General features: G+C 46.2%; 3 protein-coding genes across 3 annotated transcripts in view; 2 read left to right on the forward strand and 1 right to left on the reverse strand.

The window, feature by feature from the left end:
* The first annotated feature begins 25,061 nt into the window (after positions 1 to 25,061).
* ZNF292 (zinc finger protein 292) lies at positions 25,062 to 107,814 on the forward strand. The gene is made up of 8 exons (XM_068149128.1): positions 25,062 to 25,241; positions 66,153 to 66,307; positions 67,657 to 67,735; positions 69,679 to 69,814; positions 89,514 to 89,716; positions 96,222 to 96,358; positions 97,573 to 97,714; positions 100,232 to 107,814. The coding sequence occupies exons 1-8, from the start codon at positions 25,080 to 25,082 to the stop codon at positions 107,408 to 107,410; spliced, it is 8,193 nt and encodes a 2,730-aa protein (XP_068005229.1). The 5' UTR covers positions 25,062 to 25,079; the 3' UTR covers positions 107,411 to 107,814.
* An 8,530-nt stretch (positions 107,815 to 116,344) lies between these two features.
* On the reverse strand, positions 116,345 to 128,815 carry GJB7 (gap junction protein beta 7). Its single transcript, XM_068149153.1, has 2 exons — positions 128,739 to 128,815; positions 116,345 to 117,585 (listed from the first exon to the last, which is right to left on the reverse strand). The coding sequence occupies exon 2, from the start codon at positions 117,556 to 117,558 to the stop codon at positions 116,782 to 116,784; it is 777 nt and encodes a 258-aa protein (XP_068005254.1). The 5' UTR covers positions 117,559 to 117,585; positions 128,739 to 128,815; the 3' UTR covers positions 116,345 to 116,781.
* Positions 128,816 to 141,984: 13,169 nt separating this feature from the next.
* SMIM8 (small integral membrane protein 8) overlaps positions 141,985 to 143,438 on the forward strand; it is a 4,756-nt gene continuing 3,302 nt past the window's right edge. Inside the window, exon 1 of the mRNA XM_068149225.1 lies at positions 141,985 to 142,016. The gene's annotated coding sequence lies outside the window, so the exon portion shown is untranslated. The remainder of the gene's footprint in view (positions 142,017 to 143,438) is intronic.

The raw sequence follows: 143,438 nt of genomic DNA on the forward strand, positions 1-143,438 counted from the left end.
GAGTAAAAGCTCTGCCATCATTTGACATGACACTGGAACAGGACTTTTAAGATCAGCCATTAGTGTTCTCCTGCTCCAGCCAAACATCGATTATTCTGAGATAATAAGGCTTTCAGTATCATTGCACATAAATAATTGACTGTAAAGCCTCTCCTCTTCTAAAACCATAGTGTAAAGAGGGCTCACTAATACATATCCCTTTTTTCCTCCCTTCTGAAGCATGTGTAATAATCATTATTTCACCAAAGATAGGTAAAAGTTGTGTCTCTGAAGAAAACCAGCAAGAATGCTCATCCCTTCCTCCCCCCCACACCCTTCCAACACCCCTCCTTTTTTTTACTGCAACTTGTCAAGGTCACAATGTCTAATCATGGCATGTGATTTAAGCAACTTATGGTAATAACAGGATGATGGCTTCTGTTCAGCTCTGTTTTCATGCTTCTTTCTGGAATAGGTTTATTCGAAATCCAATTCCTTTGGGCAAAATTAAAATAGATTACATTACAACTGTCACAGCAGTGTGGGGTAGCAAACTGAATGTCATTAATGTGTAGGTTTAACCTGAAAGCTTTAGAGATTGTATTTCAATATTCCTTTTCTCTGCTTTTAATTAATAAATGTAACTGCAACTTATATAAGGACTAAACACAGTTCACAAGGTTGGGAACTGTTACATACAACATTGCTTAGTTAAGTAACCAGGTTTACTACACTGCACTGGTTAGGCAAAACCTTGAGTACTGTGTCCAGTTCTGGGCCCCCCAGTTTAGGAAGGATGTTTACTTGCTGGAATGTGTCCAGAGAGGGGCAACAAAGTTGGTGAGGGGTTTGGAACGCAAGTCCTATGAGGAGAGACTGAGGGAGCTGGGGTTGCTTAGCCTGGAGAAGAGGAGGCTCAGGGGTGACATTATTGCTCTCTACAACTACCTGAAGGGAGGTTGTAGACAGGTGGGGGCTGGTGTCTTCTCCCAGGCAACCAGCACCAGAACAAGAGGACACAGTCTCAGGCTGTGCCAGGGGAGGTTTAGGCTGGATGTTAGGAAGAAGTTCTATACAGAGAGAGTGATTGCCCATTGGAATGGGCTGCCTGGGGAGGTGGTGGAGTCACCATCACTGGAGGTGTTTAGGAGGAGACTTGATAGGGTGCTTGGTTGCATGGTTTAGTTGATTAGGTCATGTTGGATGATAGGTTGGACATGATGATCGTGAAGGTCTCTTCCAAGCTGGTTTATTCTATTCTGTTAGATTCCTGAAACATTAAGTGCATATTATCAGACAGAAGTAAAACACTACACTAGGCAGACTACCAATCAAGCTGATTATGATGTCCCTGCACCATAAAGGTATAACAGACTCCAACTAGGGTGTCTGCCCTGCTGGTCTTCCCTCTAATTCTTCTTGAGACAGCCCTAAGCTGCCTATAGAATGCTTCATCAACATCTTCCTCCTGGTTGGGTGGTCTATAACAGACTCCAACCAGGGTGTCTGCCCTGTTGGAGGTGTTCAGGAGGAGACTTGATAGGGTACTTGGTGCCATGGGTTAGCTGTTTGGGTGGGTTGGATTGGTTGATGGGTTGGACACGATGATCTTGAAGGTCTCTTCCAACCTGGTTTGGTTTATTCTAAATAAAGGTTTATTCTAAATAAAGGTAGACCACAAGAGACAGATAACACACCCTTCCTTTAAACATATTTCACTATTTAGCTTTTTTAATGAAAAAAAACCCAGAAATTACTTACTGTAAGCATGGATCATTGCATGTCAGGTTTAGATTAGAAGAATAGCCATGTAAAAGTGAAATGCATACTTCCACAGTGTAGCTAAAACAAAGAAGCCTGATTAATAATGCAGGATGTCTTACTTATGCAACTAGCAATTTCAGTAACTCTCATTATCTAATACAGAAATGATTGTTTGGACAATTAGCTATTATCTGTCTCTAGCCCCAAATCTCCACACTTTCATAAGCTCTCTGTATCACCACTTCTGTTGAGTAGAGATTTCCTCTGTGAATTGCTTTCCTGTTTCATAGAACTCTATTTCTTGCTTTTTACAAAGGAAAGCAGAAAAAAGAATGCTTCAGTTAATCAAACTCCAATTAAATGGTTGCAAGAAAGAAGTCATCTATAATGCTTACATAGAAGCATAGCTGGAGAAGGGATTCTGAAGAAAAGAGATTATTTTGCAGGTGTTCAAGAGGGGATTGGATGTGGCACTTGGTGCCATGGTTTAGTTGATTAGATGGTGTGGGATGATAGGTTGGACTTGATCTCAAAGGTCTTTTCCAACCTGGTTAATCCTATCCTATCCTATCCTATCCTATCCTATCCTATCCTATCCTATCCTATCCTATCCTATCCTATCCTATCCTATCCTATCCTATCCTATCCTATCCTATCCTATCCTATCCTATCCCTATCCTATCCTATTCTATTTCATTACCAGGTTGCTGTTACCCTCAGTTACATAGAAACATAGCTAGCAGATCATTCAGCTGAACAAAAAATTCACCCTACTTGTAATCTGTATTGCAGCAGCACCTAAGAAACCCACACCAAGACCAAGCAGAGATGGTTCCCTGACTCAGAGAACTCACTGTCTCCTACTAGGTTTAGAGGAGTAAAGCCATTTCTCCAAATTCCTTCTGTTCCATCCACTTTGGCATTTTTCTGAAGACATCAGATCTCAAACTGATGTTCTGGGCTTCACCAGAATTTCCAGATGAGGTTCTAGACCTCCACAGGGCAGCAGGTCTGTTTCCATACTCACAATGATCTCTCCTGAGCATACATTTAAGCAACCCTTTCAGCCAGCCACCTGCCCCTTTGGAAGAACTGCGCAGAGCAGATGTTTCACATTTGCCAGAGACTTTCAGAGAGAGGGAATGGAGTAAATTGTATGTGGTGTTTGGTTATCAGTGTGACTCAGCACATGGAAAAGGGGCCAGTGCACTATAATTGGTACCACATTTGAAAGTAAAGCAGGCCAGAGCTGCCCACCTCCATACAGTTGCCTTTCATAAACAATAATTTACACCATAACACTTCAACGTAGATCTTAAGAGTGCTTTGAAAGCTAGGCATTAAAAGTTGATTTCCCACGTTGTTGAAATGTAGCCACTCTCAAGAGGCAGAACAGTAGCCAGTCACTGCCAGCAACATAGTTTCATAGTTTCCTCCCCCTCTACTCAGCCCTGGTGAGACCCCACCTGGAGTACTGCCTCCAGTTCTGGAGCCCCTATTACAAGAAGGATGTGGAGGTGCTGGAAGGTGTCCAGAGAAGGGCGACAAGGATGATCAGAGGGCTGGAGCACCTCTGCTATGAGGACAGACTGAAGGAGTTGGGGCTGTTCAGTCTGGAGAAGAGAAGGCTCCGAGGTGACCTAATTGTCGCCTTCCAGTATCTGAAGGGGGCCTACAGGAAGGCTGGGGAAGGACTTCTCAGGATCTCAGGCAGTGATAGGACTAGGGGGAATGGAATGAAGCTGGAGGTGGGGAGATTCAGGCTGGATGTGAGGAGGAGGTTCTTCACCATGAGAGTGGTGAGACCCTGGAATGGGTTGTCCAGGGAGGTGGTCGAGGCCCCGTCCCTGGGGGTGTTTAAGAGCAGGCTGGATGAGGCTCTGTCCAGCCTGATCTAGTGTGGGGTGTCCCTGCCCATGGCAGGGGGGTTGGAACTAGCTGATCCTTGTGGTCCCTTCCAACCCTGAATGAAACTATGAAACTATGAAACATCATACAGCTGCCCTCAGGGGGCCAGCAATGAAGCATAGTGACGTCTCATATCTAAGTGAAACGTCTAAGTAGCCTGCAAAGGCCTAAGCTGTAAATTTGAAGGGAGGGAGAGGACAGGGAAGATGGTCTGAGAATGAGTAAGATATTAAAAGATGTTTTTTTTTTTATTATCTTGTGGTCTAGGCTATTTCTTAAAGTAAACTTAGGTTGTAAAATGAAAGACATGAAAGAACTAAGTAAAATCTCCTAGTTCAAGTGGTCTATGTGGAGCATGTAGATCTTTCCAGGCATGAGAAACAGTGGGAAATGCTTCAGGCAATCACTGTGGGCTTCAGCACTCAGGAAGTATTTTGTTCATGCAAGCTTCCATGTGCACTTGGTGCCATGGTTTAGTCATGAGGTCTGTGGTGACAGGTTGGTCTTGATGATCTTTGAGGTCTCTTCCAACCTTGGTGATTCGGTGATTCTGTTATTGATATTTCACCCTTGTGACAGTGCACAGAAGGAGAAAAGATATCACCATGGGATTCAGCTCCCCCCAGCTTCAGAATCTGTGGGACACACAGCCAGTTTCCAAGCTGGTTGCACTGGTTACCTCCATAGTCAATGGGAAGACATGGATGCCATTCATCTTATTTGTCTTAGCACTCTCTGTATAACAAAATGGGTGATGACCTGCAATGGCTTGTTCCACTCCAATGGTTATAGACATGTCAATAAAACTAACTTAGATAGTCATGTCCATTCCTTTTAAGATATCTGCACTTGACAAGATGAATCCAACCCTAAGCATCATAACAGTGTGGCCAGCAGGAGCAGGGAGGTCATTCTGCCCCTGTACACTGCACTGGTTAGGCCACACCTCGAGTCCTGTGTCCAGATCTGGGCCCCTCAGTTTAGGAAGGAGGTTGACTTGCTGGAACGAGTCCAGAGAAGGGCAATGAAGTTGGTGAGGGGTTTGGAACACAAGCCCTATGAGGAGAGGCTGAGGGAGCTGGGGTTGCTTAGCCTGGAGAGGAGGAGGCTCAGGGGAGACCTTATTGCTCTCTACAACTACCTGAAGGGAGGTTGTAGACAGGAAGGGGTTGGTCTCTTCTCCCAGGCAGCCAGCACCAGAACAAGAGGACACAGTCTCAGGCTGTGCCAGGGGAGGTTTAGGCTGGATGTTAGGAAGAAATTCTATACAGAGGGAGTGATTGCCCATTGGAATGGGCTGCCTGGGGAGGTGGTGGAGTCACCATCATTGGAGGTGTTCAGGAGGAGCCTTGATGGGGTGCTTGGTGCCATGGGTTAGTTGGTTGGGTGGTGTTGGGTGATAGGTTGGACACAATGATCTTGAAGGTCTCTTCCAACCTGGTCTGGTCTATTCTATTCTATTCTATTCCATTCCATTCCATTCCATTCCATTCCATTCCATTCCATTCCATTCCATTCCATTCCATCTCTCATTTTATGGCTAACATGCCAGGAATAGATACAATCATATTTTTTTCAATATAGACAACCTGAGGTCCATACTGTTTACCAGGTTCTCTGTAATTTCCTGTAGCCCATCCAGGGATTTAGGAAGAGGAGGAAGGTGAGAATTGATCTTATCAGTTAATTGCCACCTAGATTCTTTCCCTTTGTCTGCACTCATTTGCCATCTCTTGTCCTATTTGGTATTTAGCTTGAAAGTACTCTGAAGCAAAGGCTATTTTTTCATTCAAGCTATTTTTATCTGTGACTAGGGTTCCTAGACAGTATAACTTATAGCTCAACACTGCTTGGTGGATACTAAGAAAAGAATGCACTACATCCTTTGAAAGGATGGTGCTTCAAGCATGGCTGCCATGGTCACAGGCAGGCTTTCACCTTCCCTGAGCTATTTCCAGGTAGGGACAAATCTCCAGAAATCTGGAGCGTGATAAGCATAGAGAAGGCACAGACTAACATGAAATGCATCTAACAGTACTGGCTTTGATTTGCCAGAAATATGGATTGAAGTCTTTCAGCTTATAGGGTTTTGGATACAGGCAAATACTTGCAGACTGGTGAAAAACTATACTGGTAGGTACACAACATCCTGCCAGCAAACCCCCAGCTCCAGCTCTGGGATGTGTCTTTTTCAAGAGTGTACTCTACACTAGTCGGAGAAGGCAGCCAGAACTTTTGGCCAGCAAGCTAACAAAAACATTTAAATGCCACCATTCATTGACAGATTGTATTTGTTTCTGGGCATACCTCTCATAAAGTTGTTTTGGTTTGGGGTTTTCTTAAATTTAAAATGGCATATCTAAATGTTACAACTTCTTCCTAACATCCAGCCTGAGCCTCCCCTGGTGCAGCTTGAGATTGTGTCCTCTTGTTCTGGTGCTGGTTGCCTGGGAGAAGAGACCAACCACCTAAACATGAGCCAGCAGTGTGCCCAGGTGGCCAAGAAGGCCAATGGCATCCTGGCCTGCATTAGGAATAGTGTGGCCAGCAGGAGCAGGGAAGTCATTGTGCCCCTGTACTCTGCATTGGTTAGGCCACACCTTGAGTACTGTGTCCAGTTCTGGGCCCCTCAGTTTAGGAAGGACATGGAAACACTTGAACGTGTCCAGAGAAGGGCAACAAGGCTGGGGAGAGGCCTTGAGCACAAGCCCTATGAGGAGAGGCTGAGGGAGCTGGGGTTGTTTAGCCTGGAGAAGAGGAGGCTCAGGGGTGACTTCATTGCTCTCTACAACTACCTGAAAGGTGGTTGTAGCCAGGAAGGAGTTGATCTTATCTCTCTAGCAACCAGCACCAGAACAAGAGGACACAGTCTCAAGCTGCACCAGGGGAAGTTTAGGCTGGAGGTGAGGAGAAAGTTCTTCACCGAGAGAGTCATTTGTCATTGGAATGTGCTGCCCAGGGAGGTGGTGGAGTCACCATCCCTGGAGGTGTTCAAGAGGAGATAGGATGTGGCACTTGGTGCCATGGTTTAGGCCTGAGGTCTGTGGTGACAGGTTGGACTTGATGATCTTTTAGGTCTATTCCAACCTTAGTGATATTGTGATACTGTGATACCAACCCCCACCTGGCTACAACCTCCCTTCAGGTAGTTGTAGAGAGAATAAGGTCTCCCCTGAACCTCCTCTTCTCCAGGCTAAGCAACCCCAGCTCCCTCAGCCTCTCATAGAGTGTGTGTTCCAAACCCCCTCACCAGCTTTGTTGCCCTCAAAATGTTCAGTGTGCAGCGAAACAGAGAAAGCAATGGTCTTGGGATCCTTTTCAGCCCTTGTACCAATAGTGTGCTTTTAAAAAGCTATACTAAGTAAATCATGAAGTAAGTCTCATAGACAATATGAGAAGTAGTCCTCAGAGCACAACTTGCAGCTCTGCTCTGAGCAAATTGGCAAGACAGAGAACAGTTAGCAATGAGTTCAGTTTCCTGGAGTGCACAATAGAGTCCTCTGTGCTTACTCTTCACTTTACATTAAGACTTACTCATCCTGCTGAGTGTGAACTAGCACTAGGTCACAAGTTGCCTGGGTGGTGGTCTAGCAAATGTTGGCAAGATGTTTAAACCCTACAAACGTGCTTCCCCTCCCACTCAACCCAATCCTACATACAAAGTTGCAGTCAGCTACAAATGAGGCCTGGGCCAGCACTAGCTATGGAGAAAGTGATTCATCAGTCTAGCAAAGAAGAAGACTAACAAAATAAATGTAGGTGGAAGAGTGGAGAAGATAAACGGGGAGGAGGGGAAGGTGTAGATATGCACTGAAAGGTTTATTAGTTTGTTACTTACACTACCTGGTATGTACCTTTGAGGGTATGGCTACACATGTTCTGCAAAATTTCCTTGAGGAAGCCTCAGATTTCACTGAATGCAGGAAACAGCAATGCCACAGACACCTGTGACTCAGAATCAAGAGAAAACAAAAAGGCATTTTTAGACTTATTTACAACAACTATCTTAGGACAAGATAATCTGACCACTCTCTTTGGTTACAAGGAGAACCCAGACAACTAGCTCATCTGTAGGCATCTCCAACTGTGCTGCACAGTCTGAGCCAGCAGTGTGCCCAGGTGGCCAAGAGGGCCAATGGCATCCTGGCCTGCATTAAGAATAGTGTGGCCAGCAGGAGCAGGGAAGTCATTGTGCCCCTGTACTCTGCGCTGGTTAGGCCACACCTTGAGTCCTGTGTCCAGTTCTGGGCCCCTCAGTTTAAGAAGGACATTGAGACACTTGAACATGTCCAGAGAAGGGCAACAAGGCTGGGGAGAGGCCTTGAGCACAGCCCTATGAGGAGAGGCTGAGGGAGCTGGGGTTGTTTAGCCTGGAGAAGAGGAGGCTCAGGGGTGACCTTATTGCTCTCTACAACTACCTGAAGGGTGGTTGTAGCCAGGAAGGGGTTGGTCTCTTCTCCCTACAACCAGCACCAGAACAAGAGGACACAGTCTCAAGCTGTGCCAGGGGAAGTTTAGGCTGGAGGTGATGAGAAAGTTCTTCACAGAGAGAGTTGTTCATCATTGGAATGTGCTGCCCTGGGAGGTGGTGGGGTCACCATTCCTGGAGGTGCTCAAGAGGGGACTGGACATGGCACTTGGTGCCATGGTCTAGTCATGAGGTCTGTGGTGACAGGTTGGACTCAATGATCTTTGAGGTCTTTTCCAACCTTGGTGATACTGTGATACTGTGATTTGCCCAGACAAATTACACAGCAAACGACAAAACACCAAATTCTGACTGTACAGCATCCTGCCTAAATTTAGTGCAGCTATTCTACACTTCAAACACTACAGCTTTTCTCACAGCATCACTACAGATACTGAGGGTTTGAAAGCAGATTAAATAATGCTGACGAGGGAACCGGTGCAGGGTCCAGAGGCATTGCACAGGCACCAAATGTTCCTAGGACATCACTCAGGGTGGTATGGCCCCATAAGAGCACACCAGCTTGGGCTCAAAAGAAGCAGAGACACAGCAGTGTGCTGCCACATCTAAATTACGAAGTTCACCTGAGGAGCAAGGCTTGTCAGCAGTCACTGAGACAACCCAGTACAACTGTATTTTGCTCCTGTACCCAAGATCAAGCGCAGCCTAGGCACCTCTGGACATTCTTTCCTACTCAGCATTCAGCTCACTCCATCAATCTGCTTGTGGTCAAAGAAAAGACTCAGTGCTCGAGGGTAGGCTGGCACAGATCCTAGTTTAGCACTTCAGAACACAACCGGCTCATGCCCAGCAGTGATTATGCTCACCTCTGCTCTCCTTCTCCACCAACACACTCTCCTTCCCTCCTGCTATGCAGAGAGAGATAATTTCCAACAGCAAGTAAACATTCAAACACAATTTGGGGCAGGGGATCACACCAGGTCCCCAACTGAGCTGTCGGTGGTGGATTGCAGAGCAGCCCCTGCTAGAAAGGACCACTAACATTGCTAATGTAGCAAGTCCCAGCGATTTCAGCAGCATTAAATCATGCACTCACATGTTGGCTCACCAGGGGTGTACATAAGCATACATGTTTTGCTGATTACAACAATTTTTTGACACTAAGAACACACACTGCTGAATGGTATTGACAGTGTCAAGTACAAGCTTAGAGAGCCCAGCCCTTGACCTGTGATGCTTAGGGAAAAACAAAACAAACAAAGCAAAAACAAAGGAAAAGGGGTTTAAGTTAGTGTGCTGCGACAGAATTCACCATGAATGTCCACAGAACTAGTTGAAGCTGTGTTAGGATAGGATAGGATAGGATAGGATAGGATAGGATAGGATAGGATAGGATAGGATAGGATAGGATAGGATAGGATGAATAGAATAGAATAGAATAGAATAGAATAGAATAGAATAGAATAGAATAGAATAGAATAGAATAGAATAGAATAGAATAAGCCAAGTTGGAAGAGACCTTCAAGATCATCGTGTCCAACCTATCAACCAACACCACCTAATCAACTAAACCATGCAACCAAGCACCCTATCAAGTCTCCTCCTGAACACCTCTAATGATGGTGACTCCACCACCTCCTCAGGCAGCCCATTCCAATGGGCAATCACTCTCTCTGTGTAAAACTTCCTCCTAACATCCAGCCAAAACCTCCCCTGGTGCAGCCTGAGACTGTGTCCTCTTGTTCTGGTACTGGTTGCCTGGGAGAAGAGACCAACATCCACTTGTCTACAACCTCCCTTCAGGTAGTTGTAGAGAGCAATAAGGTCACCCCTGAGTCTCCTCTTCTCCAGGCTAAGCAGCCCCAGCTCCCTCAGCCTCTCCTCATAGGGCTTGAGTTCCAAACCCCTCACCAACTTTGTTGCCCTTCTCTTGAGTCACTGGTGAGGAGGAAACAACAAGCAAGAAAGGTTCGAATCCTACAAAAGTATAAATTCAATACTTCTTTTTAAAAGAGGGGGTAGAGGACTCAGAGCATTTTCTACCTGCCAACCTATCTTTTATCCCTTCAAAGAGATGAAATTATTAAATGAAGACTTTGTAAATACCTGGAGGATGATGCTAACTATTTAAAAACAGCCGACACGGGTTTGTCATGAACAAAAAATCATATCAATTGATGCTAATCTCCTTCTCTGACAGGATAATTGCTCCAGCAAATGAGTGCAAATAGCAGATATGATGCATCTTGACAACGATCAGCTTTTGACACTGTCCCACACAGCATTTTCCTAAGTAATCCACAGCAGTGTTCCGGAGGTATTTCGCACCCCAGTAGGTGCAAAGCACTTGCAAAATTGCTCTCAACGCGCAGTAATTGATGTTTTGCTGTCAATCTGGCAAAGTTTCTTTGGAGGAGAGCCACAGGACTTTGTCCTGATGCCAGTTTTATTCCTCACTTCCATTAACAGCCTGGGCAACAGTTTGAAGATGACATCAGGTTGGGGAAAGTGGTGAAGCGTTTGGAAGAATGGTAACAGCGCTGAAAAAGGGACTCAGAAGTTCAGGAGGCAGCCTAAAATCAGGCAGGAAAATAAACCCAGATAAGGCTGTGGAAAGGGAAATCTAATGGAAGAAGAAAGTTAAATATAGAAGAGGAAATGACTGTGTAGGCAGAAAACAATGTGGGAGATGACAAATTAAAGAGTCAACAACATAACAGATGACACAAGGAGCAATTATTCCACTTAACTCAGCTTTGGCAAAGTGTCAGCAAGCACAGTACTGAATTCAGCAAAGGTCACCACACTTCGAGCAAGATAATGGCAATCAATACCTCGTGGGAGAAGTGTGACAGCAAGGAGAGCTTAGGAAAAAAGTTTACAGGAGCACACTGCGATGGGTTAGGAACTGGCTGGAGGGCCGAGCCCAGAGAGTGGTGGTGAATGGTGCCACATCCAGCTGGCAGCCAGTCACTAGTGGTGTGCCCCAGGGATCAGTGCTGGGCCCTGTGCTCTTTAACATCTTTATTGATGATCTGGATGAGGGCATTGAGTCCATCATCAGTAAATTTGCTGATGACACCAAGCTGGGGGCAGGAGTTGATCTGCTGGAGGGTAGAGAGGCTCTGCAGAGGGAACTCAACAGGCTGGACAGATGGGCAGAGTCCAAGGGCATGAGATTGAACACATCCAAGTGCCGGGTTCTGCACATTGGCCACAACAACCCCATGCAGAGCTACAGGCTGGGGTCAGAGTGGCTGGAGAGCAGCCAGGTAGAGAGTGACCTGGGGGTACTGGTTGATGGTAGGCTGAACATGAGCCTGCAGTGTGCTCAGGCAGCCAGGAGGGCCAATGGCATCCTGGCCTGCATCATAACAGTGTGGCCAGCAGGAGCAGGGAGGTCATTCTGCCCCTGCACACTGCACTGGTTAGGCCACACCTTGAGTCCTGTGTCCAGTTCTGGGCCCCTCAGTTTAGGAAGGAGGTTGACTTACTGGAACGAGTCCAGAGAAGGGCAAGAAAGTTGGTGAGGGGTTTGGAACACAAGCCCTATGAGGAGAGGCTGAGGGAGCTGGGGTTGCTTAGCCTGGAGAGGAGGAGACTCAGGGGTGACCTTATTGCTCTCTACAACTACCTGAAGGGAGGTTGTAGCCAGGTGGGAGTTGGTCTCTTCTCCCAGGCAGCCAGTACCAGAACAAGAGGACACAGTCTCAGGCTGTGCCAGGGGAGGTTCAGGTTGGATGTTAGGAAGAAGTTCTACACAGAGAGAGTGATTGCCCATTGGAATGGGCTGCCCGGGGAGGTGGTGGAATCACCGTCATTGGAGGTGTTCAGGAGGTGACTTGATGGGGTGCTTGGTGCCATGGTTTAGTTGTTTAGCTGGGTTGGATTGGTTGATAGGTTGGACGTGATGATCTTGAAGGTCTCTTCCAACCTGGTCTGGTCTGGTCTGGTCTGGTCTGGTCTATTCTATTCTATTCTATTCTATTCTATTCTATTCTATTCTATTCTATTTTTCTATTCTAAATACCAACTGTAAGGAAAGCTGAAGGAATGGAGGTTACATGGGTTAGAAACAGAGCAGTAAGTTGAGAAATGAAGAGATCAAAGTGGAACATTTTAGCAGCACTCCCAAATGTAGAAGCCTGCCATAAAAGATTCGCTGGCCATTGTTCTGCCATGACAGGACAACTAGAGCAAGGACAAAGATCAGATGAATTTGCATCAGAGATTTAAGTTGGGTATTCTGAATCCATTCAAAAAATTGGGACTGTGGAGCATTGAAACAGGCTAATTCAGAGGCTGTGAAATCTCCCCTCTGGAAGTCCTGATCCAGGTCCTTTTGAAAGGGCACATAGTAAACTGTTATTAGAAATGCATAGCTGTATTCTCAAGTGATGATTCATAAGATATAAATCAGAATAATTTACGTTATCTTACACTTAAGCAACTCATTTGTTAGGGAATATGAGTAAAAAAAACCCAATAAATGGTAAGCTTTTAGAAAAGAATTGAATAAATAGTTTACACTTGTGTAGTCTTACTCTAAATTAAATTGAAAGGAAAATTGCTCTTCCAGACCTGGAATACTGTGTCAGTTTTGGGCTCCCCAATGCAAGAAAGGCAGAGATCTACTGGAGAGGGTTCAGCTATGAGGATGACCAAAGGACTTCAACATCTCTGCTATGTAGAAAAGCTAAGAGATCTGGGACTATTTAGTCTGGAGAAGAAAAGCCTGAGAGGGCATCTGATCAGTGTCTATGAATATCTGTGTGGTGGGTGTCAAGAGGAAGGGGCCAGGCTCTTTTCAGTGGCTCCTGGTAATAGGACAAGGAATAATGGATATAAGCTGGAACACAAGAAGATCCACTTCAGCATGAGGAGAAACTTCTTTACTGTGAGGCTGCTGGAGCCCTGGAACAGGCTGCCTAGAGAGGTTCTGGAGGCTCCTTCTCTGGAGACTTCAAAAGCCAACCAAGATGTGTTCCCTAAGTGATCCTGCTTTGGCAGGGGGGGTTGGACACAATGATCTCTGGAGGTCCCTTCCAACCCCTGACTTTCTGTGATCCTGTGATCCTGAGAAATTTGTGTGAATAGTAAAAATACAGGATAGGATAGGATAGGATGGGATGGGATGGGATGGGATGGGATGGGATGGGATGGGATGGGATGGGATGGGATGGGATGGGATGGGATGGGATGGGATGGAATTAACCAGGTTGGAAAAGACCCTCAAGATCATCAAGTCCAACCTATCACCCACCACCATCTAATCAACTAAACCATGGGACCAAGCACCCCAACCAGTCTCTTCTCAAACACCTCCAGGGATGGTGACTCCACCACTTCCCTAGGCAACACATTCCAATGGCCAATCACTCTCTCTGTGAAGAATTTCTTCCTAACATCCAGCCATCCAGCCTAAACCTCCCCGGTAAAGCTTGAGACTGTGTCCTCTTGTTCTGGTGCTGCTTGCCTGGGAGAAGAGACCAGCCCCCACCTAGCTACAACCTCCCTTCAGATAGTTGTAGAGTGCAATAAGGTATCCCCTGAGCCTCCATTTCTCCAGGCTAAGTAACCCCAGCTCCCTCAGTCTCTCCTCATAGGGCTTGTGCTCCCAACCCCTCCCCAGCTTTGTTGCCCTTCTCTGGACACCTTACTACTGCAGGTGTACATGGTTGTCAGTGAATTTGAAAGGTTAGTTTGGCCTCTGTAAGCCAAAAGTTACACAATTCCTAACATTTCTACATCATTGCAACTCCACATCACCACCCTTCAATGCTTCTCTAGGAAAGGACTGGAAAGGCAAGAGGATCAGACCTACATTTTTCCTTAGACAATAGCACCCAAGAAACAGAATGCACCTCTCAGATCTTTTCATGTAAAATAACTCCATGCAGTTTTTGTGTTTGAGCAGTGTACACAAATCACCACAAAAAGCACTGCTATCTCACTGTAAGCAGAGAGCTGCTAAACTGTGTGTCCTAGACAAAGGAAATATTTTTCAAGTGGCTTGCCTCAGGGGGGATTTAAGGGAGGAAGTTAATGCATTCCAGCCAGAATCTCCATCACTGTAATACCAGTGGATTAATTGCAAGTAAAGTTAAAGCTTGGGAGTGAGGAAAATTTGCAGCATACAAACTGTTGATAAAAAGTGGGAAGATAATAAAATGCTGAAGATAAATACTTAATTTTAAATGCATTTCATTTTTAAGGGCTTTTTTTGTTTGTTGCTCTTCACATGATTAACTCTCAGCTACGAGGTATTTTGGGGGGTGGGGGGGTTGAGTTCTATTGCAAGAAATCATTTCTGAATCAAGAATTCATTACACTTCCATCTTTTTGTTTTCACTGCAGTGGTTTCTTTCTCTGTGCAATGATTTTATCATCTGATTGCAATCAATACTCCTGTAGCAGGCAGCACATGTAGTTCATCATCAGTCAGAGAATGGGAAGGGATTACAGAGCATCTATGCTACCCATGCTTAAAATCCATCTTTCTACCTCCTGCCCTTTGCAGGCTGCACCTTTTTTTTTCCCTTCTATTGACAATGGGAGCTGCATTACAGCAAGGGGTTTTCAGCATTAATTTGCTGGAAAATGCACAGAAATAGCCTTTTAAAAAATAAATGGGCTGCTGTAAAACATACTTACAAGAAGCATTTTTGTGCTGCATCACAGCGAAGGGCTGTGTGCCACTGCCAGGTAACAAACTGACTATAAAATCACTGAAAAAGTAAAGAGTCAGGAATATGGAATGGAATGGAATGGAATGGAATGGAATGGAATGGAATGGAATAGAATAGAATAGAATAGAATAGAATAGAATAGAATAGAATAGAATAGAATAGAATAGAATAGAATAGAATAGAATAGAACAAGAATAAGAATAGAATAGAATAGAATAGAATAGAATAGAATAGAATAGAATAGACCAGACCAGGTTGGAAGAGACCTTCAAGATCATCGCATCCAACCCATCAACCAATCCAGCACCACCTAAACAACTAACCCATGGCACCAAGCACCCCATCAAGTCTCCTCCTGAACACCTCCAATGATGGTGACTCCACCACCTCCCTGGGCAGCCCATTCCAATGGGCAATCACTCTCTCTGTATAGAACTTCTTCCTAACACCCAGCCTAAACCTCCCCTGGCGATCAGCACAAAACCCCCAAATCTTCTTCTCACTGACCTCACACCTACCAGTAAATTGTTCCTTTAACTTTTACCAGGATACACAATCTCAAGCTGCGCCAGGGGAATTTTAGGCTCGAGGTAAGGAGAAATTCCTTCACTGAGAGAGTTGTTAGCCATTGGAATGTGCTGCCCAGGGAGGTGGTGGAGTCACCATCCCTGGAGGTGTTCAAAAGGGGACTGGATGTGGCACTTGGTGCCATGGTCTAGTCATGAGGTGTAGGGTGACAGGTTGGACTTGATGATCTTTGAGGTCTCTTCCAACCTTGGTGATTCAGCTATTCTGTGTGATTCTGTGACGTTCAGAGTTATTAACTTAAGTAACATCTCTCAGTATCACAGTATCACTAAGGTTGGAAGAGACCTCACGGATCATCAAGTCCCACCTGTCACTACAGACCTCATGACTAGACCATGGCACCAAGTGCCACGTCCAATCCCCTCTTCAACACCTCCAGGGATGGTGACTCCACCACCTCCCTGGGCAGCACATTCCAATGACGAACGACTCTCTCAGTGAACAACTTTCTCCTCACCTCCAGCCTAAACTTCCCCTGGCACAGCTTGAGACTGTGTCCCCTTGATCTGGTGCTGGTTGCTTGGGAGAAGAGACCAACCTTTTCCTGGCTACAGCCACCTTTCAGGTAGTTGTAGACAGCAATAAGGTCTCCCCTGAGCCTCCTCTTCTCCAGACTAAACAATCCCAGCTCCCTCAGCCTCTCCTCATAGGGCTGTGCTCAAGGCCTCTCCCCAGCCTTCTTGCCCTTCTCTGGACACGTTCAAGTATTTCAATGTCCTTCTTAAACTGAGGGGCCCAGAACTGGACACAGGACTCAAGGTGTGGCCTAACCAAAACAGTGTACAGGGGCACAATGTCTTCCCTGCTCCTGCTGGCCACACTATTCCTAATGCTGGCCACAATGCCATTGGCCTTCTTGGCCACCTGGGCACACTGCTGGCTCATATTCAGGTGGCTGTCAATCAGCACCCCCAGGTCCCTCTCTGTTTGGGAGCTCTCCATCCACTCTGACCCCAGCCTGTAGCTCTGCATGGGGTTGCCGTGGCCAAAGTGCAGCACCTGGCACTTGAGTAAACTCCTTTTGGAGTTCATGTTTCATTTGCAATTAATTTTCCTGATCTCTACAGGAGTCTTGCACAAATCTATGATTTTACTCTTTTCATAAAGTTTATTTTGTCATGTTGTGGAGGGACACTTAGGTGCCCCAGAACTAACACTATTATTGCCTAACATGACAGCCAAGTCTTTTTTGGACATATTCAGCAATCAGTTAAAACCATTTCTTCTTCACACATTGCCACCCTGTAACTTGGAAAGCTTTTGTCACAACTGATGCTCACTTTTAGTGCTTCCAGACTGAAATCTCCCCTCTTTTCACCTTTTGTTTCACACAGCTAAATGAACCTCTTATATTCTCCATTTTACTGATCGTCTTTTGAGTCCTTCTCCTTACCTCCCGGAGTGCAATCTAATCCTTCCTGAATAACAGTGACCAGAATTGCACAAACTATTTCAGATGAGACCAATGGTTTTATCTGCACTATCTAATGGAAACAGCTGACCTGTCAGGTTGGTGTGATTTTAGTAACTGGAGGGGGTTTTTTTTGTGCAGCTGGGTCATATCTATGACTTGGTCATCTTCAACTGATCCAATCAGCACTTTCTACCTACTCTTACTTCCAACTAATGAGATTCCTCCTGCTAGTAGAAAGCACTGCTATCAGTCTCCTTGCACCTTGTGTTATGGAAATGAATCCATTCTATTATTTAGGTTCTCCAGGTCATTCAGTCTTGATCCCTCTCATATTGGAAGTGTCCCACTATTTTTTATTCCATCAGCACATTTCATTATCACAGCTCCTAGTTTTTGTACCTGTTTCATTAATGGAATTTTCTGGCTGAATAAAGATCTTCTGAAGTTTCAGATGGGTATGTGATAGGGTTTATTTTTTCTTTCATCTCAAATGTGGAAACATTTGCTTTTGTATCTTCTTTCTCATTAGCCCCTGCTTTAATTTCCTTTGTCAGAAAACTCAGCTGGGCTTCTGACAATTCTCACTTTACTCTAACTCAATATTTTTTAAGCAACCATTTTGTTCCATTCCCTTCAAGCTTTTGATTGCTCCCACAAATCCTTTTGAAGTGGCTATTTATTCAGCTGGGACTCACTGTCCCTCTTGTTTGAGATATGAATTCCAGATACTTTTTTTTGCAGAAAGACTTGACAGATGCCCAGCTTTCTCCAGGTCCAGGTCCTCCAACACCTAGACACAGTTACTGCTAACTCATTCCCTTCATTTCTTGAAGTATGGCTTTTGAAATTAAGAACTTTAGCTATCAACCTACTTTAGCTCCAAGCAGTATTTTTCCTAAAACTATCTCTAAACTTGAAACCAAACATCAGCTGCACATCTTCATGCTCACTGGAGGTGTTCATGAGGAGACTTGATAGGGTGCTTGGTTGCATGGTTTAGTTGATTAGGTGGTCTTCTCTTCTCTTCTCTTCTCTTCTCTTCTCTTCTCTTCTCTTCTCTTCTCTTCTCTTCTCTTCTCTTCTCTTCTCTTCTCTTCTCTTCTCTTCTCTTCTCTTCTCTTCTCTTCTCTTCTCTTCTCTTCTCTTCTCTTCTCTTCTCTTCTCTTCTCTTCTCTTCTCTTCCCTTCCCTTCCCTTCCCTTCCCTTCCCTTCCCTTCCCTTCCCTTCCCTTCCCTTCCCTTCCCTTCCCTTCCCTTCCCTTCCCTTCCCTTCCCTTCCCTTCCCTTCCCTTCCCTTCCCTTCCCTTCCCTTCCCTTCCCTTCCCTTCCCTTCCCTTCCCTTCCCTTCCCTTCCCTTCCCTTCCCTTCCCTTCCCTTCCCTTCCCTTCCCTTCCCTTCCCTTCCCTTCCCTTCCCTTCCCTTCCCTTCCCTTCCCTTCCCTTCCCTTCCCTTCCCTTCCCTTCCCTTCCCTTCCCTTCCCTTCCCTTCCCTTCCCTTCCCTTCCCTTCTCTTCTCTTCTCTTCTCTTCTCTTCTCTTCTCTCCTCTCCTCTCTTCTCTTTTTTCTCTCCTCTCCTCTCCTCTCCTCTCCTCTCCTCTCCTCTCCTCTCCTCTCCTCTCCTCTCCTCTCCTCTCTGAACCTCTCCTCTCTGAACCTCTCCTCTCCTCTCCTCTCTGAACCTCTCCTCTCTGAACCTCTCCTCTCCTCTCTGAACCTCTCCTCTCCTCTCTGAACCTCTCCTCTCTGAACCTCTCCTCTCCTCTCCTCTCCTCTCTGAACCTCTCCTCTCCTCTCCTCTCCTCTCCTCTCCTCTCCTCTCCTCTCCTCTCCTCTCCTCTCCTCTCCTCTCCTCTCCTCTCCTCTCCTCTCCTCTCCTCTCCTCTCCTCTCCTCTCCTCTCCTCTCCTCTCCTCTCCTCTCCTCTCCTCTCCTCTCCTCTCCTCTCCTCTCCTCTCCTCTCCTCTCCTCTCCTCTCCTCTCCTCTCCTCTCCTCTCCTCTCCTCTCCTCTCCTCTCCTCTCCTCTCCTCTCCTCTCCTCTCCCTCTCCTCTCCCTCTCCTCTCCCTCTCCTCTTCGTTCTTTGCCACATTTCCCCGATACTGACTCAATTCAGTTCTACTTTTTCTTCTCCATCATTTCCTAACGTGACATTTTCCCTCAAAGAACTAATAGTCCTCCTTCCAACGACTGTCTAGACTAAGAACCACTCTTAGCCATTATTACAACCCCTTCTCCCCTTCAGGAGTTGATCTGCTGGAGGGTAGAGAGGCTCTGCAGAGGGACCTCGACAGGCTGGACAGATGGGCACAGTCCAAGGGCATGAGATTGAACACATCCAAGTGCCGGGTTCTGCACATTGGCCACAACAACCCCAAGCAGTGCTACAGGCTGGGGTCAGAGTGACTGCAGAGCAGCCAGGTAGAGAGGGACCTGGGGGTGCTGGTCGATGGTAGGCTGAACATGAGCCTGCAGTGTGCCCAGGCAGCCAAGAGGGCCAATGGCATCCTGGCCTGCATCAAGAACAGTGTGGCCAGCAGGAGCAGGGAGGTCATTCTGCCCCTGTACACTGCACTGGTTAGGCTGTACCTCGAGTACTGTGTCCAGTTCTGGGCCCCTCAGTTTAGGAAGGAGGTTGACTTGCTGGAACGAGTCCAGAGAAGGGCAACAAAGTTGGTGAGGGGTTTGGAACACAATCCCTATGAGGAGAGGCTGAGGGAGCTGGGGTTGCTTAGCCTGGAGAAGAGGAGACTCAGGAGTGACCTTATCACTCTCTACAACTACCTGAAGGGAGGTTGTAGACAGGCAGATGTTGGTCTCTTCTCCCAGGCAGCCAGCACCACAACAAGAGGACACAGTCTCAAGCTGCACCAGGGGAGGTTTCGGTTGGATGTTAGGAAGGAGTTCTATACAGAGAGAGTGATTGCCCATTGGAATGGGCTGCCTGGGGAGGTGGTAGAGTCACCGTCATTGGAGGTGTTCAGGAGGAGACTTGATGGGGTGCTTGGTGCCATGGGTTAGCTGTTTGGTTGGTTGGGTTGGATTGGTTGGTGGGTTGGACGTGATGATCTTGAAGGTCTCTTCTAACCTGGTTTGGTTTATTCTAAATAAAGGTTTATTCTCCTTGCTGTCCATTGCTCTAACCTCCTGTACCCCTCTTGCTATTCACTTTGATTCTCTCCTTCCAGCATCTTAAAACCAACAGTGGGACATGACATAACCTGTTTCTTTTTTAAAACTACTTTAAATGACTGATAGGTAAATAACCTACACACAGGTGAGCCTGGACCCTGAAGAGCCCTGAAGAAGCCCAGTAATTCAAAGGATGCAACTAGAATATCTGGAGGGCCAGATGATATTCTTCCTCTTAATGACAGGTTTGAGACATGAGAATCAAAGTGTGGAAATTAGTAAAAGAGCACACTGTGGAAATGCTAAGACTGTCAAGGAAGTGGCATAAGCAAGAGAGTGAGAAAGAGTGTATCTGAATGCCAAAGGAACCTTTGATGATGAGGAATCTTTACTGCCACATCTTTGTTTTTGACACACCTTAGTAATAGCCTGTCAATTCCTTTTAACAAGAAATTCCATCCTTATACTGGTGTAAAACACAGGTCCTTCCCCTTCTAGTCTTATATGTTCTTCTTGTTGTTGCTCTTTCTCACAGTCTTCACCCTCTTTTTACTTTTTGGGCTGTTTCTGTTGGGGTTTTTCAGTTTGTTTGTTTGTTTGCTTGCTTGTTGTTATGATTCATTGTCCTTCCCTACAGACACATTTTCCTGGTCTACTTCTTTCTTCTCTGCATTTTCCCAAACAGCAAATGCCTGTAGAGCGACCATGCAGAGAGGGACCTGGGGGTGCTAGTCGATACTAGTCTGAACATGAGCCTGCAGTGTGCCCAGGTGGCCAAAAAGGCCAATGGCATCCTGGCCTGTATCAGGAATAGTGTGGCCAGCAGGAGCAGGGGCGTCATTGTGCCCCTGTACTCAGCACTGGTTAGGCTACACCTCGAGTCCCATGTCTGGCTCTGGGCCCCTCAGCTTAGGAAAGATGTTGAGGTGCTGGAAAGTGTCCAGAGAAGGGCAACAAAGCTGGGGAGGGGTTTGGAGCACAAGCCCTATTACGAGGGGCTGAGGGAGCTGGGGTTGCTTAGCCTGGAGAAGAGGAGGCTCAGGGGAGACCTTATTGCTTTCTACAACTACCTAAAGGGAGGTTGTAGCCAGGTGAGGGTTGGTCTCTTCTCCCAGGCAACCAGCACCAGAACAAGAGGACACAGTCTCAAGCTGTGCCAGGGGAGGTTTAGACTGGATGCTAGGGTTCTTAATAGAAAGAGTGATTGGCCATTGGAACGTGCTGCCCAGGGAGGTAGTGGAGTCACCATCACTGGAGGTGTTTAGGAAGAGACTGCATGGGGTGCTTGGTGCCATGGTTTAGTTGATTAGATGGTGTTGGTTGATGGGTTGGACTCAATGATCTTAAAGGTGTTTTCCAACCTGGTTTGTTCTGTTCTATTCTATTCTATTCTATTCTATTCTATTCTATTCTATTCTATTCTATTCTATTCTATTCTATTCTATTCTATTCTATTCTTTGCTTGCCCTGCAATGGTAAATCTCCTCTCTCCTACATTCACATCCTTTCACTGTTGCGTAGTCTGCCCCACAAACCCATGGAGAAACAAGGCATCTTATAAGGCTGTCTTCTCCTCACAATCTGTTTCTCTCTTCTTACTGTCAGACACCAGTTCTTCTCTTCCATTAGCTCTGTCTACCACGGTGCAGTTTCTGTCAAGATTCACAGACAGAACAAATACCCCAGCTTTTAATTTGGTCATGCCCAGCATAGTGTTCCTCTTCCTCAGGTCACCATCATGCTTGCCTCAGTAGCTGTCATCATATTCTCACTGCTGTCAAACCAGAGAAAAAGAACACCTCCCTTATTCACTGTTGTTTGTGGTCATTCCTTTCTACTTACTAATTCTTTCTTTGGTCTCTTGGTGTAATCTTAGCAATTACCTGCCTGTGAATCCTGTCTTTTGCAAGGTCCCCTGGAGACCTAAGTGCAAGTCCTCTTCAGAGTGGGACAGCTGAAGGGCAGGCTCCTTTCTGCTTGACTCTGATGAGAGCATACCAACCAACCCTCACTCTACCATCTCCAAGTGCTAACCTGCATGAGCAAGTAACTTCACATTTCTCCTTCCTACCTGGCCTGGACTCAAAGCAGAAAAACCCTCTGGGCAAGGAAGAAACAAGGCAGCAAGCTAAAACAAGGACAGACTGTGAATTTGACTATTGTGGTTTACCCTTAAGTGTAAATAATTACCAATAGCACAATACAGGACTGAAAGAGTTATCCAGAGGAGAAGCTATTTTAGCTCCCACAGGTAAGTGACTGAGAAAGAACAAATAGGTGTTTGTGCAATTGTTTCTAGTATTTGCATCACTCATTAGCAGTATTGTTACAGGCAGCGTGGTGGTGAGGAATGTGCATTTTCTGGTCAGGTTTTTCTGGTGCTACATTAAAGCTTTCAATGGGAAAGCTCAAAGTTCTCTGCTTAGAACAGAATGGCTTCTACCTGCTGTAAAAATCAGAAACTTAAAAATGACTCAAGCTTACCATGGGAAATAGTTACTTACTTACTTGTATGGTAAACTAGAAACATGCCACTTTACTGCTATGACCCTAAATGCTGACAGTTTGGGACCAGACCCACAGGCCTGTCTCCAAAGTGTTGGATTTCAATCCAATGGCATGAGATTGAACACATCCAAGTGCCAGGTTCTGCACATTGGCCACAACAACCCCATGCAGTGATAAAGGCTAGGGTCAGAGTGGCTGGAGAGCAGCCAGGCAGAGAGGGACGTGGGGGTGCTGGTTGATGGTAGGCTGAACATGAGCCTGCAGTGTGCTCAGGCGGCCAGGAGGGCCAATGGCATCCTGGCCTGCATCAAGAACAGTGTGGCCAGCAGGAGCAGGGAGGTCATTGTGCCCCTGTACTCTGCACTGGTTAGGCCACACCTCGAGTCCTGTGTCCAGTTCTGGGCCCCTCAGTTTAGGAAGGAGGTTGACTTGCTGGAGAGTGTCCAGAGAAGGGCAACAAAGTTGGTGAGGGGTTTGGAACACAAGCCCTATGAGGAGAGGCTGAGGGAGCTGGGGCTGCTTAGCCTGGAGAAGAGGAGACTCAGGGCAGACCTTATTGCTCTCTGCAACTACCTGAAGGGGGATTGTAGACAGGCAGAGGTTGGTCTCTTCTCCCAGGCAACCAGCACCAGAACAAGAGGACACAGTCTCAGGCTGCACCAGGGGAGGTTCAGGCTGGAGGTCAGGAGGAAGTTTTACACAGAGAGAGTGATTGCCCATTGGAATGGGCTGCCCGGGGAGGTGGTGGAGTCGCCATCACTGGAGGTGTTCAGGAGGAGACTTGACAGGGTGCTTGGTTGCATGGGTTAGTTGATTAGGTGGTGTTGGATGATAGGTTGGACGTGATGATCTTGAAGGTCTCTTCCAACCTGGTCTGGTCTATTCTATTCTATTCTATTCTATTCTATTCTATTCTATTCTATTCTATTCTATTCTATTCTATTCCATTCTATTCTATTCCATTCTATTCTATTCCATTCCATTCCATTCCATTCCATTCCATTCCATTCCATTCCATTCCATTCCATTCCATTCCATCACTGAAAATGTCTACACTTGCAAACTAACATTTGTGGAATCCCAGAGGAACCTCTTTTCTTTACAGCTCTGCTTTAGTATTAATTCCATCATACACTTCAGCTTTCAACTGTGTGCAAGAAGTGAGTAGAGCCACTTTTCCTTGTGACCAAAAAAATGAAAAACATATTCATTGGTCATACAAGGTAAGTTAGCAGGTGTAAGATCTTGTATTATACCTCAGTGTAAGCAAGACTGACTGCCACACTGAGCAGTTTGTAGATACAGTCTCTTCCAGTCAAAAAAAAAAGTCTTACATCTGCTTAGTTAGTGCACAGTACTAACCCTTCTTTTCCAGATGATGTGACATGTGCATCTTAACACAGTACTCCTACTCTTACTGCTAGCTGGCTAAGAGAAGTGACTCAGTCCCAGCAGTGCTCACTGCTGTAACACTTCTTCACTTCCTTGATGAACACTGTCAACATGAAGAGTGTGAAGCCATCAACCTGGGTCAACCCATACAACTTAGACGACTGAAAAACATGTATCCACACCAGTTGGAATGAAGCTGGAGGCGGAGAGATTCAGGCTGGAGGTGAGGAGGAAGTTCATCACCATGAGAGTGGTGAAGCCCTGGAATGGGTTGTCCAGGGAGGTGGTTGGGGTCCCATCCCTGGAGGTGTTTAAGCCCAGGCTGGACGAGGCTCTCCTTGTGGTCCCTTCCAACCCTGACTGATTCTATGATTCAGTGCCCATCAGGTCCACGTTTTCCTCCTCATCAGATTCATTGCCTCAGACCAAACTCCAGTATTTCAGTTATTTGTGACATGTGCATATGTCTCCTCAGCTTCACAAACAAATGCAGGGGAGGTCAATGCCCACCACTGGAGCTTTCCACTGTCCTGATGACGTCACCGGTGTGCAAGAGGCAGCTCAGACCAGCACCAGGGGGGCACTAAAGCCCTCCAGATCTTAATTGCTTCATTTGAAGGGCAGAGCTGTACTTATAACTTGCAATAAAAGCAGGGTGATCCAAGCATGAGGCTAACACACCCCGCTACATCCTGCAGAGGAAGAAACAAAACTCCCACGGTGCTGACCATGGCTGATGCAGCAGTGGTTGGTGCCACGTGGCAACTGTGTGTCAGGAACAAGAAGGAAATAATCCGTTCAGTTCAGGACCCAGCGATGGCCAGTGAAGGGTACAGACCTCCGGTCCCACCAGGCCGTGCACAACCTTTCACCGCTTTCAGATCTCGAGGGACAGTGGTGAAGCCCGCCCGAGCCGAGCCGAGCCGAGCCGAGCGCTACTTGCTGTCGTTTGCCGCCAAAACCCGTCGGCGGGAGGGCGCGGAGGGCTGTCACGTGGCTCCTCAGCCGACGGGCGCGTGTCGTCGCGTCACGTGACCCCGGGAGCCTCGCCCCCTTCTCGCTCTGGCCCCGCCCCGTCCCAGTCCTGCGCCGCGGGGGACGGAGAGCGCGCGCGCGCGCGCTTCCCCCCCTCCCACCCCCGTTCTCTATGGCACGTGACCCCTCCCCGGAACGTGGCATTGTGTAATCACGTGACCTGGAAACGGAGCGGGAGGGGGGGGCCGGGAGGCCGAGGCAGGGAGGGAGGGGGGGGGCTGCGTACGCGACGGAGCGGGGGTGCGAAGATGGCGGACGAGGAGGCCGAGCAGGAGAGCGGTAGCCTAGGTGGCGACCTCCTGGAGCTGCGGCTCTTGCGAGAGCGGCTGGTGGAGCTAGAGACGGGGCTGCGGGAGAGCCCCGAGCCGGCGGTGCAAGCGGCTACCGAGTACTGCAAGCAGCTCTGCCAGGTCAGGCCGCCTCTTCCATTCCCTTCCTTCCCTGCCCCCGCCCGCGCTCTCCCCTCCCCTCTGGGCTGTGTGTGTGTCTGTGCCCGGGCGAGAGGGAGTGCGGGGGGCCGGGCGGCTGCAGCGCCGCCCCCACCGGGACGCTGTGGGGGAGCCGCAGTCAGCGGCCCGGTGCGACTGTTGGCCCGGGCGGTTGAAGGTGGGGAGGCCGGGGGGGGCGCTGGGAGTTAGTGCTCTAAGCCGGGCATCGCGGGGCGATTGACGCTTCCGCCGCTCATTGTGGGCTGAGAGGAGGCGGCCCGCCCCCCCAGCCCCGGGAGCCGCTCCGGCCGGGCCTGTAATCCCCTTCCCCTGCCTCTCCTCCCCCCGCTCCCCGGCGGCCGCTCCGGTTCTCGCGGTCTCTAGGCCCCTTTGTTGTGCTCTGCGGCTCGGCTTATCGAAGGGCCCTTTGTTCCTTGCGGTGGCGGACCGAGCCCCCCGCCCCCCCCTGCCCCTGTCCCCTTTCCTCCGGCACCCCTCCTCCCCTGGAGACGAAGCGCGGGGCAAAGGGAGCCCGGAGATAGGGGCTCCGCTTCTTTGCCGAGGGGTGTGAGAGGAGCGGAAAGTCCGTCCCAGGTCCCGTCGGCGCGGGGCTCTTGCTCTGTGTTTGAGTATCCTCCTCCGCCCCCCGCCCCTTCTCTTCTTCCTTCCCTATCTCGTACCCTCGGGGGATAGCGGAGTTTTCGCCATCCGGAGAAAGCGAAGCGATGAAGTGGCGGTGGGGCGAAACTAAGTCCCCAGCGACGGTGGCAGGTTCCGCGATGCTGCTCGCTGTTTCTCGCCCTGTCGAGGGAGAGTAATCTCGCCCTCCGGAGAGGACTTCCGAGGTGGCCTTGTTTGAAGCATCATTGTGTGTCACTCTGGCTATGCCTGCCGCCTGTAAACGGCCTGCTGCCCGAGGGCTTGGACTGGGCCTGAAGCAGGGGTGTTTGCAGGTGTATCCTCTGAACCGGTGACCCCGCCGAGTATCCCTTTCTGAACAGACTTACCGCTGCGAGCTCTACGCTTCAAACACACCGTTCCATTCTGGTCATGTATGTGTTTATACCTTGCCCTGGTTTTTTCCTTGGATGTCCGTTCTCAGCTAGTGTTAGGTGTTAGAACAACTTCTTAAAAGTATTTTAGAGCACGGAAATTTGGCTGCTACTTCTGCAGCTTGACTGAGGGTGTAATAGCGTGATGAAAGTGACGATGTTTGTTTACACGTTCCTGTCACCCATTCATGGAACACAGACAAATGGTTAAAAGGCAGAGGAGATAAGAGCAAATTCACGTGGCTGTTTTGAATTGTGTTATGTTTGTGATTTCTTTGACCTGTTTTCTTGTGTTTTATTTCACGGAGGAGTCGTATTTCAGCTCCTTGTCCTCGGGTCAAACTGTATCGTTGTGTTTGGGTAGAACGTCAGCATAGATGCATGGAAACAAGACTGGTTTATGTTGGTTCAGCTCGCTGTTCTCAGACTACTTAATCTTTGTGCCTACTTTCTTAAATCCATCCACTGGGAGGTGGAAATCTGGCTTTCCTGGCTCCAGCTCGACTTCTAACTTGTGAATGAGCCGCTCACTGAATTGTAGTAGTTGGGTAGGTGGCAATGAAGACACCATGCTTGACGCGTACGGAGTAGATTGCTGGTGTGTGGAGCGCTGTGACTGAAATGATGGTTGCTTCTGCTTAATAAGGGGCTTCAGTACTCAGTTGATTTAGTGTTTAACAAAAGAAAACACCATTTTTTTTTCTTATTTTAATGGTTGCTGCAAAAGTCTGTTGCAAATCCCAGGCTTGCTCACTTTCTTATACATCTTTCACAAACAAGTGTCACTGAAGAAAGCAGTTGTGTAGAAACTTGGATGAAAATTCATGTTGCTGTCCATTGTATACCCAGATTTACAGGAGGGCTGTATCTGTTTTGGCAGGCTGAATGTGTAACACTGGTTTGTAACACAGAGCTGAGTTGTGTCATGTAGTACTGAAAGAGAAAAATGAAGCCAAAGTTTAAAGAGATGCTTGCTGTATTAACTAGTGTTATTTTGGGGCAGATATTTTTGTACTGGTTCAACAGAGATTTATATTAAATAAAGTCTGTTCACCTGTGCTGCCAAAGTATTTGTTCAGCCTCTTCTACAGTTTTAATCCTTTATCAGGGCTAACACAAAGTAGTAGGCATGATTCAAACAGTAAGCTTAGCTACTTAGCTTGCAGTGCATGACAGATGTTATAGAAAATTTATGTAATAGTAAAAGCCATCTCACACAGCAATTTCATGTCACAATAAAAGCTATCTCAGAAGTCTCTTTTAAATAACAGTTTAAGGGCATTGCCCATGATCTCTAAAATAAAAGCTTTGGATATATGTGCATGAAAGAGTCATTTGACCATATATATATATATATACACAAAACCTAGACACTTACGTTTTAAGCCTGCAAGTGCAGCGCTGAAGAAGGATTGTAGCATTTTTTCTCACTGTCATTTCACTTGCCCTTTTTTAACATAATTTTTTTTTAATATGCATAATTTTTAGGCATTATATAACCACACAGAACTTTTGACAGGGCTGTGTCCTTACTTTATTTTGCCAGTTAGTGATTTTGGAGCTCAGCACCCACAGAGCTTGTTGTCAGAAATCAACTTTTAGTTTGTTGTGGTTTGGTTTTGGTTCATTTTTTTGTAATGGTTAGCATAGTGTTTGAGAAATAAGCAGGTTTTTATACTGAGGGAAGGTAAAAATGTGCAGTAGAGCATTGAAAGATCCCTAGATTCAAAGGCAAATACGGGATGTCAGTACTCTGATTTCATTGAATGCAATGGGAACTGTACAGCCAAATCTCTCACCTGCTTTTGAAAGGCCTCAGTTTGAACTGTTTCAATGTTTATAACCCAACAGTGCATAGTGCCTGCTACAAGCAGAGAAAATGGACCCCTTGTGCTTTGATAGAAAATAATGTTATAGAACTGTTCTTTTCTCTTGTAAGAACAAAGTTCATTTTGATGTGTTTTATATGCAGTATTTCATTAGCTATAAATACTTCAGTGCTTTGCTGTCCGTTGTGCTTCAAAATGCTGCAGTTCTTAAGTTTTCAGGGGTTGTAGCCTGGACTATAATACAGTACCAGGGCGCTGAGGGAGTGTAGTTGTGTTCTCCATTGTCAGCATGCAATGGAGAGCGTTGTTTTTACCTGTTACCAAAAGAAATTTGCATCCATATGGGTATATGTCAAAAGATTCTTTTTAACTGTGAGTGTTCTCTTCTGGTGCAGTTTGGTAATTAGCAGATCTGTGTCAAACGGTCATGTTGTCACAGAACAATATGGGTGAAGGCTGGGGCAGACAAAAACAAGTGTGTTCATCTGTACTGATGAAGAATTGAACTTGTATATTTTGCAAGAATGCAGAATGGTCCAAAGAGAGATTGTTGCTCTTGTTACCACGTGGCAGCTGATTAGGTAGTTGTAATACTTTGCTCCTAAAGGTGATCTGATGGTTGCATTCACCTTGAGAAGAAATACACTATTTGTGAGCTTCTTTGTTGTTGTTTTGTTTGTTGGTTTGGTTTTATTTTGTGTGTGTGTTTGTTTTCTGAGGGCTAGGTGAATGTACTGCTGATGGGTGCATCAGAGCTGTGTATGTCACAGTATCGCTAAGGTTGGAAGAGACCTCGAGGATCATCGAGTCCAACCTGTCACCACAGACCTCATGACTAGGCCATGGCACCAAGTGCCACGTCCAATCTCCTCTTGGACACCTCCAGGGATGGTGTCTCCACCACCTCCCTGGGCAGCCCATTCCTATGACTAATGACTCTCTCAGTGAAGAACTTTCTCCTCACCTCGAGCCTAAACTTCCTCTGTCACATCTTGGCTGTGTTTCCTGGCAGTTGGTCATTGTCCAATGTAACCTTTCTTTTTTAAATACCAAATTGGAAGCTGGTAGCAAACTTGATTTTGTTTCTAGTTAGCCTGGAGAAGAGGAGACTCAGGGGTGACCTTATTGCTGTCTACAACTACCTGAAGGGAGGTTGTAGACAGGCAGAGGTTGGTCTCTTCTCCCAGGCAGCCAGCACCAGAACAAGAGGACACAGTCTCAGGCTGCACCAGGGGAGGTTCAGGCTGGAGGTCAGGAGGAAGTTTTACACAGAGAGAGTGATTGCCCATTGGGATGGGCTGCCCGGGGAGGTGGTGGAGTCACCATCACTGGAGGTGTTCAGGAGGAGACTTGACAGGGTGCTTGGTGCCATGGGTTAGTTGATTAGGTGGTGTTGGATGATAGGTTGGACACGATGATCTTGAAGGTCTCTTCCAACCTGGTTTATTCTATTCTATTTATGAAGTCTTTGTGATACCTCTGCTTGCCAACTACAGCAAAGAGTCAGGATATGTTTCATCTGAGCTTATTAGCCTTTCCTCCGTTGTTTGTGTTGTTTTGATGTGGTTTAGTTTGTTTGTGGTCTCTTTGTTTTGTGTTTTGTGTGTGTTTTTGTTTTGCTTTTTGACTTTTAATCTTTTCTAAATCTGCTTCTGAGGTTTGGGTCTCCCCTCCCTGCCCTCCCCCACCCCACCCCTTGCTGTACCTTCTGGTACAAACTCCCCAGAACTGTAAGCTGGTCTGGTTTGTTATGCTAAGATTGATCTTTGAGGTCTCTTCCAACCTTAGTGATACTGAATACACATTGTCAACTTACAGTGACCTGTATCAAAAACATAAGAAAATAGTTGTACTGTTGTGCAGTCCTTCCTCTCAGTACTTCTAGCTATGCTTTTTGTCTCTTCTGTTGGTGTCTTTGTCTGCTGTTGTGATAAAAAGCCTGTTAAAATGTTAACAAGTGTGCTTAGCCATTAGTAGACACCTTAATATCCTTCTTGTGTGAGACAGTTTACTCAGGAGTAACCTAGACTTAATAGTAGCAGCAAAAGTGTGTGCTAACATGCTAGAGTATCATAGTATCTGTCAGGGTTGGAAGGGACCACAAGGATCAGCTAGTTCCAACCCTGCTGCCATGGGCAGGGATGCCCCACACTACATCAGGCTGGCCAGAGCCTCATCCAGCCTGGGCTTAAACACCTCCAGGGATGGGGCCCCGACCACCTCCCTGAACAACCCATTCCAGGGCTTCACCACTCTCATGGTGAAGAACCTCCTCCTCACACCCAGCCTGAAGGGTCTGAGTAGGTCTCAGTAAGGTTGGAGAATACGTACTGTCTTAATCTGAATATAAGGTGTCCTTCCTAAAAGCAACCATGCATAGCTCTATGCAAAAAGCTGCTTACCTTTTTCTTCTGTTTTGTTTTTGGTTTATTCTAAATAAAGGTTTATTCTATTTTAAATAAATGTAGACCTATAATCAATATATAGAAAACTTCTGAAGTTTTCCCTAATTATTTGTTTCTATTAGAAGTTAAGTCCTGTTTTGTTCTTTCATACCTTAATAAAGCTATCTCTCACAGACCTCACAACTTTCTGGTGCTGTCAGCCTCTTCACTTTACTCCAGTTGAGTCACTATTCTCAGTTTCATCTTCAGACTCAAAACTACAGAAATAACCTTCAGTTCTGTCCATAGAATTTGAAATAAAGCCTTTCTTAAACCTTTTAGCTACAACTTCTGGACTTATCCAAGGCCAGTCTGCCTTAATCCAAGGACAAAGAACTGCTTCTGTAGGCTTTATTTTTTCCTGTAGGAGTTAGAGTATGGTCCCTTGCCAAAAGTCATTAAGACCTCAACAGTCTTTGAAGGGCTTATTTGCTATTTCATCAAGCACCTGCAGTCGTGGTGGCCTTCCTCCTGATGTGACTGTAAGACTGGTATTCAGTAACAGTGACAAATACCATCCGCAAAATGTCAGCTACCCTTTTAACACAAGTAGAGATTTCCTCCTTAATATCACACCTGGTCTCCTACTCTAAACAACATTCATCAAACTCTTCCTTTAGTATATAAGCAGACATCCACCCCTGATTTTGTTTAGCCCAACAGCTATTAGCTAATTCACATAATTTAGTCACAAAGTGCTGGAATGTGGCTATTGGTGAGGTCGTTATTTTCCGAGGTTTCAGTTTAGTGATTTCCTGTGTAACCAGGTCTGTCTTCTTTTGAGTATACACAAATTCTAAAACTCACACCTCTTTGAGTAAGAGGTGTTTTCTTTTGAGTCCCATGAGTGATTTCTTCACTGAGCTAATCTTTAAAAGCTTCTGGTTTGATGGTCCTGTCTTTGCACATTAGCCTCTACCACACAGCTTCTTCCTGGTCTCAGTTGCTGATTTTTTTTCTACATACATAGAATTACATAGAATAAACCAGGTTGGAAGAGACCTTCAAGATCATCACGTCCAACCCATCAACCAATCCAACCCACCTAAACAACTAAACCATGGCCCCAAGCACCCCATCAAGTCTCCTCCTGAACACCTCCAATGATGGTGACTCCACCACCTCCCCAGGCAGCCCATTCCAATGGGCAATCATTCCCTCTGTATAGAACTTCTTCCTAACATCCAACCTAAACCTCCCCTGGCACAGCCTGAGACTGTGTCCTCTTGTTCTGGTACTGGCTGCCTGGGAGAAGAGACCAACTTCTGCCTGGCTACAACCTCCCTTCAGGTAGTTGTAGACAGCAATAAGATCACCCCTGAGTCTCCTCTTCTCCAGGCTAAGCAACCCCAGCTCCCTCAGTCTCTCCTCATAGGGCTTGTGTTCCAAGCCCCTCACCAACTTTGTTGCCCTTCTCTGGACTCGTTCCAGCAAGTCAACCTCCTTCCTAAACTGAGGGGCCCAGAACTGGACACAGGACTCGAGGTGTGGCCTGACCAGTGCAGTGTACAGGGGCAGAATCACCTCCCTGCTCCTGCTGGCCACACTGTTCTTGATGCAGGCCAGGATGCCATTGGTCCTCCTGGCTGCCTGGGCACACTGCAGGCTCATGTTCAGCCTACCATCGACCAGTATCTTCAGGTCCCTCTCTGCCTGGCTGCTCTCCAGCCACTCTGACCCCAGCCTGTAGCACTGCATGGGGTTGTTGTGGCCAATGTGCAGAACCTGGCACTTGGATACATTACCGTGAACATAAAATTTCCATCATAACTGAAGTGTTTCTATTTTGGTTTTGTACCTGTGACCTCCAGGTGATCTGCTATTCAGAGATGTACAGCTGCTAGAAATCACAAGGAATCAGACTCCAGTACCCCATTCATTCCCCAGTGCCTGAAAAAAACCAACTGTCCTCACTGTGTCATGCCATGCAAACTTTGAACTGCCTCAGGCTTTTTGTGCTCCTTCATCGCTTTGACTTACAGACCTGGGGATGTGGTACAGAAACACCAGCTCTGATTCTTTTTGGTTTTAAGTTATACTGTGAAAAGCCAGGGAGATTGTCTTGCTTTCAAATAAAATGTTTGTGTGTATATTGGGGATGTGTGTGTGTTTAGTAAAAACACCCTCTCTGTGTAGGATAAGTCAAACCAATGAACATACTTGGGTTAGTCTCTGTCCTCAGCAGTGGCACCAGGCTTCAGCACCATGCCAGTTTGGAGCTGGTCTTCATTGTAACACCTGAACTCTGTACTCTTAAGTTTACCTTAATACAAATTTTTCTGTATCAAAAGTCAGTTAGAATTACAGTTCCAAAGCAGGATTAATTATTGATTAGCCATAGCTACAAATGCTTTGTGTGACTTGTTCTCAAAAATTTTCAGTAAGAATCATTCCAGAAATCTCAGTGGATAATACATTTTAATTCAGTTATCTTTGCCTTTAAAGTGTTTTTTCCACCTTGCAGTCTAACTTGATATCTATTCTCTTGTTGCAATTTAAGGCTACTGTGATTTGTCCTGTCCCATGTAGATATGGAAAGTAGCACACTCCTTTTGTTGCAAGCACCCCCACATTTTCAAGGCTGCTTTCAGTTTTTCTCCAGCTTTCACTTCTGAGAACACAGCTGAAAGTTAAGACTTACAGGGTGAAATGTGCTTGCAGTTAGTTTTTCTCTATAACATCCTTAATTCTTATTGCCAATTCAGAAACTGAGAGGCATTCTGCTTTACTCAGTCCTTCAGCCATTGAAAAAAATAAGAAAAAGAGGGCTGGAGCACCTCTCCTATGAGGACAGACTGAAGGAGTTGGGGCTGTTCAGTCTGGAGAAGAGAAGGCTCCAAGGTGACCTAATTGTGGCCTTCCAGGATCTGAAGGGGGCCTACAGGAAGGCTGGGGAGGGACTTCTCAGGATCTCAGGGAGTGATAGGACTAGGGGGAATGGAATGAAGCTGGAGGTGGGGAGATTCAGGCTGGAGGTGAGGAGGAGGTTCTTCCCCATGAGAGTGGCGAAGCCCTGGAATGGATTGTCCAGGGAGGTGGTTGAGGCCCTGTCCCTGGAGGTGTTTAAGCCCAGGCTGGCTGAGGCTCTGGCCAGGCTGATGTAGTGTGGGGTGTCCCTGCCCATGGCAGGGGGGTTGCAACTGGATGATCCTTGTGGTCCCTTCCAACCCTGACTGCTACTATGATACTAAAAATCCAAAGACCTAATGTAGATTTTAATTTCCAAGTAGCAGTTGACTGGAAACAATGGCTGGCATCTGTGCTAGAATAATTAAAAGGTATTGGGTACTTTCTGTACCAGCACATGCTTTCCTGCTTTCACATGCTTCCCACAAATCCAAATTTTCTTCCTCACTTTTGAATAATGTATATTGTTAATGTCTTAAGCTGCTTTCTAAAACTAAGATTACTGAAAATTCACTGTTTAAAAAACCCCACAAAATACTGGCTATGGATTACATTTCTTTATTGTGCAGGACTGTACGAGGAACATATTAATGTACAGTAAGGCATCTCATTTAATCAAAAGATCCACATTGCAGATCTCAGTTTCTTGATAAGGAAGTTACATATCCATTTGCATGTTCAGTCTGTTATCTGGGTCTCCATTATTTTGTTAGTGAGTGAATAACTCATAAGCCACAGACTTTGAGGGAAGGCAGAAAAAAAGAAGTGCTCTTCTGGGGAGAGTTTGTTTCCATTGTGACTAAGAATGAGGGAATTTCATCTGGCCTTTTCCATTTACTCTGTCATTTAAATGTTTTGTGTTTTTAATCTAAGCTTTATGCAAATGTACAATACACTGTAGGTGGTTTCTATGTAAGACTTCCCTGTATCAGGGATCAAACCTGCAATGTTAGGAGACATCAGCGTGTTGTTTCTTCAGTGTGACGTGTTCCCTAAACCGATACACGAGCCAAGGAAGCTATTTCATGTTTATGTATCCGTGGAGCCCATCTTCAAGAGTAGTGCTCTGGGCATTGATTTGTATCTCTCAACATTTTTTTCTGTTAGCTTTGTTGTTAAAGGCCTCTATATAAATCCTTGAGCAGTTACAGTCGAGCATATACCATTCTTTAGTTGTCATGAGGGAAATTAGTGTGGCGTTATTAAGCTATCAGCTTCTCTACAACAGTGGTGTACAACAGTGTTCAAATTTAAGGTTAAGTAACAGGTAAACAATATGACTTGAAACTCATCTTTTGAAACAATATTCCCCATTTTATGCTTTTGCATATGTTAAGAACTTAACATCTCCTGTTACAGATTTTTGGAGGTTAAAGACAACTCCTTGGTATTAGTTCTGGTATCTTTCATCTGTAAGGATGAACTGCACTGCTTTCATTTGAGGAGAGTTAATCTAGTAACACCAGGTACTTGACAGAACAAAGGCATTCAGAAATAATGTGTATCTGGCATCAAAAAGGCAGTGGAGCTTTAGAAAATGATGCTCTGAAAATAGGAAATCAAACTAAACTTGGCAATAATATGTGCCTGTAGTATTTTGGTAAGGATCGCTTGATCAGATTTCTTCTCCTCCTTCTGTAACTGTGGTAGAGTCTTCTGGTATGCAATATTTCTGGCTTCACAAAGCTGAAATAAATATTTCATCATAAAATTAGGGAAACTGTGCTAATTAATGTTATTAATTAATGAATTAATAGTTCTCAACTATTTTAGTTACTCTGAGCTACTCAACTTTGTGTCCATACAGGGACTCGTGTAACGTGGACAGCTTCCGCCAAGGCTTCATCTGGTTTAAGATGTTCTCTCCTAACAGCTGGACAGATGCATTTGTTGCTTTGAGAAACTTAGCAGCTGGAAATCAAATTCTTTAGGATTTCTGTAGGATAAAGAGCAATTGTTACTTGGTAACTCTTTGGTGGTGGTTTTGGGGTTGAATATAGCCATTTTCATTGGAGCTGATGGCAGCTACGGTGTTGCTTTCTCACGCCTGTGTACTGTGAAGAACAGAATTTGGTAGGGCTCCTTTTATTGTCAGTTATTCAAAGTAAGGGAAACACTTCATTATGGTGAATAGATTGATTTTTGTATATCTAATGCACTGAATACCATTTTGATCAATCAGTGAAGTACATTCAGAGACCAGTCTCAGGAGTTTGTCATGATACACTGTTTTGTAACAGAATGAGCACAAGGATGAGGACAAGAGGAGATTAAATACTAAGAATCACAGAAGTCATAATCTGAACTCCACTTTCACTTTAATCATTGGAAGGTAGTTCTTATGAAGAGAGTAACTGGGATAAAAAGTAACTTCAGATTACAGATCTGTAATAGTGAACATGGTAAAATTTAGATATCCTAATTTTACAGGCCTGGAACTTGCTTAATTTATAGTTGAAACTGGCACGGCAACTGAACCTTGCTTTTGAATACCCAGACAGACTTCCTGAACTGCATCAGTGTGATGGCAGGAGCTTCAGGTTCTGCTCAGGGTTAGAATAGAATAAACCAGGTTGGAAGAGACCTTCAAGATCATCGTGTCCAACCTATCATCCAACACCACCTAATCAACTAACCCATGCAACCAAGCACCCTATCAAGTCTCCCCCTGAACACCTCCAGTGATGGCGACTCCACCACCTCCCCGGGCAGCCCATTCCAATGGGCAATCACTCTCTCTGTGTAAAACTTCTTCCTAACCTCCAGCCTAAACCTCCCCTGGCACAGCCCGAGACTGTGTCCTCTTGTTCTGGTACTGGTTGCCTGGGAGAAGAGACCAACCTCTGCCTGTCTACAACTCCCCTTAAGGTAGTTGTAGAGAGCAATAAGGTCTCCCCTGAGTCTCCTCTTCTCCAGGCTAAGCAACCCCAGCTCCCTCAGCCTCTCCTCATAGGGCTTGTGTTCCAAGCCCCTCACCAACTTTGTTGCCCTTCTCTGGACACTCTCCAGCAAGTTGACATCAGGAGAAAGTTTAATCTTGGCTCCTTTTGCCTTGCACATTGATAGGTACAGTGTGTGTACCTTGACAGTGGTTTAAGGACATGGTTATTGAACTCTGAATCAGGTAGACTTTCCCTTATTCTTTCACAGGGAATGTGCATCAGATGGAATCATCCTTTGGGATGTCAACTTGTCTATGCTGAATAGACAAAATGGCAATTAAGCAGCCTTTCTACTGAGGAAGATGATTATCAATTCAGTGCTCATCAGAATAAAAAAGGTTTGAAGTAGCAGTGGGGAAATTTCAGCTGATAAAGACAATCTAATACAAAAGTCTAACACAGGTGAACTGCAGAATATTTGTGATGTCTCATTTCACTTGACCAAGAGAGCAAGCTCCAGTCACCTATATTGCAGGTAATGCAGGTATTTTCAAATTAGACACAGTTACTTCTGGCTAGCTTCCTATTTTTAATCTCCCCATATGCCAGTCTGATAATTAAAAGAATAAGGTAAATTAGAATTGCTGGCAGTGGATAAAAGTTTGCTGTAATGAGCGTCCCACCACATTCCTGAAATGGCTGTTTAATAGCCAGTTGCTGAATGTGTATTTCAACTCAACAAAATAAAATAGGGAGGCTGGGATGACAGCATTGAGACCTGAATGAAAACCTCAGTAGAGAGAGAAATGTACCTAGGACAGGGAGAAGTTCACTTCTCATGTAAGAATGCAAGAAGGAATTGAGATACTACTGACAAAATCAGGAAGAGCAAATCGAATGTGAAGTGTTGAACAGTTACAGGCAAACTTAAGGAGAATTTTGAATACTGTATGTGACAAAGGATAGGCTTAAGTTGTTTTACAGTATCTTAAATCACTTTTTTAAACCAATTTATGCCTGTGAGCAGAGACTGTTCATTCATTTTGAAAGTTTTTCTACTTCTTTGTCTAAAACTAGCTGGGTTTTGAATTTTAAGGAGAATAGTAACTGAAGAAAAACAGGAGGAATAGCACCAAGATAATTTCTCTTTTGATTTGCTTCATTCATTCAGCTTAATAGCAATCTGAGTTTATGCAGCATGCCCAGGTGAAAAACATACACATTGCCCGCTCCCTTTGGCTTAACATTTGGGAAGAAAACATAGAATCATAGAATTGACAAGGTTGGAAAAGACCTCAAAGATCACCAAGTCCAACCTGTCACCACAGACCTCATGACTACTAAACCATGGCACCAAGTGCCACGTCCAATCCCCTCTTGAACACCTCCAGGGACGGTGACTCCACCACCTTCCTGGGCAGCACATTCCAATTGCTAATGACACTCTCTGTGAAGAACTTTCTCCTCACCTCCACCCTAAGCTTCCCCTGGTGCAGCCTGAGGCTGTGTACTCTTGTTCTGGTGCTGGTTGCCTGGGAGAAGAGACCAACCCCCTCCTGGCCACAACCTCCCATCAGGTAGTTGTAGACAGCAATAAGGTCTCCCCTGAGCTTCCTCCTCTCCAGGCTAAACAATCTCAGCTCCCTCAGCCTCTCCTCATAGGGCTTATGCTCAAGGCCTCTCCCCAGCCTTGTTGCCCTTCTCTGGACACATTAAAGTGTCTCAATGCCCTTAAATTGGGGGCCCAGAACTGGACACAGTACTCAAGGTGTGGCCTAACCAGTGCTGAGCACAGGGGCACAATGACTTCCCTGCTCCTGCTGGCCACACTATTCCTGATCCAGGCTAGGATGTCATTGGCCTTCTTGGCCACCTGGGCACACTGCTGGCTCATGTTCAGCCAGCTGTCGATCAACACCCCCAGGTCCCTCTCTGTTTGGGAGCTCTCCATCCACTCTGACCCCAGCCTGCAGCTCTGCATGGGATTGCCGTAGCCAAAGTGCAGCACTCGGCCCTTGGACTTGTTCAATGTCATCCTGTTGGACTCTGCCCATCTGCTCCCAAACAGAGAGGGACCTGGGGGTGCTGATTGACAGCCACCTAAACATGAGCCAACAGTGTGCCCAGGTGGCCAAGAAGGCCAATGGCATCCTGGCCTGCATTAGGAATAGTGTGGCCAGCAGGAGCAGGGAGGTCATTGTGCCCCTGTACTCTGCTTTGGTTAGGCCACACCTTGAGTCCTGTGTCCAGTTCTGGGCCCCTCAGTTTAAGAAGGACATTGAGACACTTGAATGTGTCCAGAGAAGGGCAACAAGGCTGGGGAGAGGCCTTGAGCACAAGCCCTATGAGGAGAGGCTGAGGGAGCTGGGATTGTTTAGGCTGGAGAAGAGGAGGCTCAGGGCTGACCTCATTGCCCTCTACAACTACCTCAAAGGAGAAAGTTCTTCACCGAGTGAGTTGTTCATCATTGGAATGTACTCCCCAGGGAGGTGGTGGAGTCACCATCCCTGGAGGTGTTCAAGAGGAGATTGGATGTGGCACTTGGTGCCATGGTCTAGTCATGGGGTCTGTGTTGACAGGTTGGACTTGATGATCCTCGAGGTCTCTTCCAACCTTAGTGATACTGTAACTTTGAGTAGAAGACAGACCTTTTTGTTGGGCATACTTTACATAGTGAAGTAGAAGTAGTTCAGTAAGTGGCATGGCTAACATTTCATGCTTGTGTGCTGAAGACTTGGGTCGCTGCTATCCTTTCAGATTGAATTGTAACACTAGTTTAAAAGTCTTCAAAAAGTTAATCTTAGAAGTTAATTTCTTTCTTGTTGATCTTTTGTGATAAAGTTCTTCCTGCAATTAATATTTAATGCTCTTTACTGGTGATGTGCAGCCATTAGTGTGTTACAGTCAAGCAGTTGTAAAGAACCATCAAGGTCATTAACACCTTAGGTGGTGTAAATAAATGTAGGCAGAGGGGGTGAGTTGAAATAAATCACTCTTTGATTTTCAGAAGCTGTGGAATCTATTTTAGTTATTACATATTCATATGCCTAGACCTGCAGTGAGATTTATTCCATGAAGGCGACAGAGATAGAAGTCATTGTTTGGAGAGAATATTTTAGACAGGAGTCAGAAAGTAGCTAATGATAATTCTTACTAACTTTCTGTTTTCTCCTCAGCTTTCATGTTTTGTGGTTTCTGTGGAATGATGTTCAAGAAACTCATTTTGCATATTGCACACTATCTAAACTACTATATTCACAGATCCATTGAATAAACATTCATTGTAACATAGTTGATCACCTTTACTGCATTTCAAATATATTCTGATTCTTTCTATGAAAATGAGTGAGAAATCAGTATTGTTGTCACTCAAGCAGGGATGGTATTAGGGTTGGAAGCTGACAATCCCTGAGGTCCCTTCCAACCCCCCTGCCATGGCCAGGGACACCTCACACTGCAGCAGGTCGCTCAGAGCCACATCCAGCCTGGCCTTAAAAACCTTCAGGGATGAGGCTTCTACCACCTCCCTGGGCAACCGGTTCCAGTCTCTCACTGCCCTCATGGGGAAGAATTTCTTCCTAACTTTTAATGTGAATCTACCCATTTCTAGTTTTGTTCCATTCCCCCTAGTCCTATCATTACCTGACACCCTAAAAAGTCACAGTATCACTAAGGTTGGAAGAGACCTCAAGGATCATCAAGTCCAACCTATCACCACGGACCTCATGACTAGTCCCTCCTCAGCTTTCAGGAGGAGACTTGATGGGGTGCTTGGTGCCATGGTTTAGTTGTTTAGGTGGATTGGATTGGTTGATGGGTTGGACATGATGATCTTGAAGGTCTCTTCCAACCTGGTTTGGTTTATTCTAAATAAAGGTTTCTTGTAGACCCCCTTCAGATACTGGAAGGCCACAATTGGGTCTCCTCAGAGCCTTCTCTTTTCCAGACTGAACAGCCAATAAACACCTAGAGCCAAGGTGTTCTGATTTTGTTACATGTTTGCAAATATGGGCATGCAAGATGATTCACCTAAGCAAGCACTGAATGACACATCTCAGGATAGTAAATCCTTCCCATTTGATACATCTTCATTTCTATTCCTGTATTGCTTAGTCCATTCCTTGATCTGATTTAAAGATGCAGTATTCAAAAAACTGATAATAAAGGGATGTGCTCAAGAGGAGGGGGCTGCTTTTTGAGGAGGTGTGTCCATTAGATGTGAATCACATTATAATGACCATAGTTCATGCAGAGTTCATCTATATCATTGGAGGTGTTCAGGAGGAGACTTGATGGGGTGCTTGGTGCCATGGGTTAGTTGTTTAGGTGGGTTGGATTGGTTGATGAGTTGGACACAGTGATCTTGAAGGTCTCTTCCAACCTGGTTTATTCTATTCTATAGTTAGTCTATAACCACTGAACTGATTTATTTTGATAAATCTGTGTGGTCTGTTTAGCAAGATGGGTATTCAGGGCTTTCCTTATCTCCTTGTTTCTCTGGAGCTGTGGTCTAGCACAAGTCATACCTTTGTTGTTTCTTATGACCTATGGTCTTTCATTCACTCATTCCTTTCCTTGACAGTGTTAGTTCTTTAACAGTTAGCTCTTCTGTTTGTGTATTTCTCTTAGGTTACATGCTGTTGTCTCTGAAAGTCTCCAGCTTTCCTTCAGTATGAATATATGCATGAGCCACTATAAGATATAACTGTATAAGACTTGATTTCTTGCTGTTTCTGTGCATCTGCTTTTCCCTTTCTGGCGAGGCTTGATTATAAAACTTTGATCTGTGTCTTTATGTTGTTGCAGTTTTGCCACAAGAAAGTTGGGCAGGCAGTTATTATTCAGTTTATTACTCTCGTTCTGGCTTGATAACCATTTCAGATTTCTGTGGTTGTTCTGACAGCTCAGACTGAATGGGAAAGAAAAAATGAAGAGGATGGGGAGGGGAGAATGTTTATTCTACAAATTAAGCTTGTGGATGGATATAATTTTGCAGCAGTATTTCCCAGCTTGGCTTTCAGACTGTTTAGGCAACGAGAAAGTGTTTGAGCTGGCAGTTTGGTGTTTGTTTTTCCTTGTTTAGATAACACCTAATCGTGTTAGTTAATAATAGGCACAGTTATCTATAGCGGAGAGTACATACCTTTGTCTGGCTACTGAAGATGCCAATAATAATATCAGTGCCATTGTGTGGATGGTAGTTCACTCTGAGTATGGAGTGTGGGAGGAGAAACTGTAGTGGAGACAAGATTATTAAAACATGCCTAGATAAGCACTGCAGCAAAACTAGTGCTGTTGTGTGAGTCTCTCTCTTCCATAGATAAACGAGAAGATGAATAAAAGAATAGTTTTCAGCTATTGTAACCTATCCACAGAAGATGTCTGTGAACAAAAATAATGGGTGCTCTGGTCACTTTGAAAGTCATCCTCTGATCACCTGTAATTACCATCCTTCATTTTGCTTTGTGGAGTATTTGTGCCTTGTGGAAAATGAGCGTACTTTGGGTGAAACTAAAACACAAGCTGTGCTTCAGAAGCAATTGCAGACATATGTCTTCAGCCACTAAAAGGTTTCTGGTTAATGGAAGCACCTGAAAGCTAGCCCACAATAAGATCTCTGGTGGTGGGTATGCTGGGGACTTGGGTTCTTAGCACCAGGCACAACTACAGGCTGGGCAGTGACTGGCTGGAAAGCAGCCCTGAGGAGAGAGACTTGGGGGTGCTGGTGGACAAGAAGCTCAACAGGAGCTCTCAGTGTGCACTTGCAGCCTGCAAAGCCAATCAGATCCTGGGCTGCATCAGGAGAAGTGTGGCCAGCAGGTCAAGGGAGGCGATTCTCCCCCTCTACTCAGCTCTGCTGAGACCCCACCTGGAGTACTGTGTCCAGACAAGAGGGATCTGGAGGTGCTGAAAGGTGTCCAGAGAAGGGCCAGGAGGATGATCAGAGGGCTGGAGCACCTCTCCTATGAGGACAGACTGAAGGAGTTGGGGCTGTTCAGTCTGGAGAAGAGAAAGCTCCGAGGTGACCTAATTGTCGCCTTCCAGTATCTGAAGGGGGCCTACAGGAAGGCTGGGGAGGGACTTGTCAGGATCTCAGGTAGTGATAGGACTAGGGGGAAATGGAATGACGCTGGAGGTGGGGAGATTCAGACTGGATGTGAGGAGGAAGTTCTTCCCCATGAGAGTGGTGAAGCCCTGGAATGGGTTGTCCAGGGAGGTGGTTGGGGCGCTGTCCCTGGAGGTGTTTAAGACCAGGCTGGATGAGGCTCTATCCAGCCTGATGTAGTGTGGGGTGTCCCTGCCCATGGCAGTGGGGTTGGAACTAGATGATCCTTGTGGTCCCATCCAACCCTGAATGATACTATGATCTGCTCCTTAATGCGATGGACTGCACTCAAGTGCTGTAGTCATTGCGAGCTTTTTCTGGACAAGCACCTAATTGCAAACTCCAGTTGTGGCTTTGAACTTCATCTCTGAATGACTGTTAGTATTTCTTGGACTTACTAATTCAGTACTCATCTTGACTTTACTTTGTTTTCAACTGCAGGATGGAGAAGTGGTGTTAGGGTAGGAGTGTGAGCTGTAACAGCAGCTGGAGTTTTCTGTTTGAAGGAAAAGGAAGAAAACAACGAAGAGTGGAACTGAAGCCTGTCAGTGGAGAAATAATAGTAGGGGGGGGGGGAAAATCATAGCTCTGTCCCATGCTTGTAGAAATTGAGAATGGAAACAATTGCTTAAAATGTAATTTTGTAGTAAGTGATGAAATTCAAAGTCTGGCTTCAGTCCTTTCTTTTGGGCACAAGTCACTTTCTCCATTAGAATCAAAGCAGCACCAGCTGACTTTTTGGCCAAAGGCATCTTGGCTTTCTCGAGAGATACTTTGCTTGACAACTTCATTATGAAACAATTCAGAAAGCACATTCAAAGTACAAAAAAAAAAAAAAGCAAAATAGCACATCAACTTAATCTTGAAAGGTTTTGAAAACCGAGGTGGGTGGAGTGAAAATGTGGATTGCTGCTCGGTGATCATAACCGTAATTTAAACAGTACTTGTACACTAGAAAAGGTAATCACATTTGATTGTCATCCTTAATTATTTCAATGCAATCTCACATTCTCTCTGTCTCTTGAAGTTTGGCTGTTAAGTCCTGGATTGTATTGTAAGAGCAAAAATGTAAGAGCTAATAGTCCTGCAGTTCTTGTACAGCTACAAACTCAAGGCAACGGTGCTAAGCCTTGGTAAACAAATACCGAATCACTTAACTAGTGACACTTTTCATGTGCTTAATCAAACTGCTTTAGAAATGAATGAGAACTGAGGTGACCTCATTGTGTCCTTCCAGTATCTGAAGGGGGCCTACAGGAAGGCTGGGGAGGGACTTGTCAGGATCTCAGGGAGTGATAGGACTAGGGGGAATGGAATGAAGCTGGAGATGGGGAGATTCAGGCTGGATGTGAGGAGGAGGTTATTCCCCATGAGAGTGGTGAAGCCCTGGAATGGGTTGTCCAGGGAGGTGGTTGAGGCCCCATCCCTGGGGGTGTTTAAGAGCAGGCTGGATGAGGCTCTGGCCAGGCTGATGTAGTGTGGGGTGTCCCTGCCCATGGCAAGGGGGTTGGAACTAGATGATCCTTGTGGTCCCTTCCAACCCTGAATGAAACTATGAAACTTGAGTGCTGTGGTGGCTTGGAAAATGACCTCTCTGTGTACAGATCTAAATAAATGGAGACATTGTGTTGATTTACATTGGTATGTCCTGGTTCTTTATTTTTGGCAGCAGTATTTCAGAGGGTGCTGTTTGGTGCTTGTAGTGGGCAGGTTTGAAATTATCCGTCCTTTTCTGTGTGAGTTTTGGCTAAAAATCTTTGCTTCTAGAGCTTCCCAAGGTAAACAAGCCAAAAGCCACACAAAAGGCCAACACCACCGACAAAAAAAACACAAACAAACAAAAACCCCCACCAAAACCAACCAACCAAAACCCCCCACAGATGGAAACAGATCATTTATGTTTGAGCTTCTTTGCTGGAGGCAAAGATGAAAGGGAAAGAAGAATTACAATTATGGTGGTAGAGAGAAATGCCTTGGTCAGAAGGTTATCGTACCACAGAGAAAGGAATAGTTCTGCATCTTTTTTAGTGTTCTCCGTTGTGCTTTTCAAAATGAACAGGAGTTTGTGATGAGGTTCATGCTATGTAAACATTTACTTTACTCTTTAAAATGCTTTAAAAATCACCTGTCATAATAGTTGTTTTGAATGCTTTAAACAGTCAGTTCAAATGGGCAATATGAGGTACACTTGGTTTAAGTTATAGAGGGGGTTTTAAGATCCAGAACTAGTTCAAGAGCTATTCAAGTTTTTATTTGAATAGCCTGCTCGACATCTCAGCTGGGTAGTCTCTGCTCACACAATGTGGATATAAATGCTGGGTGCATCCCAGCTACACCTTAGCTGGCTCTAGCTTCCTCCAATTAAAGTGCCTTCCAGGGGAACCTTAAAAGTTGTTTTTTTCAAGGAGTTGCAGCAGTTATCATAAGACTGCTGCTTTTCATGTGATGAAAGGCTTGTTCTCCATCATCTGGTCAAACACTGAACAACAAGGAGAGACAGCAGATCACTGGGGAAAAAAAAAACAAAAAGAAAAGAAATTATTCTAGTGTCCCTTTAGAATATATATTTGCTGTAGGACTTGACAGCCCTGTGAGGAGAGACTGAGAGAGCTGGGGTTACTTAGCCTGGAGAAGAGGAGACTCAGGGGTGACCTTATTGCTCTCTACAACTACCTGAAGGGAGGTTGTAGGCAGGCGGATGATGGTCTCTTCTCCCAGGCAGCCAGCACCAGAACAAGAGGACACAGTCTCAGGCTGTGCCAGGGGAAGTTTAGGTTGGATGTGAGGAAGAAGCTCTACACGGAGAGTGATTGGCCATTGGAATGGGCTGCCTGAGGAGGTGGTGGAGTCACCATCACTGGAGGTGTTCAGGAGGAGACTTGATGGGGTGCTTGGTGCCATGGGTTAGTTGTTTAGGTGGGTTGGATTGGTTGATGGGTTGGACGCGATGATCTTGAAGGTCTCTTCCAACCTGGTTTATTCTATGTATCTGGTACTGAAGCCTCTTGGCTCCAGAGATGTGTAAACTGGGATATCCAATAGGTGTTCAGTATCTCAGTTACTTCATTAAAAAAGAAAACATGTTACAAAGTTACTCTCAGCCAGTTAGTTCACTTTCCTCAGGGTGTGGAAGAGTGGCATCACATGCAATATTGCTGTGTTTGCCTAAGTTTTGATGGCCAGGAAGGGGTTAGTCTCTTCTCCCAGGCAACCAGCACCAGAACAAGAGGACACAGTCTCAAGCTGTGCCAGGGGGAGTTTAGGCTGGAGGTGAGGAGAAAGTTCTTCACTGAGAGAGTTGTTCGCCATTGGAATGTGCTGCCCAGGGAGGTGGTGAAGTCACCATCCCTGGAGGTGTTCAAGAGGGGATTGAATATGGCACTTGGTGAGGTCTGTGGTGACAAGTTTGCCTTGATGATCTTTGAGGTCTCTTCCAACCTTGGTGATTCTTAGGAATAGACCCAGCTCCTTTTTAGATGCTATTGGCCTTTGAAGACATGACTGCCAAGTGCATCTTGTTTTGCTTGTCAGTTGTGCCTGCTATCATCTTAGTCATCTTCTAATTTACAGTGGGTTCTTGGGGCAGGGATGATTTCAGCATTGCAAACCAGGCCTAATACTCCACTGTGAAAGGACAGATCTGTTCACTTAGAGGTTTGTCTTTATTTTACCCATTCAGTTCCAGGACTAAGTTTTCATTTGGTTCTGATACTGGCATGGGGCTCAAGTTTCACTTAACAGACAAGGCCAAAAGTTCAGCTTAGTTTGTAAACTATCATAAATTACACCTTAAAAGCAGGCTGTTATCAGCTTTCCAGGAATTTGAACAGCACTATGTTAGTTGCATGCTTAGCTCTTTAATGGTTGCAGCAGCCAGCGAGGTTATGCTTGAGGCTCATAGAGTTTTACTCTGAAAACACAGCCCTCAAACACTAACTTCATTTAAGAGATGAATGTTTAACCTCCAGCCCAGCGTATTAGCAGTGTTTTCCAGAGGGGGAAAAAAGCAACAAAGAAACCCACAAAATAATAATAAGAAAGAAAGAAAACAACAACAAAACTCACAAACTGTTTTTATATTCCTAACCTTTTTTATTCCCTGATGTCAGAAGACATGAACATCACAGCTGTGTACCACATATATGCAATGGCTGTTTGACCAACAATACAGATCAGGTCCTCATGTGCCTTATGTATGCTTCATCTGTTCAGATTCAAGGATTTTTGTAGAATGGTTTGGGTTGGAAAGAACCTCCAAGGGTCATCTACTCCACCCCTCCCTGCAGTCAGCAGGGATGTCCTCAACTTGATCAGGTTGCCCGGAGTGCTGTTGAGCCTTGCATTGAGTATCTCCAGGGATGGGGTCTCAGCCACCTCCCTGGGCACTCTGTTCCGCTGTTCCACCACCCTCATGGCCAGCAGGAGCAGGGAGGTCATTCTGCCCCTGTACACTGCCCTGCTTAGGCCACACCTCGAGTACTGTGTCCAGTTCTGGGCTCCTCGGCTTAGGAGGGATGTTGACTTGCTGGAGCGTGTCCAGAGAAGGGCAACAAAGTTGGTGAGGGGTTTGGAGCACAAGCCCTATGAGGAGAGGCTGAGGGAGCTGGGGTTGCTTAGCCTGGAGAAGAGGAGACTCAGGGGTGACCTTTTTGCTCTCTACAACTGCCTTAAGGGGGGTTGTAGACAGGCAGAGGTTGGTCTCTTCTCCCAGGCAACCAGCACCAGAACAAGAGGACACAGTCTCAGGCTGTGCCAGGGGAGGTTTAGGCTGGAGGTCTGGAGGAAGTTTTACACAGAGAGAGTGATTGCCCATTGGAATGGGCTGCCTGAGGAGGTGGTGGAGTCACCATCACTGGAGGTGTTCAGGGAGACCTGACAGGGTGCTTGGTGCCATGGGTTAGTTGATTAGGTGGTGTTGGATGATGGGTTGGACGCGATGATCTTGAAGGTCTCTTCCAACCTGGTTTATTCTATTCTAACATCCAATCTAAATCTACTTTTCTCTAGTTTGAAACCATTGTCCCTCATCTAGTCACTGCAGGCCTTTGTAAAGAGTCTCTCTCCATCCTCCTTGCAGGCCCCTTCAGGTAATGGAAGGTTGCTGTTAGGTCTCCCTGGAGCCTTCTCTTCTCCAGGCTGAACAACCCCAGCTGCCTCAGCTCGGACTTTGCCATGAATTAAGCTATCTTGCAGTTTGCAGGACTTCACCACTCTCCAGTGCCCAATGCTCTGTTGATGTTCAGCAGCTTGTCACATCTCCAAGTTGAGAAATTCCTTCTTGCCCACTCTAAGAGCACCTCATCCTGTTGTTATTCTTCGCAGAAAGCAGTGCTTTATCCAATGAACATGCAGTAGGGTTTGACTCCTTCAGTAAAGGCATTTTGTTTCTCATCATATTGTTCTGTCCCTGATCTGAGGAATTGGTTTATGCATAATGGCTTTATTTTCATATCTCAGTTTGAAACAGTCTAAGCCACTGATCTGTGAAATACTTTATGTATCTCCTGTAGGTATTGCACTAGTGAATCCATCATCAGTAAATTTGCTGACGACACCAAGCTGGGGGCAAGAGTTGATCTGCTGGAGGGTAGAGAGGCTCTGCAGAGGGACCTCAACAGGCTGGACAGATGGGCAGAGTCCAAGGGCAGGAGATTTAACACATCCAAGTGCCAGGTTCTGCACATTGGCCACAACAACCCCATGCAGTGCTACAGGCTGGGGTCAGAGTGGCTGGAGAGCAGCCAGGCAGAGAGGGACCTGGGGGTGCTGGTTGATGGTAGGCTGAACATGAGCCTGCAGTGTGCCCAGGCAGCCAAGAGGGCCAATGGCATCCTGGCCTGCATCAAGGACAGTGTGGCCAGCAGGAGCAGGGAGGTCATTCTGCCCCTGTGTACTGCACTGGTTAGGCCACACCTCGAGTCCTGTGTCCAGTTCTGGGCCCCTCGGTTTAGGAAGGAGGTTGACTTGCTGGAACGAGTCCAGAGAAGAGCAACAAAGTTGGTGAGGGGTTTGGAGCACAAGCCCTATGAGGAGAGACTGAGGGAGCTGGGGTTGCTCAGCCTGGAGAAGAGGAGACTCAGGGGTGACCTTATTGCTCTCTACAACTACCTGAAGGGAGGTTGTAGACAGGCAGATGTTGGTCTCTTCTCCCAGGCAGCCAGTACCAGAACAAGAGGACACAGTCTCAGGCTGCACCAGGGGAGGTTCAGGTTGGATGTTAGGAAGAAGTTCTATACAGAGAGAGTGATTGCCCATTGGAATGGGCTGCCCGGGGAGGTGGTGGGGTCACTGTCATTGAAGGTGTTCAGAAGGAGACTTGATGGGGTGCTTGGTGCCATGGGTTAGCTGTTTAGGTGGGTTGGATTGGTTGATGGGTTGGACGCGATGATCTTGAAGGTCTCTTCCAACCTGGTTTGGTTTATTCTAATCAGTGTTAAAAAGCACCAATGCATTAACTTTTTTAAGATGTGTTCACCTCATGCCTGAAAGCAACCATGTAAACCTGTATGTTCATAAAACAGCTTTTGAAGCTTCTGTATCTGGTGAGCTGACTGCCAAAATTACACTGAGATCTCAAAACACTTTGTTGTCACTAGTACCACGATGTGTGCCTCCTTAGTGTGAATGCAGCTAGAACAACTGCATTGCTGAGCAGCTGCCTTGGTTGCTTCTGTTCAGGAGTGCTGCACATCTGAGATGCCTCAGTGTTTCTCCTTTTACTTACTGCTCCTGAATGCAAGAGATTTCAATGAGCTTTTTTACTGTGTAGGAGTAACTGGTGGAGGCTTTTCAAGTTTGAGCAGTGTTGTGCCTGTGTGCACGTTCCAGTACTGATGAATAATGCCTCTTGCAGAGCCATGGATACTGCAGGAACTTTACTGGTTTAACAGATATTTCATGCTGTTCTAACTCCCCTGGGGGAGGAATGTTAACAGCAATTGCAAATGTTTCTCTGTTTTCTTTTGAGTAACAGTTAAACAAAGCATTAGTTCCAGCTCATGAGTGCCATACCTGAAAGGTCAACACTGTGAAGCATGTGCATAGAAAGGACTTTTTCAGGATAAAGCAGATATGTTTTCATTCTTGAAGTGAAAACTGACTTATAATCAACTGACCCTTGGAGCTAGTGTTGGGCAGGGTCTTTAATCTTATAGTTGGGCTATTTTTGTAACTGAATACAGAATCACAGAATGCATTGGGTTGGAAGGGACCCTCAAAGGTCATCTTCTCCAAATCCCTGCAGTGAGCAGGGACATCTCCAACTAGATCAGGTTGCTCGAGGCCCCATTAAGTTTGACCTGGAGTGTCTCCAGGGATGGGGCCTTAACCACATCTCTGGGCAACTTGTTACAGCATTTCACCATTCTCACTGTAAAGAAATTCCTCCCTGTCTCTAACAGTAGACAGTTTCTTTGCTGGAGAAGGAGTGCAGCAGAGAGAAATGATGTAAGCCTAGTAGTCAGACTTGTAAATCCTTATGTTCAGTTAGTGATTATCTGCAAGGTAGGCAGATACACTAAAAAGGCCACAACATTTAATACAGACTCACAAGGGTACAGTAAATCTCACTTGTCTGAAGTTCAGTAAAATTACTTTTGAAGTGTCAGAAGCAGAAAGAAGACAGTTCAAGAACGAGGAAATGAGCAAGGCACTGGATATCAGGATACAGGGGCTGATATTTCCATTTTAATTTCAGATGGAGTGTTATTAAGAGTCCTACAGCTTACTTGCAGGACTACATTTCAATTTTGTAATACAAAAGAAAGGATTGTGCTAGCAATACAACATTGGGAGGCATCATCTGTTTTCTTCACAGGTTGGAGTGGCTGCATTGTCAGTGTTCTTCACATTCAGCAGCAATCAGTTAACAGGGGAAGACTTTCAATAGGCACAATAAACGTCTTTTTTTTTAGCCTTACAGCTGCACTGTCTGGCTTTGCCTAGTTCACCTGGCTCATTGTTGCATGCTTTAGTAACAGACATGGACAGGCAGGAGGTATCTTAGATTATCACTGTGCTCTGAGATTATCATTGTGCTCTGTGTGTTTGGAATAAGGTCAGAGCATCGCAGTTACCACTCTGCCCTGTTCATTAGCTGACCACAGGCAATGTAATTCATGACCCGAAGGAAATAAATACATACAGCCTTGTATTTCCCCAGTTCACATGGAAAAAGAACATCACAGAGGATGAGTAGCACTTGAGCAGTACTTCTGTGGAAAAAGCAGTGTGTGGTACTACAAACTCTGCTCCCTTTCACTTTTGTTGTTGTTTTAAAAGATGATGTTTGGCAATGAATCTGAGTTTATAACAAGATCTAACAGAAAGGACAGATGTTTCCAAAGAACATCTATTTAAATCATATTAGTTTGCCTACCTCTATCTCCTTGCCTTGTAGTCAGACAATAATTTTATGTAGAATTAGAATTAACCAGGTTGGAAAAGACCTGAGGTCATAGAGTCCAACCTATCACCCAACACCATCTAATCAACTCAACCATGGCACCAAGCGCCCCATCCAGTCTCTTCCTAAACACCTCCAGTGATGGTAACTCCACCACCTCCCCAAGCAGCCCATTCCAATGGCCAATCACTCTTTCTATTAAGAACTTCCTCCTAATATCCAGCCTAAACCTCCCCAGGTACAGCTTGAGACTGTGTCCTCTTGTTCTGGTGCTGGTTGCTTGGGAGAAGAGACCAACTCCCACCTGGCTACAACCTCCCTTCAGGTAGTTGTAGACAGCAAGAAAGTCTCCCCTGAGCTTCCCCTTCTCCAGGCTAAGCAACCCCAGCTCCCTCAGCCTCTCCTCATAGGGCTTGTGTTCCAAACCCCTCACCAACTTTGTTGCCCTTCTCTGGACTCGTTCCAGCAAGTCAACCTCCTTCCTAAACTGAAGGGCCCAGAACTGGACACAGGACTCAAGGTGTGGCCTAACCAGTGCTGAGGATAGGGTCACAGTGACCTCCCTGCTCCTGCTGGCTCCTCATAGGGCTCACAGTGTTGCCACAGGAAGGTGATTTTTTTCCTTAAACAAAAAAAAGCCCACACAGCTGTCTGTCAGGATGCTGATTGACCATTTACTTAGTAATGTATGATGTGTGTTTCTCTGGCATTCCTAGCTAAATGAAGACATTTGCCTGCTTTTCTCAGCATCTGAAAACTAGCATAGCCCTTCAACAAGAAACCTCATTTCATCTGCTTTTTAGAAAAGGAAAAACAAAGATTTTTGGCAGTTGATGGTTTTGAACTAACTCATTGGCAAGAATAATTATCTGAGATTTTCCCCACAGCAGTCTAAACTGCAAGCTTTAGGCATTCAAACACAGAAAGAAATTGTGGCTGTACCTTTCCCCATGCTTTTTTATTTCCCTAGTTTACAGTCTTCTAGGCAGGGGAAAAACTCCACAGATCAGTTTTTATTTGTCTTACTAAATCTAGAGTGAGGATTTATCAGAACTGTTTGAATGTAGCACTGTCTGTGCAACACTGCTTTGAAAAGTGAGAAATAAGCAGGTACAGACTGTACAGAGCCAGGGAAGGGGCCTGGCTAGTGCAAGGAGAGTTAACTCTTTGGGGCTTGTATCAGTCTTGTTGCTTCACAAATGATGCCAGAGCAAGTTGCTCCAGGTGATAGGGTACAGTTTCTGCAAGAGAAGAAGCAGCTGACACTTGTCCTTAGCTGAGCTGCTTAGTAGTGTACTGAGGTTGCTGAAGAACAATGGATTAGAAAATTAACTCAGAAAACTCTTAAAGAAACCAAAGTGGAGAATTCTGAGCTTTATGACTGATTAAATTCATTGTAGTTTAATTACCAGCCAGATTCAAGTTATAAACCATTAATTGAACATATGGAGAATAGAATAAACCAGGTCGGAAGAGACCATCAAAATCATCACATCCAACACCACCTAATCAACTAAACCATGCAACCAAGCACCCCATCCAGTCTCCTCCTAAACACCTCCAATGATGGTGACTCCACCACCATCCCAGGCAGCCCATTCCAATGGACAATCACTCTCTCTGTGTAGAATTTCTTCCTAACATCCACTGTAAACCTCCTCTGGTGCAGCTTCAGACTGTGTCCTCTTGTTCTGGTGCTGGTTGCCTGGGAGAAGAGACCAACCTCTGCCTGTCTACAACCTCCCTTCAGGTAGTTGTGGACAGCAATGAGGTCTCCCCTGAGCCTTGTGTTCTCCAGGCTAAGCAACCCCAGCTCCCTCAGCCTCTCCTCATAGGGCTTGTGTTCCAAACCCCTCACTAACTTTGTTGCCCTTCTCTGGACATGCTCCAGAGTGGCTGGTTCTTGATTTCCATGCTGTCTCAGAGGCGCTTCTGGTTGCTCATTGCAACAAATGCATTAAACAACGTGGATCTGAGCTGCAAGGTTTTGTCTAAGGGAACAGCCAGCCAGGGCAAACAGGCAAGTGTGGGTGCTTTGAGCAGGTGAATGTGCTGAAGTATGCTGGGGCAGGATTGGGTGGCCAGGTCATTGTGGTCAGTGCTGAGTTTTCTGTCATTTGCTTTATGTAGTATTTCATTACTATTGCTGGTATTCCAGACTGATTTTCTTTCTTTGTGCTGTTCTGTGGTGGAGTCACCATCACTGGAGGTGTTCAGGAGAAGACCTGACAGGGTGCTTTGTGCCATGGTTTAGGTGGGTTGGATTGGTTGATGGGTTGGACGCCATGATCTTGAAGGTCTCTTTCAACCTGGTTTATTATTCTATTCTGTTAAACTCGCCTTAGCCCACAGGGTTTGGCCCTTTTATCTCAATTTTGTTTCCCATCCCACTGTGGGGTGGGGGTTGCAGTTATGCAGGGAGCTGCATAGGGCTCAGCTACTGGCTGGGCCTGAGCCACAACAAGCATATAAGTGATAAAATTAGGGAATGTTGAAGCAGTGCACGTGTCCTGCCAGGCAGTTAGCCTGGAAGTCACTGCTTGTGTTAGCGTTGTTCAAAGACGAAATCAGATAAATCTGCTCACATTGTTCCATTGATTTCATGCAGGAGTTAGAGTCTTAAGACAATGTTTTCTTGAAAAGAAATAGTTCTGCTTTCTTTGCTTTCTGCTGCTTCAAGAATTTGAGTCTCCATAGTGGACCTAAGTGAGGAGCTGATAGGAGTTAAAACTTGTTTCTTACTGATTGAGGATTAGCTCTAGTCATGGATTATTTCCTTAAGGTTCTAATAGCCTTTACTCTTTAAATGTTAGTTAAAAGATGATAAAGATCAAACATCAGGGAAATGCCTGTGCAGAATACAAGTGAAGCTACTAGTAAGTACAGGATCACAACTTTAAACTTGCCAGTAAAAGGAAAGAAAACCCCACACCCTATGGGAGTGTGATTTAGACTTCTTTTACAAGTGCAAGTGTAATTCAGTATTTGGATCATTGCACCCCACAGGAGTGGTGTAAGTCACTTTCCTTATTGGAAGCCCTGGATAAAATCCTTGTAACTTTCAGTCCTTGTTCTTTAAAGCACATTGGAAACTTGCACTGCAGAAAGAAATGGAGAAAGCTCTTCCTTCTCAGTTCCTGTAAATCTAGGCAAAGCTGCTCTACCCACCACGGAGTTGCATGTGGAACAGTAAATGAATGAAGATGTTGCCATACCCTTAAATTAAAGGAGATAAGGACAGGGGAATGAGTTGGGGATCATATCTACCCTGTATATCACAGTATCACTAAGGTTGGAAGAGACCTTGAGGATCATCAAGTCCAACCTATCAATACAGACCTCATGACTAGACCATGGCACCAAGTGCCACGTCCAATCCCCTCTTGAACACCTCCAGGGATGGGGACTCCACCACCTCCCAGGGCAGCACATTCCAATGACGAATTACTCAGTCTTGGTTGTTGTGTGAGCTGGCAATGATCTTGGCTTTATTTTGTGGGTAAAAAGAGTGTTTGAAACTGAATACAATGAAGACTTCAATGTTTGCCTATGAAAGAAACTACAACTACTAATTTAAATGATCTATCTACTCTCTGGCTTCTTCAAGGTACTTGTCAGGTTTTCTGTTTTGAAGTCATGATGACACCTCATAACCACACAAGGGCAGTGGAGTCTTTGAATTCACAGTACTGCCTCAAGGATCTTGATCATAAGGTGCTGTTGGTGGGTTGTATGCCATTTGAAGAGTTGAATATCTGTAGTTATAAGCAGCTAACATAACAGGGGAGAATCCAAGGGCTATAAATGGTTTTCTTTCACATGAAATACAAGACATCCATGGGCTGTGGATCAGGCTCTAAGGTCAAATCTCTCCCCCAGATCAGTGTATCGGGAGCTGGTTTTGCATACTTTGGCAATAAAGTTGGTGAGGGGTTTGGAACACAAGAGCTGTGAAGAGAGGCTGAGGGAGCTGGGGTTGCTTAGCCTGGAGAAGAGGAGGCTCAGGGGAGACCTTATTGCTCTCTACAACTACCTGAAGGGAGGTTGTAGACAGGCAGAGGTTGATCTCTTCTCCCAGGCAGCCAGCACCAGAACAAGAGGACACAGTCTCAGGCTGCACCAGGGGAGGTTTAGGCTGGATGTTAGGAAGAAGTTCTATACAGAGAGAGTGATTGCCCATTGGAATGGGCTGCCTGGGGAGGTGGTGGAGTCACCATCACTGGAGGTGTTCAGGAGGAGACTTGATGGGGTGCTTGGTTGCATGGTTTAGTTGATTAGGTGGTTTATGTACTCATGAGCCTCCATTTCAAGTCTAGACTTTTCAAGAAAACATGAGCAGTGACAAAATAAACATTTTCACAAGCTGCTAATTTGGAAATCATGTTTTCACAGGCTGCTAATTTTTAAGTCAAAGCTTCTCTTGTAAAATGTAAATGCTGTGATAATAGATTTCAATGAAGTTGAAAATTTATCAGGATGCCAAACATCTGGGTCACTTTTGATTTAGACAATCAAGCAAATACTGTTTGTTTGGTTGTTTTTTTTTCAAGTATGATGTGTTAAGACATCACAGATTAAATAACTGAATAGTCACATTTAGAATTTGGAATAAACCAGGTTGGAAGAGACCTTCGAGATCGAGTCCAACCTATCATCCAACACCACCCAACCAACTAAACCATGGCACCAAGCGCCCCATCAAGGCTCCTCCTAAACACCTCCAGTGATGGTGACTCCACCACCTCCCCAGGCAGCCCATTCCAATGGGCAATCACTCTCTGTGTAGAATTTCTTCCTAACATCCAGCCTAAACCTCCTCTGGTGCAGCTTGAGACTGTGTCCTTTTGTTCTGGTGCTGGTTGCCTGGGAGAAGAGACCAACCCCCTCCTGCCTACAACCTCCCTTCAGGTATTTGTAGAGAGCAATAAGGTCTCCCCTGAGTCTCCTCTTCTCCAGGCTAAGCAACCCCAGCTCCCTCAGCCTCTCCTCATAGGGATTGTGCTCCAAACCCCTCCCCAACTTTGTTGCCCTCCTCTGGACACATTCCAGCAAGTCAACATCTTCCCTAAACTGAGGGCCTCCGAACTGGACACAAACTAATGACTTCTGTTACATTCTTGCAGTTGTCAGTTGTGTGATGTAAATGTTCTAATCTCTCTTTAACTTTTGTGGAGCCAGTGCTTATTAAACCTAGTAGATCAGTTCCTGTGTTGAACTACCTGGTGGTCACATTGACAGGTGGAAAAATGTCAGGGTTTTTTTTTAGTTTAGAAATTGCAGTGTCACAGTATCACAGTATCACTAAGGTTGGAAGATCATTGAGGATCATTGAGTCCAACCTATCAACACAGACCCCATGAATAAAACAGGGCACCAAGTGCCACGTCCAGTCTCCTCTTGAGCACCTCCAGGGACGGTGACTCCACCACCTCCCTGGGCAGCACATTCCAATGACGAATGACTCGCTCAGTGAAGAACTTTCTCCTCACCTCGAGTCTAAACCTCCCCTGGCACAGCTTGAGACTGTGTCCTCTTGTTCTGGTGCTGGTTGCCTGGGAGAGGAGGCCAATCCCTTCCTGGCTACAATCACCTTTCAGGTAGTTGTAGAGAGCAATGAGGTCACCCCTGAGCCTCCTCTTCTCCAGGCTAAACAACCCCAGCTCCCTCAGCCTCTCCTCACAGGGCTGTGTTCAAGGCCTCTCCCCAGCCTTGTTGCCCCTCTCTGGACACGTTCAAGTGTCTCAATGTCCTTCTTAAACTGAGGGGCCCAGAACTGGACACAGTACTCAAGGTGTGGCCTAACCAGTGCTGAGGATAGGGTCACAGTGACCTCCCTGCTCCTGCTGGCCACACTATTCCTAATGCAGGCCAGGATGCCATTGGCCCTCTTGGCCACCTGGGCACACTGCTAGCTCATGTTCAGGTGGCTGTCCATCAGCACCCCCAGGTCCCTCTCTGTTTGGGAGCTCTCCAGCCACTCTGTCCCCAGCCTGTAGCTCTGCATGGGGTTGCCGTAGCTAAAGTGCAGCACTCGGCACTTGGACTTGTTGGATTCTACACATCTGTCCAGTCGGTCGAGGTCCCTCTGCAGATTACAGATGAGTTTTGTGTTTAAGTGTGTAGATGGTAGCTGTCATTCTGTGGTTAGTCTCTGTGAGTTTATACACACAATAAATATGAAGACACTTTCTTTCCTCTGTATTATTTTTTCCTTTGTGTGTGTGTGCATTTAAATTACTTTCTGCTACATCTATGCTTTTACAGATTGGTGTAGCTACTCTCATGATGTCTTGTTTGCATTCATGTAACAGGCTGGTAATGAGCCCTGTGCATGCTCAGTTTCATGGCTCCAGAACACACCCATGTGTGTTCAATGGATGTTAGGAAGAGATTCTTCACAGGGAGAGTGATTGCCCATTGGAATGGGCTGCCCGGGGAGGTGGTGGAGTCACCGTCATTGGAGGTGTTCAGGAGGAGACTTGATGGGGTGCTTGGTTGCATGGGTTAGCTGTTTGGGTGGGTTGGATTGGTTGATGGGTTGGACATAATGATCTTGAAAGTCTCTTCCAACCTGGTTTGGTTTATTCTAAAGTTTATTCTAAATAGGAGTTTGGAAAGTAGAAAAGCATCCTCTGGTGGGTGCATTGCTGTAGCAGTGTTTGTGCCAAGGTTCTCATAAAGGTTGAAAAATAGGAAATGTATTGTCTGAATATTACCCCTGGCTAAATATTTTCCACAGTTTAAATCACAGATGGAATGCTTATTGATTTCTGTTGTACCAGTTGAGATTATTCAGGGTTTTTCAGCATTTGCTATTATGTGAGCTGCTTCTGAAATAAAATGTCTGTTGCAGACTCACAGAGGAGCAAAACTTCTTTTTCTGTGCTCTGAATAAAGTGCTTGGCTTGATTAACAAGCTTGTCCTGACTAGGGAGATACATAACTTAATGAGGCCCAAGGCTAGGGGTAAAATTCTTTCTTTTTATGGTTTTAAGCAGAGCACAACAGTGATTCATTAAGCAAAGCAGAATGGATTGTATTTGCTTTGTACAGTGGCAGTGCTGTACTACAGTTTAGGGACATCCAGACAAGGAAATCTGTCATACTGATGAATACTTTTGAAGGGTGTGGTGGGTGCAAGTACTTAATACAGTTTGTGTGATGGCTTGGAAGTGGCTGATCTATATATATCAGATAAAATATCATAGTATCATTCAGGATTGGAAGGGACCACAAGGATCATCTAGTTCCAACCCCCCTGCCATGGGCAGGGACACCCCATACTACATCAGCCTGGCCAGAGCCTCATCCAGCCTGGGCTTAAACACCTCCAGGGATGGGGCCTCAACCACCTCCCTGGACAACCCATTCCAGGGCTTCACCACTCTCATGTTGAAGAACCTCCTCCTCACATCCAGCTTCATTCCATTCCCCCTAGTCCTGTCACTACCTGAGATCCTGACAAGTCCCTCCCCAGCCTTCCTGTAGGCCCCCTTCAGATACTGGAAGGCCACAATGAGGTCACCTCGGAGCCTTCTCTTCTCCAGACTGAACAGCCCCAACTCCTTCAGTCTGTCCTCATAGGAGAGGTGCTCCAGCCCTCTGATCATCCTTGTGCCACTGTGTTATAGTGCAGATTTCTTTGCTTGACTTATACAGTGTGTTTGTATCTGTACATGCTGGTTTTAAAAGATAGTATTGGTGCTAACAGTTCACCAGCACGATGGATGCTGGATGCTGAGAATTTGTCAAGCGGTGTACTTGGAGTAGTGTTGGTTGGCCAAGTTCTGGTTCTCAAAGCAGACTAAGTTCTCCAAGTGCTTTTGTAGTTCTTCTCCAATCCTATTTTCTGTGATTAATGACTACATGGTGCTTTCTGTAAAGTTCCTAATTATTTGGGAGAATCCCAGCTGGGTTTTGTCATAACGAGCCTGTGGCCTTGAGCGTCTCTCCCTTGTGTAGTTCAAATGGTGATACTGCCTAGCTGGAAATTTATTCTAATCTGGTTATTACAATTCTCCATGGTCACACTTCTCATGGTTTGTTTTATTAATCAGCATCTCTCTGCTGAGGCTGTTGGTTTCTTCTTTAGATTCCAGGCATTGCTGGTTTGTCAACAGCTGATGAGAATCCTCTTTAATTCTTCACTCACTTCTCAGATGACCAAGTTCCTTGGTACTTCTCCCCACTTCCTTCTCCTTTCTCACCCTTTTCTTCACTTTTCTACACAACACTTTTGAGACTTTGTGGATACCATAGTATCAGTCAGGGTTGGAAGGGACCACAAGGATCATCTAGTTCCAGTCCCCCTGCCATGGGCAGGGACACCCCACACTAGATCAGGCTGGCCAGAGCCCCGTCCAGCCTGGTCTTAAACACCTCCAGGGATGGGGCCTCAACCAAGATATGTTGTCTTTGCTTGGTAGCTGACTTCAAAATGTCCCTCACTTGCCAAAGGTTGCATTTATTTTGTTGCTTGCTGCAACCTTCCCAAGAGTACACCAGTAAACTGCTAGATGGATCACATTCAGAGTTTGATTTATGTAGTCTTTAACAAGTAAACCTGGTGTTTCCGGTATTAAACAGGATTCATGACTCAGGTAGCAGCTTCCTAAATATAAACTTACCTTACTGGCAGAAGCTATTTGACAGATTTATCTTGGCCAGTCCACCTCTAGCAGGTTTGGGCAATCAGCTGAATAAAGCAAAATGGTAGTTTAGGCAATGTGTTACTTCCTTGGTCTGTTAAGCTAGCTGCCACTTGGGTTTTTTTTACTTGTTTGGGACTTTTTGTGTCGTGGTTTGGTTTGGTTTTGGTTTCATATTTAGTCTAAAAGGGAAAATGTGTTTGTTTCAAATCAATCAATTCATTAATGATGACAAAGTTAGCTTTACCTATTCCTCTCTGGTTATAAATCTCATTCCCTGTTTGAGCTAGCTAGCCTTCTAAGCTAATGTCAGGAATTTTCCCAGCATATTTAGGAGACCATATGAACAGTAATGATGCTGAATGTTTTCTTACCATCTTTGTCCCTCTTGTGTGCAGTGTCACCAGCAGCTTGTTTTCACATTTGGCCTTTGTGGGGTGAACTGGTTGTGTAAAGCACGTGTAAAATAGGTTATGCTCCAATACTCCTTTCACAAAAGCAGTTGTGCATTGTTTTCTCCCATGCAAAAATGCAAGTCATACCCAAGCACTTAAAAGAAGGAAAAGGTTATTCCATAAGGAAAACAAAAACCCCAACCAACAAAGAGTGAAGGATGTAAATTCTACTTGTGTAAGCCATCGTTGATTCAGCTTTGCTGTTTTACCACTAGCATCCTTAACCTAATGACAAATCAATAGCTGAAATCATAGTACATATGGTTCTGTGAGTATTTAACAGAGGGAGACTTTTTACTGGCATTTCTTTCAAGATTCTTTGAAGCTGACTTGTTTGTTCTGATTATTCTAATGCATTGATCAAAATTGCCCAAGGCACCAAAATAGATGCTAGCTTGTTTATCCAGTCCTCTTTTGTTGCTGCTTTCGTGCTTCTGCTCTGTTCTGCTCTTGCTGGATTTCTTTGCCATCATCTGTGGTGCTTTTTTTGCTGTTGGGTGTTAACAGTAAGAGACAATTTTCCAGCTGACTTGAAGGTTCCAGTAGGGAGCACAAGATGCCACAGAGGCAGCATCTGCTGCAGCAGAGAGGTAGAGTATGTAACTTCTTTTAGGTTGAATGTGTATTAAGACCTCATTAAAAGCAAAATAGGCTCTAATGCAACAGATTTTTGCCCAAACCTCCATGTCTCTCGCCTGTTACAACATTGACTAGAACAGCTTTGTCTGTGTTTTGGTTGTGCTATAACCTGGTGACAGTGACTGCTGATAACCACATTAAACAGTTTTCTAGCTCAGTTTAAAACAGTTGACATTTCTTATTGAGGTGCTTTATTTTGGACACTGCCAAAGATGAGGTTTTTTACAGTATCACAGTATCACTTAGGTTGGAAAGGACCTCGAGGATCATTGAGTCCAACCTGTCACCGCAGGCCTCATGACTAGACCATGACACCAAGTGCCACATCCAGTCCCCTCTTGAACGCCTCCAGGGACAGCGACTCCACCACCTCCCTGGGCAGCACATCCCAATGACGAACGACTCGCTCAGTGAAGAACTTTCTCCTCACCTCCAGCCTAAACTTCCCCTGGCACAGCTTGAGACTGTGTCCCCTTGTGCTGGTGCTGGTTGCCTGGGAGAAGAGACCAACCCCTTCCTGGCTACAACCACCCTTCAGGTAGTTGTAGAGGGCAATGAGGTCACCCCTGAGCCTCCTCTTCTCCAGGCTAAACAATCCCAGCTCCCTCAGCCTCTCCTCACAGGGCTGTGCTCAAGGCTTCTCCCCAGCCTTGTTGCCCTTCTCTGGACACATTCAAGTGTTTCGATGTCCTTCCTAAACTGAGGGGCCCAGAACTGGACACAGGACTCCAGGTGTGGCCTAACCAATGCAGAGTACAGGGGCACAATGACTTCCCTGCTTCTGCTGGCCACACTATTCCTAATGCAGGCCAGGATGCCATTGGCCCTCTTGGCCACCTGGGCACACTGCTGGCTCATGTTCAGGCAGCTGTCAATCAGCACCCCCAGGTTCCTCTCTGTTTGGGAGCTCTCCAGCCACTCCGACCCCAGCCTGTAGCTCTGCATGGGGTTGCCGTGGCCAAAGCGCAGCACTCGGCACTTGGACTTGTTGAATGCCATCCCACTGGACTCTGCCCATCTGTCCAGTCTGTCGAGGTCCCTCTGCAGAGCCTTTCTACCCTCTAACTGACTAACATCTGCTCCCAGCTTGGTGTCATCTGCAAACTTGCTGATGACTGACTCAATCCCCTCATCCAGATCATCAATGAAGATGTTAAAGAGGATGGGGCTCAGCACTGATCCCTGGGGGACGCCACTGGTGACTGGTCACCAGCTGGATGTGGCACCATTCACCACCACTCTCTGGGCTTGGCCCTTCAGCCAATTCCTACCCCAGCACAGAGTGTAGTGGTCCAAGCCACGAGCTGACAGCTTAGCCAGCAGTTTTTAACTGTGTTCTTCATAGTACCACTAGCTAACTCAGTACAGATACATAACATGGACAGGGCAATGCTGAACTGAACTTACACTAAAATTTGTAGAGTTCAAGACAGCAATAAACTTAACTTTGCTTTCTCTTGTATTTCAAGGTGACTGACTTGCCTTTCCTGAAGAATTAATGTTCTAAAAGTCAGAGAACTTACTCAAGGTCTGATTTTTATCATGTGAATTGCATTATATCCCAGACATAGCAAGTTCATTAAGATGATTATATTTGCATGTTAAAGAAACCCCAAAGAGGTTTAGTATTTATCTATTAAATGTTGAAGGGTTGGACACAATGATCTTGAAGGTCTCTTCCAACCTGGTTTATTCTATATCTATTGATTCAAGTGAGGACCTGGTGATAAAGGTGCATTTTGTGTGCACTGAAGCTTGTTGAATCACTGCTGCTCATGAAAGAGAACACTGAGCTGCAAAAGAGCAGCTAATATGAGCCTACAGGTAGTAGGAGACTTCCCTGCAGAAATCATGTGTTGAACATATGCTCACATGATCTCCAAACGCACACAAACTCAGTCCATCAGGTAAGTTAAAATCCTAAGGTAGATGTAGTGCTCTTACTGTGCTCTCCCTGACACAAGAGGACAAGTATAGCTGCAACTGGAAGGCAGAAAAAGATCACCAAGGCAGAGGAGCATAAAGTGGGGTCAGGCACGGGCAAAGTCCTCTCTCTGCACAGTAACCACCTCCTAATTTACCAGCTGTGCTTCAGGCATGTCAGGGAAGTTTATGTTCCACATACTGCGCTCACTTCATCCACCACCTTGATACTGCAGGGATCTAATACCTTAGGTGCCATGGTTTAGTAGTCATGAGGTCTGTGGTGACAGGTTGGACTTGATGATCTTTGAGGTCTCTTCCAACCTTATTGATTCTATGATTCTACTTTTGTTCAGGTATGTGGGGGATTCTGTAGAAGAAGAGCTTTGGTTTCCAGAGGGCTCTGATACTCTGTGCCAGAGCAAACCTTGTCAGAATGGAACCAGTATTGTCAAAACTGTTTTACAAATGTTGATAAAAAGGGGAAATGTGACTTTTGCTAAATGACCTTGACAGTATGAACTGTGTGAAAAGCTTTCACAGTGACAAACCTGATTTCCTTCTGTGGTAAAACAGCTGGTTCTGCAGATGAGGGGATAGTGGCAGATGTGTTTTCTGACAGGCGTCAGCAAGGCCTTGGACTTTGTCTCTCATAATATCCTTATAATATCCTTATCCAGGTAATAAAACAGCATGGCTGAACTCTGGATCTGAGGGACTTGTGCTTGGTAGTACAAAGTTCAGATGGCAGCTGGCAACTTGTGGCATTCTGTCAAGGCTAGGGATTGGAGCACATACTCTTTATTAATGAACTGGGTGAGGGGCTGGAGTACATCCTCAGCATGTTTGCAATTGAGTAGTGAGTTGTGGGAGCAATTGGTACATGGGTAGTCAAGGACACTATTGAGAGGGACCTCCAGCTTAGGAGAATGGGCTGACATGTAGTTTAGCTTAGGTGAGCACAAAGCCCTGCATGTGGGAGAGTGCAGCCCCATCCACCAGTAGAGACTGGAGGCCAATCCACAGGCACCAACCCAGCTGTCCTCAGCAGCCAGCAGTGTGCTCTTGTGGCAGAGCTCCAGCTACATCCTCAGCTGTGCTAGCAAGAATGGGGCCAGCAGTTTGAGGGAGATTAATCCTTTTATTGAGAGCCTGTGGACAAACAATGGCAATCGGATTCAGAGATGGACAGCCCACAGAGGTTGTGGAATCTGTGTCTTTCAGGATACTCATGGCTCCATCAGACATTACTTCAAACAACTTAATCTAATGGCCCCACTTTGAGCAAGATGTCAGACAAACAAAATTGCTATCTCTGAGCTTTTTGCCTCTTAGGCCCCAAGAAGCAAACAGCAAAATTGATCATCTTAATGTGACAGGCTACAACCTGCCATAGCATATGAATTAGTTTGCAATCCACCAGGCCTGAGAGCAGAGATCCAAGGGGCACACGGTGTGGATGTTGGCACAAGAACCTTAGTGGCTACTCCAAGTAGTCATATGAGGAAAGGCTGAGGGAGCTGGGGTTGTTCAGCTTGGAGAAGAGGAGGCTTAGAGGGGACCTTATCACTCCTTGCAACTACCTAAAAGGAAGTTGTAGTCCGGTGGGGGCCAAGCTCTTCTCCCAGGCTACTAGTGGCAGGACAAGAGGGCATGGTATGAGGCTGCACCAGGGGAGGTTTAGGTTGGATATTAGGAAGCACTTCCTTACAGAAAGGCTGATGAGGCACTGGGAGGGACTGCCCAGGGAGGTGGTGGAGTTGCCATAACTGGAGGTCTTTAAGAAAAGATTGGATGTGGCACTTGGTGGCATGGTTTAGCTGATGTGGTGGTGTTAGGTCATAAGTTAAGCTTGATGATCTCAGAGGTCTTTTCCAGCCTCAATAATTCTGTGTTTCTGTGATTCCACTGTAAGTATTACTTGTCTGAGTTCCCTGGCCCTGACTGAAATCATCAGAAGCCTTTTGTACTTTGAGAGGCAGTGGTGGGGGTGATTCTATCATTCTCATGAGTTTTATTTCAGAATCATGTGGCAAGTAGGGAAACAACTTTTTGATTAAGTTTTTGGTGTACAAATGATGTCTTTAAAATGCATAGTTGATATTCCTTTCAGGACCTTATAAAAAGCAGTAGCCTGAAGATGCCTGTATCATCAGGGTGGCAAGAGAGGAAATGTAAAACTGTTCCTCAAAGTAGAGAAGTTAAAATAAGGACTAATACGTTCAAATCTACTTGCTTTAGAAGCTGAATTGTAAAGGTGAATGTCTCTGGTGCTGTTTAGGAGGAGACTTGGTAGGGTGCTTGGTGCCATGTGTTAGTTGATTAGGTGGTGATGGGTTGGATGCAATGATCTCGAAGGCCTCTTCCAGCCTGGTCTATTCTATTCTATTCTATGCTATTCACAGAATCACAGAATAACCAAGGTTGGAAGAGACCTCAAAGATCAAGTCCAACCTGTCACCACAGGCCTCATGACTAAACCATGGCACCAAGTGCCACATCCAATCCCCTCTTGAACACCTCCAGGGATGGTGACTCCACCACCTCCCTGGATAGCACATTCCAATGGCTAACAACTCTCCCAGTGAAGAACTTTCCCTTCACCTCCAGCCTAAACTTGCCCTGGCACAGCTTAAGACTGTGTCCTCTCATTCTGGTGCTGGTTGCTAGAGAGAAGAGACCAACCCCCTTCTGGCTACAACCACCCTTCAGGTAGTTGTAGAGAGCAATGAGGTCTCCTCTGAGCCTCTTCTGCAGGCTAAACAACCCCAGCTCCCTCAGCCTCTCCTCGTAAGGCTTGTGCTCAAGGCCTCTCCCCAGCCTTGTTGCCCTTCTCTGAACACATTCAAGTGTCTCAATGTCCTTCTTAAACTGAGGGGCTCAGAACTGGACACAGGACTCAAGGTGTGGCCTAACCAATGCAGAGTACAGGGGCACAATGACTTCCCTGCTCCTGCTGGCCACACTATTCCTAATGCAGGCCAGGATGCCATTGGCCTTCTTGGTGACCTGGACACACTGTTGGCTCATGTTCAGGCAGCTGTTGATCAGCACTGCCAGGTCCCTTTCTGTTTGGGTGCTCTCCAGCCACTCTGACCCCAGCCTGTAGTTCTGCATGGATTCTATTCTATTCTATATTCTATTCTGTTCTATATTCTGTTCTATATTCTGTTCTATATTCTGTTCTATATTCTGTTCTATATTCTGTTCTATTCTTTTTAAAAAACCCTGAGTTATCAGTTCCTCAATTAGGAATTTCTGGGGGGGGAAAGAAAAGTTATGTATTTTCTCAGATACTCTCTTCAGACTTCTAGATTTGGAATGTATTAATGTAAAATGAATTGTGGTGATGCTGTAAGGGGGATATGTCAAGTCAACAATTTTACATGATCTGAGTGTGGAGTTTTAAGTTCCAGTTGATAATGAAGCCATCTATTTTTAAGGAGAAAAGGCATGCTTTGACAACTTGCAATTGGTATTAAGGAGACAGAAATAGTCGTTAAGAAGGACAATCAACTAGTGAGGGGCGCACAACTAAGAACTTGCATTTGTTCCTGAATTTTGGGGTGTTCTTTTGTTTTTTTGTTTTGCTTTTCCTAAACAGACCCTGCTGGAATATGCAGAAAAGTGGAAAACATCAGAAGACCCCCTGCCCCTGTTAGAGGTGTATACAGTGGCGATCCGAAGTTACGTTAAAGCGCGCCCGCATCTTACCTCCGAGTGTGAAAACGTAGCCTTCGTGCTTGAACGTTTAGCACTGTGAGTATCACCTTCCAGTTACTAAAGCCAGCCTCTGTGCTATTAACTTTTCACTGCCGAGCTGCTTTCCCAATCCACTTCACAACCAGCAGAAATTCTGTCTAGGTTGGGATGGGTTCACAGTATCACTGAGGTTGGAAGAGACCTCGAGGATCATCGAGTCCAACCTATCAACACAGACCCCATGACTAGACCATGGCACCAAGTGCCACATCCAATCTCCTCTTGAACACCTCCAGGGATGGTGACTCCACCACCTCCCTGGGCAGCACATTCCAATGACGAATGACTCGCTTGGTGAAGAACTTTCTCCTCACCTCGAGCCTAAACCTCCCCTGGTGCAGCTTGAGACTGTGTCCTCTTGTTCTGGTGCTGGTTGCCTGGGAGAAGAGACCAACCCCTTCCCGGCTACAACCACCCTTCAGGCAGTTGTAGAGGGCAATGAGGTCACCCCTGAGCCTCCTCTTCTCCAGGCTAAACAATCCCAGCTCCCTCAGCCTCTCCTCATAGGGTTTGTGCTCAAGGCCTCTCCCCAGCCTTGTTGCCCTTCTCTGGACACCTTCAAGTGTCTCAATGTCCTTCTTAAACTGAGGGGCCCAGAACTGGACGCAGGACTCAAGGTGTGGCCTAACCAATGCAGAGTACAGGGGCACAATGACTTCCCTGCTCCTGCTGGCCACGCTATTCCTAATGCAGGCCAGGATGCCAGTTGCCCTCTTGGCCACCTGGACACACTGCTGGCTCATGTTCAGGCAGCTGTTGATCAGCACCCCCAGGTCCCTCTCTGTTTGGCAGCTCTCCAGCCACTCTGACCCCAGCCTGTAGCTCTGCATGGGATTGCCGTGGCCAAAGTGCAGCAGTCAGCACTTGGACTTGTTGAATGCCATCCCATTGGACTCAGCCCATCTGTCCAGTCAGTCAAGGTCCCTCTGCGGAGCCTTTCTACCCTCTGACTACCATCTGCTCCTTCCTTCCTTGTTTGACCATATCTTTGGTGGTTGGAAACGAGGCAGGCCTCCTAACCTAGGGCAAGACAGCATCCCTGGCTTAAACACATTGCTGCTATTGATCTGCCTGCAGCCTGATAGTGCACCAGTTTACACAGGCTGCTACAGGGTTGTACTGCAGTGAGAAATCCATATTTAAAAATGAATATATCTTGTCTTTCAGAGAGTTTGCTTTTATAGTTCCTGCAAGTATTCCTGACCTTTTCTATGTATGTTGAAAGAAAGCATGATGGGGTTTTTCTTCTGACATGTCAAACAGCTGTTTGGATTCTAGAGTAGAGCTGTTAGCTAGACATCTTAAAGGCAAAAATTGCCTCAATAATATTCCCATTTGTCTTCTAGAAGCTGTATTGAACTTCTGCTGTGTCTGCCTCTTGATTTACCTGAAAATAAATGGGAAGAATTTCAGGCTTTTGTGCAGGTGAGTTAGATTTATGACATGAAGGCTTAATGGTTTGGAAACCTAGGAATATTAAGTATGTAGCATGCTTGAACACGTGTTTCCTGGTGGCTGATAAAGATCAAGGCCTGTAGCTGGAAATCCTGCCTGCTCTGTAATAATTGCTATCACTCATATCATTTGTCTGTCATAGTTCATGTAGCAGCTGTGGAGAGAAAGGTGTTTTCAGGTACTTAAAGTTCATGTTTTCAAAGGCATTTGTCTGTTAACACTGTTAGAAATGAAACAAGTCATTCTTTACTACTTGTGGTTGTACACTGGAGATTTATGACGAATGAAAGATCTGTTGATACTGCAGGGTTGCTAGATCTCCCACAGGGCACTGGCTGGTTAAGGGTTAGAGCTCTGCTTGAAAGGAAGGTGTTGAAAGAAGTTCTGCTCTGCAGTACTTACCAGAAATATGTAGTGGGAGGTCCTGCCTAGGGTTAAAACCAAAGCCAACCAAAAACTGGGGGTTAAAGAGAAGAAAGGTATAATTGACAAAAAGACCAAATACAACTACCTCAAAAATCTCAGCCTAAATAACATAGGCTGACTTTCCAAGTGAATTTTTACTTGCAGCTGCCCAATGTAAATCAATTCTGAACAACTGTTTTGTGCTGGGAGGTTCCACAGCCTTCTGAGCAGGTGGAAAAGTACATGAGAAGTGAACAGACAGCTCAGTCCTTTCTTTAAGGACCAGTGTTCATTGTACATTGCTGCTTAAGCCATCCATTTTTGCAGGTATGTAGTTTGCTCCCAAACCACACATCTGCTTCCAGATTTTATTCTAGTATTTAAAAGGAGTAGAAACTATTTTAATTGATTTTTTAAGAATGCAGCCTGCTCTCCTTGTATTTGCATAGAACCACACAGTGATATCTTACATCTGAAATCTTTCATCTTGACAAAAACTATTTTTTTCACTCCTCCCAAGGTGTAAAAATTGAACTGCTGAAGGGTCTGAAAAGACTTAAGAGTTTAGGCAGCTGGTGGCAGACCAGGATAGGATAGGATAGGATAGACCAGATCAGACCAGACCAGGTTGGAAGAGACCTTCAAGATCATCACGTCCAACCCATCAACCAATCCAACCCACCTAAACAACTAACCCATGGCACCAAGCACCCCATCAAGTCTCCTCCTGAACACCTCCAATGATGGTGACTCCACCACCTCCCCAGGCAGCCCATTCCAATGGGCAATCACTCTCTCTGTATAGAACTTCTTCCTAACCTCCAGCCTAAACTTCTCCTGGTGCAGCCTGAGACTGTGTCCTCTTGTTCTGGTGCTGGTTGCCTGGGAGAAGAGACCAACCTCTGCCTGTCTACTACCCCCCTTCAGGTAGTTGTAGAGAGCAATAAGGTCACCCCTGAGTCTCCTCTTCTCCAGGCTAAGCAGCCCCAGCTCCCTCAGCCTCTCCTCATAGGGCTTGTGTTCCAAACCCCTCACCAACTTTGTTGCCCTTCTCTGGACACGCTCCAGCAAGTCAACCTCCTTCCTAAACTGAGGGGCCCAGAACTGGACACAGTACTCGAGGTGCAGCCTAACCAGTGCGGTATACAGTGGCAGAATGACCTCCCTGCTCCTGCTGGCCATGCATATGTGGGCAAGAGAATTTGCTCATCTGTTTTCAAAAGGGAGGCTGATTTCAGAATCTAGTTTCAGACATTTAGGAAGCAACCCTGTAAACGGGAGCGAGTTTGGGGCATTCAGTCATTTTGGTCTCTCAATTTCAGTCTTAGGTGACAGAGGCAGAATTAAAACCTATATAGGCTGAATATTAAGATTGTTATATATTTAAATCTTTACCTGGTGAAGGTTTTGGTCTTTTTTGTTTCCTGTAAGGCACAAAGAAGTTTAAGCAAGCACACAAATGTGAAATTTTTTTAACACTACTTTGTTTTGTAAAATGTGTTCTTCAGGTGGCTCATAAAAACTTGATGGAAAATGGCAGCTGTGAACTGCATGTTTTAACTACACTTACCCAAGAGAAGGGAGTGTGGAAGAACCCAGTGCTGTGCAGTATTCTTTCCCAGGAACAGTTAGATCCAGAAAAAGGTAAAAATGAAAACTGTGAATGAGATAAGTGATAGATTGAAGTATTGCTCTAATAATTAAGTCCCCTGGTGAATACAGTTTGTGTGACCATTTATAAGCTATGTGAATAAATATACTCATAGCATTGTCTGCATTATTAAGACAGTGTATTCCTAGGAATATCCCAAAAAGTTAATGTTGATATTTGGCATAAGACATAATCATACCTGGAGACCTCCTGAGCCATTTTCTTTGTAAACTGTGTGAAAGGGAGATTGCACATGGGCTGCATTACACTGGGGTAAGTTCAGTACTGGTATAAAAATGGCATTTACTCAGTTATGAATTGCATTACAGAAGCTCATTTAGACCAGAGTTATGAGAATGGCTACCAGCAGTTGCATAGAGAAGAGTAAATGATCAGCAGAGACTTATAATGTTTTTTTTTCCTAATAGGTGATTTCCATTGTTAATGATCTGCAATTCAGGAGTGGTATGCTTGTGTTAATAAGTCTTAGCTGGGTTTTTGATTGCCTAATTGGCTTTACAATCTGTGTGAGCCCTCACAGCTAAGCATCTGTGGCAGAGCTACACAGTTCTCACATCAAGTAAAGTAGTTCCTTTTACTGTCTGCCTCCTTTTAGCCAGCTGCCTCCATATTTCCTGTGGTGTTCTCTATTAAAAAGTGAACTATGCTTGTGTCTTTTAATGAATGCATCCTGAGTCGTCATTCATTGGACTGCTGTCACATCCTGTCTTCTGTCCTCTAGTGTCTGTTCCATACTGTCATCTGGCTTTACTGTCCCATCCCTCATACAGGGGTGCAAAGGTTTACTTAGCAGTCAGCATGCAGTTGTACTGATTTTGTTTCATTCTGCATTCCTTTGGTAATCTTTATTAACATTGATCTTGCTTCCTGACTGAGCACTGAGCCAATGTTTCCTCGAAGCGGGCTGGTTTAGTCCTGGTTTCTTCCTTGAGGAGTAGTACCTACGTGACTGTTAGGATTTCCTCCTAACACACAGCCTGTTTTTCTGTTTGTACAGTGTGGTTGCATCTTTTTTTTCCCCTGTGAATATCACTTTGGAGGTTTTAATCAACTTTATAACTTTGTCTGTTATGCCGTGGTACAGAGTGCAGTCCTCTTCAGCCTCAAGGGAGAGGAGAGGGGAGGAGAGGAGAATAGAGGAGAGGAGCATAGAAGAGAGGAGCGGAGCATAGCACAGAAGAGAGGAGAGGAGCGGAGCATAGCACAGAAGAGAGGAGAGGAGCGGAGCATAGCACAGAAGAGAGGAGAGGAGCGGAGCATAGAAGAGAGGAGAGGAGAGGAGCGGAGCATAGAAGAGAGGAGAGGAGAGGAGCGGAGCATAGAAGAGAGGAGAGGAGAGGAGCGGAGCATAGAAGAGAGGAGAGGAGAGGAGCGGAGCATAGAAGAGAGGAGAGGAGAGGAGCGGAGCATAGAAGAGAGGAGAGGAGAGGAGCGGAGCATAGAAGAGAGGAGAGGAGAGGAGCGGAGCATAGAAGAGAGGAGAGGAGAGGAGCGGAGCATAGAAGAGAGGAGAGGAGAGGAGCGGAGCATAGAAGAGAGGAGAGGAGAGGAGCGGAGCATAGAAGAGAGGAGAGGAGAGGAGCGGAGCATAGAAGAGAGGAGAGGAGAGGAGCGGAGCATAGAAGAGAGGAGAGGAGAGGAGCGGAGCATAGAAGAGAGGAGAGGAGAGGAGCGGAGCATAGAAGAGAGGAGAGGAGAGGAGCGGAGCATAGAAGAGAGGAGCGGAGCGGAGCATAGAAGAGAGGAGAGGAGCGGAGCGGAGCGTAGAAGAGAGGAGAGGAGCGGAGCGGAGCGTAGAAGAGAGGAGAGGAGAGGAGCGGAGCGTAGAAGAGAGGAGAGGAGAGGAGCGGAGCGTAGAAGAGAGGAGAGGAGAGGAGCGGAGCGTAGAAGAGAGAAGAGGAGCGGAGCATAGAAGAGAGAAGAGGAGCGGAGCATAGAAGAGAGGAGAGGAGAGGAGCGGAGCATAGAAGAGAGGAGAGGAGAGGAGCGGAGCATAGAAGAGAGGAGAGGAGAGGAGCGGAGCATAGAAGAGAGGAGAGGAGAGGAGCGGAGCATAGAAGAGAGGAGAGGAGAGGAGCGGAGCATAGAAGAGAGGAGAGGAGAGGAGCGGAGCATAGAAGAGAGGAGAGGAGAGGAGCGGAGCATAGAAGAGAGGAGAGGAGAGGAGCGGAGCATAGAAGAGAGGAGAGGAGAGGAGCGGAGCATAGAAGAGAGGAGAGGAGAGGAGCGGAGCATAGAAGAGAGGAGAGGAGAGGAGCGGAGCATAGAAGAGAGGAGAGGAGCGGAGCATAGAAGAGAGGAGAGGAGCGGAGCATAGAAGAGAGGAGAGGAGCAGAGCATAGAAGAGAGGAGAGGAGAGGAGCGGAGCATAGAAGAGAGGAGAGGAGAGGAGCGGAGCATAGAAGAGAGGAGAGGAGAGGAGCGGAGCATAGAAGAGAGGAGAGGAGAGGAGCGGAGCATAGAAGAGAGGAGAGGAGAGGAGCGGAGCATAGAAGAGAGGAGAGGAGAGGAGCGGAGCATAGAAGAGAGGAGAGGAGCGGAGCATAGAAGAGAGGAGAGGAGAGGAGCGGAGCATAGAAGAGAGGAGAGGAGCGGAGCATAGAAGAGAGGAGAGGAGAGGAGCGGAGCATAGAAGAGAGGAGAGGAGAGGAGCGGAGCATAGAAGAGAGGAGAGGAGAGGAGCGGAGCATAGAAGAGAGGAGAGGAGAGGAGCATAGAAGAGAGGAGAGGAGCGGAGCATAGAAGAGAGGAGAGGAGCAGAGCATAGAAGAGAGGAGAGGAGCAGAGCATAGAAGAGAGGAGAGGAGCAGAGCATAGAAGAGAGGAGAGGAGCAGAGCATAGAAGAGAGGAGAGGGGAAGAATAGAATAGAGGAGAATTAACCAGGTTGGAAGAGACCTTTATTGTTGGTATGGGTTTGCTACCCTGCTTTTTTTGGGATGTTTTGTCACCTTGTATTCTACCCCTCTTAGGAAAAATACTGAAAGCTTGATAGTAGAGGTCCTGCTACAGGAACCTCAAGGAATACACTGAGGGGTAGTTTATCTGGTAGTTTATCTGCATAAGGATCTTCTTTTTGCCATCAAGATAGGTTGGCATCTGTAGCTGTTTTGAGGCCCTTTTAAAAATGCCTGTAGAAAATTAATTTCATCTCCTTTGTTCATGGGATCACAGCTCCCTCAGAGAAGTCTGGTAAATGCATAATGTAATTTATTTTCTTCTTACGAAAGTTGTGCATATTCTTCCCCAAGATTTGGATTCTGCTGCTCCTGTTGTTTATCGTGCTGCTGATACAGATCTTTGTACTAGTGTGCAGTTCTCAAGCGTGCCCCAGAGTACTCGTTTGTCAGCTTTGTGTCAAGCACCTCCCACTCCTCTTTAACAATAGGACATTTCTGAGAGGTCTAATTAATATTTTCCTTCCCCTGTGTTTGAGGGATTTTGTAAGGACTCCCTCATGAATCTGTTTTTCATGACTGTTTTATCAATGTTTTCATACCAGGTTTTTTACAGATGTTTCAGGGTTCCTTTTGCTCCTGAACATTACTCAAGGATGCTTCTGCTTTGGACTTGGACTGACTTGTATTAAAGTTATTACATGTTGCATCAGTGGCACGATTGTCATGCTACATACCCCTATTTTTGTTACTCAGTTGACAAGCTGGTATATAGCTGTTGTCATCCTCTCTAACAGTGCATTGTTTTGTGCCATCTTCTTGCTAATTTGGAGGATATTTTAGTAATCCCAAACTCCACTGCCCAGAGAGCTGGCTTTCTTGTCTCTAATCCAGCACTCCCACTGGCAACCGCTTAGTCTCTTATGGTCCACAGCTATCTCTCAGCCTTAACTCCAGAATAACAATCTTAGGCATATTTGTAAACTTGTCTTAGAGGATTTGGGGTTTGTTCTTACTGTTAGAGTATCACAGTATCACAGTATAACTAAGGTTGGAAGAGACCCCGAGGATCATCGAGTCCAACCTGTCGCCACAGACCTCATGACTAGACCATGGCACCAAGTGCCACGTCCAATCCCCTCTTGAACACCTCCAGGGATGGTGACTCCACCACCTCCCTGGGCAGCACATTCCAATGACAAATGACTCTCTTGGTGAAGAACTTTCTCCTCACCTCAAGTCTAAACCTCCCCTGGTGCAGCTTGAGACTGTGTCCTCTCATTCTGGTGCTGGTTGCCTGGGAGAAGAGACCAACCCCTTCCTGGCTTCAACCACCCTTCAGGTAGTTGTAGAGGGCAATGAGGTCACCCCTGAGCCTCCTCTTCTCCAGGCTAAACAATCCCAGCTCCCTCAGCCTCTCCTCATAGGGCTGTGCTCAAGGCCTCTCCCCAGCCTTGTTGCCCTTCTCTGCACACGTTCAAGTGTCTCGATGTCCTTCTTAAACTGAGGGGCCCAGAACTGGACACAGGACTCAAGGTGTGGCCTAACCAATGCAGAGTCCAGGGGCACAATGACTTCCCTGCTCCTGCTGGCCACACTATTCTTAATGCAGGCCAGGATGCCATTGGCCCTCTTGGCCCCCTGGGCACACTGCTGGCTCATGTTTAGGTGGCTGTCAATCAGCACCCCCAGGTCCCTTTCTGTTTGGGAGCTCTCCAGCCACTCTGACCCCAGCCTGTAGCTCTGCATGGGGTTGCTGTGACCAAAGTGCAGCACTCAGCACTTGGACTTGTTGAATGCCATCCCATTGGACTCAGCCCATCTGTCCAGTCGGTCAAGGTCCCTCTGCAGAGCCCTTCTGCCCTCTGACTGACTAACATCTGCCCCTAACTTGGTGTCATCTGCAAACTTGCTGATGACTGACTCGACCCCCTCATCCAGATCATCAATAAAGATGTTAAAGAGGATGGGGCCCAGCACTGATCCTTGGGGCACCCCACTGGTGGTGCCTGGCCTCCAGCTGGATGTAGCACCATTCACTACCACTCTCTGGGCTCGGCCCTCCAGCCAGCTCCTAACCCAGCACAGAGTGTTGCAGTCCAAGCCACAAGCCGACAGCTGTTGTCTTTTTGCTGTTTCAGACGTTCCCATACATTGAAGTAGGCAGCTTGTTACACACATAGAGATGATACCATTTGGCAGATTTGATCAACCCAGCCTTTGAGTAATTAACTATTGTAAACATTTACCTGTTGGAGATGAAACAGCTAGTTGTGTGGAGGTCTTTTTAGTAATCATCATCCTCTTAAGCTTTTATTGCCTGTATTTGTTGCAGTTGTTTCTCCATGGTTCATTTTGGTCTTGGTAATCTCAGATGTGACCTGTTCAGAACAATTACAACCTGTTCAGAATCTTTGACATAACTGGATAGCTGCTGGGGTTTGGGTCAGTGATTACTTCTTCTTGTATGCTTCTGTTGTTGACTCCTGAAGGCCAGCTTGACTCTTTCCATCTCCTGTAGGAAGCAAAATTAGGTAGTGCCTGTTTTGTCTCACAGATTGTTATGAATTGCTCTATTTCCAAATTATACACACTCAGGGCACTGTGAGAGACAAGTTCATGTTCTCTGACTGCACAGCATAGCTGATTGGTTCTGATTACAGTCAAATGCAGACTTGTCTTGAACTGGGGTATCCTCTCCTAATTTTGGGAATGGACTGTTGCATAGGTTCCACCTTAGAATACAAGCAAGTAGTATTTATTTCCTAAGGTGTTAGAGGCTGTTCCCCAAGTGCTGTGTTGTAAAGTGTTACTCCTGACTGCCTTGGGCAGAGGTGTTTTCTGATGAGTGCATGTCTGTAAAGGTTAAAGCAATAAGGAGAGCAAAAAGAATAGAGGAAGGACACCAAGTTGTTTGAAGCAATGGGAAGAGCATGCCTGTCACTGATTGCTGATGGGTATTAGTGCACTACTACAAGATGTTCACATTCTATGTACTGTGATAAGTAAGAGAGGGCTGTTCAGTCTCGAGAAAAGAAGGCTCCAAGGTGACCTAATTGTGGCCTTCCAGTATCTGAAGGGGACCTACAGGAAGGCTGGGGAGGGACTTCTCAGGATCTCAGGGAGTGATAGGACTAGGGGGAATGGAATGAAGCTGGAGGTGGGGAGATTCAGGCTGGAGGTGAGGAGGAAGTTCTTCCCCATGAGAGTGGTGAAGCCCTGGAATGGGTTGTCCAGGGAGGTGGTTGAGGCCCCATCCCTGGAGGTGTTTAAGCCCAGGCTGGACGAGGCTCTGGCCAGGCTCATGTAGTGTGGGGTGTCCCTGCCCATGGCAGGGGGGTTGGAACTCGATGATCCTTGTGGTCCCTTCCAACCCTGACTGATACTATGATACCACTATGGAAATCTATTTTGAACTGCACTGCAGGAGCTATATGCATGTGTGTGTTCACATGCACAGAAGAAATTGTTTTACACTGGAAATACTCTCTGGCCACCTAATTTGTCACCAGCTTGGGTGACATGGGCATTGCCCTGGATTTTTGTCCCCTCTCTGACCACAAATACTGGGAAGCCTGGCCTAAGTTGCCAGTTTCTGTGCCATAGATGTCACCAAATAAACCACAGTTCCCTCTTGGAAACTATTGTGATGGATGTTGATACCCCACCTCTTTTCTGAAGAAGAGAGATCTCTCTCCCCCTGCAAGTGGAACATTAGCATTGCCATTTGGGGCTGTGTTTGTTCTCACTATGGTGGTCTGTTGTGTGGAGGACTGGAATTTGGATTCCTAATGAAGTGAGGAATATATAGAATTAGATATATTTTTTTTTCTTAGGGTTCCAGGGAGAATTTATTTGCAGAAACTGAATTGGCAGGAGAGTCTTTCAAAGGCCTTTGTGGGGGCTGCCTAAGTGCCTGGAGCTGCTAGCACTATTTGTGTCTGCCATGTGAGAGATTTCCTGAGAATAACTCTTGAGTTTCCTGTACCTGTTTGATACTGTGTCATAAATCAACCTACATTCACCTGAAAAATGGGCAATCTTCCCCTCCCTCAGAGCAGGCAGTGCTGAGAAGAGAGATCCTTCCCCCAGTTCTGCCTGTCTTGGTCCATTCTCCTGTTCTTTGCCTGTATCTTTACCCAATAGGACCAACAGTTATGTGTCAAGGCCTGCAACTTCTTGATTTCAAATTCTCATCAGTGTTATCTCTTAAAAGTGTGCTCAGAAGCTGTGAACTCATTTTTAGAATAAACTTTATTTAGAATAAACCAAACCAGGTTGGAAGAGACCTTCAAGGTCATCGTGTCCAACCCACCCAAACAGCTAACCCATGGCACCAAGCACCCCATCAAGTCTCCTCCTGAACACCTCCAGTGATGGTGACTCCACCACCTCCCCAGGCAGCCCATTCCAATGGGCAATCACTCTCTCTGTATAGAACTTCTTCCTAATATCCAACCTGAACCTCCCCTGGCACAGCCTGAGACTGTGTCCTCTTGTTCTGGTGCTGGCTGCCTGGGAGAAGAGACCAACATCTGCCTGTCTACAACCTCCCTTCAGGTAGTTGTAGAGAGTGATAAGGTCACCCCTGAGTCTCCTCTTCTCCAGGCTAAGCAACCCCAGCTCCCTCAGCCTCTCCTCACAGGGCTTGTGTTCCAAACCCCTCACCAACTTTGTTGCTCTTCTCTGGACTCGTTCCAGCAAGTCAACCTCCTTCCTAAACTGAAGGGCCCAGAACTGGACACAGTACTCGAGGTGTGGCCTAACCAGTGCAGTGTACAGGGGCAGAATGACCTCCCTGCTCCTGCTGGCCACACTGTTCCTGATGCAGGCCAGGATGCCATTGGCCCTCTTGGCTGCCTGGGCACACTGCAGGCTCATGTTCAGCCTGCCATCGACCAGTACCCCCAGGTCCCTCTCCACCTGGCTGCTCTCCAGCCACTCTGACCCCAGCCTGTAGCACTGCATGGGGTTGTTGTGGCCAATGTGCAGAACCCGGCACTTGGATGTGTTCAATCTCATGCCGTTGTTTGTGTGAATTTTGTTTTTCCATCTAAACCTGTCTGCTGTGCATTTAAAGAATGTCTATCAGATTTTGAGTTTTGTCTGTGTAGCATTGTGGACATTTTAGACTTGAGTGATCACCCAATATTACATGATCCCATTGGGTCATGAGCATAGCAAAGTACCTGTCTTCTCAGAGTACTTTGGAGATCCCTTGGGAGCACACTGGTAACGTTCTTTGCAGTTAACATCACCCTCAGATAGTGAGAACATCTCAGTTCAAGAAGGACAGGGAACTGCTTGGAAGAGGCCAGCACAGAGCCACAAAAATGATGACGGGAGTGGAAGATCTTCCTTATGAGGAGAGACTGAGGGAGCTGGGGCTCTTTAGCTTGGAGAAGAGGAGACCTCATTAATGTTTTTAGCTTGGAGAAGAGGAGACCTCATTAATGTTTTTAGCTTGGAGAAGAGGAGACCTCGTTAATGTTTTTAGCTTGGAGAAGAGGAGACCTCGTTAATGTTTCTAAGTATGTAAAGGGTGAGTGCCATGAGGCTGGAGTCAAGCTCCTCTCAGTGATGCCCAACGACAGCACAAGGGGCAATGGGTGGGAGTCAAGGCATAGGAAGTTCCATGGAAACATGAGGAAAACATTTTCCCTGTGAGGGTGACAGAACACTGGAAAAGCATGCCCAGGGGGGCTGTGGAGTCTCCCTCTCTGGAGATTTTCAAGACCCACCTGGATGCATTCTTGTGTGATCTGGTCTAGGTGATCCTGCTCTGGCAGGGGGGTTTGGACTAGATGATCTTGCAAGGTCCCTTCCAGCCCCTAACATTCTGTGACTCTGTGATCTAGTCTCAGTACCAAACCAGAAAGAAATCTGGGAAAATATCCTAGACATGTGGAAATAAAATATCTTATCCACATAGTTCAGTTCCTGATGGCAGTATTAACTATGATCACTGAGTAGTCTGAAAGTACCTGGGGCGTCTGCTTTAGGACCTCTCAGTGTTTTCACATTGCTACCAGACATTGCATTACATTTGCATATTGATTGTATCTGCTGCTTACTACTTGAAGGTTTAGCTGCATGAATTTCCATGGAATTGCTGGTGATTAACAAGAAGCACTTGTATTTGGAGAGAGGAATATTCCATGTGTGATTAATTGGTTATGGAAGGAAACCTTACTAAGATAATGTCTTTTGTTTTACTGGCTGCCTTCTGAACTACCAGACAGCTTCATCTGAGATCAGGACTGATGTTAGGCTTGAATTGAAGCTGATCTGAACTCATCATAACCGGAACTGGTGTGTGTTGAAGTTGCTAATCTGTTTGGCCTTATTGCATAGTGTACCAAAGGCTGGAAGTTGAAGTGTGCCTAAGTGTTTTGGGTTATGTGATAGCCTATACAATGTTAAAACACTGTACTACTGCACTTCCATCTTCAGTTTCTCTCAGCTTGGCTTGTGTTCTTCAGCATGAACCTGTTTTTCCATCCTTGAGGTTGTCATTTTCTTGTGCTGATGGTGAAATCCTTCAAAGCTGTCACTGATAACTCCTCAGCTGATACTGAGAGTGAATGGAGGAACTGTCTAGAGAGAGAAAGATCTGAAGTAACCCTACCAAAAGCCAGGCTGCTGCTGCTGCTTTTTAAACCTGGATGCCAGGAATTAAATGCCTTAATTTTTCATAAGTTCAAATGTAGTAGGCAGACTTCTGAAGCATGTCCCACTGAAAAGATACAGCCATCACTGTATCAAGGTGAATAACAGGCAGGTTAGAATTTAAACAGCCAACAGGGAACTGTTGGCAGTAATCTGAGCATCTGCTGCCAGAAGCCAAATGATACCAGCAGGTCACTTAACAGTGTTTGCATCCTGGGTGTATTCAAAGCAGCCACCTGGAACTTCTCTTACCCTTTCACCAGACAGTATGCCATCGTAGAAGCATCCAGGATTGATGCTGCATTCAGCAGAATTGTGCTGAGATGTTGTTTGCATGAAGGATTCTGAGACCCAGCTCCAGGTAAATATGAAAACATCAAGTACAGTTCAGAGCCACCCACGGTGTGAACGCACATGTGGACTAACACTTGAAGATGACTGAAGAGGTTACTGAGTAGTAACTGAAGTTCTTTGAGCTGGATAGTCCACATGTACATTCACCTCTTGCTGCCTTCCTCCTTGGCCAGAGTGAGGTTGGGAAGACATCAGGGTCTGGGGTAGGTTAATCTATACCTACCCAAGAATTGGCAAAGGGTAAAGTGGAAGGATTTTGAGTGCTTTAAGGCCAAAATTCTTTGTTCTGTACGAGTCCTCCAGTCAGCCAAAACACGACATACATGTGGACTGTCCACCAGAGAGAACTTACTACTGCAGAACTGTGCTTGCAGCTCATTTGTGCTCCTGTGTGCTACTAAACTCTGGATTAGCTTTCCTCTTTTTTTTTTTGGATTCATGTATGGTATAAGCATTATCTGTAATCAAAGCTAATAAGAGTTGTTGTGGGCTTCATATGGAATCAATTGGTAGCATGACCTGAGACTCCAGCTCTGGGATTCAAGGCAGTAACAGAGAAACTCTGTCTAAAAGGTTAGATTGCAGTATCTGCAAGTTCCTTTGCTGGTGTTAGTGCTGTCGGTTGGATGTCATCTGCCTTTTCTCTTTTTATATCATAGTATCATAGTATCATTCAGGGTTGGAAGGGACCACAAGGATCATCTAGTTCCACCCCCCCTGCCATGGGCAGGGACACCCCACACTACATCAGGCTGGCCAGAGCCTGGGCTTAAACACCTCCAGGGATGGGGCCTCAACCACCTCCCTGGACAACCCATTCCAGGGCTTCACCACTCTCATGGGGAAGAACCTCCTCCTCACATCCAGCCTGAATCTCCCCACCTCCAGCTTCATCCCATTCCCCCTAGTCCTATCACTACCTGAGATCCTGAGAAGTCCCTCCCCAGCCTTCCTGTAGGCCCCCTTCAGATACTGGAAGGCCACAATTAGGTCACCTCGGAGCCTTCTCTTCTGCAGACTGAACAGCCCCAACTCCTTCAGTCTGTTCTCATAGTAGAGGTGCTCCAGCCTTCTGATCATCCTTGTGGCCTCTTTTGCTTTTTCTTTCCTGTTAGATCTGGAGTTTTACATTAATTCTGCATATGCCTTGCACAAAACATGAGCTCATGAATTGTAGTGGTTGGTGGAGCATTGCACAAACCAGCATTTAATAACTTCTCCAAGAATCATGCTGTCAACAGACCTGGATCATTCTCATTCAACACATCAGGGTTTGTGCTCAGAGAGTTTAACTGCATTGGGCTGAAAAAGTCCATTTTTATGATGTTAGATTTGTTATGGGAAGCTATTTGCCTGCAGTAACATTTGAAACACACGTTGCACTATGTCAAAATAAACACCACCCCAAATCTTCAGACATTTCTCCACCATGGAACCTCAGCACCCTTTTTTTTTGTCTTAAAATTCATAGAATCATGGAATGCACCAAGTTGGAAAAGACCTCAGAGATCATCAAGTCCAATCTATTACCTAATACCTAACACCTCCTGACAACTAAACCGTGGCTCCAAGTGCCACGTCCCATCCTTTTCTGAACACCTCCAGGGATGGGGACTCCACCACCTCCCTGGGCAGCACATTGCAATGGCCGATAACTCTTTCTGTGAAGAACTTTCTCCTCACCTCCAGCATAAACTTCCCCTGGTGCAGCTTGTGACTATGTCCTCTTGTTCTGTCACTGGTTGCTTTTAAGAAACTAGGGTAAAAGTGCTGGAAAATTTTGAAAGCTGCCTGTTCTATTCTTAAACTACTCTTAAAAAGTGTCTATAAACTGCCACAAACAGCAAAATCAAGTGGGCACAGCAGTTCATAGGATATGTGAGGCTATGAAAAGGGAGGGCTATGTAGAAGGCTAATCTACTAGACTTTCTTGAAGGTGTCCAGCATTTGAATAAAGAAGATCTGATTGATTTAGTACAATTGTATTTCAGACAGGCTTTCAACAAGGTCTTTCATTGAACTTGGAATGCACTGACATGATCTTAGAAACTGATTTAAGAACAGGAAATGGAGGATACTTCCTAAAGCTTCTCAGTGTAAAGAGTTGGAATTGTTTCACAGAGTCAAAGATAATCATAAAAGTAAACTGTGAAAGCCCTTATCACTCTCTACAACTACCTGAAGGGAGGTTGTAGACAGGCAGATGATGGTCTCTTCTCCCAGGCAGCCAGCACCAGAACAAGAGGACACAGTCTCAGGCTGCGCCAGGGGAGGTTCAGGTTGGATATTGGGAAGAAGTTCTATACAGAAAGAGTGATTGCCCATTGGAATGGGCTGCCCGGGGAGGTGGTGGAGTCGCTGTCATTGGAGGTGTTCAGGAGGAGACTTGATGGGGTGCTTGGTGCCATGGGTTAGCTGTTTGGGTGAGTTGGATTGGTTGATGGGTTGGACGTGATGATCTTGAAGGTCTCTTCCAACCTGGTTTGGTTTATTCTAAATAAATCAAGGTTTATTCAATCAGGTGAAGTTGTAGGTTAGACTGAAATAAATGAAAAGTAATGAGCAGAGTCAAAACCAAACCGAAATGCACCTGTATCATGAGCTCAGAATAAATTATTACTCAGGGAGGATATTTAGAGTTACTGTTTCTATCTAACATTTGCTATGCAGTCATCACATCCAATATAAATAAATATGGCATTGGGATTTATTTTGCAATAATACAAAAAGAATTAGGAAGTATAATTATGCTGCTTGGAAAATTCAGAGCAATCCCACATTTCAGCTTCTTAGTAAAACAGTCTGGTCCCATAGAAAAACTGAACAAAGCACACAAAAATCAAGAACAAAGTGCTAACATACACAACAGCACCTGTTTCAGGAGATTGTAGTGTTTAACACTCTTTGATCTGGAAAAGAAATCACTGATAAGATAATATTTTAAAGCATTATAAAAGTAAATTACAAAATTAGAACTGTCGTGCACAAAATAAACAGCAAATTGCTATTAGTCTTTTTCACACTAGATGAAGTAGAAGCTCAGTATCACAGTATAACTTAGGTTGGAAAGGACCTCGAGGATCATTGAGTCCAACCTATCAACACAGACCCCATGACTAGACCATGGCACCAAGTGCCACGTCCAATCTCCTCTTGAACACCTCCAGGGACAATGACTCAACCACCTCCCCAGGCAGCACATTCCAATGACGAACGACTCGCTCGGTGAAGAACTTCTTCCTCACCTCGAGTCTACACCTCCCCTGGCACAGCTTGAGACTGTGTCCTCTTGTTCTGGTGCTGGTTGCCTGGGAGAAGAGGCCAACTCCTTCGTGGCTAAAACCACCCTTCAGGTAGTTGTAGAGGGCAATGAGGTCACCCCTGAGCCTCCTCTTCTCCAGGCTAAACAATCCCAGCTCCCTCAGCCTCTCCTCATAGGGCTTGTGTTCATGGCCTCTCCCCAGCTTTGTTGCCCTTCTCTGGACACATTCAAGTGTTTCGATGTCCTTCTTAAACTGAGGGGCCCAGAACTGGACATAGGACTCAAGGTGTGGCCTAACCAATGCAGAGTACAGGGGCACAATGACTTCCCTGCTCCTGCTGGCCACACTCTTCCTAATGCAGGCCAGGATGCCATTGGCCTTCATTGGCCACCTGGGCACACTGCTGGCTCATATTCAGGTGGCTGTCAATCAGCACCCCCACGTCCCTCTCTATTTGGCAGCTCTCCAGCCACTCCGACCCCAGCCTGTAGCTCTGCATGGGATTGCCATAGCCAAAGTGCAGCACTCGGCACTTGGACTTGTTGAATGCCATCCCATTGGACTCTGCCCATCTGTCCAGTCGGTCGAGGTCCCTCTGCAGAGCCTTTCTACCCTCTAACTGACTAACATCTGCCCCTAACTTGGTGTCATCTGCAAACTTGCTGATGACTGACTCGACCCCCTCATCCAGATCATCAATGAAGATGTTGAAGAGGACAGGGCCCAGCACTGATCCCTGGGGGACACCACTGGTGACTGGCCTCCAGCTGGATGTGGCACCGTTCACCACCACTCTCTGGGCTCAGCCCTCCAGCCAGCTCCTAACCCAGCACAGAGTGTCGTGGTCCAAGCCACGAGCTGACAGCTTAGCCAGGAGTTTGCTGTGGGGGACAGTGTCAAAGGCCTTGCTGAAGTCCAGGTAGACCACATCCACAGGCCTCCCCACGTCCCCCAGACGGGTCACCTGATCATAGGAGGAGATCAGCTAAAAAATGAATTTTTATTTAACAGGTCACACACAGTTCAGTTATGAAATAAATGTAACCAAAACTTGTGTTTTGAATGAACTTTCGAGCATTAACTGTAATGATTGTAATTACCTGGGTTAGAATAAATCCTGGGGAGCTAATGTGTAGCTTTCATGGCAAGGTCTTCCTGTATCTTGTTGAAAAGATAACAGAAAACGTTCTGATGCTTATGCAAGGTGGGCTGTCTAAAGCAGTAAACACTTAAAGGCAAGGGATTACTGAGGACTAGCAGATAGAGCACAGGCCTTAAAATACTGAATGCAGTAATTATAATAATCAGGGTGCAACATCTTGGCTTACCAGAACAGCTTAAAGTCTAAGGTCTTCCTGTATCTTGTTACAGAAAATAAGGCAAAATGTTCCAATGTTATTCCAGGCAGATTAGCTTGGAAGTAAACACCATGGGTGAAGGGATTACTGGTACCTGGTAGGAGGAAGAGCAAGGCTAGAACTGCAATTAGTCACTGGTTCATTGGTGGGTTGGCAAGAGCAGGCATGTGTTTTATAAGGTATCAGTAATGACATTAAAGGAACATTTATTTTGTTGTTTAGATAGCAGATGTCCTCTAACAAACACAAAAATGGTTGCCTCCTACCAGTTGTCTGTTAGCCTGCTCGAGTGTTCCATTGCTCCTTCATATATCATAGAATCATTAGGTTTGGAAAGGACCTCAAGGATCATCTAGTTCAAACGCCCCTGCCGTGGGCAGGGACACCTCACACTAGGTCAGGCTGGCCAGAGCCTCATCCAGCCTGGTCTTAAACACCTCCAGGGATGGGGCCTCGACCACCTTCCTTTGCAACCTGTTCCGGTGTCTCACCACCCTCATGGTGAAGAACCTTTTCATAATATCTACTCTGAATCTTCACAGTTCTAGTTTTACTCCATTCCCCCTAGTCCTATCACTACCTGATATCCTAAAACGTCCCTCCACAGCTTTCTTGTAGGCCCCCTTCAAATATTGGAAGGCCAAAATAAGGTCTCCTTGGAGCCTTCTCCTCTCCAGACTAAATAGGAGAGGAGAGCTCCAGCCCTCTGATCATCCTTGTGGCCCTTCTCTGGGCAGGTTCCATCACATCCATATCTTTCTTGTCATAGGGGCTCCAGAACTGGATGCAGTACTCCTGGTGGGGTCCCTCCAGAGTGGAGTAGAGGTTGCCATATCTTAGAATCATAGAATCAATAAGGTTGGAAAATACCTCAGAGATCACCAAGTCCAACCTGTCACCCAACACCTCATGACTACTGAGCCATGGCTTCATCTTTATTGACATGGAAAAAGGAAGAAAGAATTCACAGAACTGTAGAATCAGTCAGGGTTGGAAGGGACCACAAGGATCATCTAGTTCCAACCCCCCTGCCATGGGCAGGGACACCCCACACTACATCAGCCTGGCCAGAGCCTCATCCAGCCTGGGCTTAAACACCTCCAGGGATGGGGCCTCCACCACCTCCCTGGACAACCCATTCCAGGGCTTCACCACTCTCATGGGGAAGAACCTCCTCCTCACATCCAGCCTGAATCTCCCCACATCCAGTTTCATTCCATTCCCCCTAGTCCTATCCCTACCTGAGATCCTCAGAAGTCCCTCCCCAGTCTTCTTGTAGGCCCCCTTCAGATACTGGAAGGCCACAATGAAGTCACCTTGGAGCCTTCTCTTCTCCAGATTGAACAGCCCCAACTCTTCCAGTCTGTCCTCACAGGAGAGGTGCTCCAGCCCTCTGATCATCCTCGTGGCCCATTCATGTTTGAATGTTCTCACACATTAGCAAGCCATGGCTGATCAGTTGTAACAGTGCACAAGGATCCTGAACAAACAGCTAAGGAGTTGGTTGGAATGGTAATTCAAGCATACATCCAAAAATGCATGAAAAACAATGATGGGGTCTAACTGGCCTGATTTCTGCAAAAGGCAGGCAGTATATTCTGCCCTAAAACTGTGTGCTGGAATGACAAAAATGAAAATGGTTGACCTAACTTGAGATGGGCTTTTAGTAATATCCTGCATTAGTACTTCACAGTATCAAGTATCACAGTATCACCGAGGTTGGAAGAGACCTCAAAGATCATCAAGTCCAACCTGTCACCACAGACCTCATGACTAGACCATGGCACCAAGTGCCACGTCCAATCCCCTCTTGAACACCTCCAGGGATGGTGACTCCACCACCTCTCCGGGCAGCACATTCCAATGACGAATGACTCTCTCAGTGAAGAACTTTCTCCTCACCTCAAGCATAAAGTTCCCCTGACGCATCTTGAGACTGTGTCCTCTTGTTCTGGTGCTGGTTGCCTGGGAGAAGAGACCAACCCCCTCCTGGCTACAACCACCTTTCAGGTAGTTGTAGTGAGCAATGAGGTCTCCCCTGAGCCTCCTCTTCTCCAGGCTAAACAATCCCAGCTCCCTCAGCCTCTCCGCATAGGGCTTGTGCTCAAGGCCTCTCCCCAGCCTTGTTGCCCTTCTCTGGACATGTTCAAGTGTCTTGATGTCCTTGCTAAACTGAGGGGCCCAGAACTGGACACAGGACTCAAGGTGTGGCCTAACCAATGCAGAGTCCAGGGGCACAATGACTTCCCTGCTCCTGCTGGCCACACTATTCCTAATGCAGGCCAGAAGGAGAGGAGAAGGAGAAGTTGTGAGATAAAATGAAAGATGGTCATGAATCAGATACTGCCTAGGATGGGAGCAAGTGGAGAATAAAAGGAGGTGATTCTATTTTTCTTTTACTACACTTTGTGTTTTGTATGCTAATACCTCAAATATTAGAGGGGTCATTAATTTTACAGGCACAAAATTTAGTTTTCACCTAGAAAAAGCAGGGGTTTGAAAGTCAAGAAAAATAAGAATTATGTGAATGGGCCACATGAGTCAAGTGAAATTCAAAGCAAGTAAATTGAGAGGAATATAGTGAATGTTTCTCCCAGGAGGTGTCGGGAAGTGACTGCAAAGCCCCAAAAGGCTTTAGGAGGAGGCAATTAAAATACTCAAAGGCTGGGGGGAGGGGGAAAGTCTCATTTAGGGAAGATCAAGATTTTTACCCTAACACTAAAAGAATATAAAGAATCTGTTGTTTTTCACAGGGTCATAGAATTGTCAGGGTTGGAAGGGACCTCAAAGATCTTCTAGTTCCAACCCCCCTGCCATGGGCTGGGACACCTCACACTATATCAAGTTGCTCAGAGCCACATCCAGCTTGGCCTTAACAACTTCCAGGGAGGGGGCTTCTACCACCTCCCTGGGCAACCTGTTCCAATGTCTCACCTCCCTCATGGGGAAGAACTTCTTCCTAAGATCCAATCTGAATCTACCCAGTCTGGATCTATGCTGCTAGTTTTGCTCCATTCTTTCAGAGAAAGAGAATTCCATTGTTTTTGAAAGATGTGAGAATGTGTCATGAAATCCAGATGTAAATAATTGAGAAGCAAACAGATTTTTCATATAGTGTATATCTGGCTTGTGGGAGGAGATCTCACAGGGAGGGATTGATGTCAAAAGGAGTGAACAAAGTCGGTTCTCTCTGTTTCTATCTAGTTTAATAACCAACTGTTTGTGTTGTGGGAGGTAGAATAGAATAGAATAGAATAGAATAGAATAGAATAGAATAGAATAGAATAGAATAGAATAGACCAGAAGAGACCTTCAAGATCATCATGTCCAACCTATCATCCAACACCACCCAACCAACTAAACCATGCAACCAATCACCCTATCAAGTCTCCTTCTGAACACCTCCAGTGATGGTGACTCCACCACCTCCTCAGGCAGCCCATTCCAATGGGCAATCACTCTCTCTGTGTAAAACTTCCTCCTAACCTCCAGCCTAAACCTCCCCTGGCACAGCCTGAGACTGTGTCCTCTTGTTCTGGTACTGGCTGCCTGGGAGAACAACCTGTCTACAACCCCCCTTCAGGTAGTACTAAACCATAAGCTTCAAAGCTGAAGCAATTTTGATCTTGTAAATCTAGGTGAGACCTGAGATGTGTATGTAAGAGTAGCAACATGAAACTGCTATTAGTTTTTGCTGGACTTTTCTGCCTTCCACTGACGCACGTTGAGTTGGGTTCTTAGTTTAGACAAGTAGTTTTGACTCTGGGAGCAGCCTATCCACCAAGTCCACTGGACTAAAATGCAGCCATTCTTCTCCCTTTGGGGTTTAAACTATACACCCTCAAATGTATTCAAGAAAAGCTTCTTTTGGTGGGAAACTTAGCTGACTGAAAAACTTTGAAGGGAGTGTGGCTGGATTCTGTGAATGAATGATAGGAGATATTTAACAGCAGTAGAGAGGCATTCAGAGATGCCTCTATGATTGTCACATTTATCCTTTCATAGTAAGGTCACAGTATCGCAGTATAACAGGTTGGAAATGACCTCGAGGATCATCGAGTCCAACCTATCAACACAGACCCCATGACTAGACCATGGCACCAAGTGCCACGTCCAATCTCCTCTTGAACGCCTCCAGGGATGGTGACTCCACCACCTCCCTGGGCAGCACATTCCAATGACGAACGACTTGCTCAGTGAAGAACTTTCTCCTCACCTCGAGTCTAAACCTCCCCTGGTGCAGCTTGAGACTGTGTCCTCTTGTTCTGGTGCTGGTTGCCTGGGAGAAGAGACCAACCCCTTCCCAGCTACAACCACCTTTCAGGTCTTTCAAAGGCACATATTTGTAAGGAAGGATGAGAGAGCAGTGGCTTTGTGTTAGTTGTCTGTCTGCAGAAATGGAATGAAATTTTTATCTCAGTATTTCACTATTTGTATGAGCTCTAAATCTGTTTTGTGTGCAGCTGTTTTGCCAGGAAGTTAGAATGAGTCAAAAGCTGCAAGGGGGTAAAGGCTTTGTTGCAGGGATGCCTTGTCACAAAGATGCTTCCTAAACACCTCCAGTGATGGTATCACAGTATCACAGTATAACTAAGGTTGGAAGAGACCTCAAGGATCATTGAGTCCAACCTATCAACACAGGCCCCATGACTAGACCATGGCACCAAGTGCCACATCCAATCTCCTCTTGAACGCCTCCAGGAATGGTGACTCCACCACCTCCCTGGGCAGCCCATTCCAATGATGAACGACTCACTCGGTGAAGAACTTTCTCCTCACCTCGAGTCTAAACCTCCCCTGGCACAGCTTGAGACTGTGTCCCCTGTGACTCCACCACCTCCCTGGGCAGCACATTCCAATGGGCAATCACTCTCTCTGTATAGAACTTCTTCCTAACATCCAGCCTAAACCTCCCCTAGCACAGCTTGAGACTGTGTCCTCTTGTTCTGGTGCTGGTTGCCTGGAAGTTCTCAAAGATGCTTCTTTGGGTCGCGTTTCATAGCTGTTGCACCTTTCTTTTTTGCTGTGTATAAATTGTAGGGGTTAACCATGAATGAGTAAATGCCATCTGTTACCGCTGTAACCTGCTGTGAGACGTGTGTGTAATCTTTTGGCTTGTTTCTCTTTGAAGTGAATGAATTTTTAGTGTTTGAAGGCCCTGTCCTGCTGGATATGCGTATTAAGCACCTCATGAAAACAAAGCAATTAACGCAAGCTACTGCCCTGGCAAAACTCTGCTCTGATCATCCAGAAATCAGTGCAAAAGGCAATTTCAAGCAAACCTACCTGGTCTGTCTTTGCTCAGGATCACCAAACGAAAAGCTAATGGAAGAAGTAAGTAAAAAACAAAGTAAATGAAGAACTCCTTTATTTTCTTCAGGTTTATTTCTTTAATGCCAATAACGTCACTAATCACAGGTTGTGTTGCCACAGAAGAGGTTTTGCTTTCAAAGTAATCAACTAAAATATTTTTGGTTTGTCTTTTTTTTTCCATCTAAGTCATTTTTTTAAGTACAATGGCTCAAAACACTTAAGGAAACATAATATTAGGTCAGCAGTAGACATTTTCTGGTTCTGCCACAACTTTGTTTGAATTTGGTATCATAGTATCATAGTATCAGTCAGGGTTGGAAGGGACCACAAGGATCAGCTAGTTCCAACCCCCCTGCCATAGGCAGGGACACCCCACACTACATCAGGCTGGCCAGAGCCTCATCCAGCCTGGGCTTAAACACCTCCAGGGACGGGGCCTTGACCACCTCCCTGGACAACCCATTCCAGGGCTTCACCACTCTCATGGGGAAGAACTTCCTCCTCACATCCAGCCTGAATCTCCCCACCTCCAGTTCCATTCCATTCCCCCTATTCCTATCACTACCTGAGATCCTGAGAAGTCCCTCCCCAGCCTTCCTGTAGGCCCCCTTCAGATACTGGAAGGCCACAATTAGGTCACCTGGGAGCCTTCTCTTCTGCAGACTGAACAGCCCCAACTCCTTCAGTCTGTCCTCACAGGAGAGGTGCTCCAGCCCTCTGATCATCCTCGTGGCCCTTCTCTGGACACCTTCCAGCACGTCCACATCCCTCTTGTAATAGGGGCTCCAGAACTGGAGGCAGTATTCCAGGTGGGGTCTCACCAGAGCTGAGTAGTGGGGGAGAATCACCTCCCTCGACCTGCTGGCCACACTTCTCCTGATGCAGCCCAGGATCTGATTGGCTTTGCGGGCTGCAAGTGCACTCTGAGAGCTCCTGTTGAGCTTCTTGTCCACCAGCACCCCCAAGTCTCTCTCCTCAGGGCTGCTTTCCAGCCAGTCACTGCCCAGCTTGAAGTGCTTGAAGTGTTCTTAAGTTCTGCCTCAGATCTGCTTAGTAAAGTGAAAGGAATGGTTTTCTCATTCTTACTGTTTTAACTCTAGCACTTTGTGTAGTACCTAGTACACAGTGAGGCCCTTTAGGTGCTACTTTCAGAGAATAAATGTAACCTATTTTGACCCAACTGCTTGGGTGAAATTAAAGGTCAAATCAGATATTTGATTTGATTCAAAATATAAAGTCCTCCTTATTTCAATGCAAAAGTCCAAGAAGAGATGACAGCTTTGCTCTTCTGCATTCTTTCAGGTAACCCTATTTCTCACCCCACCCCAGAGTTTTTTCTCTGCTGTTTTCCTTCTTAAAGAAAAACTGACTGGAATTGCCAGGCTTCTTGACTGTCTGTATCTAGAATAGAAATAGAGTAGAGCAGAACAGAGTAGAATTAACCAGGTTGAAAGAGACCTTTGAGATCATCGAGTCCAACCTATCATCCAACACTATCACCATCTAATCAACTAAACCATGGCACCAAGCAACCCAGCCAGTCTCTTCCTAAACACCTCCAGTGATGGTGACTCCACCACTGCCCTGGGCAGCACATTCCAATGGGCAATCACTCTCTCTATGAAGAATTTCTTCCTAACATCCAGCCTAAACCTCCCCTAACACAGCCTGGGACTGTGTCCTCTTGTTCTGGTGCTGATTGTATGGAAGAAGAGACCAACCCCCACGTGGCTACAACCTCCCTTCAGGTAGTTGTAGAGAGCGATAAGGTCTTCTCTGAGCCTCCGCTTCTCCAGGTTAAGCAACCTCAGCTCCTTCAGCCTCTCTGCTCTTTTTTTGTCTCTTGTCATCTTTTTATGTTATTAAGTGTGTTGAAATTGATCTTTAAAGGACAAAAACTATGCAGTGATTAGAGTTGGAAAAAATTCCCACCTCAGATATAGACTAAATTCTAAGTGACAGCTTCTCACTGTGCATACTCTTCTGATGCTCAGTAGGATCGGATCAGATCTCCCTCCTCTGGCTGCTGTAGGCCTTGCCAAAACAGGCTCAGGGGGAGCTGTGACAGGGCTGTGTAATCTCCTGTTTATTTTCTGAAGACTCTCAATGAAACTTGGGATTTGTGACATTGCAAACACACTTCATTACCTTGCCCCACTGTACTCCCAAAGCAGAATGGGCTTGGTTAGTGAATGAACTGTGAATCCTGGGGACAAAAGAAATGGGACAGCCTTGTGTTTTACAATGCCCTAACGCAGATACTTTTAGACAGGGTCACAGTATCACAGTATAACTAAGGTTGGAAGAGACCTCAAGGATCATCGAGTCCCACCTATCAACACAGACCCCATGACTAGACCATGGCACCAAGTGCCACGTCCAATCTCCTCTTGAATGCCTCCAGGGACGGTGACTCCACCACCTCCCTGGGCAGCACATTCCAATGACGAATGACTCGCTCGGTGAAGAACTTTCTCCTCACCTCGAGTCTAAACCTCCCCTGGCACAGCTTGAGACTGTGTCCCCTTGTTCTGGTGCTGGTTGCCTGGGAGAAGAGACCAACCCCTTCCCGGCCACAACCACCTTTCAGGTAGTTGTAGAGGACAATGAGGTCTCCCCTGAGCCTCCTCATCTCCAGGCTAAACAATCCCAGCTCCCTCAGCCTCTCCTCATAGGGCTTGTGTTCAAGGCCTCTCCTCAGCTTTGTTGCCCTTCTCTGGACACGTTCAAGTGTCTCAATGTCCTTCTTCAACACAGTTAAACACAGAGAACCTAATTCAGATACTTCCAAAGCTCAGTTTGCTTGGGTGGCTTAGCTTTGTAGCTTCAGCTGCAGCACAGTTTGTAGTATTACTAACCATTCTGGAAAGCTCCTGTGTTGTCAAAAGAAGGAAGATCTGCTATTAACATGTCTAGGGCCACGTCCAAGCTGAGCAGGAAAGTTGTTTCATAGTGCGAGAGCAGTAAGAAAATGGGAGCAAAAAAGGTGAACTAAGTACGTACAGCTCACCCTTCAGGGATGTGAGAATTTTCATATCCATTCAGAATAGGCAGCAGAGTAGCATTTGAGCATGTTTTCTGCTTGGATTAGTCTTAATAGTTTGCTTCAATAATGTGAAGAATTCAAAGCTGCAGTATGTGAAATGCTAGACTGATGGACTTGATGGCTGGACTCGTACAGACCTGTACTGGCAGCTGGGTCCTGCAGGAACTCTGAGAGGCTGGAAAAACATTTCAGAAAGAAACCCCTTCCATTTATTGTAAGTTCAGTTTTCCTTATCCTTCCCTGATGGTCCCTGTGTGAGATGGGGTGCTGAGCGAAGCAGATGTAGGTTAATCCATCCTCTCTGAGGTATTGAGCAGTGCAGTTTTCTTTAGATGATGACTTTGAGGTTATTAAACCTCAAATGATATTCAATAAAAGGTTGTTGATATATTTATAAAGTGTCCATTCAGAGGAAAAAATTAGATGCTGTTGTCTGTACAATTGTAGTTTGATTACTGGACCAATAGCTGGGTAGAATAGAATAGAATAAACCAGGTTGGAAGAGACCTTCAAGATCCTCATGTCCAACCCATCATCCAACACCACCCAACCAACTAACCCATGCAACCAAGCAGCCTGTCAAGTCTCCTCCTGAACACCTCCAGTGATGGTGACTCCACCACCTCCCCAGGCAGCCCATTCCAATGGACAATCACTCTCTCTGTAAAACTTCCTCCTAACCTCCAGACTAAACCTCCCCTGGCACAGCCTGAGACTGTGTCCTCTTGTTCTGGTACTGGCTGCCTGGGAGAAGAGACCAACCTCTGCCTGTCTGCAACGCCCCTTCAGGTAGTTGTAGACAGCAATAACAATTCTAGCCCTTTATTAGAAACCAAACCAGGTTGGAAGAGACCTTCAAGATCATCGTGTCCAACCCATCAACCAATCCAACCCACCCAAACAGCTAAACCATGCAACCAAGCACCCCATCAAGTCTCCTCCTGAACACCTCCAGTGATGGTGACTCCACCACCTCCCCAGGCAGCCCATTCCAATGGGCAATCACTCTCTCTGTATAGAACTTCTTCCTAACATCCAACCTGAACCTCCCCTGGCACAGCCTGAGACTGTGTCCTCTTGTTCTGCTACTGGGTGCCTGGGAGAAGAGGCCATCATCTGCCTGTCTACAACCTCCCTTCAGGTAGTTGTAGAGAGTGATAAGGTCACCCCTGAGTCTCCTCTTCTGCAGGCTAAACACCATGGTGCCCAGGCAAGCTGTGCTGCCACCTTACCCAAAGCAGTGAACTAGCTGGGTGTTTGGGTGAGTGCTTCTGGTTCTTGCTTTGCATGGTCTTGTGATTTATTTTTTTTTAAGAGAGACTTCCAACAATGTTGATCACAGAACCAACCAGGTTGGAAGAGACCTTGAAGATCATCAAGTCCGACTGGTCACATAACCTTAACTAATCAACTAGACCATGGCACTAAGTGCCTCACCCAGTCTTTTCTTAAATACCTACAGGGACACTGACCCCACCACCTCCCTGGGCAGCCCATTCCAATGGGCAGTCTCTCTTTCTGTGAAGAACTTCTTTCTCAGATCAAGCCTAAACTTCCCCCTGCACAGACTGAGACTGTGTCCTCTTGTTCTGTTGCTCGTTGCTTGGGATAAGAGACTGATCCCCCCCCGGCTACAACCTCCCTTCAGGTAGTTAGAGAGCAGTAAGGTGTCCCCTGAGCTTCCTCTTCTTGAGGCTAAACAACCCCAGCCCCCTCAGCCTCTCCTCATAGGGCTTGTGCTCCAGACCCCTCACCAGCTTTGTTGCCCTTCTCTGGACCTGTTTGAGCAACTCAATATCTTTCTTGAATGGAGGGGCCCAGAGCTGGACACAGGACTCAATGATGCAATGGTCAAGTTATTCTTCAGCTGCCCATATCAAAGAACGATTACTCTAGTGTGACCTGCCAGATGTGTTAATTGGTGCAGTCAAACCAGTCTGCTGATAATCAAATTAGACAGGAGTTGTTCTAACAAGTGCCCTGATTCAGTCCTGCTACAGCAGGCTGGTAATCCTGGGTGACTGTTTTCTCTTTTGTTTTGCTACAAATCTAAGGCTTCCATCATTGCTTGACCAAATGAGTTAGGTTGCAGAGACATAATGTTCTTCTAGAATAGCTTTCAGTTGACCTGCTTCTTACTGTACAGCTTCCCTAATCTTTTAGCTTTAGTTTTTAAAAAATACTGGAACATTCATGTTAAACTTCAGATTCATTGATTGCCCACCTCTTGTATTAAAGCAATATTAACATCAGTAACAAATAAACTGGGTTAGATTTCAGGTCATACTCTTTATTTTCTATTAGGCTGCAATTTAAAGCTATAAATCTGCTCATTACAATTAAACTAAACTAAATCATGGCACCAAGCACCCCATCCAGTCTCCTTCTAAATACCTCCAGGGATGGTGACTCCACCACCTCCCTGGGCAGCCCATTCCAATGGCCAGTCACTCTCTCTATGAAGAATTTCTTCCTAACATCCAGCCTAAACTTCCCCTGGCACAGCTTGAGACTGTGTCCTCTTGTTCTGGTGCTGGTTGCTTGGGAGAAGAGACCAACCCCTGCCTCTCTACAACTTCCCTTCAAGTAGTTGTAGAGAGCAATAAGGTCTGCCCTGAGCCTCCTCTTCTCCAGGCTAAGCAACCCCAGCTCCCTCAGCCTCTCCTCATAGGGCTTTGTGCTCCAAACCCCTCGCTACATGTATGGAATATGGATATAGAACGGAATGGAACGGAACAGAATAGAATAGAAATAGAATAGAATAGAATAGAATAGAATAGAATAGAATAGAATAGAATAGAATAGAATAGAATAGAATAGAATAGAATAGAATAGAATAGAATAGAATAGAATAGAATAAGAAATAGAATAGACCAGACCAAGTTGGAAGAGACCTTCAAGATCATCAGGTCCAACCCATCAACCAATCCAACCCACCTAAACAACTAACCCATGGCACCAAGCACCCCATCAAGTCTCCTCCTGAACACCTCCAATGACGGCGACTCCACCACCTCCCCGGGCAGCCCATTCCAATGGGCAATCACTCTCTCTGTATAGAACTTCTTCCTAACATCCAACCTAAACCTCTCCTGGCACAGCCTGAGACTGTGTCCTCTTGTTCTGGTACTGGCTGCCTGGGAGAAGAGACCAGCTTCCGCCTGGCTACAACCTCCCTTCAGGAAGTTGTAGAGAGCAGTAAGGTCACTAGGACAGCATATACAAGTAAGTCTTTTATCTGAAAACCAAGTTACAGTCACTGCAACAAAACAATTCTCCCCCTGGCATTATAAGTTTTGATGCAATCTGGAAATGCACTGATTTGCTTGTAAGCATATCCCTGTGTGACAGAACCTACCTTCCACATCACTGCTTTTATGCCCTTTTTCGGTCTGGTTTTACTAAAGATCATAGAATTGCATGTCTGAAAATGAAAGCACTCCCTTAGCCTTGGCCTTCTTTTCTTTTCCTCCCTTCTAGATAGCAGAAGTAGATTGCAAAGATGCTCTAGAAATGATCTGTAACCTGGAATCTGACGGCGATGAAAAAACTGCTCTAATTCTATGCGCAGCGTTTTTATCTCGCCAGCTGCAGCAAGGAGAGATGTACTGTGCCTGGTGAGTCTGAATGCCGTTTTCTGTCTAACGGTACAAAAGCAAAGTGTGGGGAGGACATTACTGATACATAAGATGTAAGCTGACTTTATTTAGCTGATAAAATCTGTAAGCTAAACAGGAAGGAGGTAAGGCTGTTGAAAAGCTAGGAAAGGGGGGCGGGGGGAAGATGCTTGACAAGGTTAGCTTCCATTAGCAGTATTTGAAGGCTCTGTGTATGATGAGGCATTCACAAATACCAGTAGCTGGTTCATAATATTTCTTGCCAACAATCTGATGCTGTAGAAAGAAGGAATTTATTAACTGGAGGCAGCTAGTCAGCATTACATAAACATTTAATGTGTAAATACTCTTCCTTTCTGTCCTGATTTGATCACTCAGTATTTCTGTCTCTACCAAGCTTCTAGTAAAAGAGGAGCTCTTCACTACTGTAGCAAGTTTAATAAGCTAGATGAAGGTACTTGTTGTTTATGACTTGCTTTTGTGTCTGTGGGAACAAAGAAGTTGTATTTGAGCTGTTAGGGTCTGAATTTACAATTGCTAAGGGTTTGATTGTACTTTCAAACCTGCACAGTTCCTGAAGGACTTGCTTTGTACATCTCCCTTTCACGTGCAGCAGCAGCAGCAGGAGAATATCTGCTAATGCAGGATTTTGCTTTGACAGATTCTGCTAAAGCTTTGGGGTTTGCACCATGTCACCAGGTACTAAATACTCTTGGCTATTTGCACCTAAGGGAGGAATGAACTAGTGAGTTACTGTGAAGTAATACTGTTGGGCTTTGGGGTCTAATTTCTCACTAAATCACAGATTCACCTCTTAAAAGAGAGCAGCTCGAGAAAAATGTGTCTACCACGGAGAAGAGGCATCTTCCTGTAGCTGTTTGCAATTACTAGGAATTCAGAAGTACAGATTTCCAGTCTGTGAAGAGTAAACTACTTTGCAAGACCTTTTCCAAAGTCCCACCAAGAGTCTTTAAATTATGTGGCATAAATTGTAGTAATTACTGGTTTTGTTCTGAGCTGTCCTCCTGGAATTGAGTCATTGTAATAATGTTGAGCATCACATAGTGTGGGCATATTAATAAAGGCTTTTCTCTGTAAGATAACTCTGAATAAATACACATTTATTTGTTATTTTCATTCCTCAGAGACAAAATAGAAACTGTTCAGATCAGTGTTTGCATTGCTGACCCTGAAATCTTGTTCTCTTGTTCCAGGGAACTGACTCTTTTCTGGAGTAAACTGCAGCAAAGGGTAGAGCCTTCTATTCAAGTGTATCTAGAGAGATGTCGGCAACTTTCTGTGCTAACTAAGACTGTTTATCACATTTTCTTCCTGATTAAAGTAATTAATTCAGAGGTAAGGATACTCCTGAAGGAGTATTTTTGACACTTTTAATGGAACTGTAACCAGGAAAATTCATGACAGCTACTTAGACATCCTGTCTCTTGGTGTAGCATCAGCTTTGGGCTAGTCCGAATTTGCTTTAGGAAAGGCTGCAGCAGATTCCTGCTGCAAGTAAACTGTAAGTTGATTCATTTTGAATCATTAACAACTTTCCTGTTCTTGGGGGGGGGAAAAAGGGTGGCAGTGGAGAAGGCTAAACAGAATACCTGGATGCTATTACTACAGGAAGGCTGGGGAAGGACTTCTCAGGATCTCAGGTAGTGATAGGACTAGGGGGAATGGAATGAAGCTAGAGGTGGGGAGATTCAGGCTAGATGTGAGGAGGAGGTTCTTCACCATGAGTGGTGAAACCCTGGAATGGGTTGTCCAGGGAGGTGGTCGAGGCCCCGTCCCTGGGGGTGTTTAAGAGCAGGCTGATGAGGCTCTGGCCAGCCTGATCTAGTGTAGGGTGTCCCTGCCCATGGCAGGGGGGTTGGAACTAGATGATCCATGTGGTCCCTTCCGACCCAGAATGAAACTATGAAACTATAAGATGAAGAAAAAAACCCAAGAGGTGAAGTTACAGCCACTACCTCTATGAGGTCTATTCTGTTGGGTGGTCCTAGCAGCCCTTCTCAACATTTTCTTTATTACAAACATCACTGAAAATGGAGAGGAAGAGCTTATGAGGAAAGGAAATGAAGGCTGCATATTGATACATAATAAAATGACAAAGCTTTAAAGAAAAAAAAGAAGTCTTTTGTTTTCTGAAATTAAATACCTGCCTCTTGTGGTCTGAGATCCAATGTTGTATGCATCTATCTCATTTAACTTTGTCATCTAATTGTCCTAGTTCCCTCTCATTAATAGCTGCACTGTTCATAACTAAATTGGCATCTTCTGAAAGCTTTCAGTTGGGAGACTTCTGTAATTTGGTATATTCTGACAATGTTTCCTTTTTTGCTTTTAAAGTGTTTTGGCTTGGGTTTCTAATCTTAAAGACTATTAAAATCTGGGGGGGGGGAAGGGAGGTGGAATAGCTTTCACAGAGTGTTCTAATACTAAGAGCTCTGTCTGCTCCAGGCCATATTGATGTTTTTTTTTCTAGTGAGCTGATTTCATTGATGCCACAAATTGGGAGACCATGTGGGCAGTAGAGCTGTGCATTCATCAATTCACTGGACTTCATTCTCACGTCCACCACAGCCTTTCTGTGCATCCTTGGCAAGCATAAAGGGACTGTGAAGTGGCCATAAACATAATTTACGCTGCCTGAGGGCATGAATGAGAAAATACCACATGACCTTTGGAACATTTGAATGCTGGAACATTTAGCTATTACTTACTCCTTGCGGTGGGAATGGAGCTATATATGCAGTCAAGGGCAGTTGACCTAATTGGCATAACCATTAAAAATCAAAATAAACCTTTATACTTTAAGGGATTTCCAAATGATCTTTTTGAAGATCACACGCTTCTCTCCAGCTGGAGCACTTTTTTAAGCATTTGGATTCTACCCACTGTTAATGCTCCACAGAAGCTCATCTCAAATAACTGTTACACAACTGGCGGGCTTTATTTCATGGAAAAGGCTCAGTATTGCTCTAGCATAAGCTGAGCACCTCTAACATTCAGTCCTAAGGTCCTCCAACTAGATGGAGTTAATGTGTGGTTTATTTAAAGGTAAACTCTCACCTGTTTTCATGCTACTTAAAAAAAAAAACAACAAAGTTATGCAACTTGCTGAATAGCGTGTAAGGGACAAACCACTATGTTTCTTAAAGCAAAACGTATTAGTATAAATTCCAGGTGCATTTTTTGGACACTTAGAGTTGTATAATGATGTATTCTATTTGCAAATACAGAAAGGGTTAGGATGAGCTAAGAAGTGTGGCCAGCAGGTCGAGGGAGGTGATCCTCCCCCTCTACTCAGCTCAGGTGAGACCCCATCTGGAGTACTGCATCCAGTTCTGGAGCCCCTATTACAAGAGGGATATGGACATGCTGGAAGGTGTCCAGAGAAGGGCCACGAGGATGATCAGAGGGCTGGAGCACCTCTCCTATGAGGACAGACTGAAGGAGTTGGGGCTGTTCAGTCTGGAGAAGAGAAGGCTCCGAGGTGACCTAATTGTGGCCTTCCAGTATCTGAAGGGGGCCTCCAAGAAGGCTGGGGAGGGACTTCTCAGGATCTCAGGTAGTGATAGGACTAGGGGGAATGGAATGAAGCTGGAGGTGGGGAGATCCAGGCTGGACATGAGGAGGAAGTTCTTTACCATGAGAGTGGAATGGAATGGGTTGTCCAGGGAGGTGGTCGAGACCTCGTCCCTGGAGGTGTTTAAGCCTAGGCTGGATGAGGCTCTGGCCAGGCTGATGTAGTGTGGGGTGTCCCTGCCCATGGCAGGGGGGTTGGAACTAGATGATCCTTATGGTCCCTTCCAACCCTGACTGATACTATGATACTATGATACTAAAATCAGTCTTGCTTTGCAGATTGATGGTGCTGGACTTGCAACCTGCATTGAACTGTGTGTGAAAGCGTTGCGCTTGGAATCCGGTGAAAACACGGATGTCAAGATATCGATTTGCAAGACTATTTCCTGCTTACTTCCAGATGATTTGGAGGTTAAACGTGCTTGTCAGCTGAGTGAATTTCTTCTCGAACCCACTGTGGATGCATATTATGCTGTTGAAATGCTGTATAATCAGCCTGACCAGAAGTACGATGAAGAGAATCTTCCAATACCAAATTCTTTGCGCTGTGAACTCTTACTTGTACTGAAAACTCAGTGGCCTTTTGATCCAGAATTCTGGGACTGGAAAACTCTCAAGCGTCAGTGTCTGGCACTTATGGGAGAGGAGGCATCCATTGTGTCATCCATAGACGAACTGAACGATAGCGAAGTGTACGAGAAGGTTGACGATTGCGAAGATGAGAGTAAAGAAACTTCTATGAATGGGCTTGCTGGCACTTTTGATGAAGCTACAAGCCTTCTTAGGGGTATCAATGATGAGAAACAGAAAAAGAGGGAAATTAAAAAGCTCAGAGAGAGGGGGTTCATATCAGCTAGGTTCAGGAACTGGCAAGCTTATATGCAGTATTGCGTGTTATGCGACAAAGAGTTCTTAGGTCATAGAATAGTGAGGCATGCACAAAAACATTACAAAGATGGAATTTACAGTTGCCCTATTTGTGCCCAGAATTTTGATTCTAAAGAAAGCTTTGTTCCCCATGTAACTTTGCATGTTAAAAAATCCAGCAAAGAGAGATTGGCTGCTATGAAACCACTGAGAAGATTGGGAAGACCTCCCAAAATAGTAACTGCCAACGAGAGTCAGAGAACTGATTCCATATCCAAACTGGAGCAGCGGCCCATTAAGAAGAACAGTCTCTATTCAACAGACTTCATTGTGTTTAACGATAACGACGGCTCGGATGATGAAAACGATGACAAAGACAAACCTTACATACCAGAGCTATTGCCAGTCCAAAAGCCACTCCCTGTCAATGAATTCACCTGCCCTGTAACATTTTGTAAAAAAGGCTTTAAGTATTTTAAGAACCTAATAGCACATGCCAAGGGGCACAAGGACAATGAAGAAGCTAAACGCTTTCTTGAAATGCAGAGCAAAAAAGTGATATGCCAGTACTGTAGACGACATTTTGTAAGTGTTACTCACCTGAATGATCATTTACAAATGCACTGTGGCAGCAAGCCTTACATCTGCATACAGATGAAGTGTAAGGCTGGGTTTAACAGTTACGCCGAGCTGCTGACGCATCGGAAAGAGCATCAGGTCTTCAGAGCAAAGTGTATGTTCCCTAAATGTGGCAGAGTGTTTTCTGAAGCCTATTTGCTCTATGATCACGAAGCACAACACTATAATACCTATACCTGCAAAGTCACAGGCTGTGGAAAGGTGTACCGGTCTCAGAATGAACTGGAAAAGCACATCGAGGACCACAACAAGCAGCCTGAAGAAGTACAACAGCCTGAGAGCCAGCCTGATCAGCCTGATCTTAGTCAACCTTCTGAAGATGCTGAAAATACTGATGGAGTTTCTGTTAAAGAGGAATTGACATCTCCTCTGGCTGACGACCAAAGCAGTTTTACTGAAGGAGAAAATACTGTCTGGAATGAAATCAAAGCAGAGCCAGTAGGGAATGAAAGTGTAAACGCATCAGCGAGTCTACTGGAGCAAAGCGATTCCTTGCCTAGTGCTGGTTCGGAGCAGTCTCCTTCAGATTCAGTGAAGACAGAAGTGGCAATTCCAGCAAGCAGCATTAAGGTGACTGCAGTTAACCAGAAGATCCTAGATAACATTGCAAAAAGAGGTAAACTGGCTGCTACTGACATTCAGGTAGATACTGCTAAACCTGGAGCCCAACTGTTGTGCTCATCGGTTGACCCTTGTTTTCCAGTTTTCCAAGAGAGAAGGGAAGACGACCATCTCAGCCAGAATGTTCAGAACGTTTCTGTGACCTCAGACACACTAAAACCAGAAGCCCTTGAATCAAAAAGCTTAGAAAGACAAGCCAGCATCGTAAATCCATTCAACCTGCAGAATCAGGCAGGGTATCGAAACAGCGTACCCCTTTCCAAACTTGAAATTGAAGACAGTATTAAGGCTGCAGCTAATCTATATAACCTGCCTTTAAAAACATTAGAAAGTATTACGTTTGTCCCTTCGCAGCCTAACGTCACTAACTCTTTAGTTCCAGCTGTGCCACCGGCAGCCCCCATTCAGAAGTTTAACTGTCAGGTCGAGGGGTGTACTCGAACGTACAACTCTTCACAGAGCATCGGCAAACACATGAAGGCAGCACACCCTGACCACTACGCCGCTTTTAAGTTGCAGCGTAAGAACAAGAAGCCCCGAAAGTCCAGCGGTCTGCAGCACGTGCCCAGCGATGGGAAGGTCGTCTACCTCGCGCTGCCCCAAGTGGGCAACCCCAGCGCCGCTGCTTTTGCTGCACAGAACAAACCCAATTTGAATCCTGCCTGTTCCAGTCAAGTGCAACACATCTCAGGCACGCTCTTCCCAACCCACCTAGAAAATGTGGCCAATCCTATGTTGCCTGTCGTAGAAAGTGTCATAAATCCAGGTTTGTCGACTCGTATTAAAAGTGAGCCCGAGAGTGTTTTATGTTCACAGATGGAAAATCTGTCTGGCACAACTTTACCTTCCCAGTTGGATGACCTGGCAAAAACAGTTATGCCTCTGAATATCGATGGCAATTCAGATCCTTTTCTTCCTTTGCCCGCAGAAAATGGCCCACTGTCTCTCTTTCCTTCCTCAGCAGAGAATCCCCCCAATTCAGTCTTCTCACAAGTGGAAAATAACACAAATAACTTTTCATCACAATTAGAAGGAAACACTAGTTCTGCTTTCCCAAAAGAGGAAACTGTTGATCAGCTGTTTCCCTCACGATTGAGTACTGAAAATAACTTCAGTGAAACTAGTTCTCAACATCCAGCTTCAGACAAGATGAAAAAAGATCACTGCCGGGGCCCGAATGGGAAAGAAAGAAAACCAAAGCATAACAAGCGGGCAAAGTGGCCAGCAATAATTAGGGATGGCAAATTTATCTGTAGCAGGTGTTTCAGGGTCTTTACTAATCCCAGATCACTTGGTGGTCACTTATCTAAGAGGTCTTACTGTAAGCCTCTTGATGGATCAGAAATTTCTCCAGAAGCTTTGCAGGCTAATGGACAATCTTTGCTTGCCAGTATGATTCTTTCCTCAAACTCATTACACTTGCATCAACCCCAGGAGTCTGCTTTCAATCCAGAGATGTATTTTAAAGATCCATCATTCCTCCAGTTACTTGCAGCTGAAAATCGTTCCACAGCCTTACTGCAGACTATGTTTCCACGGGTCAGCATGACTAACTTTAATAGCAGTGGGAACGAGGAAGGAAATCAAATTATAAAGCAAGCCTTGGAAACCGCAGGGATCCCCAGTACCTTTGATAACCCAGAAGTACTTCCACATGTAGTTACAAGTCGCGTCACTGGTACCGCTCCAATAAACGCAGCTCTTCTCCCCAACTCAACCACTTCCCCCCTCCTGCAGACAGTCTGTAACCCCAGTGCCCTGCTAACAGACCAAAACAGGATCCTCAATGCCAAAATTCCTCCAATAAATGAATGCAAAAGTTTGCCTGTTTTTGCAACAGAGGACTTAATGCTAAAGACTCTTGAAAACGGCCTGTGCCCTGGCTCGTTTTCTAACGCTGTAGCAGCTGCACAAAACTTTGCAGGGAGCAGTTCACGAGTTTCAGTTATAAGTAGTCCCCAAAATTCAGGATCAAGTGACTTGAATAAGAAGGGAACCAGCGCTTCAAAGAGGAAGAGAAAAGCAACTACACCCTTGCTTGCACCCAACACACCACAAAAAATAGCAGTAAATAATGCACCAATGATGGGACTTGTAATGAAAAGCACTGAAGGAAACATGCAAATGCAGGGAGAAAGTTTTCAGGCCAACTTGCTGGCAAATTGTGGCTCTCAGGCGGTGGTGGAAAATCTTACACAGAAACTCAATAATGTTGACAATCAGTTATTTATGGCCAGTATCAAAGAGAACTTCAAAACAAACCTGGAAGCTCATCCAATGCTACCCCCTTTAACAGTGAAAACTGAAAATGGGGATTCCCAAATGATGCCTGTAACATCTTGTGTGCAAGCAAATTTGGAGGAACAGATCTCAGAAGACAATGTCATGCAGAACTTCGAAAAAACTCTAGAAATTATTAAGACTGCTATGAATTCACAGATACGTGAAGTGAAAACTGAAATTCAGGATACCATTGCTGCTGCAGGACAGACCTTGCAAGTAAACAATGCTCAGGCTTCCTTGGGAGATTCGATCCACAGTGTAAAACTGCCCACTCCCACGCCCTTTGCTGTGCACCCAGGGGGTGGCACTGCTGCAAAGAGTAGCTCTCCTCAGTCTGAACCACCTCAAAAGGATGACACGCAAATGTTGGAAATTTTGGAGGGCTTGCAAAAACTGAAGCTAGAAAGTGATTCACCCATTCAGGTTCCTGAGACTATTTCTCATTACCCTCCAACAGTTAGGCTAGCACCAGCAATTCCTGTTGTACCGACTGAAAATAAGCTCCTCGTCCAGATGTCTTCAGAGGCAAATAACATTCAGTTCAGTGACAAAGTTAATAAGCCTTTTGTGTGTCAGAACCCCGGCTGCAACTATAGCGCGATGACAAAAGACGCGTTGTTCAAACACTATGGCAAGGTTCATCAGTACACAGCCGAAATGATACTAGAAATTAAGAAACACCAGCTGAAGTTTGCTCCCTTCAAATGCGTTGTAGCTACCTGTCCAAAAACCTTCACGAGAAACTCTAATCTCCGAGCCCACTGTCAGCTCGTGCACCATTTTACCACAGAGGAGATGGTGAAATTAAAAATTAAAAGGCCTTATGGCAGAAGACCTCAAAATGAAATTACAAACACAGCCCCGCAACCTGTCGAAATAAAACCTTTGCAGACACTAATGACAGAAAACAAAACTACAGCTCCATTGGTCAGTGAAGCTCAGGTAAAAGAAGCTGTAGAGCCTGTGAAAGTCTTGGAGAAAGTTCTGCCTGAAAATAATATTCCCGAAAGACTGGAAAAACCTCCTCAGGTGGTGTTTGTTCCACCAGAGCAACAAAATGCAGCTTCCCTTGGTAGCACAGAGGAAGAATCCCAAGTACACAAGGTTAGGAAATACAGGAAGGAAAAAGAGGAGAGAAAACGTAGGAAGCCCATAACAAAATCCCTGGAGTTTCCCACTAGGTACAGCCCTTACAGACCCTATCGGTGTGTCCATCAGGGCTGCTTTGCGGCTTTTACGATACAACAAAACCTTATCCTTCATTACCAAGCTGTGCACAAATCAGACCTCCCTGCCTTCTCTGCTGAAGTGGAGGAGGAGAATGAGCCAGGCAAAGAAGAACAAGAAGAGGTAGAAACCAAACCCGCTGTCAGAGAGTTCAGGTGTGAGGTGAATGACTGCTCTCGCATCTTCCAGGAAGTCACCAGCTTGCTACAGCATTACATGAAGCTCCATAACATGACCGCAGAGCAGATTGGAAACATGAAATCAGCTCCAGAGGTGGGAAGGTTTTTTTGTGATCAGTCTCAATGCAAGTCTTCGTTTACAACGTATCTTAGCTATGTCGTACATCTCGAGACAGATCACAGCGTTAAGGTAAAGCCAAACAAAGTAGAAGACGACGGTGTGTTCAGGTGCGACTGCGAAGGCTGTGACCGGATTTACGCTACTAGGTCTAACCTCTTGAGGCATATATTTAACAAACATAATGACAAACACAAAGATCATCTAATAAGACCCAGGAGACTGACACCCGGTCAGGAAAACATCTCAAGCAAAGCAAATCAGGAGAAACCGCTGAAGTCCAAACAGAGAGGACTGAAAAACAGATCGGGAAAAGAAGGTAACAGACTGGCAATGAAAACAAAGCGAAAGAAAAATGTCAACTTGGAAACCAAAAACTCAAAAGCAATGCCAGTTCCAGAAAACAAGGCTTACTCCCTGAAATGTGGCAAGCACGTGTACACCATCAAGGCTAGGAACGATGCCTTGTCGGAATGTACCAGCAGGTTCATCACTCAGTATCCCTGTATGATCAAGGGATGTTCCTCCGTAGTTACCAGCGAAAGCAACATCATAAGGCATTACAAATGTCACAAGCTGTCCAAAGCATTCACTTCCCAACACAGGAATCTTCTTATTGTATCTAAAAAGCACTCTGTCCTAGAAGTAAAGGAAGCCTCTTGTGAGCAAGAGGAGGCTGATAAAACAAGTGACGAGAAAGAGCCCGAACCAAGTCTGACTGTGAGCAATAATGACACAAGCACACCTATGTTACCACAAAAGGAAGCTGAGAAAGGTGAGAAGGACGAAGTAGATGAACTGACAGAACTGTTCATAACTAAACTCATAAATGAGGATTGCTCAAGTGCTGAAAATCAAGCAAAAGTTTCTTCCGATGTAAATAGTGACTTGCAGGAGACCAGCTCGTGCCCCTTAGAAAAGCAAAAACCAAACAATTTAAAAAGAGCAAACAAAGAAAAAAATGTGTCTCAGAATAAGAGGAGGAGAGCTGAAAAAGCAGAGGAAGCCCTGCCTGCTGAGGTGAGTAGCATGCCCAGGGAGGAAGAGACTGCCGTCGCCATTCAAACAGCTGAAGAGCAGCCTGCTGCTTTCGACTGGAGCTCATTTAAGCCGATGGGTTTTGAAGTGTCATTCCTCAAGTTCCTTGAAGAGTCTGCTGTGAAGCAAAAGAAAAACAGTGAAAGAGACCACCACAGCAGTGGCACCAAAAAAGGATCCCATGCCAACTCCCGAAAGCCGAGCGAGAAGACCCCCGTAGCGGCTAACAATGTCACCTGGTCGTGTTCCGAAACGGAAACCCTCGTCCCGTTTGCCAACCCATCGCAGCTTCCGTGCGGCGACAACGTCAAGATCGTTTTAGACAAGACTTTTAAAGACTGCACCGAGCGTGCTCTGAAGCAGCTTCAGGAGATGAAACCTATCGTCAGTTTGAGAAAGCTCGAAGGACGCTGGGAAGATAATCCGGAGGTCTCGGCTGCAAAAGTTACTGTAGCGGGTACCAAGGAAAGGGAGAAAAAATACTGAATGCCTAATGTGTTTGACTATGACCTTTAATAAAGTTTATTTTGACTAGGAAGCCATCAAGCATGCTAGTATCTGTGGAGCTCTTTTGATTTCCAAGTGGTTTAATCTAGCAAAAAACATGACACCAGTCATGTAAATGTCTTATTTGTTTTTATCCCTATGGGACTTGAAGAACAGAGTAATTGCTTCAGTTTTGTAAATACTTGATCAGAAACCTCAACTTTCTATCGGACACTGTCCTTCCCATGAACTAAATCTTTGTGAGTCGTCCGTGATTGGTACCTTTCGCCAGGTCACTGCTCGTGTAGAACGGTTCTCTTTATTTGTAGATACTTTTGGTTTGGGGGAGGGGGTTTATTTCTTTTGTTTGTGTTTTTGTTTTGGGGTTGTTTGTTTTTTTTTTGGGGGGGGGGGTGGGGTTAGGGGATGTTTTGGGGGTGGGGTTGTTTGGGGTTGGTTTTTTTTTTTTTGTATATATTTATTATTGTAAATCATTTGCTGCCACCAGCAAGTCTGTAAGTCTAAACTATTAAAAATGACACATTTATATTGGGAACTTTAATTTCTAACGAAGCGAGCCGAGTTTTTAACGCTGTCCTTTAGTCGTTTTAACTTCAGAACTTTGGAACTAAGCCTAGCTGAGTCTTGACAACACCCACTTTTGTTTTTGCATACAGCATTTATTTACAGGAGGGGAGCTGGATGAAAAAACAAAAAACAAACCACATTTCATAGACTTAAAACCTACCGACACACGCTGAGTTTTGTACATGGGAGCGCCCAGGCTCTACGGATGATACCCATAGGTAGTTAACTCCGTGACTACAATAGTTTTCCCTTAGAGCTGCCTTTATTTTTCATTGCTTTTCCTTGGAGACAAAGCATTTATGTTTTGGTTTTGGGGGGGTTTTGCTTTTTTCCATAATAAGAATGGAAATGTGAATAAAAACCTAGTTTGCTACGTTGGGAGATCTAAAACAACATTTGGTATTGAAGAAACCCATTGTGAATGTGATAGAAAATTAGTAGTGTGGAGCAGTTGTATATATATATATTTGAGGTGGTGATTTGTGAAGTAGCCCAGTATTGCCTTAAATAAAAATCACATTTCATTTTCTTGTTTTATACATGTGATCTTATAAAGGTTATTTTTGTTTCTGTAACTTAGATTGGTGTATAGTTTTAATTTTTGTTAAGAAAAAAAGGGCAAAGCAAAACCAACAAAAAAAAAAGAACAACAAACTGACTTCAGAAACCGGTTTTTGTACATAGTGGGTTTATAAAAAAAACAGATGGTTTATTTTGATAATACCAGTTTGGTATCTATCTATCTATCTATGAAATATGTGAGTCCTTATGCCATACCATTACAAACTGAATAAAACAAGGCACTTTCTGAAAGGAAAGTGAGATTGTGGTCTTACGGCGAGACTCGGTGGTTGTGCTCTCTTGATGGCATAGGCTCCCTCCACGCTCTTCTGCCTCTTTGCTGACTGTACCCGCCAGCACTCTCTCCACCTCTCTATTCCACACTGGAACAAGCCTCAGAAGCGGTGCCAGCTGTAGTGCCCGGGATTGGAGCAATTCTCTGTATGCTGCTAACGGAACCGACAGGTGTCTGGTTTGCTTGAGTAACCCAAAGCGTGAATGCATTGGTGGGAGCTGGCAGTGCCCAGGAATCGTCAGTGTTGGGTTTCCTCTGTGCTCACGTACTTGACTCGGATGGGACAAACCTGCTGAAATGTCTGGTACCAAAAATTTCTCTTGGATGATTCTAATTACTGGATGTGACCTCCTTTCAGTAATATAAAGTAGTCTTCATCTTAGGAGAGATTGGCTTGATTTTTTTTTTCCCTTTTCTATAGACTTGTCTTGCCATGTAAAACTTTGCATTAAATGCTACACTTGATCGTTCTTAAGCTATTCATCTGGATTCTGTGGCAGTTTACTTCAATAGCAGTGCAGAGGGCATGTTCCTACAGCCAAATGAAATGACTTGTGAGAGTGAGGATTATGTGTGAAAAAGTGGATAAGGCAGCAGCATTTTAGCTTGGGCATAGCCCTTGGCTTGCTGTCTGGTGCTAACTGCATACCTTGCCAGAGAGCCCATGCCACCATTCCAGCAGAGCCTGTTTGCTCCTCTTGCTGTTGATCCCTCCCAAGTGACTAAACTGGTACTACTGCCAAGGTAGCAAATGCAGTCTGAATGATAAAGCCAAAACTGCATTTGAGCTAGGAGACATCATTGTAGTCATCATAAAGCACAGGATACTGCATTCTACTTACCAGAGGCTTCACCATGTCCCTGGATGGAGTTACTGTTGGATGCCAGCTGCAGTGATTGCAGAGAGGATCTTCTGCCGAGAAGAGGGTGGAAAACCTATGTTGATCCTCATGCACAAAGCTCAACTCAAAGCTCTTGTTTTCCAATGTACCTAAGCACTGCAGTCACTGTTAAGAGACCTCACAACTGTCTATTTGTAGAAGACTTGTGTGTTGTGCAAGTTAAGTAGTTTCAGTATTGACATTCCCAATGATAGCTACTGCATCATCTGCAGTTTTTAGACTGAGAATAGCATACACCTGTTTAGCTACACAGGATGCTATTTAAAGAGAAAAAGGAGGGGGAGGAGAAGAAAAAAAAACCACAACAATTAGTGCCATAAATATCCAGGGAGTAATTTCTGGTTTGCATCTGAATAGAAGGTCTGGATTTTTAAGAATTGAATTTTTAATGTTGTCTTATCCCAGTTGATTAAAGTAGGTGTAGTCAGTGCCCCCTGTGGCACATTGCCTCTTAGGTAGGTCTTGGCAGCCTGTCCAACAGGTAAGCCAGGATGTTATTTTGTAATCTTTTAGTCTGGATTAAAGTGTGGGACCAAAAGTAGAGTCTGATTTGAGATGATGCCATGGACTGCAGAGGGCACTGTGGTTTGGTAAAGTCACCTACAAAAGCTCACAAGGCAATAACATTTGTATTTTCATGTAGATACTTTACCTTGAATGTGATGTGTAAAACCTTCTGCCATAGCTGCAGCAGTTTGTCTGAACCAACAGCTCCTCCACAGCCTGGGGCTGTACCCCTGCCCCGGGGGCTGCCAGGAGGCTCTGCCAGTTGTCAGCTCTACCAGCACTGTCTCAGCTTGCAAGGTGACTTGACACCTGCAGGCTGATGCTGCCAGCCCCTGCCCCACCACCTAGTCCCTCTTTGCCTTCTCCCTTTTTCTACCTGCTGGTCTGTTTCTGACTTCCAGGCGTGTCACCCATGAACTGCAGTGCATTTGATCAGACACTATTTTAGCCCCCCGTCACCATCAGGAATGTGCTGACTCAACCAGCAATTGCTGATGGGGAAGCAACCAAACCAAGGAGTCAATGCAGAGTACAGACTGGCTTGTGAGTGAAAGGCATCTTTAAAACCAGCAGTCAACCCCTCTGGTAGTTAACTGTTCATAAAGAAATCTTACCTTGTCTGAGCACTAATTCAGTGTAAGAAAAGGTTTGTCTTCACGTGTTTTGGTGTGGTGGTTCTCAGCAGATGGGGAAGATCTTGGTCCTAGAGTGGTCCTGTCTATGGCTGTTGCATAGCAAGGGAGCAATGCTTGTGAAAGAAACTGAAAGCAGTCACTGGCTCAGGGGAGGAAAGGTGTTGGCTGTATTCTTGTTGTTTTCTGTGCCAAAGAATAGGTTGAGGCTCCCACCTGCATGGGCATGTTACCTTGAGGATTAGGCCAGCAGGCTGAGAGGAGCTCACTGAAGCAGGAGCTGGGCCAACAGCTTCTGCCTGTGCCCTGCTTTTTTCTTTGACTTTTGTTTTTCAAGCCTTGTCCATCACGGGGCAAGGAGGTTATTTGGCTTGTAAAGCAAATGAGGATCTGCACAAGACTTGGAACTTTCCATGTTTGCAGAGATGTTTTGAAATACGGCTGAGGTAAATATTTTTGTATGAGCTTGCATGGAGCGGTCATTTTATTTCTCCATTACAGCCTAGGCTCAGGTCAGCTTTGTACCAATTACCTACTGTGTGCTTGAGGAGACTCTGCTTTTTACCATCTCAAGAGGGGAAAAAAGCCCATGTAGCACCTGAACTGAGATTTGTAAAGTTTGGCTGTTTGAGTGACTTGGAAGTTGAATACACAAGAAAAGCCTTTAAGCCTTTAGTTCAGGGACCGAGCTTATAAACTCATTTGAACCAAAAATGTGAGAGCAAATTACTTCAGGAATGGATGGATGAGTGGAATTGGAACTGGGAGCACAAAGGATTATAAAGGCAGGGAAAGGGGAAGGGGAGTTGGTGAAAAACCAAATGCTGGCTGAGAGGAAGGGTTTAGGAAGTACATTGAGTTTTCCTGTTCATGCTGGCTGAGAGCAAGGGTTTGGGAAGTGCATGAGTTTTCCTGTTCATGCTGGCTGAGAGCAAGGGTTTAGGGAAGTGCATGAGTTTTCCTGTTCCTGCTGGCTGAGAGGAAGGGTTTAGGAAGTACATGAGTTTTCCTGTTCATGCTGGCTGAGAGCAAGGGTTTAGGAAGTGCATTGAGTTTTCCTGTTCATGCTGGCTGACAGCAAGGGTTTAGGAAGTGCATTGAGTTTTCCTGTTCATGCTGGCTGACAGCAAGGGTTTAGGAAGTGCATTGAGTTTTCCTGTTCATGCTGGCTGAGAGAAAGGGTTTAGGGAAGTGCATGAGTTTTCCTGTTCATGCTGGCTGAGAGTAAGGGTTTAGGGAAGTGCATGAGTTTTCCTGTTCCTGCTGGCTGAGAGCAAGGGTTTAGGAAGTGCATTGAGTTTTCCTGTTCATGCTGGCTGACAGCAAGGGTTTAGGAAGTACATGAGTTTTCCTGTTCGTGCTGGCTGAGAGCAAGGGTTTAGGGAAGTGCATTGAGTTTTCCTGTTCTCTCAGGTTGATTAAAATGTGACAGAGCTGCCTGGTGTGATGCTCGTTTCCTCTTTATTGGCGGCTTTGTCACAGACTCTAAGAAAGTTTGCAGCACATGATGCAAAAGCCACTTGGCGGCTTGTGGGTTAAGCAGAGTTGGTCCACAACAGTTGTTCAGAGCATTTCTCATGCGAGGCACTGGCTTGGTCAAAAGTGAATCGTTCTCCAGGGTTTGAAACCTGCTGATTTTAGTGTTTTATTTATCATTTCATGGCTGCTGGAGATAGAAATAAAACCTCGAATATACATTCCAAAGAATTAAAAGTCCTTGTTTCACAGGAGAATTTCTGGTTTGAGCAGGAGGCTCTGACCAGCTCACAGAGCTTTAGAGGATGCTCTAAAATCCTTCAAGCCCTGACTTTATATTTTTTTCCTTTTATTAGAGGGCAGCTAATGCACAAATTTAATCAGAAACCTGTATTGGCTAAACTATGTTTGTTTTCTCTTCATATTCTCTCTAATAAATCTTGCTTTTAAAAAACACCAAACTACTTTTTCATTAATTTTCATTAAAGTCTGTCCTCAATAATGAAAAGACTGAGGTTGGAAGCATTTTTTTACTTCAATGTTGTTGGTGATGCATTAGGGTACAGAAGAGCCAAGGTAATTTGGGGGTTCATTCTCAGGCACTGAGCTGTCCAATGGCAGACGAGAGGCAATGGGTGGAAGTGGAGGCATCAGGAAAAATGTTGGCACTGTGAGTGTGATGGAGCACTGGAACAGGCTGCCCGGGGGGATTGGCATTCGACAAGTCCTAGTGCTGGGTGCTGCACTTTAGCCACAGCAACCCCATGCAGAGCTACAGGCTGGGGTCAGAGTGGCTGGAGAGCTCCCAAACAGAGAGGGACCTGGGGGTGCTGATTGACAGCCACCTAAACATGAGCCAGCAGTGTGCCCAGGTGTCCAGGAAGTCCAATGGCAACCTGGCCTGCATTAGGAATAGTGTGGCCAGCAGGAACAGGGAAGTCATTGTGCCCCTGTACTTTGCATTGGTTAGGCCACACCTTGAGTACTGTGTCCAGTTCTGGGCCCCTCAGTTTAAGACAGACATTGAGACACTTGAACGTGTCCAGAGAAGGCCAGCAAGGCTGGGGAGAGGCCTTGAGCACAGCCCTAAGAGGAGAGGCTGAGGGAGCTGGGGTTGTTTAGCCTGGAGAAGAGGAGGCTCAGGGGTGACCTCATTGCTCTCTGCAACTACCTGAAGGGAGGTTGTAGCCAGGAAGGGGTTGGTCTCTTCTCCCAGGCAACCAGCACCAGAACAAGGGGACACAGTCTCAAGCTGCACCAGGGGAGGTTTAGGCTGGAGGTGAGGAGAAAGTTCTTCACCGAGCGAGTCATTCGTCATTGGAATGTGCTGCCCAGGGAGGTGGTGGAGTCACCGTCCCTGGAGGTGTTCAAGAGGGGATTGGACGTGGCACTTGGTGCCATGGTCTAGTCTCGGGTCTGTGGTGACAGGTTGGACTCGATGATCTTTGAGGTCTCTTCCAAACTTTGTGACACTGTGATATTGTGGAATCTTCCTCTCTGGAGATACTCAAAACCCACCTGGATGCATTCCTGTGTGATCTGGTCTAGGTGATCCTGCTCTGGCAGGGGGGTTGGACTGGATGATCTTTCAAGGTCCCTTCCAGGCCTTAACACTCTGCGATTCTGTAAAACTGTGAGGCAGGGCTGATGGGTAAAGGATTTGCTTCATGCATTCCTTGGTGGGGTTTGTCCAGTAGCTGCAGGAGAGGTTCTAACTGCATTTCTGTCACGAGCTGCATTCTCTCTGTGTGGAGATGTAAGAGAAAACATTCTGAATTGTGTCAAGCATGTTGTCTCAGTGCAGGCTCAGTGGCACTTGAGATGTAAATCTTTAACTGGCCACAGAGCAGAAGCTGAGTCTAATGACCTGGGAGATGCTTGGTGACAGTGACCATGAGTTAACTCTCTTATATGCCACCTGCACAAGCTTGAGCAGGTTCCTTTGCTTACAAGATGCTTTCTGATGATAAATACATGAAAAATGGCAAGGGCTGAAGTACCTCCAAAATGAGGTGCTCCACAAATAGCTGAATAACCAGCTCTGCCTTTATCACTACGGGCTGATTTATATGTGCTTGCCTCTGACTTGTGTGTGTGTGTTTGCTTGGGGTATTTGGGGTGGGGTTTTGCTTGTTTGTGGGTAGGTTGGTTGGTTGGTTGGTTTGGTTTTGTGGGGTTGGTTTGTTGTGGTTTGGTTTAGGTTTTTTGTTTTGTTGGGCTGGGGGTGTGTGTGTTGTGGGGGGGTTGGGTAGTTTTGGCTGGGTTTTGTTTGGTTGGTTGGGTTGTTTGTGGGGTTTATTGTGGTTTGGGATTTTTGGTGTGGGGGTTTGGGGTGATCTTGGTCGAGTTTGGTTGGGTTGGGTTGTTTGGTTTTGTGGGGTTTGTTGTGGTTTGTTTTGTTTTTTTTGTTGTGGGGGTTTGGGGTGTTCTTGGTTGGGTTTGGTTGGGTTGGGTTGGTTGGTTTTGTGGGCTTTGTTGTGGTTTGGGTTGGGTTTTTTGTTGTGGGGATTTGGGGTGTCCTTGGTTGGGTTTGGTTGGGTTGGGTTGTTTGGTTTTATGGGGTTTGTTGTGGTTTGGTTTGGTTTTTTTGTTGTGGGGGTTTGGGGTTTTCTTGTTTGGGTTTGGTTTGTTTAGAAATATAGAATCATAGAATCAATAAGGTTGGAAGAGACCTCAAAGATCATCAAGTCCAACCTGTCACCACAGACCTCATGACTACTAAACCATGGCACCAAGTGCCACATCCAGTCCCCTCTTGAACACCTTCAGGGATGGTGACTCCACCACCTCCCTCAGCAGCACATTCCAATGGTTAACAACTCTCTGAAGAACTTTCTCCTAACCTCCATCCTAAACTTCCCCTGGTGCAGCTTGGGACTGTGTCATCTTGTTCTGGTGCTGGTTGCCTGAGAGAAGAGACCATCCCCCTCCTGGCTACAACCTCCCTCGAGGTAGTTGTAGACAGCAGTAAGGTCTCCCCTGAACCTCCTCTTCTCCAGGCTGAACAACCCCAGCTCCCTCAGCCTCTCCTCATAGGGCTTGTTGCTCGAGGCCTCTCACCAGCCTTGTTGCCCTTCTTTGGACACAATGTCCTTCTTAAACTGAGGGTCCCAGAACTGGACACAGTGCTCAAGGTGTGGCCTAACCAATGCAGAGTATAGGGGCACAATGACTTCCCTGCTCCTGCTGGCCACACTATTACCCAGGATCTCCTGTTTACCTGTTTGGGTTGGGTTGTTTGGCTTGGTGGGGTTTGTTGTGCTTTGTGGGGGTTGTTGTGGTTTGATTTAGGTTTTTTGTTTTGTTGTGCTGGGGGGATGTTGGGGGGTTGGGTGTTTTTGTTAGAATAGAATAGAATAGAATTAGAATAGAATAGAATAGAATAGAATAGAATAGAATAGAATAGAATAGAATAGAATAGAATAGAATAGAATAGAATAGAATAGAATAGACCAGGTTGGAAGAGACCTTCAAGATCATCGCATCCAACCTATCATCCAACACCACCTAATCAACTAACCCATGCAACCAAGCACCCTATCAAGTCTCCTCCTGAACACCTCCAGTGATGGTAACTCCACCACCTCCCTGGGCAGCCCATTCCAGTGGGCAATCACTCTCTCTGTGTAAAACTTCCTCCTGACCCCCAGCCTGAACCTCCCCTGGCGCAGCCTGAGACTATGTCCTCTGGGTTTAGTTTGTTTTGGTTGGGTTGTTTGTGGGGGTTGTTGTGGTTTGGTTTAGGGTTTTTGTTGTGCTGGGGGGGATGTTGGGGGGTTGGGTGTTTTTGTTTGGGTTCAGTTTGTTTTGGTTGGGTTCTTTGTGGGGGTTGTGGTTTGGTTTGGGGGGAGGGTTTGGGAAGAGGGGGGATGTTCTTGGTTGGATTTTCTTTGGTTGGGGTTTTTTTTCTCAGTTTTACTGTAGTCTAGTGGAATGGGATTGTAGCCATCCAGTTCACTTCAAGACACCAGGAGCCACTGTGTGCCTGTGCTTTATTGGCTGTTTCAACAGTTACCAGCTCTCTACCTCCCCGACAAACTGTTCAGTGTCTTAATCCCAGGTTTTTCCAGCTCTGCACATAAAAAGCCTCTTTCTGCTCATACCAAAGCAGTTCTGTGTGAGCAATTGTTTCAGCATGATTTATCTTAAGTATCTGTGTTTGTATTAAGAAATGTAATGGAATTTTCACACTTGTCTTGCTTCAGCACAAAAATATCTGGATGATTCTCTGTGTGACTTACATAATGTGACTGAATTGATCCACTCAGGTAAGGGAGGACTAATAGTGAAAAAGCCTTTCCTATGTAACTGTCTTTCCAGCTCTGTAAGGCACTGATTGGAAAAGCAAGGCATCAACTGCAGCTTGTGTAAGAGCTTGGTGATTCTGTGAAGATGGTTTCTCATCTTCTTTCAAGTCAATGGAGAGCTTCTTTCACATCTGCCTTCTTCTGTATGCAGAGGCAAGGACAGGGAGCTGTTGTGGGGCTGTGCTGCAGCTGCTGGCCTGTCATGGCAGTCGCTTTTTGAGCCTGCGTGTTTCTGGGGGTGCCTTTTCAGGTAGCACTTTATGGAGTATTTGAGAAGGAGGTAACTCAGTTCACTCAGATTCAATACAATGCACAGGCAAGAAGTTGCCACCAGAAAACGGAGGAAGATCATCTTCTCTGTGGGCTTGGAAATGTAGCAGTCTACGGTGTTGGGACACGGTCTTACGTCACATTTCACGAGGGGTGGCACTTCGAATCCGTCGTACAGCTTATAAAACAGAACAAGAAACACCACTTCAAAGCCTGTTTTTAAAGTAAGGCTGATAAGGTAAGTGCAGAGCAATCCTCCATCTATCTTTCCTGGGCTCTTATAAAGTTTCTGGCTGTGGTGTTTCTCTCTGTTCTCTCGGTAAGCAACATGAAAAACAACCAGGAGCGAAGGGGTAGAGACCATGATCAATTGCAAAGCCCAAAGTCTGATGTGGGAGATGGGGAAAAAATGGTCAAAGCAGACATTTTCACAACCAGGCTGCTTGGCATTGCATTCAAAGTCGTCGTGTTCATGTTTCCAGATGTTTTCTGCAGCCACAATGTAGACCAGCAAGCGGAATATGAACACAACTGCTACCCAAATTCTTCCAATCCCTGTCGAATATTTGTTCACTCCACTGAGCAGATCACGGAGGAATCCCCAGCTCATTTTGCTCCCCAAGGAAAGAAGCAAATGCTGTATTGAAGAAACACAAGATCAGATAGATCCTTCCTCTTGGGTGAATAAAAACAAGATAGAATAGAATAAACCAGGTTGGAAGAGGCCTTCAAGATCATTGAGTCCAACCCATCAACTAATCCAACACCACCTAATCAAATAAACCATGGCACCAAGCACCCCATCCAGTCTCTTCCTAAACACCTCCAATGATGGTGACTCCACCACCACCCTGGGCAGCACATTCCAATGGCCAGTCTCTCTTTCTATGAAGAACTTCTTCCTAACATCCAGCCTAAACCTCCCCTAGTGCAGCTTGAGACTGTGTCCTCTTGTTCTGGTGCTGGTTGCCTGGGAGAAGAGACCAACCTCTGCCTGGCTACAAGCTCCCTTCAGGTAGTTGTAGACAGCAGTAAGGTCTCCCCTGAGCCTCATTTTCTCCAGGTTAAGCAACCCCAGCTCCCTCAGCCTCTCCTCACAGGGCTTGTGCTCCAAACCCCTCACCAACTTTGTTGCCCTTCTTTGGTCTTTCGAGGTGAAATGTAACCAGTAGCTGAACCCATTTAGAACTATTAACAATTTACAAAAGGAAAACAACCACAACCTGTTCTGAGTTCTGATAATTTGTACCTGGTGAGGATATTACTCAAAAATTATTTGCTGTTAAAATAGATTTGGTCAATTAGGCTGAGAACTGCTTGGGTCATCTGCAAATAAATGTGCCTGTTCTTCCCTGGGGTCTCCTGAGCATCAGGCAGACTGTGGCAGTTTAAGCTGTGTGCCTCATAAACTGGAGCCACTGAGTTACACCTCCAGTGTCCAGAGTGTCCAGCCTGGTGGGTGGACACAGGAAATAGCACATTTCTACCCATAAATCCTGCACCTTTATCAATCTGGCTGCAAAGTCATTGTCTCTCTCTTTCTTCCCTCTCTGCTCCCATGGCAGATACTTTCTTATTGGATAACAGTGGGGGAGTACCTCAGGCCTCTTTGCTCTGCTTAGGCCTAATGCCAGGATAAGAAAGAGGGTGGCAGTTTTAGGCCTGGCCACCATGAGACCAGCCTTAGAAATGGAAGGAGACGAGAGAGCCCTGGGGGTCGTTGGGTGCACCCCAGGTGGGGAGAAGGGAAGCATTGGGGGTTTGGTGTGGTGTAAGGGAACTCTGTATGCTTTGGATATGCTCACCACTAATGCTTTGTAGTTCTTTGTAGAATATCAATTGCTTTTCCCTCTAAACTTTCCATTCCAATCAATTTGTGTGAGCATCATTCTTTTACCCCTTTAGAGGCAACAGAGCATCCATCTTACTTTAAACTAGGACACAGACTCTGGTCGGTTCAGGCTAGCACTTACCACCAAGGTACACTCAACTTAGCTCTGTCAGGTATGCAAATACTGGGCACAATCCAATCAGATTTCACTTTATATATGTTGGTTCCTGGTCTGTGTGCTCTGTTGATGAGAATCTGAAGTTTATTGAAGACCTGCAGGACAGGTCCTGTGGCCAGCAGTGCTTCTGCAGCCAGAAGCCTTTCAGAGCTTTGGTTATATTTTTCTGCTTGAGGCCTTCATTTGATGCTGAGAAATGGTGGTATAGGACAACCTTCAGCTGCAAGCAACCAGCACCAGAACAAGAGGACACAGTCTCAAGCTGCGCCAGGGGAAGTTTAGGCTCGAGGTGAGGAGAAAGTTCTTCACTGAGTCGTTAGCCATTGGAATGTGCTGCCCAGGGAGGTGGTGGAGTCACCATCCCTGGAGATGTTCAAGAGGGGATTGGACGTGGCACTTGGTGCCATGGTCTAGTCATGAGGTCTGTGGTGACAGGTTGGACTCGATGATCTTTGAGGTCTCTTCCCACCTTGGTGATTCTGTGATTCTGTAAAGGGCTACAGAGCCTGTTTCATAGTGTTATTTGGGTCATAATCAGCACAGCTCCTCTGTTCAGCGGGGCTGCAAATGCATCCGTAAAAGGTCGTGTTCGCTTGTTGCACCACTTTTGCTATAGATAGTGGATGCTAACTGCTGGTTTTGTAGCCTTTGAAAATAGAATTAATTCACTGGAGCAATTCAAAGGACATGTAGAAGAGACAAAAATAAAATGGGCTTCAAAGATAAGGAGAAAATTGACTTTATGGGGCAGCACAGGCACAGCTGAAGAAATTGATTGTGGAAAACATAGGTTGTGTCAATTTGCATCAAGGTAATGCCCAACTGTTCAGACTAACAATGAAATGACTCAAAGGTTTTAAAAAAGCAACAAAAGGGTCAAAAGGGGATCTACTTATCACTGTGGACATAAAGGCCACAAAAAGATTTAGCCTTTATTGGAAATTACAAAGGAGGCACTAGAGAGCCCTAGGCACTAAAAGAAAGACTTATTTGTTCCAAGTGCTCAAGGAGAAGTTGAATGGAGCAAGAAGTGAAGAGCAGGGATTTGAGGTTAGATTTACTTTAACACACACCCCCCCTGCTCCACACACACACACAGGCATACACCCCTCAACTTGGACAAAAGCTGAAGGTTGGAGATAAGTTGATTTGTTGTACTCATTTCTGGCTGAAGTAATAGGGACAAGCATGGAAACGAGTGTCTGGGTTTCTTCTGCCATTAGCCAGGAAAGGAAATGGAGCAGGTAATCTCTCCTGCTTCTTGTGTACACCAACAACATACACTTTGTCCTGCTCACTAGAGACACAAATGACCAGAAGAACTTCCACACCTCATTTCCCTCAGGCGTTATCAGCGACTTGGTTTCCCCTCTTACAGGCTGCAGCTGTTCTACACTGAGCAAACAGCAACCTGAATGCACCATTAGCTTCTGAGTGTGCTGAGTGTAATTTATTGAGTAAAGTGTTTGAATAATGCTATTGTTGTTGAATATATTCATCAAATAATCATTTATGTTGTTCAGTGAGGTCTGCAGAAGGTTGGCTAATGTACATTCAGTAATGCACCCATTGAAAAGCACAGAGCTCAGAGAATTAGTTCATCTAGATTTGGATCAGCTCTGCCAACTTAATTACTTTAAAAGCAGAAAAGGTATCTTTATGCAGGGGAAAATGGGAGGAAAAGTAAGAACAGACTAAGTAGAGATGAAGTGGGGAAAGCATCCAAAGTGTTCGGGGCACAAAGAGGGCAGGGCACTTGGAGCTCAGTGAGCAGGCAAATTGCAAGCAGGCGGCACGGTATTATGAGAAATGGAGAGAGAACAGCAAGAAATAACAGAAAGAACATGAGCCTGGGAACAGCAGACCTGTGAAGTCTGTATTCAGCAAGCTGAATTACCCTCACAGCCTGAGAGGTGGAAAACCACTTTGTTTTTCTGATATAAACATTACTTATGAGAGCACTTTGCTACACCTGCAATTTACCTTTTTCTCTTCTTTCCTTTCCTATCCCCTTTCCCCTTTCCCCTGTCCCCTTTCCCCTCCCCCTTTCCCCTTCCTTTGTCCTTCCTTTTCCCCTTCCCCTTCCCCTTTCCCTTTCCCTTCCCCTTCCCCTTTCCCTTCCCCTTCCCCTTCCCCTTCCCCTTCCCCTTTCCCTTCCCCTTCCCCTTCTTTTCCTCTCCTCGAGTCTCCTCTCCCTGAATCTACTCTCCCTCTCCCTCTCCCTCTCCTCTCCCTCTCCCTCTCCTCTCCCTCTCCTCTCCCTCTCCTCTCCCTCTCCCTCTCCTCTCCCTCTCCCTCTCCCTCTCCTCTCCCTCTCATCTCCCTCTCCTCTCCCTCTCCTCTCTCTCCCCTCTCCCTCTCCTCTCCCTCCCCTCTCTCTCCCCTCTCCCTCTCCTCTGCCTCCCCTCTCCCTCTCCCGTCCCTCGAGTCTCTTGTCCCTCGAGCCTACTCTCCCTCTTCCCTCCCTCTGCCAAAATCATAGGGCAGAGAGATGAAATAAAAAATCACCAAGGTGGATATAGGATCATTAAAAAAGCACAGCTGGTAAGAATCTTGAGAGTTCATCCTCTCCTTACTTTATTGTTTACCATTTAATCAAAATGTCATTGCAGTGCCTGATATAAGGAGTCCTGTGTCCAGTTCTGGGCCCCTCAGTTTAGGAAAGATGTTGACTTGCTGGAAGGTGTCCAGAGAAGGGCAACAAAGCTGGGGAGGGGTTTGGAGCACAAGCCCTATGAGGAGAGGCTGAGGGAGCTGGGGTTGCTTAGCCTGGAGAAGAGGAGGCTCAGGGGAGACCTTATTGCTCTCTACAACTACTTGAAGGGACGTTATAGCCAGGTGGGGGTTGGTCTCTTCTCCCAGGCAACCAGCACCAGAACAAGAGGACACAGTCTCAAGTTGCACCAGGGGAGGTTTAGACTGGATGCTAGGAAGAAGTTCTTCATGGACAGAGAGATTGCCTATTGGAATGGGCTGCCCAGGGAGGTGGTGGAGTCACCATCATTGGAGGTTTTTAGGAGGAGACATGATGGGGTGCTTGGTGCCATGGTTTAGTTGGGTGATAGGTTGGGCTCAAAGATCTCAAAGGTCTTTTCCGATTCTATTCTATTCTATTCTATTCTATTCTATTCTATTCTATTCTATTCTATTCTATTCTATTCTATTCTATTCTATTCTATTCTACTCTACTCATGTGTCCTTATTTTATGGTTGCTGAGTTTTTGTGCTTGTTTCCCTGACTACCCACTGCTTCCTTACTGACTGCCAGAGTTGCAATGTTCCCAGGGTTGACAAGAACTGATTTGCTTTGTTCTCTGGCCCTAAGAAGGTTTTGTTGTGCATACAGTGTTCCTTCAATTGATGGAAATTCCACTAGCCCCATGCACAAGCATGGTGCATCTCTTCCAGTGCTCTAGTACACAAGATGGAGCAGGAAACCTGGAAACACCAAGGTACAGCCTAGCTCCCTTGGAAATCACCCTACCACTCTGCACATGCACCAAACTGTTGCACATCTGTGATAGGAGCTGAAAAGCTACTGCTGTAAGTCCCTAGCCTTTTCTTATTCAGTGCTGAGAGTGCCAGTGCAGGGTGATTTCCAGGCCCTCACAGAGAAGCCAAGAAGAGAAAAAGGAGAGGTCACAAAAGATTAACCTTGCCTTGTTCAGACAGCTCATCTCTTAGCATAAAATAAGTAAAGCTGTAGCAGTAGCACAGTATTGATACTCATTGCTTTTTAAGGCTCTTCAGAACCAAGACAGAAAAGGACTGACAACCCATGAGCAAACACAGCCCTCCTGGTCTGCATGCTGGCTGCTTCTGCCAAGGCTGCTGCTATCAGCTGTGCAGAATTCCATGGTCCTCAAGCTAATTTGTGCCAAAGGTTTCCCACCTTTTCCATCCTTCAGATGCCTCCAGTAGAAGTAGAGGCCCCTCAATGGCAGATGTAAACAGAGCAGCAATAGGTTTGCTCTTCTCTCACAGATCAGCAGGAAGTAAGCTATAGACATTTTAGACTGAACTTCATTGGTACAAACTCTTCATTATCACAGAATAAGAAACAGATTCCTCTCCTCAAAACATCAACAATATAGACAGAGAAAGCAGGTTCTTTGGTGGAGGATATGTCCACCAGAGGGGTGGTATGGGTTTATCCAGTATCACTCAGCATGTCAGAGGCAAAGCTAATTAGAAAAGCCACAGTGTCTCGTAGTCCCATCCCTTGCTCTCATCTTCCTTAACTTACTGATCCTAGCCTCTCACTCTTTCATGTCTATTATTAACTTTTAACCCCTCAAAGCAAGAAATAATCCCTTTGATACATTGGGAGATAAACTTTTGGATACTGTGCTATTGTCCTGGCTTTGCTGGGACAGGTTCCCAGGCCAGCCATGGGCTGCAGGCCATCAGCAGTCCCTTTAATAGTAAACAGTATAGTAAACAGTATCACTTAGGTTGGAAAGGACCTCGAGGATCATCGAGTCCAACCTATCAACACAGACCCCATGACTAGACCATGGCACCAAGTGCCACGTCCAATCCCCTCTTGAACGCCTCCAGGGTCGATGACTCAACCACCTCCCTGGGCAACCCGTTCCAATGACGAATGACTCGCTCGGTGAAGAACTTCCTCCTCACCTCGAGTCTAAACCTCCCCTGGTGCAGCTTGAGACTGTGTCCTCTTGTTCTGGTGCTGGTTGCCTGGGAGAAGAGGCCAACCCCTTCATGGCTACAACCACCTTTCAGGTAGTTGTAGAGGGCAATGAGGTCACCCCTGAGCCTCCTCTTCTCCAGGCTAAGCAACCCCAGCTCCCTCAGCCTCTCCTCGTAGGGCTTGTGCTCAAGGCCTCTCCCCAGCTTTGTTGCCCTTCTCTGGACACATTCAAGTGTCTCAATGTCCTTCTTAAACTGAGGGGCCCAGAACTGGACACAGTACTCAAGGTGTGGCCTAACCAGAGCAGAGTACAGGGGCACAATGACCTCCCTGCTCCTGCTGGCCACACTATTCCTAATGCAGGCCAGGATGCCATTGGCCTTCTTGGCTACCTGGGCACGCTGTTGGCTCATATTCAGGTGGCTGTCGATCAGCACCCCCAGGTCCCTCGCTGTTTGGGAGCTCTCCAGCCACTCCGACCCCAGCCTGTAGCTGTGCATGGGACTGCCGTAGCCAAAGTGCAGCACTCGGCACTTGGACTTGTTGAATGCCATCCCATTGGACTCTGCCCATCTGTCCAGTCGGTCGAGGTCCCTCTGCAGAGCCTTTCTACCCTCTAACTGACTAACATCTGCCCCTAACTTTGTGTCATCTGCAAACTTGCTGATGACTGACTCTACCCCTTCATCCAGATCATCAATGAATATGTTGAAGAGCACAGGGCCCAGCACTGATCCCTGGGGGACACCACTGGTGACTGGCCTCCAGCTGGATGCGGCACCGTTCACGACCACTCTCTGGGCCCGGCCCTCCAGCCAGTTCCTAACCCAGCACAGAGTGTAATGGTCCAAGCCACGGGCTGACAGCTTAGCCAGGAGTTTGCTGTGGGGGACGGTGTCAAAGGCCTTGCTGAAGTCTAGGTAGACCACATCCACAGGCCTCCCCACATCCACCAGGCGGGTCACCTGATCATAGAAAGAGATCAGGTTGGAGAGGCAGGATCTGCCCTTCCTGAATCCATGTTGGCTGGACCTGAGCCCTTGGCCATCCTTCAGGTGTGCAGTTATTGCCACCAGGATAATCTGCTCCATCACTTTCCCTGGCACTGAGGTCAGGCTGACTGGCCTGGAGTTTCCAGGTTCCTCCATCCGACCCTTCTTGTGGATGGGGACCACGTTGGCCAGTTTCCAGTCATCTGGGACCTCACCTGTGAGCCAGGACTGGAGGAAAATGATGGAGAGTGGCCTAGCTAGCACATCCGCCAGCTCTCTCAGCACCCTAGGATGGATCCCATCCGGTCCCATGGACTTGTGAGTGTCCAAGTGGCTCAGCAGGTCCCGAACTAATTCCTCATGGATTTCCAGGGCATTACACTGCTCCCCGACCCCAACGCCCAGCTCCGGAGTCCACTCGTCCTGAACTCCTGCCTTGCTGTTAAAAATTGAGGCAAAGAAGGTGTTCAGGACCTCAGCTTTCTCCTCGTCTTCAGTCACCGTGTTCCCCTCCAGGTCCACTAGGGAGTGCAGGTTCTTCCTGAGTCCTGAGTCAGCCAGGACAGCTGCCTGGAGCTGACTCACAGATGCATCCCATGCCATGGCCATTTCATTAAATCTGTTTCCATGTCAACCTCTAGGTCTCCTCTCCTTTCCCAATTCCTCTTCTCTGCTGAGGAGGAGTCTTGGGTGATAAAAGCATCTGCTCTAAAATTTAGCCCCACATAAGGGCTCATTTTAGGCAGCTATTAAAAGTAGAATTCCACAAAGTACACAAAGTAGAATTCCACAAACACATAGTACTTAAACCACACCTGTGATGTGTAAAAAACATCAGTCTAGGTATTTATTTACCAACTGACTACAGGAAGGAAAAGACTAGACAGGAGAGAGCTCAGCTGCCCACTTAGCACTTGGCTGGAGCTGGCTGGGTTAGCTTTTACACCTGACAAAAATGGTCGGGGGGCAGAACATCTCTCCTGTGAAGACAGGCAGAGGGAGCTGGGGTTCTTCAGCCTAGAGAAGAGAAGGCTCCAGTGAGACCTAATAGCAGCCTTCCAGTGCCTGAAGGGGACTTACAAGAAGGATGGGGAGAGACTGTTTACAAAGGCCTGCAGTGACAGGATGAGGGACAATGGCTTCAAACTAGAGAAGGGCAGATTTAAATTGGATGTTAGGAACAAGTTTGTTACTGTAAGACTGGGGGAGCACTGGAACAGGTTGCCCAGGGAGGTGGTTGAGGCCCCATCCCTGGAGATAATCAAGGTGAGGCTTGACAGGGCTCTGGGCAACCTGGTCTAGTTGAGGATGTCCCTGCTGACTGCAGGGGGGGTTGGCCTATGTGACCTTTGGAGGTGCCTTCAAATGCAAACCCTTCTATGATTCTGTGACTTTCACATAAGCTTCTGCAGTGGCTTGAGACAAATCTTCCTTTCTGGTCTTCAGGATCCTAGCTGCCAAACACTCACTTCTCTGAAAATCTCACTTCAGAACTGCATCTTTAGTAAGCTTTGTAGTCTTAAGCACACTTGGCATTATTTTCTAGAGCCAGTAGTGGCAAAATCCTGCCTTGTTTTGTATTTGGGGAAACTGCAAACACCACTTAATAACCCAGCAGCTGCTGAGTGTGATGCTTTGCCAGCTGCTAATTGCTGTGGTCTCTCCTCCAGAGCAATGAATGGGTTTTGAGAGAGGGCAGACACAGTTCACTGCTTCCTTTGTGCCTTGGGTAAAATGTAATTAAACAAAAATTAAACTCAGAAGCAGCCAAAATGACCACTTTTTTTCCCCCCCTAAGTCATGGTGCCTATGTTTCACCTGCACAGCTGCTGCATTTCTCATCACCCTTGTGTCAATGAGGTGACCAAGCAGGTTACCCCTCTATCCCATGTAAACAAAAACTCCCTCTGCAGCAAATGATATTCAACATTAATAACTATTCCTGCTCTGTTCAGGCTTTTGTTTAACTCTTGAATCAATTCATTAAAAGAAAAGGTAATAATTTAAAAGCCAAAAGATTACCACTTGAGCAGGATCACAGACATTAGGGGGTGGAAGGGAGCTCTGGAGATCGAGTCCAACACCCCTGCCAGAGCAGGACCATAGAATCTAGGGTGGGTTGCACAGGAACACATACAGATGGGTCTTGAAAGTCTTCAGAGAAGGAGACTCCCCAACCTCTCTGGGGAGCCAGTTCCAGAACAAGAAGACACAGTCTCAAGCTGTGCCAGAGGAGGTTTAGGCTGGATGCTAGGAAGAAGTTCTTCATAGAAAGAGTGATTTGCCATTGGAATGGGCTGCCCAGGGAGGTGGTGGAGTCACCATCACTGGAGGTGTTTAGGAAGAGACTGGATGAGGCACTTAGTGCCATGGTTTAGTTGATTAGATGGTGTTGGATGATGGGTTGGACTTGATGATCTCAAAGGTCTCTTCCAACCTGGTTAATTCTATTCTATTTTTACAGTCAAGAAGTTCTTCCTCGTGTTGAGGTGGTGTGGTGGGTTGAAAATTCCCTCCCAACATAAAATTGCCAGACCAGCTCAGTTGGAAGCAAATGAAGCTGTATTTACAAGCAAAACTATAATCTAAATGAAATGCAAGAAATATGTACAAAATATACAATATTTACAGGTATTTACTATTTATAACCAGCACAAGAACCACCCCTGGACAAAAACCAGGAGGGTAATAATAGCTTCCCTTTCCCTGCTTCCTTCTCTACCCCACCCTGTGCACATGGGACAAGAGAAAGAGCAGAGAGTTGTTTGGTAGTACTTGGCCACCACAAAGCAATGCAGACAAGGTCAACAAAACCCAGCAGCAGCAGCACCAGCCAGAGCAGAGGAAGCAAAAAGAGATAAAGTTTACATATCTAACTTTTATGTTTGTTATCTGTCCAAGGGGGTTATTTAGAACTTACCATTGTTTTCTTTTTTACACCCAGTGGTGATTTACAGAGAATAGAATACATGGAATAAACCAGGTTGGAAGAGCACTTCAAGATCATCACATCCAACCCATCAACCAATCCAACCCACCTAAACAACTAAACAAACAACTAACCATGGCACCAAGCACCCCATCAAGTCTCCTCCTGAACACCTCCAATGATGGTGACTCCACCATCTCCCCAGGCAGCCCATTCCATAGTTTCATAGTTTCATAGTTTCATAGTTTCATTCAGGGTTGGAAGGGACCACAAGGATCATCTAGTTCCAACCCCCCTGCCATGGGCAGGGACACCCCACACTAGATCAGGCTGGACAGAGCCTCATCCAGCCTGCTCTTAAACACCCCCAGGGACGGGGCCTCGACCACCTCCCTGGACAACCCATTCCAGGGTTTCACCACTCTCATGGTGAAGAACCTCCTCCTCACATCCAGCCTGAATCTCCCCACCTCCAGCTCCATTGTTCCAATGGACAATCACTCTCTCTGTGTAGAACTTCTTCCTAACATCCAGCCTAAACCTCCCCTGGTGCAGCCTGAGACTCTGTCCTCTTGTTCTGGTACTGGCTGCCTGGGAGAAGAGACCAACCTCTGCCTGTCTACAATCCCCCTTAAGGTAGTTGTAGAGAGCAATAAGGTCACCCCTGAGTCTCCTATTCTCCAGGCTAAGCAACTCCAGCTCCCTCAGCCTCTCCTCATAGGGCTTGTGCTCCAAACCTCTCACCAACTTCATTGCCCCTCTCTGGACACACTCCAGCAAGTCAATATCCTTCCTAAACTGGGGGGCCCAGAACTGGACACAGTACTCGAGGTGCAGCCTAACCAGTGCAGATTTATTTACACTCTACCACTTTCTGTTCAAGATCTGTGGGAAATTTCCAAGGCACGGCACAAAACTACCACAGGTGGCACTTCCTGTGCTGTAGTTTACATCCATTGCCCCTTGTCCTATCACAGGGTACAAGTGATAGCAGCAGAGGCTGTCCCATCATTCCTGACACCCAGTCCTCATACATTTACAACACGATCATCAATGGCCATGTTACTACATGCTACTACTATTTTAGCTGTTTTATGCTGACTGATGGGACCTATTCATGAGGTTATTTCAAGCCTGTCTGAGATTAGAAAAGCAAGTTTTCATTTTGCACACCTGTATTTTACAACAAGAAACTCTCTAACTTACCTGTCACAGGAAATGATTGCAGCTGGACCCCAGCTTTCTGGTGGCACTAGCGATCGATGATTCCTCTCCGAGAAAGGGAATTACTGCTTTAAGCCTCGCAAATGGAAGCTGCTGGTCTCCTAGGGAATATATAAACTGAATGAGTGAAACCTGATCATCTCTCCTGGCACACTATTCAAACCTGAACCATAATGTGCCTTGTATCATCAGCAAGGCATGAGGAAACTGCAGCATTTGTTTAAACCCACAGGCTTTATCTGCAGCTTTTGAGCGTGCATCGGCTCTAAGGCCGTACACTTTGTGCTTCACAGTAGCGATGGCAGACCCTGAAGACACGTGTGCTGGGGGGTCCAAAGCAGCAGAAAATGATCTGGCCCTCTGTGAGAGAGGTGTAGCCTGTGCACCTGCAAGCCAAGAAGTCACTTGACCGTTTCAGTCTTGCACAAACACATGCAGAAGACTCCCCACAAAGAACCTGCTTTTTGTATGTCACTCCTGCAGGGATGATTTGGAGACATGGGCAGACAGTGTCAGCTTGCAGCCCAGAAAGCAAATCACATCCTGGGCTACATCAAAAGATATGCTGCCAGCAGATCCAGAGAGGTGATTCTGCCACTATACTCTGCTCTGCTGAGACCTCACCTGGAGTTATGTGTACAGGTCTGGAGCCCTCAATACAGGAAGGACATGGACCTGATGGAGAGGGTCCAGAGGAGGGCCATGAAAATGACCAGGGAGTTGGAGCACCTCTGCTATGAGGACAGGCTGAGGGAGCTGGGGTTGTTCAGCCTGGAGAGCAGGAGGCTCCAGGGAGACCTAATAGCAGCCTTCCAGTACCTGAAGGGGGCCTACAAGAAGGATGGAGAGACTGTTTACAACGGCCTGGAGTGATAGGACAAGGGGCAATGGATTCAGGGGCAATGGATTCAAAGTAGAGAAGAGCAGATTTAAATCGGATGTTAGGAACAAGTTTGTTGCTGTAAGGGTGGTGGAACACTGGAACAGGTTGCCCAGGGTGGTGGTTGAGGCCCTATCCCTGGAGATATTCAAGGTGAGGCTTGAATAAACCTTTATTTAGAATAAACCAAACCAGGTTGGAAGAGACATTCAAGATCATTGCGTCCAACCCATCAACCAATCCAACCCACCTAAACAACTAACCCATGGCACCAAGCACCCCAGCAAGTCTCCATTGACAGGGCTCTGGGCAACCTGACCTAGCTGTGGAAGTCCCTGCTGACTGTAGGGGTGGGGGTGAGGGGTTGGTTGGACTATATGACCTTTGGAGGTCCCCTCCAGCCTGGACCATTCTATGATCTGGCTAGCTGCCCCTTTCAGATGCAGCTTCATTACTGACCTTCATCTCATCCAATTTCTGCTCTCTTTGATATTAACTTTATTGCAATATTGAAATGGCAAGAAGGGCCTGCAAGAGATACTTCTTGACTCTTAGCACCCCTTCATCTCATCCAATTTCTGCTCTCTTTGATATTAACTTTATTGCAATATCAAAATGGCAAGAAGGGCCTGCAAGAGATACTTCATGACTCTTAGCACCCCTTCATAGCATGGCCTCTACAACTGTTTATTATTATAGTGACTTTGTTCATATGATACATTTGAACAGTATATAGAGTTATGGTAACCATCTGAAACTCACCTAAGAGCTTCAACTCCCACCTTGCTTGCTCTCTGACATTTTACATTTGATTTGTATTTCAGGTTCTCCTGGGCAAGTCATTTGTCCACTGAGGATCAATATTCTTTTAGACACACATTGCTCCTGACAATCCATTACAGAAATGGTCAGGTAGAGCTTTCTGATAGAATTTTAAATTACAGTGGTTTTCCCAAGTAACTGAAGGATTATTTTTTGCTATTAAACTGTAGAGTAGAGTAGAGTAGAGTAGAGTAGAGTAGAGTAGAGTAGAATAGAATAGAATAGAATAGAATAGAATAGAATAGAATAGAATAGAATAGAATAGAATAGAATAGAATAGAAGTGAAAAGTGAAGTGAAGTGAAGTGAAGTGAGAAGTGAAGTGAAGTGAAGTGAAGTGAAAAGTGAAGTGAAGTGAAGCAGAGTAGAGCAGAGTAGAGTACAGTAGAGTGGAACGGAATGGAATGGAATGGAACGGAATGGAATGGAATGGAATGGAATGGAATGGAATGGAATGGAATGGAATGGAATGGAATCAACCAGGTTGGAAAAGACCTTTGAGATATTTGAGTCCAACCTATCACCCAACACCATCTAATGAACCAAACCATGGCACCAACTGGCCTCATCCAGTCTCCTCTTAAACACCTGCAGTGATGGTGACTCCACCATCTCCCTGGGCAGCACACTCCAATGGCCAATCACTCTTTCCATGAAGAACTTCTATAGAATAGAATAGAATAGAATAGAATAGAATAGAATAGAATAGAATAGACCAGACCAGGTTGGAAGAGACCTTCAAGATCATCGCGTCCAACCCATCAACCAACCCAACCCACCCAAACAGCTAACCCATGGCACCAAGCACCCCATCAAGTCTCCTCCTGAACACCTCCAGTGATGGCGACTCCACCACCTCCCCAAGCAGCCCATTCCAATGGGCAATCACTCTCTCTGTATAGAACTTCTTCCTAACATCCAACCTAAACCTCCCCTGGCACAGCCTGAGACTGCGTTCTTTTGTTCTGGTGCTGGCTGCCTGGGAGAAGAGACCAACCTCTGCCTGGCTACAACCTCCCTTCAGGTAGTTGTAGAGAGCAATAAGGTCGCCCCTGAGTCTCCTCCTCTCCAGGCTAAGCAACCCCAGCTCCCTCAGCCTCTCCTCATAGGGCTTGTGTTCCAAACCCCTCACCAACTTTGTTTCTAGCAACCAGTCTAAAGCTCCCCTGGTGCACCTTGAGACTGTGTCCTCTTGTTCTGTGGGTGATTGCCTTGTTGTTGTAGTTTGCCTTGTTGCAGTTTGGTTACTGTACATGTTAATTCCCACACTGGACAAGGCAGCTGAGCCACTGCCCAGCAGAAAGCCCCTATCTTTATTTTCAATAACTAAGCACTGGAATAAGTGTTCGTATCCTGCCTTATGCATCTTTGTCAAGCATCATTGCTTTGGTGGTCCTTTTAACCTGGGATGTGGCTGCACCACTGAGGTATAGCCCAGGAAGGCTGAACTCCTTGCCTCTGAGGTTAATTCTTCACAGTGTAATTTATTCATCTTAAATTTACTGTGGCTTTTATCTGGGAATTATAAGTGCATGTTCAGCAGTTTTACAGAGAGGAAGGTGTCACATAGCTTAAGACATGAATCAGGACTTTGCTCCTGTCCCCAGAGGAGGTGATACCTCTGAAGGATGACTGAAGGTGCCAGATGTTGGAGCTGGACAGCAGGTAGCACAGAGCCTCACAGCTGCCTGCTGGAGGGAGCTTCCTCCAGGTGAATGGAATAGAATAGAATAGAATAGAATAGAATAGAATAGAATAGAATAGAATAGAATAGAATAGAATAGAATAGAATAGAATAGAATAGAATAGAATAGAATAGAATAGAATAGAATAGAATAGACCAGACCAGGTTGGAAGAGACCTTCAAGATCATCGTGTCCAACCTATCATCCAACATCACCCAGTCAACTAACTCATGCAACCAAGCACCCTGTCAAGTCTCCTCCTGAACACCTCCAGTGACGGCGATTCCACCACCTCCCCAGGCAGCCCATTCCAATGGGCAATCACTCTCTCTGTGTAAAACTTCCTCCTGACCTCCAGCCTGAACTTCCCCTGGTGCAGCCTGAGACTGTGTCCTCTTGTTCTGGTGCTGCTTGCCTGGGAGAAGAGACCAACCTCTGCCTGTCTACTACCCCCCTTCAGGTAGTCGTAGAGAGCAATAAGGTCACCCCTGAGTCTCCTCTTCTCCAGGCTAAGCAACCCCAGCTCCCTCAGCCTCTCCTCATAGGGCTTGTGTTCCAAGCCCCTCACTAACTTTGTTGCCCTTCTCTGGACACGCTCCAGCAAGTCAACCTCCTTCCTAAACTGAGGGGCCCAGAACTGGACACAGTACTCGAGGTGTGGCCTAACCAGTGCAGTGTACAGGGGCAGAATGCCTTCCTCCCAATACTACTGCTGAATGCCTGGCAAAAGCCACAGCTGGCTGAATAAAATTCATTTCACATCAGCAATTCAAAGCCAAAATGATTGCAGGAATTCTGTGATTACCTCTAGTACTGAGAGAGCTAAAATTTGACTTTAAATCTAAACTTTCTTATAGCATTAAAGGCATCTGAGCAATTGCACTTCTCCTACAGAGACAAGCCCCAACAGCTCATTTGTCATTAATTGGAACTGCGTGGTTACAATCCTATCACTTAAATGTCAAAGCTGTTTAGGGATCTTTATGACACCCACAGCTATATCCCTATCTGACCCAGTATATAAACATTAGACACTGCCAGTCTACTGCATTTCAGCATCTGATTTTATTTAGAAGCTAAAAGACAGCTGTAAGGTGCAGAAAATCTGAAGAGCTCCAGATTTCAGGGTGTTCATGTCCCTCACTACAGAGTTCACTCTGTTGAACCTGTGAAATGTCTACCCTCCAGAGTATTTCTAAGAGCTATGTTTGCTGCCTGAGATCTGAAGGGTGCCCAGATCAGTGAGACCACTGGCTGCAGGATATTTATTTATCACAGCTTGATTGGGGAACCCTGATGTTGCAGGTGGAGTTTGGTCTGTGCTCCCTGTTCCAGATGCCACCCCAACTGCATTGCCCTGCTTACTTCAAACTGTCTCACCTATCCAATTGGGAAAACAAGTGTTATTTTTTCTTTTCTGGCAATGTTAATTTTCAACTGGACCAGGAAGCAGATGTTAGTCAGTTAGAGGGCAGAAAGGCTCTGCAGAGGGACCTCAACTGACTGGACAGATGGGCGGAGTCCAATGGGATGGCATTTAACAAGTCCAAGTGCCGAGTGCTGCACTTTGGCCACAGCAATCCCATGCAGAGCTACAGACTGGGGTTGGAGTGGCTGGAGAGCTCCCAAACAGAGAGGGACCTGGGGGTGCTGATTGACAGCTGCCTAAACATGAGCCAGCAGTGTGCCCAGGTGGCCAGGAAGGCCATTGGCATCGTGGCCTGCATTAGGAATAGTGTGGCCAGCAGGAGCAGGGAAGTCATTGTGCCCCTGGACTCTGCTTTGGTTAGGCCACACCTTGAGCACTGTGTCCAGTTCTGGGCCCCTCAGTTTAGGAAGGACATCGAGACACTTGAGCGTGTCCAGAGAAGGGCAACAAGGCTGGGGAGAGGCCTTAAGCACAAGCCCTATGAGGAGAGGCTGAGGGAGCTGGGATTGTTTACCCTGCAGAAGAGGAGGCTCAGGGGTGACCTGATTGCCCTCTACAACTACCTGAAAGGTGGTTGTAGCCGGAAAGGGGTTGGTCTCTTCTCCCAGGCAGCCAGCACCAGAACAAGAGGACACAGTCTCAAGCTGCACCAGGGGAAGTTTAGGCTGGAGGTGAGGAGGAAGTTCTTCACAGAGAGAGTCATTCGTCATTGGAATGTGCTGCCCAGGGAGGTGGTGGAGTCACTGTCCCTGGGGGTATTCAAGAGGGGATTGAATGTGGCACTTGGTGCCATGCTGTATTCATGAGGTCTGTGGAGACAGGTTGGACTCGATCTTTGAGGTCTCTTCCAACCTTAGTGATACTGTGATACTGTGATTGATGTATTCCAAGGCTGAGTGATGCTGAGTTCTCACGCAAAGAAAGCTACAGCAACCACAAGTGAAAACAAGTCTCCCCTTACCCCTTTCCTTTTGGAGGTGAAATCTTAGAGTAGCTCAGGTCTGTCTTTAAACCCCACTCTAGGATGCACCGGGCTGTGTATTGTTGCAGTGAGCAAATTCAGTGCTGCACATCTCTCTGCTCTTTCTTCTTCGTATCAACCAGCTTTTTCTTTCCAGGGGGGGCATTTTGGGGCTGGCATTATTCTGTTCCCAGTCAGTAATAATTTGCTCACTCCTTAATGAAAGCAGAACCAAACAAAGTGCCTTTCTCCTGCCACACTGAGCTTAATCAGTGTTTGAAGAGCAACAATTGCTTTAATCTTTGCCTGAGCCCACGGCTGGGTGATTTGTTTGTCTCTCAGAGACACAGCTGCCTAACAAGGGGTACGGAAGGCATAATATTATGAAACACAGAAGATTTTGCTCTCACAGATTTTTTGGCTTTAAAATGCATTTTGCCTTAAAACAGTTTTGGATTGTCAGTGGTCCCAACCGTTGCCTGCTGCTGCTTGAAAACTCTGCTTGCTTTCAGTGGGAGCGATACGAAGGAGCGACAGCAGCTGAAAAGCAACATAAGGGCTCTTGAGACTGACATCAGCTGAGCAACAGCTCCACAGAAAGCAGCCCTCAGCGCTGCCTCTCTCTAGCTGCAGACCTGTTTGTTTCTCCTCCTGCATGAGTGTCCTCAATATGGCAATGCTGTTTCACATGCCTCAGTGCAGCAGTGGTTCCCCTCACGATTAGCTTAGTCAGTAAGGTGAAGGAATTCCTTGTAATGCCTGATTGTTGCTTTCCCTTCTACCCCAGACTTGTTCAGAGCAACAACAAAAAACAACACCAAACCAACAAAAACCCCCAAACAACAACCACCACCAAAAATCAACCACAAACCCTCCCAATTGTGAGCTCTAATTAAAATGTCAGGAAACTCCCAGTGTGTCAAACATGGTATAAATCAGGTAAAAGAAGAATATAAAGACACACTACACACCCTAACAAAATCCTGATGGAAGTTGCCCCTCTCACTACAAATCATACCAATGCTGAAGCCCCAATATTATCATAGTATCATAGTATCAGTCAGGGTTGGAAGGGACCACAAGGATCATCTAGTTCCAACCCCCCTGCCATGGGCAGGGACACCCCACACTACATCAGGCTGGCCAGAGCCTCATCCAGCCTGGTCTTAAACACCTCCAGGGATGGGGCCTCGACCACCTCCCTGGACAACCCATTCCAGTATTGATGCAAAAAGACATTTTTCTGTCCACAGCAGTTAACTGTCTCCCTGAAGCAGGGATAAGCTTATCAGTAGCTTGAAGCATTCTACCTTTATTTTGAAGACAATGAGAAGCTCTGTTCTCGTGTGGGTACTCGAAATAAGCAGGAGCTGTGAGGTGAATCAGCAAAGACACAGAGACAGGCTGCTGCTCCCCAGCCTGCACTAGGCTTGGCCATCACAGAATCATAGAAACAGAATCAGTCAGGGTTGGAAGGGACCACAAGGATCATAGTATTCTAGTATTAGTCAGGGTTAGAAGGGACCACAAGGATCATCTAGTTCCAACCCCCCTGCCATGGGCAGGGACACCCCACACTACATCAGGCGGGTCAGAGCCTCATCCAGCCTGGCCTTAAACACCTCCAGGGACGGGGCCTCAACCACCTCCCTGGACAACCCATTCCAGGGCTTCACCACTCTCATGGTCAATAACTTCCTCCTCACCTCCAGCCTGAATCTCCCCACCTCCAGCTTCATTCCATTCCCCGTAGTCCTATCACTACCTGAGATCCTGAGAAGTCCCTCCCCAGCCTTCCTGTAGGCCCCCTTCAGATACTGGAAGGCCACAATGAGGTCACCTCGGAGCCTTCTCTTCTGCAGACTGAACAGCCCCAACTCCTTCAGTCTGTCCTCACAGGAGAGGTGCTCCAGCCCTCTGATCATCCTCGTGGCCCTTCTCTGGACACCTTCCAGCATCTCCATATCCCTCTTGTAATAGGGGCTCCAGAACTGGAGGCAGTACTCCAGATGGGGTCTCAGCAGAGCTGAGTAGAGGGGGAGAATCACCTCCCTTGACCTGCTGGCCACACTTCTCCTGATGCAGCCCAGGATTTGATTCGCTTTCTGGGCTGCAAGTGCACACTGAGAGCTCCTGTTGAGCTTCTCGTCCACCAGCACCCCCAAGTCTCTCTCCTCAGGGCTGCTTTCCAGCCAGTCACTGTCCAGCCTGGATTTGTGGGACGCTGCACCAGATTTGCTCTGCTCCCCATGGAGGATCTGCTGCAGCTCAAATGATAAGGGCATTGCGAGTCTCAAGAAAAGCAGCAGCTGCTATGAAGTTCTGAATGGCCTCAGCATAAAGCACAAGGCTGAATGCAAAATCCCAAAGGAATCTACTTAAAAGGAACACAAATCTCTGCAACAGCCTTTGGATTGGAAAAGGAAGAGGGGTTCTGTGTGGTTACTTTTCAGGGGAGATACTCAAGATGTGAAAGAGGATGGGTGACTCAGGAATACCACAGATGTTTACGGTTCTACACTTTATAGAGTCTCTTCTATAGAAAAGATGCCACTCTACTTCGTAAGCCTTGTTGTTTGGAGCATTTCAGCATCCCCTTGGGTCAGATGAGAGCAACATATGATTCACATTAAAGATAAAACAAGATGCTTCCCCACAGCCATAAAGCAAAATTAGGAACAGTAAGCAGTCCAAGCTTTTTTTTTCTTTCACTGCAGAGTTAATCTGGATACTTGGCACCTGCTGAATGTATGCTGACTACTACCACCCACATCAAAACCCAACCCCATTTCTACATCTCTCTCTCTCTTTGCTTCTTTCTCTGCATAAAGCCTTATCCCACAACTTTTCAGAGGGAGAATTATTTTCTCTCCAGCCAGTGGTGTTCTTTGTACTATGTATGATCTCTTCCTCTGTTAATCATGCCTGGGAATTAGTTAGAACAGAACAGAACAGAACAGAACAGAACAGAACAGAATAGAATAGAATAGAATAGAATAGAATAGAATAGAATAGAATAGAATAGACCAGGTTGCAAGAGACCTTCAAGATCATTGTGTCCAACCTATCATCCAACACCACCCAGTCAACTAACCCATGCAACCAAGCACCCTGTCAAGTCTCCTCCTGAACACCTCCAGGGATGGTGATTCTGCCACCTCCCCAGGCAGCCCATTCCAATGGGCAATCACTCTCTCTGTGTAAAACTTCCTCCTGACCTCCAGCCTGAACCTCCCCAGGCACAGCCTGAGACTGTGTCCTCTTGTTCTGGTGCTGGCTGCCTGGGAGAAGAGACCAACCTCTGCCTGTCTACTACCTCCCTTCAGGTAGTTGTAGAGAGCAATAAGGTCACCCCTGAGTCTCCTCTTCTCCAGGCTAAGCAACCCCAGCTCCCTCAGTCTCCCCTCATAGGGCTTGTGCTCCAAACCCCTCACCAACTTTGTTGCCCTTCTCTGGACATGTTCCAGCAAGTCAACATCCTTCCTAAACTGAGGGGCCCAGAACTGGACACAGTACTCGAGGTGTGGCCTAACCAGTGCAGTGTACAGGGGCAGAATGACCTCCCTGCTCCTGCTGGCCACACTGTTCTTAATGCAGGCCAGGAAGCCATTGGCCCTCCTGGCTGCCTGGGCACACTGCAGGCTCATGTTCAGCCTGCCATCAACCAGTACCCCCAGGTCCCTCTCTGCCTGGCTGCTCTCCAGCCACTCTGACCCCAGCCTGTAGCACTGCATGGGGTTGTTGTGGCCAATGTGCAGAACCCGGCACTTGGATGTGTTCAATCTCATACCCTTGGACTCTGCCTATCTGTCCAGCATGTCGAGGTCTCGTGCTAAAGAACTAGCAGCAGTCTAACAATACTTGTCACTATTATCAGGCAAATGTGTTCTGGCATAAACTTGTCCTGCCATGACCTAGAAAATATCATTATGACCCTGGCTGGCCTTGAGTCATAAGTTTTATCTTCAAGGATGGGGTTAATGACAGTAACTGCTGGGAAGCAGTGCACTTGCTGATAAGTGACTGAACTTCTCAGTGTGGTGATGTATCATAGTATCATAGTATCAGTCAGGGTTGGAAGGGACCACAAGGATCATCTAGTTCCACGCCCCCTGTCATGGGCAGGGACACCCCACACTACATCAGGCTGGCCAGAGCCTCATCCAGCCTGGGCTTAAACACCTCCAGGGATGGGGCCTCAACCACTTCCCTGGACAACCCATTCCAGGGTTTCACCACTCTCATGGGGAAGAACCTCCTCCTCACATCTAGCCTGAATCTCCCCACCTCCACCTTCATTCCATTCCCCCTAGTCCTATCACTACCTGAGATCCTGACAAGTCCTTCCCCAGCCTTCCTGTAGGCCCCCTTCAGATACTGGAAGGCCACAATGAGGTGACCTCGGAGCCTTCTCTTCTGCAGACTGAACAGCCCCAACTCCTTCAGTCTGTCCTCATAGGAGAGGTGCTCCAGCCCTCTGATCATCCTCGTGGCCCTTCTCTGGACACCTTCCAGCACCTCCACATCCCTCTTGTAAATGTTTTGCATTCCCATGTACAGTAGTGTCAGACACTTGGGAGCTGTAGACAGAGCATCTCCTACAGTACTCTAATCCCCCCCCCCTCCCATCCTTTCCCTCAAACCAAGGCTCAGGCAAAAACCTTCTATCAGCTTCTTTCAATCACAGAATCATAAAAGCAAATGAGAGCAGCAACCTTCACTCAGACATGACTTCTACTCAACAGTTTCCAAACAAAATCAGCTGTGTGTCATATGCTTCCAAAACAATACCTACCAGCTTAGCAGATGGCATGTTGTGAATTAAATGTTGACACAAAACACAGGCATACCACTTGGCTCTCTCTTGACACCAAAACTGATTTCCCTGCTATTTTCACCATGATATTTACACACAGGGAAAGAAAAATAATCAAAAATAAAAAAATAACTCTTTAGGTACTCCATCTGGATGTAGAAGGAACAACATAACCTGCAATATCCTATTACTCTGCCATCTGTCAAGGAATGAATAAATGCAGTTTGATTACTGCAAAAGAAAACACGGAGGGGCTCTCAGAGTCTGGGTGCTTCGACATTTATCACAGTATAACTAAGGTTGGAAGGGACCTCGAGGATCATCGAGTCCAACCTATCAACACAGACCCCATGACTAGACCATGGCACCAAGTGCCACATCCAATCCCCTCTTGAACACCTCCAGGGATGGTGACTCCACCACCTCCCTGGGCAGCACATTCCAATGACGAACGACTCACTTGGTGAAGAATTTTCTCCTCACCTCGAGTCTAAACCTCCCCTGCCGCAGCTTGAGACTGTGGTCTCTTGTTCTGGTGCTGGTTGCCTGGGAGAAGAGACCAACCCCTTCCTGGCTACAACCACCTTTCAGGTAGTTGTAGGGGACAATGAGGCCATCCCTGAGCCTCCTCTTCTCCAGGCTAAACAATCCCAGCTCCCTCAGCCTCTCCTCATAGGGCTTGTGCTCAAGGCCTCTCCCCAGCCTTGTTGCCCTTCTCTGGACACATTCAAGTGTCTCAATGTCCTTCTTAAACTGAAGGGCCCAGAACTGGACACAGTACTCAAGGTGTGGCCTAACCAGTGCAGAGTACAGGGGCACAATGACTTCCCTGCTCCTGCTGGCCACACTATTCCTAATGCAGGCCAGGATGGATTGCACTGTATTTTTCTGCTCAAATGGCTGCACTTCCAGAGATGCATCTCCATGTGAAACACCCCTTCCTGAGCCTGTTGTTATCCAAGTGAAGCTGTTTGAATAAATGCTTAGGTTATAGTGACACTGTTTAAATTAGGGTTAACTATACTATATTGATCTTCTAAGGAGGATTGGGAAGCTTTACAGTATAAAGCTGATTACTTTGAATGAACAATGCATGCCTTGCTGGGAACAACATCCTTGAAGAGGACCTGAAAGATTGATGATGCTTGTGCTGGAAATTCCCATTGCAGTAAAGCAAAAGGCTATTACGAAGACACCAAGGACATCAACAGCTAAAGAAACAGTAACTTGTCAACAGAAGAAACTTTTATCAGCAAACCCTGAAGATGTAAAACTGTTGCAATTTATGCTCCTAATGAGTGAACTTTTCTCATTAGCATACCATTACAATACTAAACCACACACCCCTTGAGCTGACAAGCCCCTTGCCTACAAGACCACCCATATCAGAGTGTGTGCTGCCAATTTTGTAGAGATTCTTGTTTTAACTGAAGAAGCTGTAAACCAATCAAGGAGTAACTGTAAATACACACAGGTAGGAGTGTGTTAACTAGACTTGTACACAAAACTTTGTAATTATGTTGAGATAGTTTGTGGAATACAGAATCACAGAATTGTCAGGGCTGGAAGGGACCTCAAGGTTCATCCAGTTCCAACCCCCCTGCCATGGGCAGGGACACTTTCCACTAGATCAGGTTGCCCAGAGGCACATCCAGCCTGGCCTTAAAAATATCCAGGGATGAGGCTTTCACCACCTCCCTGGGCAACCTGCTCCAGTGTCTCACCACCCTCATAGTGAAGAACTTTTTCCTAATATTCAGTCTGAATCTCCCCACTTCCAGTTTTGCTCCATTCCCCCTAGCCCTATCATTACCTGACACCCTGAAAAGTCCCTCACCAGCTTTCCTGTAAGCCTCCTTCAGATACTGGAAGGCCACATTTAGGTCACCTCGGAGCCTTCTCTTCTCCAGACTGAACAGCCCCAACTCCTTCAGTCTGTCCTCACAGGAGAGGTGCTCCAGCCCTCTGATCATCCTCCTGGCCCTTCTCTGGACACCTTCCAGCATGTCCAGGTCCTTCCTGTAATAGGGGCTCCAGAACTGGATGCAGTATTCCATGTGGGGTCTCACCAGAGCGGTGTCGAGGGGAGAATCACCTCCCTGGACCTGACCAGCTCCTGGCTGCGCATAGATCACCGACAAACACAAATCCCTCTGCTCAGTGTGCACGTTGGCTGTCGCACACCGGGGAAATGACTCTGCTTTTGGGACAACACTGACACTTGGGATCAACAGACCGGCTGCTTGTTTCTATTTCCCTCATTTGAAAAGCAATTGCTGCTAGCCTGATTACCGAGGTTGGCAGCAACTGGGCTTATCGTATACGGCTGTCGGGGTGTTTACAGGTGACTGCCAGCGCCTGGCTGGTACCGAGGGCCAACATCCGCCAGACAAAGCCTGCTCCGGGGCCAGCCCCGTCCCGCACCTCCCGCTGGCTGTGCGGAGCTGGGCTCCAGGAGGCAGCCCTCAGCCCCGAACGGGAGCAAACCCGCTGCTCCTCCCCCTGTCAACGCCGTGAGGGGATGGGCGGCCCGGGGCGGAGCCCGCGCCCTTGCCGGCGGCCTCCGCCCAGCAGGGTGCGCACGCGTGCAGGCCGCGGCCCGCGCCAGCTCAGCCCCGCCCCTCCCCGCCGCGTCCCGCCCGAAGGGGGGTGGCGCCGGCTCTGGGGGGTGAGTAGTGGGGTGAGAGGCGGGGGGCGATGGCGCCGGTGGGTGGTCAGGACATAACTGTCGCCCTCTGCGTCTTGAGCCGCTCGTTATGTCCCGGGCAAGCCCGCCGGGCTTTTCCTGTTGGGAACTGCGGGCTTCGTTCCCGGTTTAAAGCCGGTGGCGGCGTCAGAAGAGCGCTGGGCACCCGGGATGGGGTTTTCCGCCCTTTCCGTCGCTGCCGTTTGTGCTGCTCGGGCGCCGGTGCGGGGCAGTCAAGTGGAGCTCCTGGGCGGTTGCCTCTCGCACAGGGACTGGCGGCGTGCCACCCTGTGCCCACGTACTCCCCTTTGGCCGACCTCCAAGCTGCCCTGACCTTCCCGCTGTGCCTGGGGCCTTGCCCGAGGAAGCTCGGGGCGATTGCTAGGATGAGTTTGTGAATCTTGCCCGTGGATCCCCGCTCGGGTGAATTGTGGGGCAAGAGGGCTCCCTAGCACTGTCTCTGCCCCTCAGTAATCAGGGTTAACCAAGAACGTGTTTTGTCATAGTATCATAGTATCAGTCAGGGTTGGAAGGCACCACAAGGATCATCTAGTTCCAACCCCCCTGCCATGGGCAGGGACACCCCACACTAGACCAGCCTGGCCAGAGCCTCAGCCAGCCTGGGCTTAAACACCTCCAGGGACGGGGCCTCAACCACCTCCCTGGACAACCCATTCCAGGGCTTCACCACTCTTATGGTGAAGAACCTCCTCCTCACATCCAGCCTGAATCTCCCCACCTCCAGCTTCATTCATTGCTCAGGTAGCATCTTTAAAGGAGGAATGGAATGGAGTGGAATAGGTTAGAATTTAGAATAGATTAGAATTTAGAATAGAATAGAATAGAATCATAGAATCAATAAGGTTGGAAAAGACCTCAGAGATCATCAAGTCCAACCTATAACCCAACACCATCTAATCAACTAAACCATGGCACCAAGTGCCCCATCCAGTCTCTTCCTTCTGTGTAAATGTGAGATCTGAGGGAGGCCTGGGGCTGCTGGGGTGGCTGGATAGGGTGAGCACTGCACTGGGGTTTAAAAGAAAAGTAAAAATGTTCCTTCACATAGTCTTTTTTTTTTTTTTTTTAACCAGTGGTCTGAAAAGTGCTACTCAGTTCCCAAGTAGCTAAAGCATTAGCCAAAGGCAAGTGAAAAACTTCAGGCACATTATAAAGAGGTTTACAGCATCACAGTAGCACCAAGGTTGGAAGAGACCTCAAGGATCATTGAGTCCAACCTATCAACACAGACCTCATGACTACACCATGGCACCAAGTGCCACGTCCAATCCCTTCTTGAACCTCTCCAGGGATGGTGACTCCACCACCTCCCTGGGCAGCACATTCCAATGACTAATGACTCTGTGAAGAGCTTTCTCCTCACCTTGAGCCTAAACCTCCCCT

Source organism: Melanerpes formicivorus, unplaced genomic scaffold (assembly GCF_026170545.1).
Source record: "Melanerpes formicivorus ecotype bairdi unplaced genomic scaffold, bMelFor1.0.p_v2 SCAF_2, whole genome shotgun sequence".
NCBI classification, from domain to species: domain Eukaryota; kingdom Metazoa; phylum Chordata; class Aves; order Piciformes; family Picidae; genus Melanerpes; species Melanerpes formicivorus.

Coding starts and splice junctions, on each gene's coding strand:
- GJB7 (XM_068149153.1), bottom strand. CDS start 117,558: ATGAGCTGGGGATTCCTCCGTGATCTGCTCAGTGGAGTGAACAAATAT.
- ZNF292 (XM_068149128.1), top strand. CDS start 25,080: ATGGCGGACGAGGAGGCCGAGCAGGAGAGCGGTAGCCTAGGTGGCGAC. Junction 25,242..66,152: donor ACTGCAAGCAGCTCTGCCAG/GTCAGGCCGCCT, acceptor TTTCCTAAACAG/ACCCTGCTGGAATATGCAGA. Junction 89,717..96,221: donor ACGAAAAGCTAATGGAAGAA/GTAAGTAAAAAA, acceptor CCTCCCTTCTAG/ATAGCAGAAGTAGATTGCAA.